At 41.0% G+C, this 144,179-nt stretch overlaps 1 protein-coding gene across 1 annotated transcript in view; it reads right to left on the bottom strand.

The window, feature by feature from the left end:
• Positions 1-137,564: 137,564 nt before the first annotated feature.
• TSHZ1 (teashirt zinc finger homeobox 1) overlaps positions 137,565-144,179 on the bottom strand; it is a 58,788-nt gene continuing 52,173 nt past the window's right edge. Inside the window, exon 2 of the mRNA XM_065667874.1 lies at positions 137,565-142,204. Within this exon, the coding sequence (XP_065523946.1) occupies positions 139,020-142,204 (3,185 nt within the window). The 3' untranslated portion in view covers positions 137,565-139,019. The remainder of the gene's footprint in view (positions 142,205-144,179) is intronic.

A 144,179-nucleotide genomic window follows, 5' to 3' on the forward strand; every position in this document is an offset into this window, starting at 1 on the left:
GCCTTTTTAGGTGAAAATTTTGTTGGGAAACTTCTGGGCAATTGTCTCTCTAATACATTATCTAATCTTTTTCACCTCTTTCTGAGAACAAGGTAGAAGAAAAACACAGTTTACCAAACTAGAAATAAATTTACAACTGTTTTATGGAGAACTAGCTGTTTGACCTTGGGCAAAGGGTTTGCAGTTTGACAGAGAAGTTGCCTTTAGTCAGGGATGGGTTTTTCGTAACCAGCCACTGGGAAAATCTGCTTTAATCCCACTGAGTTGTGAGTCCTGAAAAATCTCAGGCTCATTAGCACGAAGAATTTCTGAAAGTTTTCCAAGAGGGCTTTCTGGAGGCTGATTTGACACACTGGTTACTGAAAACACAACACATTTCCAGATCCAAAGTTAAAAAGCTGCCCCTACAAAGCCATGCTTCAAACACCGGTAAACATCTCTTGCCAGAACCCATGCCACCCATACGCATCTTAGCAGGCAGTGTCTTTCCTTGGCCTCTGCCTTCACCTCCACTACCCCACCTTTCCTCCAGCACCACATGCTGCTCTGCAATGCTGTCTTTTCCCCAAAAAAAATCATAAGTGCTCTTTCTACAGGGAGCCAGGGGCAAGGGGACTTTCAGATGCTGTCTTGAGCTTCTAACCATGCTTTCATGTATATAGCATTCATACAGAAGTAATTTCACCAGCTCCTGTAAACATGAATTTCACTGTGAGGTAGCCCACAAAGGTTTAGTTAGCCCTGCAAGTTATATTATTACTATTATTATTGTTGTTGTAATTATTGGTAATAATATAACCATTATTACATTAATTATATTTAGTTATATTTTATTATAATAATTATTTATCATTATTATATCAATAATAATATTAGTGACTGGCACATTCTTAAAAAAGAGTACTTCACCTTCCCCTATGCAATGTGGCAAGTTTTTTGAGCTGCCCAAGCATGGAGATCTGGAGGTCCTCCCTTCCTGGAGGGATGAGAGGAGGACTGATTTACAGCTGCAGAACACGCAGTAGCGAACTCAGAGCCAGGGCTGCTCCCATGTCCTTTGCCCAGGATCTTGTCCAGCCAGAGCACTCCCCTGCTGTGGGAGGTGCTGGGATCTCCCCCCTCCCTCGGCTGCCAAATGGAGGGTATCCCACACGTGTCAGGATGCAAAAATCCCCAGAGGTCTGCTTTCAGACACACAAGCCCTTCTTCAGGTCTTGAAGAAAGAGCTCGCATGCCAAAAAACTGTTTATTTTTAAAATTAGACTCACTGGTCTATTTATTCGTATGAAGTGGGGTGGTGTCAACAGGACCGTGTGGGAGAACATATATCCAAGCAGAGACTGGAGCTGGGGGATGGCCCTCAGGCAGAGGAGGGGATTTATCTTGGATCTGATGGTCCTCAGACTTTTCATATATCTTTCAACTTCCAAGACCTTTTTGAAAAGGAAACCACCCTAATTCTTTTTCCAGTTTAGACTAGATTAGGCCTTTCATATCGAAATAAAGCCTTTAGATGTGGGTCAGGTCAGTGAGTGAATACAAAGATATTTTTTCCTGGATTTAATTTTAGGGAAACATTTCACATTCCGTTCTGTCCAAAGTGAAACTTTAGTTCAACAATTTTTGGCTTTACTTCTGAACGGACCCCAAAATTTCTCTGTATATGTCTTGCTTCACACAGTGCCCTACATCACTCCCGCTTCTTGGTGGCAACTAATGCAGAGCTGGGAGGATAATTTAGGTGACAGCCATTCAACCCGGCATAGTTTCAATTAATTACAGCGGGGTGGGAGTATTGGTTTTCCTCTAGCTGGGAAAAACTGTATGAAAAGAATGCATACCACTGCAGGTCAAATCCCCATCTTGTCCTGCAAGCTGCAATATGTCATGTCTGTGGACTTGCACCCACTTACAGAAGGTCTAAATTCAGTCTTGCTCTTTTCTGACGATGTTTCCCTTTAGTAGCTCGGTTTATGGCCATTTAACAGGAACCTAGCACGCATGCAGGAGAGGTGTCACAACATCAGTTACCTGAGATTATTGTAAATGATGTGCCAGCACCTGAAGGAGATGTTATGATGTATGTCAGATCATAATAATAGATACAGTGTTGTACCAGGCAGCACAAAAACAGATGTATTTATAATTCTTGCAGCTGCAGCCCTGCTATTAGTTAAGTCTAAGAATGGAGCCACTGATAGATTTGTCATAGATGAGTTCTCTCTTTAATAGAAAGAAAGTGATGAGAGGAAATAGATGGTGACTCAAGTTATTGGCAATACACAGTCTTTAACTACATGGCTTCAATTCAGAGCCTGCCAGATGCATGTGGCTGTCACTTGTTCCTCCCTAAACCACTCAATGCCTTCTGTGGTACAATCTGATGTGGCTTCACACCAGGTCCCAATGAGAAGGGACAGGTATCCCTATCAATCAGAATCGACACCATTACTGATAGTTTTCCCCAGGAAAGAGAAGATGTGTGGGCAGTGAGACTGACTTATGTAGTCATAGTGTTCTGGGGAAAAACATGCTGGCCAGGCTGGGAAGGGTCCTCCTTGTTGTGTCCTGAAGCTCTTTGGAGATAGATAAAAGATCTAGGCTTTCCACATTACACTCAGAGACGGTTCAGGGACCCATAAACTGAGGTCCTAGAAACCCTGTGACTATCATAACATCATCCTGTACTGAAACTGTTGTACCACCACCAGCTGCAGCCCTAACATAGAGCTTTCGGCATCATATTTCATCAGTTTTGCCCTGCAATTGAGTAACTTCAATACTTGTGAATTAAATTTCCACATTTAAAAGAAAGAGAAGGGTATATGTCTAGAAGTTTGGGAGATAAACCATTACAGATCAGCTGCCGAGTCAGGCTTCTAGGGTGAGTGCTGATTACTCAGACTTCATCATGAATATTCAGAGATGGAAATCATAATTCAGACAGTGGAGTAGTGAGGTGATCAGGTAACACTGGCATCAGAAAAGCAAGCTGGGGAGAGAGGAAAACTAAACACATTTTCTTTTTTTTTGATGATGATGATGAAGAAGAACAGCATCAAAGTGTGCTACATGACTGAGATGCTAACAACCAAACTTGTCCAGGCACTGATTCAAGATCCAAGATAGTTGTGGGGTTTGAACAAGGAAGTTACCTTATCATAGAAATTTTTCGTGAGTCTTCAAGGAAAAGACTGCGTAAAGACTACCTATGACCTCCATGCCTTTACAGACACTTCAAAATGAATGTCCTTCAACTCTAACATGATTTTGATGTACTTACCTCAATCTATTAATGACAAAAATTGCCATATTAGGAATCCCCAAACCTACATCAAACCATGTGGGAAATAATATTTAGAGGGTGTAAAATCTGTGCTTTTAGATCAAAGTCTTAGTGTAATACTAGAACCTGTTGATAATATCATGGGACCACATGTGAAAGAAATCAGTGTGTGTTTTTTGTTAAAAGGCCTTAGAAAAGAGGAAAATGCCCCAGCTGTGTAAGTCTAGAAAAAACTGGGCATTATTAAGTCTGCCTTTTTGTGATTCTTAATGTCTATGTGCATAATTCCAAATCAAACATATTCACATTATTAACTTTTATAAGTTTATTAGTCTCAGTGCTAATGAAACCATTCATCCTTTGCAAATGCACATGGCTCCCTAATGAAACTTCAATAGATGGATCAGCAGTTAAGTGAGTACATCCAAATGTTTATGCCAAAGTCTGTTTGCTGCAGTGAACAGGGAGACCAGATCTCTTCCAAGCAGATATCTATACTAACCAACCAAAAGATATAATAATGTCACCTATGTAATAAAAATTCACTTTACCTATAAAGAAAACTCTACACTATATAGGATACTGCTATTTAAGACACAGTTCTCATTTTGGCTCACCCTGTTGTCAGTCAGAGATATTCCATTTCAAACAATCAACATAAAACCTAGTAGAAAGTCTGCCAAAATAAGAGGATAAATCAAAGAAAAAAAAATTATAAATACACTAGAAAACTATTTTTGAACAGGAACTTGACAAAATTGACTGATGGACATTCATTTGTTCATTAACTGAGTTTTGAAATCTAAAGCTTATGATGCTAATTATATTTTAACATTGGTTTCACCCTTCCATCTCTTTCTTTGTTTACCTGCCTGCATTTTACAAGTTCAGTTTTCTAAATGAGTGTATATTTGGACGTTTGAATTGGAAATAGCTGATATTCCATATGACAGATTTTTTTTTCCTTGAACAGTTGGTGGTGATTTTCCTTTTTGAGTCTCAATTCAGAAAGCTGTGCAAAAAGTGCACTCCTGAATTTGCGAGTTTGGTTGTTACTGTTATTATCTTCCCCATGCAAGCATTTGTGTCTTTACACTGCAATATTTGGGATTTTTCTTTTTTCCTTAGGACAAAATGATTTTTTAAATGTACATGATTTGGGACTTCAGGATTCATTTTCAGGAATCCAGGGAAAGGAAGTTTTTGTTATTATGCCAAGCAAGAGAGAAAAATGAATTTGCTTCTGGACTATATATATTATCTTCATTTTTTTTTTTTTCAGTATTTTCTACACTGAGGTATAAATAGTGTGCCTGCAGCCAAATATGTATCTGCACAAAACAAACAGAAAACATGCTTAAGCAAATGAAGTATTTACTTTTTAAAAGACATTTTAATCCTATTAACAGTAAATTATATTACCTATTGTGAAAGCAGACATAAAAGAAATATCTGAAGCATGCAGTTAATTATGATACCAAGTGAAACATAATATTTATGCTCTCCTTGTGTAGCTGGAACAATTTTTCTTTCACTAACTATGAGTCATCCACTGATTGAAGTCTTGAAACTGATGATGAGAGAGTTGGCTGGCACATCTGCCATAGAGGTTTCATTCTATAGATAATTAATACTAAAAAAAAAGTCTAGGTTTTATTCTTTTATATTCCCAGTTCTCTATTTTTTAAACAAAATCTCCTCCTCTTCTTTCTTCAGCATATCTCTCTGTTTAGAGGTTATGTGCTTAAGAATATTAAAAGACATCAAAGTCTCTGATAAAGCCAAGGAATGAAGATTTCGCTGAACAAGGGTCTGAACCACAATTTCAGATCAAAGTTGCATTTCTATGTCAGAATATTAGAAATCCTTAGATCCTGGGTTTTTATATGGTCGATTTTAGTGAGTGGGCTCAGGACATTGTTTAATGACCTGGGTTTGGACTCTCCCTCTCTCTGGAGGAGGAGGATAAAAGTATATAAGTAGCCCATTTCTATTAAAATGCCCTTCTATTTTAAGGGGCTGTTTTCCTCCCATTTTCTTGCCTAATTTTTTACACATTTTTGTATTAGGTGCTTGCAGTGGCTGTTTAGTTAGCAAACTAATACAACTGTGTTTGATTCTTACAGCCTCAACTCTGTATCCCAAACCAGCGGTAAAGTTGCATGTGGCAGAGAATCTTATGTACCACACCCTCTTTATTTGACAGGTTTCTACTGTATTTATTTTTCCTTTTTTTTTTTTTTTTTCATTTCTATCAGATTTTTCTATTTTATTTTCTTGTTCACTCATTTGGCTTCTGTTCTTTCACTCCTTCTTCCCAAAGGGTGCCCTCATTTTACCACTTGCTTCTGAAAAGATTTGCTTTGAAAGTCCATTCATATACAACCATCTGAAAAGTTACAGGAAATAAGTCAGAAAGGTGTTCTGTGAGGAGTACAGATGCTCCCCTCCCCCAGGAAAACTAATTTATCAGCTGTTTGAAACAGCCTGTCTTAACTTTTTAGAAACTAAGAGCTGTGGATTTTGTTTGTTAACATGGCAAAGGTCACACCAGTCTATAAGAAGGGCAAGAAGGAGGACCCGGGTAATTATAGACTGGTCAGCCTTACCTCCATCCCTGGAAAGGTGATGGAACAACTTATTCTTGACTCCATCACTAGGCATATCAAGGATGAGGGGGTCATTAAGAACAGCCAACATGGTTTTATGAGGGGAAAGTCATGTATGACCAACCTTATAGCCTTCTATGAGGAAGTGACTAGGTGGAGGGATGATGGTAGAGCGGCAGATGTAGTTTTTCTTGATTTCAGTAAGGCATTTGATACTGTCTCCCACAGCATCCTCATAGATAAGCTAAGGAAGTGTGGGCTTGACGATCAAGTAGTGAGGTGGATCGAGAACTGGTTGAAAGGAAGAAGGCAGAGAGTTGTGGTCAATGGCGCAGAATCTAGCTGGAGGTCTGTGACTAGTGGAGTTCCTCAGGGGTCGGTGCTGGGACCGGTGCTGTTTAATATTTTCATCAGTGAGCTGGATGAGGGAACTGAGTGCACCCTCAGCAAGTTCGCTGATGACACAAAACTGGGAGGAGTGGCTGACACACCAGAGGACTGTGCTGCCATTCAGCGAGACCTGGACAGGCTGGAGAGTTGGGCGGGGAGAAACTTGATGAAATTTAACAAGGGCAAGTGTAGAGTCTTGCATCTGGGGAAGAACAACCCCATGTACCAGTACAGGTTGGGGGTGACCTGCTGGAAAGTAGCGAAGGGGAAAGGGACCTGGGGGTCCTGGTGGATAGGAGGATGACCATGAGCCAGCAATGTGCTCTTGCGGCCAAGAAGGCAAATGGCATCTTAGGGTGCATTAGAAAGGGAGTGGTTAGTAGGTCAAGAGAGGTTCTCCTCCCCCTCTACTCAGCCTTGGTGAGGCCACATCTGGAATATTGTGTCCAGTTCTGGGCCCCTCTGTTCAAGAAGGACAGGGAATTGCTTGAAGGAGTCCAGCGCAGAGCCACAAAGATGATTAAGGGAGTGGAACATCTCCCTTATGAGGAGAGGCTGAGGGAGCTGGGTCTCTTTAGCTTGCAAAAGAGGAGACTGAGGGGTGACCTCATCAATGTTTACAAATATGTAAAGGGTGGGTGTCAGGATGATGGAGCTAGGCCTTTTTCAGTGATATCCAGTGATAGGACAAGGGGCAATGGGTGTAAACTGGAGCATAGGAAGTTCCACGTTAACATCAGGAAGAACTTCTTTACTGTGAGGGTGACAGAGCACTGGAACAGGTTGCCCAGGGGGGTTGTGGAGTCTCCTACACTGGAGATATTCAAGGCCCGCCTGGACAAGTTCCTGTGTGATGTACTGTAGGTTACCCTGCTCTTGCAGGGGGGTTGGACTAGATGATCTTTTGAGGTCCCTTCCAACCCTTGGGATTCTGTGATTCTGTGATAAGTCCCCCACACAGAAAAACCATCTAGTGTTACAAGTAGGAGGCAACTCCTTGGCACTCTTGAGTTAGGTTTTCCATTCCAGCCTTCTTTACTTTATGGGTTTCAGCTGCTTAAGACTGTTTTCAGGTCTTAAAAAAAACCCAGCTTCTTCTTTTCCCCTTGTAGCACTGGTTTGAAAAATACTTTACATTGTGATTGACTCACAATCTGAAGTTTCTTGCCATAAAAGTTCTTCTGTTCAATCATTTTTAAAAATCACTTTCTATTGCAGCTATAGGCCCTCATTTCAGATCAAGGAAACTTCCCTTTCTCCCTTGATGGTACATGCCCCAACTCTGCAGCTTTATTTTAATCTAGGGGAGTATTGCAATCCTATGAAACCAGTGGAGGGACAGACAGCATGGTGTGGGTACATCCTTCTCATTGCCTTTGGACTGGCTGGGCTGCAATAAAACACACATCAGAGGCTATCCCTAGTGTTTCTTCATTCCTTGGCACATCAATAACTAGCCAGTTATTGTCTGACTACATCTTCTACATGGTTAAACACATAATCACCCAACACCCATGAAGAAAAAAGCCGGTTGCTAAAATGAAATAAAATTCAAAAGATACTGTAAGAAAATCTGAATGTCTAATATCTTCAACACAGTTCCAATTTTCCTGACGCATGACTCCACTTACCTTACCTAAATATTCACTGATAATTTTCCTCTATCATTCTCAACTCTGCAAGCTTTTAGGGACAGTTGTCATAAATCAGCATTTCATTGTTTCTGACTATCACCTCTTTACAATAAAAAAGATGTTATCAGTTAAAAAGTAAGAAATGCAGTATGGTCCGAAGAGCACAATTATAGAGAATACTATCAAACTACAACATAAGACCTATGCAAATCCACTGCTGTTATCTATTTCATGGATTGCAAAAAGCTAGCAGTAGTAAATGTGCAGCAGTATAAAAAGGCAGTGATAATACAGAAAATAAAAGCCTCTCTAATCCCTATCAGCAATTTGCACTAAACAGTGGGAATAAACTCCCTGTTAAAATTTTGTTCTAGGAATTTACAATAACCTGTTCTTCTTTCTGTTAGTGTGAATTCTTCTGGTATCTCAGTTCAGTTCACCACCAGAGGTGACAAGAATGTGCCAGTGGATAAACCAAATGCATATGACACAAATGAAGAACACCAGTATGCTGCAAAAGCCATTCAACTTTTACAGATTTTGTGATTTCCTTTCAATAAAACCTGTGAAGTCAGCTTTTACCTAAATAACACCTTCAAGAAGTAATTTTACTTTGTATTTTTCAAATTCTCATTCAATAGATCTCTTTGCAAAGTGTCAAGGAATTTGGTCAATATTTAGCTGTCAGGAATACCATGACATGAATGATAAAATTCACATCTCATGACCCTGCAAGCACCTGTGGATGGAAGACACTCCATCCAAAGGTCTTTCTTTGAAAATGGGATCTTTGCACATAGGAGCCAAAACGGTTTCCTTGCTGTGTTGTTGCATAGCAGCCTTCCACATAGCTGTGGTTATCACATTCACTAAAGTTTGTGCACTGCTTCTGCCGTAGTGAACCCCACTCTCTGGCCAGGCAGCTTCCATTCCAGTCAGTCCAAGATTCACCTGCAGAAGGGTGCTTTTGCAAAAGCCTGTGTAAAAGGGAAGGCATGAAAGCAGAGCTACAAACATAGACAGACTGGGCCACACAGCCTGACCTGTCTCCTCCTGAACATCTATTGAAACTGATTGATCTAATGCCTTGCATCTGCCAAACTGTCATTCAAGCCAGAGGGGATTTGGATGAAGACAGGGGAAGCATTGTAAAAATGAATTTGCACATTAGTTTACTGAGCAAGCTTTGAACTCCTAGGTACAGCAAAATCAGATTATTGGAGAGACTATGTCTGCAATGAAACAGATTCACTAAGTGGGGGAACAAGAAGGGAAGGGGGGAAGTGCTTTTTGAGGAGTTTGTAGATTTCTTCTCTTGATTTGTGCCTGAAAGAAAAAAATATCACAGCTGTCTGCTGCATTGTGTGAGCATATACATGCATTTAAATTACTTATATCATTACTTACAGATGTAATTGTGAAATATGTTCTTTTGCATTCAAAATTAGGGGCAGAACAGATGGTGAAAACTCAGTTTAAGGCAATATGTCCATTAAAATAACCCATACTGTTTATGTCTTATAACAATAGCAGTCTTCAGCATAGCTGAGACTTTAGCAGTGCTAGATTATGCTAGAAATACAAATTGTAGGTCAAAATTTCGTATGACTGAAAATTTCTGTTTGGTGGCTGTCAACAGATGAACTCATCTCTGCATTCCACTGCCTTTGCAGCACTGACTGCTTTGTACCAAAAAATGAGTGGTAGGCTTTCTAGAGCTCATGAGCTTGGGAAAGCTTTCTCCATATTTAATTCCCAGGGACTCAAGAAATTTGGAAATTCTTGTGCTGGCACTATTTTTACCTAAAAGAGTGTAGATACTATAATTATATTTTATGTCAGAGTGTATAGTTATTTTATAAATATATATACTAATATTTTCTTGCCACTGACAGGGCAGCTTCTTTGTAGGAAAAGGAAAATAAATGTGTCCTGCTAGGCTGGCATATACAGTGGCCTGTGTTCCCAATTATACTTTCAGATTTCTATGAGGAGAACCTAAATTCATTAACAGTGAAGTTTTGATCAAATATTTTGAATTCACAGTATTCAAGGAACTTCAAGAAAAAATATTAAACATTGTTGAGTTATTGGTGTTACTTTTTAAAGTGCTGAATTGATGTAATTTCATGAATGAGAGCCAGGTCACCTGCAGTATGTCCTATCTATGTCAAATAGATTAGCTGGGGTATTCTGAAGGAGTTGAACACCATTTCAGTAAGCTCTTTTTCAAAGCAAAGGTAGCTAGTCTGGATATGTCAGGAGAGGAGTAGGAGCAGCCCTGCTGTGAATAAGCAGGAGGACAATGTAGACATCAGGCTTTGCCTGTGAGGCAGGGTCACAAACACTGGAAGAGGAAAGTGCCCACTTAGCTCCAGAGAGGACAGTGGCAACTCTACACCTTGCATCTTATCTTCCGAAGGGGATCTGTGCCTATTTTGTTGTACGCAAGCTACAGCCTGAACAGTGCAATGCTCAGCCCAGTTCCTCCAGAGTGGGACTTGGGAGTTGGCAGCTCTGTCTAAGCGCCCTGGGCACCCAGGCATCTTCCCAGAGGTGCACTCTAGAAGAGACCAATGCTCGGAGCAAATAAATCTCAGCCTTTGTCTCTAAACTGTAAGTTTTTCACCCACATGAACATGAAGAAAAGCTTGCAAATGTGAGCTGGGTGCTCCCCAAAGGCTCAAAAAGCAGCAAGCCTATCATTATTCTTTCTGAAAAATCTCACATAGCTTGTAGCCCACCTCACTCTCTGCAAACACTGGATATTACAATAACTTTTTGGTCTTGAAAGGTACTTTTTCTGAAGCTAAGCTAATGGCAATTAAAATGATAATACTAAACAAAAAAGTGCATTATATTTTTGACTGAATCACCTATACGTAAAACACCAAGAAAATATTCCATGCCCTTCCCTTGTTTGTGATCCAACACAATAAAAATAGAATAACACTATAATAACCATGAGTGTTCTGTCTTGCCATAAAATCTGGCACACCCTACATCATTTTGGATAAGTAATTTCTATTCTACTTTGTCCACTTGCACATGGTAAAGTAGTTAACAGGAACATATATCCTTTTCCCTTACTCCATTGGTCCTGACATTTCAAGCTATAATTCCCAGTACATTGAATAGACATATTTTCAGTTCGTTCATGCAAAACAGTGATGCTTAACTTTTAGAGAAATAATGACAGTTTGTCAGAAGTTTAAAGAAAGACCAGATTTGGTTTCTGCATTCGAACAGCACTGAGCACAATGAGAATCACACCTCTAACACATCGTATTAAGCAAGGATTAGTATGGTATGTCTTCATGTTGCATGCATGTAAAGGAGAATTTAAGCAAGACAGATGTAGGAGCTCTTAAGCAATAAGTTCAATATCTACTGGTATTTGTTAAAATGCATTTATCAGTGGGGCACTGTGCCTTTAAATCCTACTTATAAATACCCTACTTTTTTAAGGGTGTTTCTCCCATGGGCTGATAGAACGCATGAGACTTGGAAGATTGCAACAGAAAATTGAAAGAGCTTGATTTGGTTTCTTGGATTCATTGAAACACACAATACGTGTTAAGGACTGTAAGGCAGTCATTAGATTTAATCTGCAAACAAGAATAAGCATTAAGAGTTAGAGAAACAAAGTTTTACACCAGTACTCCAAATGTGGGAGGAATGATCCCATTCAATGGTAAAGCTTGATAAACTGTATGAGAGGACAGACCTGGTTCCAGGGTGCATGAGGCAGGTATTTGTATCACACATTTAATTACACAACATACAATTGTTACACAAGTAACAATACATTACTATACCACAAAGTCTTCCACTGCATCATTTTTAAGGGCTGAGGAGTAGCTTTTATTCAAAGCTTGACTTCTCCATTTTGTATTTATTTAGTATTTCTTTCCTCTTAAAAGTATCTGAGATAGGTTTACATTTTAATAATAACTGGCTATAGTACAAGCAGTCAATGTACCATCATCTACCCTTTCTTTCTCTTTCTCTTTCTCTCTTTCTCTTTCAGTAGAACATAGTACTTTTTTGCAGATTGGGGCCCTTTGTACAAGATGTCTAAAGTCATTATAGAAGAAGGGTAAGGATAATTTGTAACTTCTGACCTTAATGTCTAACATAGCACCAGATTTAACTACCTTTGCGGTCTCTTCAGCATTCTGTTCAACTGCTTTATTGCCAAGGTCTCATAGATTTTGCAGTGAAGCTGATCTAGACAGTTGATGGAAGTTCAGTTCCATTCTCCTTAAGTTTTCCTCTTCTTCAAGAACACTGCTGCTTTATGATCTATGTTTTTCAGGTTGTGTCTGTATTTTCTTAAACTTCTAGATCCAAATGACACTCAGAGGAAGGTATTTGACTTGTCTGAATTCTTTAGTTCTCCTAATTACTTTTTAAGAAACAGCATTATTAATCATGTTTTTAAAACAACCAGTAACTCCTCTGAAATAGATTTCATTATTAAGAGGTCCAAAGAGAGCAGAACGCTCTCAACCTGTCAAGTGGGACAAGAGAAATCAAATGCTTTATAGCAAAAGCAGAAGCCTCCATTGATCTTACAACAGCTTTTAATAAAGCTAGGATCAGCAGAAAGATTCATTAATTCAAGAAAGAGTTAATTTGGTGTAAATTGGAAATGTTGCTAGTAGTAATGAAATAGTCAGCATTTGGCTTGCAAATACCAGCTTTCCCAATACAAACAGTGTCCAATACCCTTTTTCTAATTGTTTAAAAAGTGGTGATGTTCACCGTATTAAAATCCGCCATGAAGAGAAGGATAAAGCAAAACCAACGGATGGCTTGTACAAGCTGTGAATGCATTTGCTTGTTAGGGGACTCCTGATAATCAGACGAGTGTGTGTATCCATATGCTACTGTTACACTTTGGTTAACTTTCAGCAACATGTTTCTGTGAAATGGGAATAGCAACCTTTAATTAGAATTTGGGGTTTGGTTCTGAAACTGCCATACACCTGCTTATTCAAAGCAGAGGTTTCATCTGCAATGCAGTTTTACCCATAATATGTTATGACGGCAATAGCAGGTTGCTAACAAAATACAAAGGAAAGGCAATATCTACTCACTGTGTTCTCTTATATGAGGTTAATAAAGTTGACTGATTAGGAATATCAGTTTGTTTTTACCAACATCTAACTGTGCTAGCATGCCACATTATAATCTATGTGAATGTATACTTCAATGCTCTGTCACTGAGACTCTAATTCAGTTTTAGTCAGAAAACAATTATAAAATGACTTGGCCTTTATGTTGCACTTCATTTTTATAGTGCTTCATGTATCATCAGCTCTCCATGCATTACATGTCTCCATCCCCGTTTTACAGACAACAGAAGCTGAAGCACTGTCTAGCAGTAATAGTAATTTGGCCGACCTCATGCCTATAGAGCCACAAGCACAACAGACACAGTGAAATTCCCAAGGCTTATCCCTCATGTAAGACTTTCCTGGGTACACTCAGTAAACCCTACAGCTAGAGGATGTGAGGCAGAAATGCCTGGAAATGTTCTGGTCTCAAACCCTGCATTTAGGAGGGGAAAATTTCCAAAATCGCTTGCTCTGGCTTTGTAACTGGTTATGAAGGTAGAAAATGCTTTTAATCCACAAAGCATGACTTACTGCACTTCAGATTTTAACCAGAATTTGTTTATAATCTACAATCAATATCTTTTGTACGTTAAGGGTACCATTTAGACGTTGGCTGGTCAGGAGAAGTGTGGAGCTGTCTCAATGCCATGGGTCAGTTTTGTCATGTTTGTCTTGAAGTGTGCACTGAGAGGGTTGTCTTGCCATGGCCAGTCCACCTGGGCAATTTGTGTCCCTTTTTTGTCAGGAGAATTAAAGGATGGGTGTCAGCAGAGGGGAGGAGAACAGTGCTGAGGTTACCTGGTCCAAGTGACAACAGTGATGCAATACTGAGGACTGAAGCTTCACAAAATAGACATCAGCATGCTTCTCTTTGTTTCAGCTTTACAGTAGTTAAGTGGGTCGTTGTCATGCTTTCTCTGTCAAGAATGTAAAATTGTCATATTGAAGGCTAATGTAACGTGTCAATTTATTTTATAAAGGTACCATGTAGGTTTCTAATGTGATATAGATGTTAAGTAATACGATGGGAAAGGCACTACTATACCACAAAGGTACAAATTTTCTGCCATATTAGCACTTTCTATATTACAATAAAAAAGCACACTGAGGTTGAGAAGTGCGTATCAAACCTGAAAACCTTAAGCCCTGGTTTCCTCCAGTTCGCAAAATTCATTTCAATCTGATCTTCTTCTGTATTTGCTGCCATCCAAGACAGTTTGGCTCTAACTGGTCCATTGTCTTTGATCGCGTGGCTGTATCATTTCCAAGAAGCCTACAATGAGCAAACCAGCTTTGTTACCACGTCTTAAGCTGTTTTTAGCCTAAAAAATTAAACTATAGCCAAATAAGTACAATGTTCTGGTTTACTTGTTTGCTTTTTTTTTTGCTTTTTACCACTTTTCCTTTGTACAAAAGTTTATGACAACATGATACATGCTGTGAAATTATTATATACTGACTCCTTCTCTGGATTGTAGCTTCTTTCTGGAAGAAGCTTTGTGTCATCTGACATGCAGAGAAGCCGTCTTCTAGGCTTTAGTTTATTGATAGGCCACAACTACATGTGGATCCACTTTGACTTTTAGGCTTAGAGCTGTAGAAAGTGAAGCACCTGTTTAAGTAATTTGCCAAATCAGGGCCACAGTGAACTGAAACATCAAAAATTATGTAAATACAGGTTTATAGCTGAGCAGAATGAACACACTGAATGCATAACTGAACAAAGAATTTACTGAGTGAATCTCATCTCTCTTTGTGTCTCCTTTTGGAATAACTGTGTCCACATCCTGTTTTTTTAATATTTACTTGTTATTTGAATTTAGTCAGTGACTACCTTTAACAGATTTCTTTGTATTCTCTGGTTTGATTGTTTAACATTTGAGATTTATTGCTTGATGGAATACCTATTGAAAGGACTGGAAAGATTCCTGTTGGTTTCAAAGGACAACGAATTGTGCCCGGAGCTCTGGTACAGCAAAGCATTTAGATACGTGTTTAAACATTGATGCTTTCAATGGGATATGAGCACATGTTTAAGATAAAGCATGTGCTACAGGCTTTGTTGCATAGGGAAGCACTTCAGCACATTCTTAAATGCTCTGCAGAACTGGCACTACAACAGCTTCTGCTACTAGTTACATTTTTTATTCTTATGGAAAAAAAAATAAAAGCACTAGAAGAAGTTGTTGTTACATTATGAAAAAAATATATATAATTTTGAACGGGTGGATTCCCCTCCCATTTGTTTGTAATAAAGTTTACATACACTATGATCTATTTCTAAAGAGCAAAATATAATCTTATCTTAATAGGAGATGAATGGATTTTTTCCCCCCATCTTTTTTCAGCAGTTTTAGTTTGGCATTTATTTGTTACTAATGTGCACATTTCAGGGAATCTAGGGCCTTCAGTACTTCTTTATTATGAAATGCCCTTTTTAGCATGTAAAAACTTCTGTGTCCTATTCACCATCTGCTTTTAGTTGTCTCCCTGTTATCACTTCAAATACTTTCCAGCGAGTGAAGAAGGAAGAAGAATGCTCAAAGAAGTGTCTTCTTCTCAAACTGTGTGCATTTTCATTAAGACTTCCTTAGCTCCCCAATCCCACAAGCCTTTCTCCATGAAAGTGAGAGGAATGTGCCTCTGCCAACTATTTATCCTTCATTAGAACTAAATATAAGCTTAAAGGGACAGTCAGGAAATGCAGGGCGCTAAGGCTTAAAAATCTGCTTCTTTTTTCCCCTTGGAGAACTGGGCCTTTACCATGCAAGATGAATACCATTATACATCAGGAAACTCACTGGCAGACAGGAACTACATAAAGTGGCAGTGAGTCCAAGGCCCAAGAAGCTCATGTTTTTTCACAAATGAAGCACACAAAGAGAAAGCTTCCTCTAGGAAATGGGGTTGGTCATGTTCCCAGCACACAAAATCTCTGACAGAAATCCTGTGAAGTTTCAGAAGAGGAAACCTGTACTGTTCAAGGATGAGCTTATCTTTGAGCTTCAGTGAAGTGAACAGTGAATATATTAAACCAGTTACAAACTGTCTTGGGCACTTTTAACAGTTTTGACTGTGCTTACGCTGCAAAAAGCATATTAACCAACCTCATACTGCATTTACTCCGTAACCTGAACATGTGGTTACAATTCCTACTGACGTATCCAGTTTAACCATGATATATGTACAGACTGGTGGAGTTAGAGCACCGGCTTGCCCAGCAGCCTACCTGAACACCCTGGCATGGTCCAAGCTGAGCATCTGCCATGCTCCTGTCAGTAGCTCAACTAACTCACTTAAAAGCTGGCTCGGACATGATTACTCCCCATACAGCTACAGGTTTGGATTGCTAAATGGCGTAACCTTGAGAACACCCACACACAAAAGTCACACTAATGACACTGATGATAATAAACCACTTTAAGTCTCATCAGACCCAGAATCTCTAAAGATATAGGAAGATTCTGATAGTCCAGAGCTAAATATATGAAGGTAAGATTCTCAAAAACATACAAGACTAGGAAAGACACCACCTAGGTCACCACACAGGTTCCCTCAGGTTTTCAGCTACTTCCAGCTTTGTCTTTGTGGAATGTTTTTTCAAGACATTATCTTTTTTTAAGAAAATACTTGTTTCTTTGGTTATTATTCTTCCTGAAACTTCAAGGCTTGTTGCTGTATCATCAACAACATAGAACGACAACACCAATTTTTACAAATTAGAATAAGTAAAACCTCATAGGTACTCATAGATACCTCATAGATAGTTATGAAAACACTATGGCATTCAAAATGTCTTTTATTTTCCCATCTCTAATTTTTGCTATGTTTCAGATGGCTTGAAAATTTTTGCTTAAAAAAGCTAAATAAGATCTCCTGAGAAACCTTACCTGACCCAAAGTAAAGTTTTACCAGCTAGCAAGGAGTCCAGTGCTGGGGAGCTGACTGCATCTCCCTGATGTCCTGACAACATTTACGTTCAATTTATTTTACAGCATGTGGGTTTCACCCTATGCATGCTGTAGTGCAGCGAACATGAGCTCATGCTATCTCCTGAATCTGTGGCTACTTTCTGCACAGCATGAACAGCTTTTGAAACTATCACTGGTAAGACTTCCTGGGATGCTTTTTTATGCTTCTGTGTTTAAAGTGTTACTGGTTTAGACTTAAGACAGAAGACACTCTCAGTAGAAATATTTTGAAGACAAAATAAATAAAAATGAAAAAGTGGAAAGGAGTCAAACAAGCAATTATTTGTAATTGAAAAAACTATTGATTTTCCTTTTGATACATAGTCTAAATTATCCCTCAAGAAAAGTAGTAATGCATCTTTAAACAGATTTATTGGTCCTAGCTGTAAAAAAGTGGCTTATTTAACTTCAGTGCCACCACATTTTTCTGTTTTCATTTGACAAAACGTGAATGCAGACACTAGAGAGGAGGTTTGATTCTGGGACCAAAAAGATTACAGGTCCTAGAAGGACTCTCAGGGTTCTTCCATAGCTCTCATCTTTTCTCTCACTTTGCAGTCTGCAGGTCCCCAGCTCCCTGTCTCTCCTGTTTGTGTCCCTAAGGAGCAGCCTGCCCTGCCCCACAACTCCAAGCTCAACCCTGAACAGGAGGCAACTTTTGTGCTTGCACACAGGTCCACCGAAGATGCATGCACCATTTTCTGCTTGAAGTTGCCTCAGGTACACTCAGATCTGAAGGCAAAAAAGTCCTTCAAATCAAATCCAAGATTACAATCTTGCCATCAAATAATGCATTGTTGGGGCTTCATACTGATATCTGTCTACCAACCTGCTGCTTCTGCAGGTTTGAGGGTTTTTTTCCTGGCACTCCTAACAGATCATCTTAAAGGGAGTCCATAAACCAGTGTTATGCAAAAGGAAAGTTAAAGGCAGAATTACAGTGTGTTACAGTATAAAAAAACCCTGCAAAATGGCTATGATTTTCCAAAGTATAACCATGTGTCTGGCTGGCTAGCTGGACGGATTGATGTCAAAAGAAAAACACTGCATAGTTCAATTGCCAGTGAAATTTACACAGACTCGCTTTCTGTGCCTTTGAGCCTCAGGTTCAGATTTACCTGTATTTGCTAAGGTGCAAGACACAGCAGAAGTATACGCATAGAAGGACATTTCACTGTATTTCTTCATTTCCAGGACCATTCCCTTCTCCCAGTCTTTCCTGAGGCTTTTCTCTGGAGTCTAATACTATAAATGCATTCACTCTTTTGTCAGTCTTTGGTGGGAGTACTAACTTGTGTATCTTTCTTTTATCCAGGATACTTGCATAAACTCCACGGGACCCTGATACTCCCAAAACCTCAATCCTAGTTTGACAGAAGATGAGCATGTAGGAGTTTTTAGGGGATATTTAATAGATGCTCAACCCACTCACAATGATCTGGTCTCCTTTGCTCAGGAAAACCAGGAAAGAATCTAGAGTCCGTTTCACTGGAAATGCTGTCTCTTGTGCGTATATCCTATGGCGCTATGTAAAGTCTTAATAAAACTACTATGACTTTTACCAGTCCCTTGCAAGACGAAAAGCAAATATGCATGTTCAGAATTATCTTTCAAACAATGTTTTTGTGCTAGGATAGCAATTGGGCAGGAAAAGAGTGATAAACACAGATGAGGTCACAAATACTTGTCCTGGGTGATTAAAGCCTATCACAAAGCTATATTGCTTATATTCCAGTGATATCCCTGTGGGATATAACATGATGTACAAAATACAGTGGCAACAAGAGACTTAAAATACTTGAAGACTATATGCCCAAAAGCTGGCTTCAGCCAGTCAATGTGATGATAATGTGTAAATACATATACATGCATACACGCATGGATGAGCAGTGGTGATGTGCTGTTATGTGTCAGCTATTGCATTGGGACCCTTGGATAAGGCAGAAGATACAAGTGCCAGTGCCGGAGCAGAGGAGACGGAAAGAAGGCTATTTATTTGTTATTTCAAGGGCCCGTGACAACATCACTGTGTAAAACACAGGATGAAATAACCATTCCATGTTCTGTTTCTCTCTCATACTCAAGGACCTGCATGCACAGTTTCACCCTCCTGACACTTGCGGAGAGCAGAGGTATGGGCAGGACAATTGTGTGTCGAAGTCCATAGACAATAAGGAATTTTTGTTCCCAAAATATTAAGACAAAGTTGAATGATCTGGCCCATTGTTTTATCCCCATTCAGTGAGAGAATATAGTATAACTTATAACAATTTGGAGTTTTTTCCCCTGCACAAAAAAGTATCCCTTCTGGCTGAAGAATACTAATAAATTGCACACCACCTCACCCTCATCAAGAAGCAAGGAAGAGGTTTGGCAAAAGGCACCTGTGGTTTCCCTGGCCATGCCAGGATCATTGAAAAGGTCACAATTCACTCTCTGTTTCACTTTTCCAAGCTATCAAGCAGCCCTCAGTCACCAAGGAGTGTCTGACCCATATTTCCTCCCTTTCTTCTTCCCTCTTTGTACCTTTCGAGCATGTACTCCCCAGGCCAACTTTCTGAGCCTCATCATCTCCCTCTCATGTGCCAAAACAATCTTATTGCTTTCAGGTCTTTTCCTTCCTTTGATCTCTCCATCTCTATGGACATATTGCTCTTCTCTTTCTTTTCTCCCAGATCCCCAATTTCTCCTTTCCTGTAGAACCTCCAGGTTGATTCCTCCCTTATTCACATCCTCCTATTCCCTCAGGTTTTTCCTTTATAGACTCAAGACCTAACTCTCTATTATGAAGCCTTCCATTAGTGAGAGTGGGGGAGGGAACAGGGAGAAGGTCTGCAGTTTTTCCAAATGTTGTGTTGTTGTGAACACTCCCCTTATTGTGCCTGTCTAAAATTTAGTTTATACAGGTGGCAGAGTGAAATGTGCCATCTCATAATTAGTCCCACGTGCACTGCAGGCAATTTATCATCAAAACGATCAGCAGTCACTGTTTGATTCAGTGAATACCAGAGATTATAAAAAAATTGAGCTGAGGGAAGGGAGGAGAATAGGATGGAGCACTTTGGCTTTTGTGAATTTCTTTTTTTGATCTCTTTTTCTTTCCCCCACAAAAAAATAAATTCTCTCTGAAAAGTAGCGACCAGCCCAAATGACTTCACAATGTGTAGATTCACAAGGCCTTTACAACCTTTCTTTACCTCTGAAATTGTGGTACTGGACTTTCTTGTACGCTTAATAAACTGCTTTGAGAACAGCAATCAGGATAAACATGCGATTTCACTGGAGAGGAGGGTATTCTCTTTTTTAGCTGAACAATACTGCTCTTTCTAGTGATGGCAAGACAAACTGTTATGCCTCTTTAGTGCAAGGAAATGTGCACAGCAGACTCTGGACACTCATATATGTATATGCGTACACACATTCAAGCTCTCACATACATGCACACACATATGCTTTACCAGAGATGTCAAATGCTCCAGGCAAGAAGAGGGGTGGGACAATTCCCTGCACTATAGCTAAGGGTGGTTATACTACTATTTACTGCCAGTCCTCACTGTTGATAGAGAAATCCAGTAATTAATGGAAAACCAGGATGCCACCAAGCTCTGAGAAAGTCTTGGAATCCAAGGGTAGAAAGGAAAATGTATCTGGAGGGAGAGAGAGCAGTAGCCCCATTGTCCTGCATGACAGTATGTCTGTCTCTGCGTTACATTTAGGAAGTGTGGAGATATATTATCCTCCTTCAAGACTATGCAGAATGTTCAAGGATACGGAGCTCATTTGCCCCGTATCATGAAACCATGCACTAGAGTGCGTAGCACCCAGTGTGGTCTCTAGCAGACAGAAGCATCTAGGGATCCTTGATGTTTCTTTGAGCTTCTTGCTACACACCGTCTCCAAAAACAAAACAGTGGGAAAACCAAGAACCTTTTTTCGTATGATGTCCCAGAGACTGCTCTGGGTTTCCCCTCAGTGCTTCAATAGCTGCTACTCTTGCCTGCCACACCCCCCTGCACTCCTTCCTTCTACAGAGACCCTGCTAAACAACCTCGCAAGCCAGCCTTTAAGATTTTTCCACCATACGTTACAAACTGATCATTACAGTCTCTGAGTCAAACCAAGTTTACTTTTTAAACAAACGATGTGTCAATAAGAAAAATGGACTAATGTTAACTTCTATTACCATAGACATGCCTGGAGATGAAGAGTGCTTGATCTATTACTACTTCTTCAGGGCAGCTTTCTTTTGCACGAAAGGCTTGTATTGCTGTGTTCTCTATATCCTCTGCTTCCATTCTATCAATGTTCCTTCTGTTTTAGAGGCTCTTCAGTTAAATTAATATAGTGATCAAAAGCAGAGAACTGAGTTCAGGCTGGGCTTAGCTAGTAAATCTAGAATTGCTTGGAAGAGGAATTACACAGCTAGAATGCATCCTTTGAGGTGAAATTTCACAACAGGTAGGTAGGTGAAGGCCATGTTATTATACCCACAACATAACAGGACTTAATTGATCATTTTAAAATAATGCAATATTTTATTGCTCTTTTATACACTCACCCAAAGCCAATATCCCCTCCATGTTCTGCTAATTAACACAGAATAACAAACATAAAACATTCCCCTATCACTCTGTGGATGGTGAAAGTCATCTGTCGGTCCCAGATTGCACTTGTCATATGAAGGTCTGGCATGCACCTGAGCACAGGACATCGCAAACAAAATTACACAAAAGGTGAATGCAAAATAACTTGCCTCATTTCCATTTCATTAAAACGCTTCCTTCAGAGTTGACATGAAAATGGCAGTCTTTCCATACCCCTTAGATGAGACAGAGTAATGGTCATCTGCTGTACATATATGTGAATGCAAACACATTTCATCTCAGCTTAATAGCACTTAATAGCAAAGTGCTATTTTCAGTAATTAAGAGTATACCCCAAACTGCAAGACAAATAAACACCAGTCTTTTTCAGCAGCTTTAAAACTGGCATTTTTCTCTGTTCTCTTAAGCTCTGACTTTTCCTCTGGAAACAAACGAGGCACTTCAGGACACTTTTGTGTTATGAAGCTCACACTGCCGTTGAGGCAGAAGGCAGAATCAGCTTGTCCATGCTGAAAAAAGCAGCCAATCATTGCCTTTCCTGGCCCTCACCCTTCTCACTTCAGTCCTCCCAAACAGTCCCGCTACTGAGGACAGCAGAGAAGAATTAAGCAACAACTATACTCCTCCACATCTGAGGAGAGGCTAGATAACCTTGCTAATGGGCACAGGTAGGCTCTTGCTCATAAAGCACAGGGGTCACTGGCTCACACAGAGGTTTCTTACTCCACCACACGGTGCACAGACCGGCATTCTCAGCTCCTTAAGTTAGGGTGGGTGCCCAAGAAAGGTCTCAAGCCCACTGTAATGGGTCCTGTTGTAGCCGAACAGTAATAAACTAGAAAGCATTTGAGAAAAGTCTCACTTTAAAAACCTTTGTAACTTCTATAGAACAAGCTGTGCCAATAAAGGCATAACAAAAGGAGTAACTGGAGAAGTCCCCAGCTCCCAGCTGCATCTAGCAGAGACCATGGACGCTGTAGAGGTGAGTAGCTCCCCTGCTGTTTCCTCACCAGGGTTGGTGGGCTGTTGATGTTGGAAGCAACAGTACTTCACTTATGTCAGCATTTAACAATGTAATATGACATCTATGGAACTGATTAGCATAAATCAACATAATACACATTTTGCATCATTAGTACTGAAAATTTTCATCTTCAGGTAGTGGTGGGGGAAACTACATGGTGTTTGTAATGATTTTGTGAGAATGCTTTCACATGACATGGTATGTTTGCACAGTGTGGGCATAGAAGACTGTACACACGTGTATTTTAATATGGTGCATAATACTGTAGCTATGCCATTAGTTTAATGCATTCTCCTAACAAAAACATGACAATTTTTCTGCAATCTTTTCTTAGATAAAAGCCAGACTTCCATGAGTTACCACATGGGGAGGAGTGGAAAGAAAGGGGAGGTGTATTCATTTTGATTTCAAAGCACATCAGCATGTCTTTCTGTGCCCAAAGGGTCATCATGCTTAAAGTCACATAAATAGAGACTGCTTAAAAAAATAACTCAAGGTCACTCAGAGTCAGACCCCTAGGTTTGAATTACAGATAAACACATTTCAAAGTGCAAACTTTGGAAATAAGGTACAGGGGAGAACAACCTTACATGGCACTTCCATCAATTTTGATAGAGCAGTTTCAATTTTCAGTGTAATAATTCAAAGGTCTTGTGGCTTTCTGACAACACTGAGCTCTCCTTCCCTCCTCCTCATTCTCTGTCCTTCCCTCTAGTGCTCTGTGCACACTCTGAACATTACCCGTTTGAAACCTGAATGCTTTATCACATCCAAGTGACATTCAAGAGCTCCTCCAAATCCTTCACTATAGGCAGCATTTTCCTGAACAAGAGATCTGTTTGGGGTTAAGATGGCAATCACATTTGGAAGCAGCAAGGAAAGTACAAATAAAGGAAAAGCATGTGCAGTGCATGAGAGTAATCCTTCTCCTGTCCTAAGGGAAAAGTCTATAAATACTCTAGACTCTACAGCAGGCGAGGATGGGCAAAGTACCCCATTCCTTCACTAGCAACGATGACAGAGAATACCCAAGGAAGATTCTCAGGAAAGTGGTGACTTTCTATGTTACCTCCCCAAGCCACCATCCTATTTCGCAGTGCCTGGGGAAGCAGAAAGCTTTGCTTTCCTCCGTATGGCATTATATCTCTGCATTTACCCTTTCAACCAGATTAATGCCAATAATGCAACAATCTTTTTTCTTTTATAAAGGTCTTAACCTGGCCTGTGCATTAATTTAGTTTGCCAAGTTACTTATGCACCTATAAAAATGCAGACTAGGCATCTCTACAAGCCAGACTGATCCTATTTATGCTGATCTGAAAGAGTTCTGAGCTCACAGTTACTGGTCCTTGATAGTGTTGGCCCATTACTGCACATTTTCTGGAGGCCAGAGGTGAATGAGCTTATTCTAAGAGGAACCCATCTGCGTCTTTCATCTTAACCTGAATTCCACTATTTCCCATTGAACAGCCTCACTCCTCTCTTGCTGCTTCCAGCCAATCTTACAGTATTTCCAGACTGATGAAAAAAAGCAGTGTGGACATATCTCCAAACACTGTTGCTGTGATACTTCCAACCCAATTCTGCTACTATTTCAGCAAGCACTGGGAATGTGTAGTACTCCTCTAAATGAGACTGCATTCACAAGCTTTCTTTGGACAGTTTGGCGAAACCTGCTCAGAAAACACTGGCAGTTTTGTCCAAGTGAAGGCTGGAGGATTAGTCTGTATGTGGTACTCCAATAATAACACTAAAGTAAGGAGTATTATTAAGGACCAGTTTAATTTTTGAACATATCATGTAACACACTGCAAAAGTAGCAAAAGGTCAAGGAAAACATCCATTATTTAATTTGACTTGGAGCCAAAGTGGTGGTGATGGTAAAGATCGCACTTCCCACCCTGAATGGAACTTCCTTTATTCAGTCCTTCCAGCTTCATCAAAACTTTCCATTCTCTCTCTACCTTCGTTTGTCTCTTTCTTAGCAAATACATTATAATTTCAAAGGGTCTTCTTCTCTCCCTTTTCTATATTCCTTCTTCCATTTCTGTCCTCCTCTGTGTCTTAGCAGCTCCAGGACAGTCAAAGTAGCAGCAATAATGGCAGAACCTCATCATAGAAATCATTGTCATTGTCACTTGAACTCTTTTTTCCAGATGACATTGCCCCTCCTTTCTTGCGCAATAGGATAGTGATTTCACATCAAAGGTAACCATGACAGCATCATGGCAGATATATTTGTTTAGTAGGTGCGTTAAAGCAGTTCTTCAGCACTCTATGCCAGTTAATGTTGCTACCCACAGACTCTTAAAAAAATCACTATTTCAGTCATTAAAAAGGCACGTTTGAATGCTAGATTTGCTAAGCCTGAGTGGATGTGATCAATAATTTACGTATTACTGGATAACAAGTAAAGAAAACAAAAATAACAACTTCAGTTTCAAGTTATATGTAGCTGTCCTATGCAAGTAAATATATTAAAACATTCCTGCTATATTTTATGACTCTATATAAATATCAAAATAGGATTATAAGTTGAAAAGAGAACATGCCAGCTCTAAAATCACTACTCACAGCACTTCAGTTTATGCAGTTAAATATCCCAGCTAACAGCATTCTTCTGCAGTTGTTCTTCAGCTCAGGAGGCAAACCACACATCTGCCTTTCCAATACCTACAATAAAAATATCAGTCAGGAAATGCAGGCCTGCCAAAACACATTCAAAGAGAGTAGGAGTAAAGGGGAGTCATCACAGGCACTAGGTGCAACACGACCTCTTTTGGGTAGAGCACAGAGGCTTAAATGAAGTAAATCACTACGTAAGGCTACCACGGCTTTGGTGCCTTATTATGCTTCCTTTGGCACTCTGGGCTTCTCTTTCCATGCTTTTACTTGGTTGATGTCCTCACAAGAAGGTGCTAGCTCTCTGCCTCCTTTTCTGGATAAAAAGGTCAATACGGACCTATTCTGAACTGACCACATATCTCTGGCAACAGAAGTTAGGTTTCATCCAAAGAGGGGCAAAACCAGTGCAAAAACACCCCAATGCCTTCATCAGGTGTGAAGTGTGCTTGAACTGAAACTTCTAGACAGAAACTTTACCAGTAGCACAACCACTTTGCAATGCGATCCGTTTGCTGGCCTCCTCCCAACTGCACCAAACTGGAGTTTCTGTAACCCAAACAACCATATAGGACTCAAAGGTGGTTTTACTAAACATTTCTGTGAAATGGTCTCTGAATTTCCTAAGATCTCCCTAAAAGGCCAAGAGGAAGCTGGGTCCCAGCCTTTTCCCAGATCTTTTATTCTCATGAAATCTGGTTATCATGAAGACATCAATGGAAATGGAAGGAAAAGTTTTGATGAGATCCTGCTCTTCTCTGCAATTCACTTTGGTGGTATTTTTTCTTAGGGTTATGGTTCTTGGACAATATGCAAGGCAAGTTTGGCTTAACCTGTACAATCTTACATTGTCTAGAAATCATTCATTTGGCATCAAGAGATCTTACTTAGATAACATAGACAAAGCCATGGCAGAATTACACTGGCATTAGTGGACCCAAGCTTTTATTCAAAGAAATGCACACCCTGATCCCAAAAGCTTCTAATCCAAAAGAACAAGACCAGAACAAATTATAAAGAATAAAATTTCCTAAACCCCTTCTTGACAGCACAGGTACTCCATGAGAAAACCTGAGAAGAAAATATTCATCTAGCATTCATCTGGTGGAACAGGTCATGGTTTAGTTTTCTCAACCACTTTTTAAGGTACTGTTTTGAGTGATGGCATGGCAAAGAGTCACTGTCTTCTATTGTCTGTTCTTGGACAGGTACTTCCATCTGATGAGATCAAATGTCTTCCAGCCCCAGTGGATGCCTCACGGCATGAATGAATTAAGGGACTAGAGCTCTATAGGAGAGAAGTTCAGGTGAGCTGTAGGAGTGCTTGCTACCTCAGTGGGAATTAGGTCACTTTTAAAGGACCACTGGCGGAGGCAACCCTGACTCATTTTCTGCCAGGTCACAGGGACGAGCACTGTAGCTGTGCCAGGGAAAACTCCTGAATGGCTTTTTCCCAGACCCAGACTAAGAGAAAGAGCAACAAATAAAAACCAGGCAGCAGTTTCCCTCAGACACTTTAGGGTGAATATTTCCACTGATAGTTGCTTTGCAGCCCACTTTGTCTTGCCTTTTCTCCTTTTTTTTTTTTTTTTTTTTAACATTTCCAATGCTCCTTCTGCACCAGAGCTTTATTTAAGGATGTTGGCTGGGAGCCCCTGGGAGGATTCCCAGTCCCCTGGGTGGATTCCCGTTCTCTGTATATTGCAGTATTACAAGTGTGGCCTCCTGCCTTGCCAGGACTTTAAAGGGCCCATCTGCCCTGTTACCATCAATCACATCAGATATTTGTAATTCGGTCCCTCCTAAATTACCCAGGTCTTAATTACAGTCCTAAGCTGTATCCAAAGGTATTCTCTGTTATTCTCTTAGCAGAGAAAAAAAAAATGTTATTTAAATCCTAAGTTTTCCCCCATAACATTTATGCATAGAGTGCATTACTGCTATTATATTCTGAAACACAACTATTTCACAAAAAGAAAAAAAAAAATTCCTTTTTATAAGTGCTTTGCTCTCCACTTTTTTCTTTTCATTTTATGTTGCATATACCAACAGGGGCCAACTTTATTTCGGTATTGACTTTGATTTTGATGAATATGCTTCTATTTCATTTATTTTTTATTGGTGCAAAAGCTAGGCAGTATTTTTTATATTGTTTCCCACTTCCTTTTTGATTAAACTGTTATATTTGATTTTCCAGAAATAAAACAGTACAGAGATAGAAAGAGTGAGAAAAATACATCATTCTTGATTCTCTCCTGACTCACAGCTCTGTAAGCTCTGACCCAAAAGCCCACCTTAACTCAATGGAAAGAAGTGCCCAGAGGGAGCCATCAAGAGGAAGCTCTTCAGGAAGTAACTATCCAAACTGCTAAACACAGGAGAATAAGGTCTTTTCCACCCAAAATTAACCAAGCTGCTCAAAGAAAAATACTAAACATACTATAATAATAATAGACAACCCAAGTCAGTCCTTTGAAATTGAATGGCTATAATCAGTATCAAAGACCAAAGATCAAAGGCCACTCAAACTTCAGTGTCATTAGTTAGCATGTCAGGAAAAACGCAGTCTGTAAAAATTCAGTGGACAGGCTGTATATCTGTTTTTCCTTTGCACATAACTTTCCAAAGCTCTCTTCTTTGCAGCTGAAGTTTTCCCTGTTCTTTGCTTCAGCTTAAGTAAAGAGTTTTCTGAGCAAAAAATATTGCCACCTCCAATACGTAGGGTTTATATATAAAAGCCTCCCTCTTTGCTCTGTGCCCGCAATGGGACTTGGCAGTAAACTAAGACCTGGACAGTAGCTTCTTCAGTAAATCAGCGAGCAATGGGAGCATAGTTTCACCAGTGCCATGTGCTAAGGGAAAGTAATTTGCTGTTGCTTATTTGAGCATTCCCACAAGACATGACTGAAACATCCTGGGAAGAAGGAAGCAGGTAACACTACTGTAATTAAGACCATCCAGTGTAACCCTGAAAAGTAAGCCTGATTCTGCAACTCTCATCCACTTTTGTTCATTCTTCCCTGCTCCCTTTCACAGCTTGTCCAGCCCATAGCCAGTGTGGGCAACCCTCACCTTGCAGTGTGTGGTGACTGCTTTGGCAGGCCACCAGTTCCCAAGCTGCTAACTTTTGGTTAAAAGTGCCAACAGCAGCAGCAAGAGAAACATTAATTTTCACAGAATGACCAGAGAAGAAGAAAAAGCAGACAGTGAACCTTTTTTTTTCTCTCTAGAACAGAAAGCTTCAGGCCAGATGAACTGGGTCACAGGCCATCCTTATGGTCATTCGCAAGGGAGTGACAGGCATTAGAAACAGATCCTGCCTGCTGCTAACTACTGCAGATCACCCCTCCGTTTGCCTGCATCTGTCCAAGAAGAAACCTCATTATAATTTTAACCACCAAAGAGGCAAGGTGAATAGTTTACGCATGGATGAGTAGTTTAGAATGGTGGCTACTCCCAACCACAGCCCCAAATATGAGATGAACCCCCAACTTCCTCCACATGCAATCGCAGTAGCGGTCTGGCTGTGGGATCTTCACAGACACACAGGAGCTCCCCCTGCTCCCCTTCGTGCCAAGAAGCAGCCAGGGTGCTGCAGCAGGAGCTGGGCCGAGTACTAGCCAAAGAACCCTGCTGAGAAGCAGGGCAGGCAGCTGAGGCCTTGCCCTGAGGAGCACAGTGTAACTCAGTGAGTTACAGCAAAGTGCAGAAATCATGGCTAAAAAAGAGGTAGCGCATTCCTGAAAGCCCCAGAGCAGATGGGTGACCAGGAAGAGAGCCTAGTCTCCCTCAACAACGCCCCTTGCAATGTCAGCCTTCATCCTTTTTAAGCTTGTTCTGCCCTTCTCAAGAACCAGAAGTGGCATTTGTGCCTTGGATGAGCCTGTGAAAGGCCTCCAGGCCGTCAAGCTATCAGCTGCCATCAATTGTGCTTCCTCTCCTTCAGGTCCCTTGCGGTGCTCCTGCGTCCCAGGGCCACCAGCCTGCTCGCTTTGCAAACAAACAGCCTCAACTCTGCTGCCCAGCTGCCAGCTGGTGGGGTAGCTTGCTGCTCAGCTGGAAAAGGCACCAGGACCTTACAATAGAAAGTGACGGCCAATTTATTTATTTGCTCAGTAAAAGAGTGCAGTGGTAGATAAAAGTCACCAGTGCAGAAGTGAAGTGGAGAAGGCCAAGCATACTCTTGTGCTCTGGCATGCTCCATATCAGATTTTCACTTCCTAGCCCCTGATGGATAGTTCGCATGTAAACGGTTGCTAACAGATGTATGTGCACTGCCCTGATGCTCCTTTTACAGAATCAGCAAGAAGAGCAACTGCAGGCATTAATAATGCCACTGCTGCTGCTGCTGCAGCATCTGAACACTGGCTTGGCCAGATCTCACCTCCTTGTTGGAGGAAGCAGTTTCAGTTCATTAATGTGGAAATAACTGAAACATGTATTTTCAAGGCTAGTATAGCCACAAAGAAGTTTTCTCTGAGACTGTGGCTGACCACTGTGGTGGTTGATGCTGAGGTGTATTTGAATAGTGATTTCTAGGAATCTGATTTCACCCATAGATTCATAGGAAGATCTAACACTACCATGGGGACAATAAAGCATTTACACTCTGTCTGCTAAGCCTACAAGAAAATTGTAGATTAAGTCATGAGGAAGTCAGCTATCCAACCATTATGTAAAGCTTTCTAAAAGGCAGTGACATGCATTTAGCAGCTATCCCAAAATGGGAACATCAAGAAAAAAATGTTTGCAGTAGCTTTCCTTGCTATTGCCGGCCTCTCTGCCTGTGAAGGGAGCAGTGTTTATGGGACCAGTGTTTGGCAAGTAAGCTTGAATAGAGGTGTCAAAGGGTAATTGGCACAAAAGAGATCCCTACATTTGGAACAAGAGGAATTAAGTTTTCTTAAGCACATTGGGACCACAGAGGGCTTGTTGTTGATAGACCCACAAGTAGTAATATTACCAGGTTCACGCCAAGGGTCATAGCATGCAGTGAGACAACAGTCCCTTAGAGCAATGAGAGCAGGGTCACGACTCCTGTGTGCAGCTGATTGATCCTCAGAGTTCAGATCTATGAGATGCATGGGGGAAAAAAGTGTGTAATTTACAGCATTCATTTACACTTGGCTTTGAAAGGTTTTTATTAAGGCAATGATCACCTTGTATTTTTGCTTTTAGTTATTGCCTGAAAGCCAGTAGAAGAATTTGAAATGAGACAGGACCATGGGATTTTATCAGCAAAATGCATTAGTGCACAGGTTTCATACAAGGTAAAGTTTTGCAGCTGTCAGTAGCTTTTCTTAAGCGCTTGTATCTGGAGCCTGACCTCTAGTTTCCATTCAGCATGACAGAAGCTTGAAGCCTTGAGAAATGACAGTGAAACTATGTGCAACCATGTCAGAGATTCAAATCTTAGCTTATGCTTACTATGACCACAAGTAGGAAAGTGCGTCTGAGTCACATTTCCACTCTACTGATCTTGAACCTCAACTTCCAGAATGGATTTGAAGAATAATTAGGACAACCTTAGAGGCTGTCCAATGAGGTTTAGAGTACTCTGAGTTATGCCTTCTGCTGTAGACTTACGGAGTGTCCAGCACTGCTCTTCTAATCCCAAACCTCAACACAAACTGCCCAAGTCCTTGGAAGCCTCTTGTCACCTGAGAGGACCTTGTTTTAGGAGGCAGGCTCTGTTGGCACTGTAAAGGTTCTTTTATATTTCTGATTATAATGGAAAATACTTAGACTCAAGCTTCAAAAAGGAGCCCATAGCTCCAACATTCAACCTTAAATAAACTTCCTGTGCTTGCTGGAAACATCTGAGAAGCTCAGCAGAAGTCATTCCAGATTTCGTGAGAGTTTTGAGCCACTTCAAGCTGTGCTGTGTGGTATCGGAGGGACATCCCATTGTATTCCTCACTAGGATTATACAACAAGAAGAAACTTCTCTGTAAATTTTGAATAACCTCTGAGGTAGGGCCTTGGGAGCTTGGCCAGTGCTAAATGAATACAGCAATCGATAAAGCTTATAGCTATATACTCGCCTACCATGCCTCAATGCCTGAATTCCAGGATCTCCCTGTAGAACTGCACACAGACCAGATTGTTATGATCAATACTGGAATGTGGTATAATGCAGCACTATTAACGTAACTGGCCCCTGGAACTCAACAGAAGTTTTGCCATTTACTTCACTCAAGCTAGGAATTCACCTAATGTGTCTTTTCCAACTCTAATATCTGTGAGCCTGAGCACATTACCAAATTGCCAATGGGATCTGCCAGCCATCACAGTCTGATTTGTCAAGTACTCTTGTTTGCATTCACCACATCTCTGTTGTGTAAAGGATTCCAGTAATAAGCTATTAAAAACATTTAATGTTACCAATTTAAAACTGAAAAACAGAAACTACTCAGGTGGTGAAGTTGCCAGAAGAGACATCAGGCCCTATGTTAGAATATCTGATTCATCAACTCTTATATGTGCAAAGCCTGCAGATTGGATAATTATAGCTCCATCAGCGAATAGTGTATTTATCAGACCCAAATTTGGTGCAGTAACAGAAGAAGAGTAGAGACTAACATTATCAAAGTGTTCACAGAGAGATTGCCATGATACAAAGAGGTGACAAATGTGGACAAATAAGGGCAGCTTATTAAAACTCAGGTTTTGTGAGAGGTGCACCCATTTTCAGTGCAACTACCTAATAGTTACTGTGCAATATGGTGCAGTAATATTACACAGCAATTAAGGCATAGAAGAGTATTCTGTTATACTTGCTACTTAGCAAAGCTCAAAATCCCAGTTCAACACTTAATCAGATAGAGATACTGTTTTCTAGTCGTTTCACAGGAGCAAGGCTCAACAAAATAAGGATCTCATATGCCACTTATTGTTGCAAAGTCATTAATGCTGGAAAAAATACAGATAGTCAGACGGTTAGTCTAGCCTGGTATCAATTGTCTGTGCATGTTAATGCCTTTGTATGCACATAGAGAAACAAGCTACAGATGTTTAAAAAATTATGGCAAATGAGATAATAACCCAACGCTAGAAGTGGCTGCAATGAACTGCATTTCAGTTACAGCTCTGTGGTAGGGCAGCTGAATTATATGGAGTGAAAGCTAAGGAAAGGGTGATAGTACCACTTGGCCCATAGAGGGAAAATGCAGCAAAAAAAAAAACAACCTTCAACAAAAGTATTGTGAGAAACTGAAACAGATGACTCCCCAGAAGTCGAGGTAATGCTCAACCCTGTAAGTCAAACTGCAGAATTAGTAAGAATAATGAAAATTTTCTGAAAACTTGAAGCCACTAAAGTTTATCCTCTTTTATAGTTCTTGCGGATTCCTGAAACAATTAATGCTTAAGCAAGCTCCACTAGGTGTTTGGCTTAGCCTAAGTGGTTGGTGCATCCCAGTGAAAGGTTTCTCTTATTTGGTTCTCACTGTTACAACTCAAGACTTTGAGTAGCACTGCACATATGCCCAATTGTCCATGGACAGTTCTGACAATAAATTTTGGTTTTGTTGGGTTTTTTTTATTAATAGTTTTTTTAATTCTCAGCAAGCTGAAAGGCAAAGGCAAGCACTGCTTTGTGTCACATTCAGTGTCTAATGTGATTCAAAATATTCATCTATTTCAGGTTTTTTTTCTACATATCTTTCTCTTTTTTTCATTTTAATGAAGTACATTTTTGGAGAAAAGCATCCACTTAAGGAATATTGAGACACTTTAATTTGGGCAGGGATCGGATGACTCCAGGGGTACCTTCAGTCTATTATTCTGTAATTCAAAATGTCAAAAAAATCTTTCAAAAGTCATTCAAACCAATCCTGTGAATTGATAGAAATACATCATTTTTCCCTGTTTAACTAAATCTATATTTTTCAGGATGAAAAATTGACTGCAAATTTTCATCCAGCTCTAATTAAAGTTTTTCTCTGAAAACATTTGTAGAACTACACTTTTGATTTTACACCTTCAGGAAATAACCTGTTTGCAAGTCAATTTATCAAAATTACCCTTTCCAATACAGAAAATAATAAAGTATTTCAGATACCTCTCCTGCACCATTTCTAAAAACAGTAGAACTAGGAAGAGAAGAAAAGAAAGAAAAGACAACAGTGTAATTCAGAGCTTCTTTAAGGCTTGCTCCTTCAGCAGGGCTTTGTTAACATCACTAAATTAATCTGATTTTTCTGTATGGGTCGTATAAGCAGAGATAAACTTTAAGAAGTAGCTTATGTCACATTATTTAACTATATAAAGGCTATTTAACAAAATGCAAAAGATATCCAAAAACTATTAACACACAAATATATTCCACTATTAAACATTTGAAAATTATTTATTGTTTTTAAGAAGAGAAAAAGACCTAGCTATATTCAATGTATCTTACACTCAATAAATTTTTCACTGGTTTTAATGATGCCTTCTTGGAAGTTAGAAAACAATCTTGTACCCAAAATCTTAACATGTTTCCTTTAGTAAAAATAGATATATTCAAAACATTTTATGAGGCAATGCAGCCAACACAGATTCTTCTGTTTATTTTTTAATATTTGGACAATACTTTGCAAGCATAATATGCTATTATTTTTAGGACTACTTGTGCATACAGCATTATCAGCAATATATGAATAAAATACTCTCAGCTTTGCAAGGAATTTTCTTGATTAATTTCTTTGTATAAAGCAGCAGAGGGAGCTCATACATTATTTTTGGTATATCACACAAAAATGATAAATTACACGTGCACACACATGTGCACACACGCACACATCTTGGTGACATAGACACATGTAGGTATGCACACATGCAGTCAGCCTTGGGACGAACTGCACAGCTACAGTGTCTGTGCCTGCACTAGCCATGCAGACCAATAGGAGCAGATATGTACAGCGAAACTGCTGGGATTGAGCACTGCATGTCCACAGCACACATCTTCCAGGGCTGTCTTTCTAGACTAGATGCAGCGTGATGCCGTAGGTTGAGCTTCCCATTTGTGGCTTGAGCATGTTCAGGGGACTCCTGGAGTGCTTTTTCCAGATGGGTTTTACCAAAGAGGAACACAGATGACATGTTCTGACATTGCTCCAGGATGCAAACCGAAGCTCAGCTGGTGGGAGCGATCAGGAAGCAGGAGTCAACAGCATGCATTCGATCCAAACCAAGTCAAACCAAACTAAAGCTGTATTAGAAACTCCTAGGTACCCTACCTGAGCTGATTTTCAGGTGTGTAAGAAATTAGATAGATTACTTCAATTTAGGTAATTGTGTTCTGCCTGAGCTTATGTTAGACACCTACATGCTTCTTTGAATTCTATCCTCAATCTCTGTAATGCTTTCTGGAGATGTTTTATGCTGGAGGTGCATTGTGAAAGAAATTCTGAAGTCTGTTAAAGGACTGGAAAAACTTCCTAAAACTTTTATATGTGTCTGGTTGAAGGAGCTCTTGGGAATGTTAGCCCTCAACTGCTCCCTGAAATCTATAAATCTGAGGTGTAAGGAAGGCTTAACAGACTTGCACTTACCAAACCCTAGCACTCCCTGAACACACAAGCATAATTGTTATTTCCTTTGAGAGTATGTAGCATATATCCTCTTCACCATGCTGGGCCAGTCAGTGCCTTGAGAGCATGATTTGTCTTCCCTAGGCACTCCTGCGAAAGTCTAGGAGGAAGCAATGGGTAGTAGATAATGTGGGGACTGAACTCTGGTGAATGACAGAGCCGTAAGGAAGTGATTGGTCAAATGGACTATCCTGTATCCTCCTATACACAGATGAGCACCACTGATGGAAAACACTGAAATAGTATAATATGGTCTGCTGATATCTTGTTTCCAGACAGAGCATAGATACCCTGAACTTTGTACTCTGGCTTGATGCTTTTGTTTCCAGACCTGGACGGAGCAGACGTGAAAATGGCAATAGTGGGACTGAAATACCAACAGCAATAGGGAGATTGGAGAAGTGTGGGGAGGGGTGGGAGTGGGGAGTCAGGGCACAAGGTGGGAACATGAGACACTGAACGGCACAAACACTTTGTGATTTAAAGAAACCCCTCCATTCGGGGTGGGGGTTAAAGCAACAGGAATAGATTTGGGGAGAATTACTTGTCATATCTAAACCAGCTGGCCAAACTCATAGTAAAAACCCGATGTAACCATCACTGAGAGAGAGGAAAAGCCACGTTGTTTTTATTTGTAGAGCAATATGTGTCACCGTATAAATAGTAACTAATGATAATATGTGCTGCAGCACTTCTGTGATATTTTTCAATAATTACTGTTGTTGTAAAGGACTTTAGTGTGAAGTAAAACATCTCTATGAGGGAAAAAATTGCTACTTCTTTCCCCCTGATATTTGTGTGACTGAATTAAAAATATGCAGATACATTCGGCCAAAAAAACATTATTCCTAGTTCAAGCTTAAAATCTCAAGCTGAACACCTGGAAAAATCTCTCAGCTACATTGTTCTCTCATGTGTTATGATGACTTTTATTTCCTTTTAAGAGTAGTAAATCGTCAAATGAAAGAGGCTTGTACTGCACATACCATTGCGAGAAATGCTCATGATGTAACGTCAGAATGAACTATTTTTTAACCTAATATACAACAATTTAGCAGCATTAGAAGAACATAAAACAGATAAAAGTATAGCTTTTACAGCCATTCATCAATGGCCTTTTTTGAAGAGTGCAGATACCTCCTCAGGCTAACCATACATCTCTCTATTTCACATAAATACACAAAGTGACAGGGCTTCCAGTCAAAATAAACATTTGCTCAGTGTATACCTGATTTCCACTCATTTCATTCAACAGGAAAGATACTGAGGTTAACAAACACACTAATCTCTCATCTGCTCTAGGGATGAGGATGTGCCATATCCACCAACTTGTGATTGAGTGTGTTCGCAGTTTGCTGTTCCTGTGGATTTCCATGTCTTTGCATCGGTACTATTTAAAAGGCAAACAAATAAACAAGCCTCAAGGTGGATCCAGCCACAATGACTTTCAGTTTTTAGAAAATGACAATTGCTCAAGGAAGAGAGGACGATGCTTCAGATTTGGTAACAGTGAAAGTAGCAAGAAGGGTTGCTGAAGAAAATATCATTTGGGGGAAAATGAAGCACAAGGTGACATAAAGATGCTCAAGAAAAAGAATTGCCTATAATATTGAACAACACAAAGCACCCACAAGTTGGGGCTTAATATCCAAATCTTTCAAGAGTCTGAAGCATAGAAATCTCACCAGTTTGGGGGAAATCTATGGTACCTAGACAAGAATGTACTGCTCCTGTGGTTGTAGCTCTGGCTGCATTGCCTCTAAACCCTCTATGGAAGGAAACATGGTCATGTTGCCTCAGCCCATTTCTCCAGCTGGAAGGAGAAGAGGAACTGAATGCAGTTCTTGTACCTCCTGGGGCAGGGCTCCTTGAATGCTGCTGCACCCATAACCATTAGGGCTGGCTCCCTTGCCAAACACAGGCTGAGAGGATCTAATAAATCCCCTACGGTTCTGTCCTGGGTTCAGCAGTAGCAGTCATTTTTCTCCTTCTTAGTAGCTGGTGCAGTGCTATGTTTTCTTTTTTGGCCTGGGAACAATGTTGATAAGTCTGATGTTTTTAGTTGTTGCTCAGTAATATTTACTGTGACCAAGGACTTTGTGAGCCTCATGCTCTGCCAGGGAGGAGGGGAAGCCAGGAGGAAGCAGAGACAGGACACCTGACCCAAACTAGCCAAAGAGGTATTCCATACCACAGCACGTCATGCCCAGGATGTAGCGGGGAGTTACCCGGAAGGGCTGGGACTGCAGGGTTGGTTGAGGTATCGGTCGGTGCTCAGCTGGGGGGAGTGGGGTGAGTTAGTGGTCGGCTGGTGGTGACGTGTTGTATTCTTTCCTCTTGTTATTTCTTTTATCATTACTATTATTGGTGGTAGCAACAGTGATTTGTGTTATACCTTAGTTACTAAACTGTTTTTATCTCAACCCGTGGGAGTTGCATTCTTTTTGAATCCCCTCTCCGTCCCTCCAGGAGTAGAGGGAGGGAAAGAAGGGGGGAGTGAGTGGACAAGCTGTGTGGATTGGTTTAAACCATGACAGGTTCCTACACCTGGCTTGCTAAATCTGTAGTCTGATGCTTCTCCCAGTAAAATAAGTAGTTCGGACACATAGCGATCTCACACTAGGATTTCATGCCAGTCTACTAAACAAAACATAGACTGAGGTATTCTAACAGTCATGATGTTAGTTAAACTTGATTAACGAATTATTTTCCATTGACATCACTTCTTTATTCTATTTACAAGCTAAATAGCCCAGCCACTCAATTGATAAATGCTCATTTTCCTCTATCTTAATTAACTGAATATTCTTTTACTTAAACAATCCCTCATTTTTCCATAGACACAGTAATAGATCCATTAGCAGGGTCTATCTGAGACCAGGGATCTTTTATTTATGAGAACAAGTCCAAACAGTTACTATTTTTTAATGTTTGTATTTTCCTTGATACTGTACACCGTGTAATGGCTTTGGTCCAAACAGTAATCACACAATGGGTGCCGTTCCTTCTTTCTTGACCTATCACACTCCACATGATTTAATCCATTGTTTTGGATGTTGCTGATGATTTATTGTACGAAAAATGTAAATGATCTGGATGGCAGATGTTTTATATTTTCTGACCATTCATTTTCAGTGGGAATGTAATTAAAATTTATGAAGTGTATCTGCTGAATTGCATTGGCAATTGATGATCTCCTCCAGTGCTGTCTGTCTGGAGATGATGAGTGATTGTGGACAGTGAGATGTGTTGACAAGGGCAGAAACAGACGTGATGTTACTGTCATGAGTAAGGCTACCTGCAAAAAGGCTGCCGGTTTTTTTCTTCCTTTTTTCCCACAGGAAGAAGGTGGCAACCAGAGCTGTCTTTCTTCTTGCAAGACAGAGTACAAAGCCTCTGTGTACTCCTGAAAGCTGTCACTCTTCACAAGAGCAATCTCTGTCTCTCTCAGCAATGGGCATCTGGAAGCCACGATATCACTTATAACAACCCATGTCAAGGATATTAATTAAATTCCTTATGGCCACCCAGAGAAGCTAATGAGTATAAATTTCACAACATCCCAACTCATAAGGCAGCACACTTAACCTTTTCAACGTTGATATCCTTCCTCCAGGAGGGAAGTAAAGCTGTTTGCCAAAGGAGTGTGGTTAGGAGGAATAGGGAAAGGAGGAGATGCTTGCTCTGTCACAGTTTGAAACAGAAACAGATTGGAACTAGATCTGCCAGATTTATATACCCCACAAGCCCAAAACAGAATGGGAAAGGTTGTTTGCAGAACTGAGATCAGGGTAATATTTTGCACAGAGCCCTTACCACTATGAAGCTGAGTGGATCTCCTCACCTCTGTCCCTTCCAGCTCCATGTGCAAGTCCAGCAGCTGTTTTTAACCCCAGTGAGCTCTGCTTACTGAACTTTGACTTCCCTCTGCTCTTGACACAGCATACATCTTATGTTTCTGTGTGCTGTGAACGAAAGAATATGCAATTACTACCATCCTAAAACGCCATTCCCCTTATAATAAATGTACAAACAGCATAGGTTAGCATGTAGTCAGTAATGTAAGTGCTATGGGACCCACAGTCAGAACTGGGGATTTTGACACCCATCCTTCTCATCAGGGATTTTGATCACTTGAATGTTTAAAGTGCTTTTGTAATCCACAAACCTCATTTAGTATATCAGGCATTAGACACTAATAAAAATGCCTTCACTCTTAAGTCATGTGTCCACCCTATTACCAGAGGCTGGTGAATTACGATTTTATTCCAGATGCAAACCCCAAGGTAGTTTGTCACAAATGCCCCAGTTCCTGTCCCACTGCAGGCACTGACAACAATTCCAGTGATTTCCACCAGGAAAGATGGAGTCTGAATGAAGGTGATTGCAGCTATCAGTGGATGAGCCCTTCTTATGCTGAAGTCAGTAGGCATTTTGCCATTCATTCCAAAAACGAGCATTACAAGCTCAAGAACTAATCCAAGCTTCAGGCCTGGTGGTGATTGTGACATTTGAAAGTGTATGATTCAAAACAGACAAGGAATTGAAATAGCAGGTGTAGCAGATGGTCAAGTTCCTGTTATACAAAGGCATTTTTGATTCATCCATGTAAGCTCTGCTGCTTCTGCATGTCTCTGGCCTGTGATGAGGAACTGTGGCAGGAGAGAAATAAAAGTGAGGTTGGAATGGGAACACAAGGTCTGGTTAGGCAGATTTTGGAAAAACCCAAGGAGTAAACCAGGTAGACCTTATCCTACAAGAGGCTTAGTAAATACTGCAGAGCTCTGGGAGCCAGGTAAGGTAAATTAATCTTTTGGCTCCACTCCTCTCTTATTGAGTGCCTCAGTTTACCTATCTGTAATCTTAGGCAATATCCCTTACCTGGCTTTTTATGCCAAAATTTCATACATTCATTAATACTGATGTCAAAGAGGGCATTCAGCACCTCACAGGAGGCCCAATGCACCTGCATTAGTTACCCATAAATCATGGGAAACAACACTTTGATGTGTCAGAGAGATTTAATGTGGGATACAGAACAGAAGGGGAATGTGATGAACTGAGCCCCAAGCCCCAAATAAGGAATTTAAAATGCACCTTCCCCTTAAAAGTGTCAGCAAATGAAGAAAAAGAAGAGTGGGGAAGGCCCAAAGGCAGCAACTTTGAATGCTTTAGTTTTCTCTATTGACTTTAATTAAGCTCACCCAGGATTGCAGGCCTGTCACTTGGGGAACCTTTCCATAAAGAAAAAAGGAGTTTGCTCCCCAGGTGGGTTTTCCCAAGTTTCTCTGGCTCTTACCACAATATATGCCTGGCATCCATGACAGGGTCGTCAAAAATAATAGCTAAGGAATTCACTGTCTGTCATTCCAGAATAATTATGTATGGGGCTTTACTTGTACTTGAGATGGGTTATATATTTCATTGAGAAAATCCATGTAGACTAAAATATATATTTGTATGTATGCATGTGATATATGGAGGTTGTGCAGATTAACAGGAAATAGAGAATATGGGGGAATAGAAGTCTGTATACATGTATGTGAAAGATGTCAAGAAAGTGGGTGGAGAGAACTGTCATTCCAAGCTTTGTTAATTACAAAATGCATTAATGTTTTATTAGCCATTTATCAGTAACTAATCACCTGCTTTGATGTAAAGTTCAGGCTTACGAATGCACTATGGAAATTGTCCCCTAAATATAAGCCAAGTTTTAAGGGTCAGAAGAAGCACTGCAAAGATAGCAGCATATTCTCCTTAGCTGGCTGGAAAGGACTTCTGATGCCTCAGCATTGTGCCCGTGTCTATGCATGCAATAGCTTTTGGGTGCCTGCAAAGTCAAAATAGTATGGTTAAAAAAAAAGAAAAGAGCTTGCAAGCAGAAGGGGAGGAGGTAGTATACTCAGTGGCATTCTTCAGGTGCACGGTTGGAATAAAAATGCAAAACAGGATGCTCCCGTTCAGTAAATATTATCATTTTTATTCACTCATTAATTAAGTTGCTTAATTGCTGCTGTCAAAAGACTCTTGAGTTTGTGACTGGGGTTTTTGCACTGTTTTGATAGTAGCTGAAGTAGGAAAAAGGCAGTATCACTCTGCTTGCTCTTTACCTGATAATAAGCAGGCATTGGTTACAGGAGATCACAATGAAGCTGCAGAGTTTATACATGGAAAAAGATAGGCATTTCCAGAAAAAACAGGAAAAGGGAAGGTCAGTTTTATGAAATCCATCAGATGCAATTTCATCAGTGCAAGCAATGCACTGTAGCTTGTGCATTACCATTTCATTCATTACTCCACTAAAATAATTTTTATGCAAAATATTTCCCCTGGTTTAATCTAACTTCCCCAAGAGGGCCCAGGAATGGAAATGGTCTTGAGCCATGTCAGCCAACACAATCATAAATATTTTTTTTCTAGATCTGTCTCAAAAGGATTATTTTAATCTGGTTTAGGAACCATCTCTTCCGGGACACTAGATTGACAAATAACCAACGCTTATGGTACATTATGCATACATTTCTGAGACAGTACCTATTCACACCAGGATGACGATCAGTCCCATGTCACTCAAGACATTCTTAGAATTGATGCCCACTTTACTGTGTGTATCACATCAGTATCACACTGATGAAGTGCTATGTTCATGATACATGAGGGTGTCTTTGCAAATGCCCACTGTGAAAACATGACTGATCTTGCTGACATAGGTCACGACCACCAATAACAGTTTATTGATTCTCATCACTAAACAGACTAAATGGAATACAGCTTTCGGCACAGGTTATAGAGAATGTGCTCTGGTACATCCAGAGTCAGATTATTACATGCATGACAATGCCTGTAAGGAGGATATTCTGAAGATGTTCTAGATTATGCTTGCCTCAGGCTGGTTCATGAGTCACAGAAAGAAAGACTGTTGCACACAGACAACCAAGACACAAAGAGCAGAGCAGAGAGAGATTAGGACTAGGATGACAGAGGTAGTCTACAGCCACCAATTTTACGTTATGGCAGAGAAAGAAACATGTAGCTTAACCCTCAATTCTAAAGTCAACCCTGCAATTAAATATATATGCTCATTCTCTGCTCATAACACCTCTTTCTTAATCCTGTGTAATGAAGCAGGTGAGCACTTAAGGGGCTGACTTCTGCTCCAGAGGGAGAATTCTGCTTCATGCTGGAATTGCCTTCGTGAGGCACAGAGGGATGTACAACGAATCCTGGTGACCTGTGCTGTGCACCATGCAGGGACTGACACAGCAGTGTCTTACTTTGAGTGTCTCACACTGCCCTAGCTTCTGGCTTGGCTAAATTTCAGAAATAGGTTGTGAAAGCCCTCAAAGTTCTTCAACCCACTGAATTCTTGGAAAGTCTTTCATCGAGTCTCAGTCTGTCCCAGATACACTTGCTAAAGTCTCCCTGCTTCTGCTGATAAGAGACTACACTTTGTGCTAAATTTTGCAGTGCGTTTTATAATGTACACAAAGATTCTCCAGGAGAGAAGCAAATCCAGCACACTGCTGTGAACAACTCATCTTCAAAAGTGAATGTAGGTTTTCTGAGTTGAAAGGCTACTGGCCTACAGCATCACACAGCCTTAGCTGTCAAGTTTGTACAATGTATACAGATTCCTTGAAAAAATCAGGGGCATAACTGAATGAATTACAGGAACTTGTTGCACTCATTGCTTTTAATTCACCAGTATGAAAGGGAAAACCAAAACTGCTGCGTAACGTCCCACTCTACACACTGGAAGGCATGAGCAGAGAGAAGTCTTCAAACATCTAAACCCTCTGAGTTATTATTCAGCTGAACAAGTCATAAAACACACCTGTTCTTATTATTAGAATTTATGAGTCAGCATAGCCTCCTTAAAATCTGAAGGCCTAAGAACTGAAAGGGTGCTGACTGATGAGCTGGGACAACTTTACCTCAGGACAAGCTGAAAAGGTTGGCATCTCCAGCTGTCTACCCTGCTCCCAGTGTCCAGATGTTTAAGCTGTTTATCAATCAGCTCCCAGACCACTGCAGATTACAGGGCAGACTTCTCACTGCCACCATCACCGATTTTGGTTTGCCTTCCAATGTTTCACTGTAAACCCTAGCTAATTTCTATGGAAAATGACACAGGATAGAAAGAGGCACCTCCACCACCTGTCCCCACGCAGGCAGTCCCCAGTAGTCAGAGTCCCAATGTACTTAAATGTACTTTATATTCTTCACTGTATTTTTACAAAAAGAGACAAAGCACTGAAACATACATTTTGTTGCAATATAAATTTAAAGCTGATTTTCTATAGGGCATGAGCTCCATGAGCCCTTGGAATTGAGCACTCTCAGGTGTTAACAAGAACTATGTCCCTTCACATCCTCTTTTCCTGACCCTAACCAGCTTCCCCAGCCTCCAACAGTGTCGGAGCATCTGAGCACTCATTTTGCTGGTTGGGGACAAAGGGTGCTGAGGCTGCACACTTAAGCTACTCTCAACTATCCCTCCTGTTTACCACTGTGAAGGCAGTGGTTAACATACCCAAAGAGTAAATATCTAAAGAAACATAAGTTCTGCCTTTTTCTCTTATATGAGCAAATACCTTTTCTTTGCCTTTTGCTTGACCTTACTGATATCTCTTGCCAGTCTATCTTTTATTTTTTTTCCTCCTATCTTGTAGCTTCTTCATCCAATCCTGGAAAGCAGAAGCTACTAGAGTCACTGCGAAAGGACACTGGTTTTCAGAAGAAAACACTGGTTTTTAGCTCTCAGCAGAGTTTCTCAGGTATACTCTGAAGCCTGTTTAGGCTTCTCTTTGTCTCCAGTGACCAGTGGCTAAATTATGCTCTGATAAAGGGAGAAATGAGCCAAATGAAGGGGCCTAAATTTAACTACTAGAGAAAGCAGGTAATGTAAGCTCTTGATATAAGTTCTCAAACAGCCACCTGGACCTGAGTAACTCCTTACATAATTCTTAGTAACTGGTGCAAGCTCTGTGTTTTGACTTCCAGCCTGGGCAGAGAGCTGATAACACCGATTGGTTTTAGTTGTTGCTAAGTAATGTCTATTCTGGCCAAGGACTCTGTGAGGCTCATGCTCTGCCGGGGACGAGGGGAGGCTGGGAGGAAGCAGAGACAGGACACCTGACCCAAACTAGCCAAAGAGGTATTCCATACCACAGCACGTCATGCCCAGGAAGGTAACTGGGAGTTACCCAGAAGGGCGCGGGCTCTCTTTGGGGGGGTCGAACTCGTTCGGTGGTGGTATCGTATTCTCTTATTTTCTCTTATCATTATTATCATTGGCGGTAGCAGCAGTGGTTTGTGTTATACCTTAGTTACTGGGCTGTTCTTATCTCAACCCGTGGGAGTTACATTCTCTTGATTCTCCTCCCCTTCCCTCCAGGAGGGTCGGGGCGGGGGGGGGGGGGTGGTTAGTGAACAAGCTTGTGTGGTTGGGTTTAAACCACGACAGTTCCAGGACACTCATATAGCAGTGGTAGGTTCTGCCTAGAGACACCATAGTAAGTTGCCAGAGCACATTATTCCCTGAGGACCCAGCAGGCCAAGCACCCTGAAATCTTCCTTGTGAAAAAAAAAAAAAAAACAAAACAAAACAAAAAAGAAGAGAAGGCACAAAAAGCACAAAGGTTCACTTGCTGTCTTTGGCTTCTGTTTCCTTAACACTTCCCCCATTACAGCACAGATCAGATGATTCAGAAACAGGAACTCGCACCCTCTGCACCCCCTGTCACACGTCCCTAGGATGTCAGCATGATCCCCCACCATGGTGGTGGCTTCCAAAGCCATCAAGTAAAAGTCACTGCTCACTCCTCCAAAACAGAGGGGGCACCCCCTTCTGACACCAGACAAGACCCCAGAGTGACTCCACGGTTTTCCTTTAGTTTATGCTGCCAGGGCTGGGAACAGAGTAACAATGGGGTCTGCAGGGGAGAGCCCCTGGGAGGGCCCAGGCCAGAAGGCGATTAAAAGACTGAATTGTTAAAACGGGGCTGCACCCTCCAGCATGTGACAACATTCCCACAGGGATTCAGCAGGCGAGCCTCCTTGGCTGGGTGCTGTAGGTGAGGGGAGGCAGAGACGATGCTGTGAGGCCAAGGGCAGCCATCTCCTAGCCCCAGCAGGGAGCCTAGCATCCGATGTGGAACTGGAAGTAGAGCAGAGGCAGGTTACGAGGCCTCTGGTCCCTGCCGAGTCCCGTTTCACGCCTTGGTGTGTATGCGGGAGTTGAGGAGGGGGTCAGGGGGTAAGGGAGAGTTCAGCCCCAGGCTGAGCGATGGCCCTGCCCTCGCGGGAGGGGGACATCCCCGGCCCCCAAGAAAAGTCACTGTAGGTTCATCCCGCCGGGGAGGAATTCCGCCCAGCAGTAGCCGTCCCGTTGATGAATCGCCTGTGAACGGTGCTGCTGGTCTGTGTGCCCTCCTCTCATGCAGCTGTGCTCCAGCCCCCGGCAGGTGTGTGCTGCCACCCCCTATGGCTTCAACGGGAGCCTGAAATGAATGAACCCCTGAGAGGGATCAGGGGACAGCACAGGGGCACCAGGATTTGCTTTCCACTTCATTCACTGATGTCACCAGGAGGGAGAGGCAGTGCTGTAGCTACTTGGCTTCCTTGTGAAACCCCAAAGAAGTCTGCACACTCCTCCCTCCACCTGTTGCTAAAGGGAGCATAGCAAGTGAGTGAGGGCTTTCTGGGAGTCTATGTCTTTGGTCACTTTAAAAGGCACCTAAAGTTTTGTTCTATAAAAGAGAATCTGTGACAGACAGATCTGTGGACAGAATCTGTGAATAGACAAAAAGCACTAAGGGTCTGTTGCCATCCCTGACTCCACAGGGTTGGAATCATGCTCCAGAGGTGGGAAGTCCAGATATGACCATGGGCATCCTATAAATGATGACACCTTTGAAACAGTGCTATAGAGCAAGCAAAAAACCACCACTGCAACTCAAGCACTGGTTTTGCAGCAGATTTTAGCAAAAAACAATTTTTTGTTTAAAGGGGCTTCAGAACAAATACTTCGAAAAAATGTAAATATGTATATTATCATGTTTTTATTAAAAAATAGTGAGAAATTGAAGTGATTGTCTTCCAGTTGATCCATGAAGGATCAAAGTACAAAAGTATGTATCTCAAAATTGACACATCCCTAAAAATTTCATGATTGTTGCCATTTGATGTGACACGTCACATAGAATTTTATGTCAAGCTGAAGAAAATGTGACAACTTATATGTAGTATTTTCAGAAAAAGAGTTTAAGGGCAGTATTGAGAAGTGTATCTGCAGGGGTTTTAAACTCTGCTTGTTCTCAGACTTTAGAAAAGCAGCCCCATATGCTTTAAACTTCTGCACCCCATTAATTAAAGCCAGAGCTTAAAAGTAATACTGAAAATAATTGGCTGGATTAGAAAAGGCTGTGGGTGAGCTGAGAAGTTACCATTGCATAAATATTAATAAATCACTTTTCCTGTAATTAGCAGAAAAAGAAGAGTGCAATGTGGTGAGCTAGCAGTCGTTTTGCAAAAGTATGTTGGCTAGAGCTTGTCAGCCCTCTTCCTTTCCCTTTCCACACACATAGCCTTCCAAACCAAGATACAGCTGCTGATGTCATTTGTAAGAGAAAGACCGGCAAGGGCAAAACAGGATTTTTAAAAGGCTGGTACAAAATGAGGAAATAAGCCAAATGACCAAAACTGTTAATAAGTGATTAATATTATGCTATTGTTACCAGAAATTGAATAGTTCAGCTTCACAGACTTTATCCTAGCTCTTGAAAGGTACAATTTTATAGCAATGTCAGGCAACGCAGGAGAGCACTAAGCACCCCTCATTCTTTGCTCAGCACTTTCCTAGATGTAGCTCATGTGGAGAGAAAGAATCATAAAGAGTTCTAAGCCTTTACCTAATCTAAAGAGAAAGCCAACATTTGCAGGTTTCCAAAATAATGTCAATAAATAAGAGCAACATTTTGCAAAATGAAAATAATGTTCTCATTTAAGTGCATCACTAAGAACGCTAGTTAATTGTTTTCTTTCGGCAAGCAAGTAAATAGCTATATAGTCTTCTTGCTTGAGCACACACAAATAATCCAAGGTGCAGAATAATCACAGCTTTCCTGATTCAATAGATTTCCCAGAGGTAGATCCTGATGTGCTGTTCTCCTGGATAGTTTGTCCACCTTCCTCTGGCATATGATCATTCTGCTTCCTGGTACATCTCTTTTATGATCAAGAGCTCACCATCCTGTTTTCAGCAACATTGCCTCCTGCCTCTAGATTGACGCTTGTACACTTCTATATGCCCAAGGTTCCCCTCAACTTTTCTTAGCAACTCCTGCTGTTCTGCTTTACTCTCAGGGAAACTGTCATGGTTTAAGCCCAGCCATAACTCAGAACCACGTAGTCACTCTCTCGCTCCCCCTCTTCCTCCCCCTGCTCCAGAGGGATGGGAGGAGAATCAAAAGAATGTAACTCCCGTGGGTTGAGATAAGAACAGTCCAGTAACTAAGGTATAACACAAACCACTGCTGCTGCCACCAATAACAATAATGATAAGGGGAATAACAAGGGAAGAGAATACAACCTCTCACCACTCGCCAGCCGATACCCAGCCTGACTCAAGCAGTGATCTAACCCTTCCAGGTAACTGCCCCCAGTTTATATACCAGGCATGAGGTGCTGTGGTATGGAATACCTCTTCGGCTAGTTTGGGTCAGGTGTCCTGTCTCTGCTTCCTCCCAGCTTCTTGTGCCCCTCCTCCCTGGCAGAGCATGAGACTCAGAAAGTCCTTGGTCACACTGAATGTTGCTAAGCAGCAACTAAAACCATTGGTGTTATCAGAGTTGTTCCCAGGCTGAAAGTCAAAACCACAGTACTGCACCAGCTACTAAGAAGGAGAAAAATGACTGCTACTGCTGAACCCAGGACAGAAACAAATTTTCCTGCAAGTAGATTTTAACTGGTACACTCAAGGTAAAAGAGGCAGTTCCAGGTTGTTTTCCAAGAAAAAGAAAAAAAGGAAGAAAGAATGAAAGAAAGGAAAAATGAAAGAGAGGAAGAAAGGAAGGAGCACTTCAAAGCACTCAAGCCTTTTACTGTTCATGTACTCATTCTAGATATCCCCTGATCTTTTGGACTCCTAAGCAATAATATTATGAACTTCTGCTGCCCTATATCTCTGCCCTTTTGCACACACAAGTTCCATTGACTTCAAAGGGAGCTGTGCGTGCACAACAGTAACATGTAAAGTCTCCTCAATCCTTTAATCTTCCAAGAATCTAGTATTTATTACTATCCCATAATAAAAGCCTTTTTTCTTAAAAATAATCTGAAAATATTGACCATCTCTTTAGCAAAGCACTTAGGCATGTGGTAAACTTTAGGCAAATGGATAGCCCTATTCACAACCCTTAAGGTAAATTCACTTTTAAGCTGTTAGCAGTGCTTACATGTTTAAAACCAGGCACGTGTTAATCGCTATACTGAATTAGGACTACAGGAGAGAAATTCCTTCATCAAAGATACCAACTGGATCACAAGGATACAACAACTCCTTCTTCACCCTCTTCGCCTAAGAACTTCGGGTAATAATTGCTGGCATCTGTAACAATTTTATTCTGTTTCTGAATATATTTGGTTTGTGCATTACAGTCACTGGGGGCAAACTTTAGTCCACTTTGCTCTCTTCCCACGAAGGAGGTTACATTCATGACACACACCATGGGCTGCGCCTGCAGCAGCACAGCACCATGCTGTCCCACAGGAAGAACCTGTGGCAAGGCAGCAGCTCATCTACTGCCATTTGTTTTCCATAATTGCCACAATTATTGCCCTTGCTTACTCCACAGTTTTTATTGGCATCAACAAAAAATGAGAACCAAATAAATACTGATATGTATTTATAGTCAATTCAAGAAAATCTTGAGGGTGAGATTCTGGGACTGGGAAGTTTTTCTCGCCACAGAACATTTTTGTGAAGCAGAGAAAGAACAAAGAGAAATGATGCTGCTTATTTTGATGGTTCTGAGGAGCTAAAATTCACCCCGCTCATCCCAGGAGCAAACAGCTGGCAAACAGCTGACAATATAGTTATCAGTCAACTCCCACGTATCTCTCAATATAATACAATAAATATAGGTAATAATGATACGACATGACAGGATGCGTCTTTGATTGGCTGTGTTAAAAAAAATAAAATCTTACATACAAGGAAATGGAAAAGATTCCAAGATATCTTCCTTTATCTTTTTGCCTCCCTTTCCTACTTTCATGACATGGTTACATATTTGTGTTATTTTTCTGTAAATTATTGTTTCTATTTGAAACATTTTTCTTGAATTTCCATATTCCCAAAAAGTCATTTCAGTATTTATGTGGTCAAATCCCTCCAAATGTGATTTGATGGCACATAAATAGTAATATGATTTTTTATGTTGTCTATTGCTTATGTAGAGTTTTCAGAAACCCTATATTATAGCCTTGTATTAAACCCTGATAATTTTCAGAGGTCATCACTATAATATATGGCTGGAAGACTGCTATTGTGATGCTGCTGTCAGCCAAAAACCTTGCCTTCAAATGTGTGCCTAAACCATAGTATAACATAAATCAAGATATGTGTCTGCCTGGCCGTATATCCATTCTGTGACTTTAAGTATTTTTATAGTCATGGGTGCAGGACAGAACACCAGGGACTTTTTATAACCAATGTTGGAAAAAATAAACATTAAAAAAAAAGCTGCACCTTGTGATCCTATAGCAGAAATTAATATCCCTGCACATTTTTAATAAGGGCATAAGTTTACTTTGGGTAGCAAATCCCATGCCACTATACAACTGTCTATCACAGCCACTAATCTACTGACCCCTGAACAAAGGACTTTGTAATCCTTATAGTCCACACACGCTCCTCTACACACTCACAAATAAAAGTTTCTGCATTAGTTTATGATCACATCCCTGAGGTGGTTAAGTTAGCTGATGCCAGACGACAGACAATACCAAATGAAGATATCTGCATAGAGATTTTGGTTTAAAAGGCCCTCATCCATAGGGATACACAGATCTGATATTTTGACTCAGAATCACACTCTGGTTTGAAGGTCAATACTAAACCTATCCATCACACTTACACCAATGTGCTCCAGTAGGAGATTTTAAAACATTCAGACTTTCCTCCCCCCCTTTTGCATTTCCTTATCTCCCATCAGCTTGGTTTAGAACACCAGCCAGCTCTGACCACCTCCTGGACTATGGGACTCTGTTCATTTTATATCAGATATTCCTAGACATCACGATGTTGCCATTTCACACTTGTTCTAGAGCAAGGACAAGGATGTAAATGTGAACCTTGATGTGCAAAGCATTTTATTTCAGTATTCCTAGACATCACGATGTTGCCATTTTACACTTGTTCTAGAGCAGGGACAAGGATGTGAATGTGAACCCTGTATGTGCAATACAATGTTGCATGCAAACCACTCGCCCATGGGTATCAAAAAACCAGGGCTCTTCTCTCTGAATGCTGTATGAGTCCTAAGGTGCTTTTGAAAAAAAATCACCATTCACTGGCAAAACAGCCCCCTCCTGCAAGGTAGTTGGATAATATATGGAAAGATCTAGAGGATAGTGTCTTCCATCCCTGCAGGAGTTAAGTTTTTAAGAAGCTGTTTGTGTCAATGGCCAAGTTCTGCAAAGCTTTATAAAATGTGCATCCTCTTCACACCACTAATTCCATCAAATCTGATGAAGCTAACTGTGGGAGTTAGGACTACAAACACAGGATCAGGACTATAGCATGTGAAATCCTCAGAGATGAAAGTGCGATATAGTTTGAAAATAGTATTTCTATTAATAATGAATGCTCTCAATTTATACCAGATTTTGTAATGTTTCTGGGTACGCTGTGTTCTTCTGTTGTTGTCCCAGATGCTCTCCTTTCTTGATTTGGTTCCCTTTCACAAATGAGCACCCCCTACTCACTCTGAGGAAGGCACTTAAGGGAAAAGGGCATTTAAAATTGCAAAACCAGGGAACTGACTGTAATAAAGTGCAGGGAAATTCCATGTAAATGTGGCCCTTAATATCTTAGGCCTCTGCAACTTATCAGTACCTTTCAACAGGGCTAATGTCAGGTACTGTACAGCATTCCTTATTTTCAGAAAGCTGTTTCCTAAGGTCCAGATGATGTTATAAGTGGTATAACATGACTCAAAGTAGTTTTGCCAGATGTGATATCCCCTGTTGCAGCCTCAAATAGACTGAGAATGAGGAATGCATGCTCCATTAATTTCCATTGGAGTGAAGAATGCGTTACTCCTTTGCCATTCCCATACTAAGAAATCTTCACATACTCACAGCTTTATTTTCTTTATTCAGGAAGCCACGTATTCCAGCATTCTCTTGTATTTGGTTTTTGAGGATGTTCACTGCCTTTTTCCTTTGTCACTTCTGCAACACATACGTGCAGTTCTGTCTACACACACCAACACAAATTATGTCCTCAGGGGAATATCTACGATGACCTGTTACTTTGAGTATTTCATAGCTGGTTTTCTCCTTCCAGTGATTAAACCCACAAATTTGGTTAATGTACAGAGCAGGTTTTGTGCATAAATCTACACCCCATAATTGCTTTTAAAATGCTGGAACCACTTTCAGATGCTGTCATCCATTTCTTACGCGGTGGCCTCCTTCTTTTGTGCATTCAGTAAATCAAAACTTACATGACTATTTCCCAGCAGATATTTATGTAACATAGATCAGTTTTCTGTGTGGTCTTTTTAAATAGCATTTTGGGGGGGGGCGGGGGGGGGGGGAGGGGGCAGATTTGGAAAAGACATGTGTATAAATTAAAAGAAATTACTAGAAAAGCTCCTAAAGAATGGCAACTGCTGAATAGTCTCAGACATGTTAACAGACGGAGAAGCCCATGACATATCCCTTTCACATTGTTGTACTGGTCGTTACAAATCATTCATCTTGCACCACCATTCTGAAGTGTTACTTTATTATTAAAAGTGTCAGTAACTTGGTCTTTTCTGAATTAACTCCTCTTCACCTCTAAATGACAAAGAAAAGGAATGTGTATCTTTTTAGCCAGTCGGCAGAACTGCACTAATTCACACTTTGCTAATCCCCACACTCCACTATTCACACACAGAAAATGGTGGCCTTTCACAGTAAGGCTTAAACAGCACTGATAGTATTGTAATAGATCCCACGTTACTGTAATTTCTCTGTGATTATAAACACCTATTACAAAACCTTTGTGAGTTTTTTGTGGGTACAACTGGAGATGTACATCCAGGTAAAAGCATAAATGCTTCTATAAAAAAGAAAGTAGCAAGTGCAGCCTGCTTTCTGCTGCATCATTTCTAAAAGTCTCTTCACTTGCCAGTTCCAGAATTCAGTAACTGCCCCTGGATTCCCTAATCCTTGCCTGTGGCAAGGGGGTTGGAACTAGATGATCCTTAAAGCCCCTTCCAACTCTAACCATTCTATAACTGTATGATATTTACACCAGTCTTTGCCAGACTTGTTATTCATTTTCAATACTCAGTGGCTGCATCTCTTTGTTTAAGTGGGTTTGAAACATATCTAATGTTTCTCACAAGAAAAATAGAAAGTGCACCTAGAGAGGTTAACTCTCAGTTCATCTCAGGTACTTGCTTCCATCATGAAAAGGTATTAGTAGAAAGCTAGAAACGTAGCCCAGATCCTTAGCTGGTGTAAGCTGATATACTTCCACTGATTTCATAAACTATTCTGGGTTATTTCAGATGAGGATCTGTCACAATTCATCAGTGCTTTGAAAATTGTACGGGGTGATAATCACAGAGAATATTGTTACATGTCTGACATATTGCACCAATATTGCTCAAACATGTTGTTTTTTTTCTTGTGTAGTGAGTTGCTTTGCAATGCACGAACAATACTAAAATTAGGATGATGTTAGTAATTTCCTGATTGCTAAACTACTCATAGTCTGAAAGCCTGAGAGGGAGAAACAGGTAAAAAGCTTTCAGGTTCACAAAACGAAATGCCCTTAAAGTATAATGAAACCTTTTTAAAGCACAGATATGAAGCTAACCTCAACTTCATGGAGATTGCTTAGTGACTTACAAAACCACTAGAGTGTTACCATCATAACCAAGGTTGGCAGTATCACCTGCCAAATACACTGCAGGGAATGAGGCAGAGGAAGAAGGCCATCCTCACCACTGTGTGTCTCCTATGCCCTAAGACCTAAGAGCCAAGGCTGCTCCTCTTCAAATGTCTTTCTCATCAGTGCAACTTGGCAGCCCCCTGGGGCTTCCCAGCATTTCAGATGTATTTTGAAAGCAGTCAGTAGTCTGGCTGCCCAGCCCAAACGTGTGACAGGTTGTGATGAGCACTTCCTTGCAGGATTTCTCAATCAGGCTAAGGTAAAAAGGAATGTGGAAGTCCACCTAAAGAAGATTGTCCTTTGGAAATCTTCAGTGCCCTCTCTGCTGCAGTTGCAGTTCTTCCCTTTGCTGCCCTTGTTTGCCTTCTCATTTGGTTCCTGCTCTAATCCCTTCACAGGCAGTGATATTGTGACAGGTTTATTAATGAGAGCCCAAGCTTCTGTTGTTCGCATCTTCCTCTATCTTCAGTGGCAACAGTTTCAGCACTACTTAGCCCCTTTCGAGTTCTGTTTGTGGTCATGGTTAGTACTTCCTGGACCATCCCATGAACTTTTTGTTCATTATACTAATTCTGTTTGCTTTCCTTTGCTTTCTCAAACACTGCTGCTGTCAATTCCTCACCCAATGTCACCTTTGCCAATACCCACAACACTCACTGACAGCTCATTTGAAAGTACATCACATTTACCTGCACAACAGAAGGAAAGGATACAGTCACAGCACACCTATGGTCACCCACATTAGCTTTAGGTGGTTGAACACAACTTTCACCTTCAAGTTTCTCACTAGATGTATCCAAAGGGGAAGGATTGCAACCAGAGGCAGGGTTGGATTGCAACCCAGAGGCAGGTGGAACCCTTGTTCCATCACAGGTTTGACTGCAAATACATGGAAGTCATATGGGTCCTCAGATTCTCATTTATAGATGCTGCAGTGCTGGGAATGTGGCAGGACATCTCCGCATAACTCAATTGCGGTGGTGTGCACAGACAGCTAAACTAGCCCTGAACACTTATGTTAACGTGGCATGGTTGCAAAAAGCACTACTCTACTTGAAAACTGCATTTTTCCATTTTTTCACTTTTTTTGTCCGCAGGGGAAGTGTCTTTAATCAGGTCAGCTCTAAGTGATGCTCATCATCTTGGGCATGCTGGTAATTTCGCTCTTGCATCTGCTTGTTAGATGCCATTGTATCTATGCCACAGAGTGCAAAGCTAAGGGCTGTGAGGCACTTGCAGACTCTGCTTACAGAAGCATACAAAGAGCAGAGATCATTACTCCCTTCCCACCATCTCAACTCCTAAGCCCTTCTTTTACTAGAGACTGTTTGACTTTTCTGTTTTATGAACTGCACTGAGCTGAATGAAGAGTTCAAAGTGAATGGACTAATTTACCTCTTTCTGCGCACAGACTATGGATGGACTGTGGTTTCTTCCCCTTTACCAATTAACTGAGTTTATCTGACAGAGTGTTTTTCGTCAAACAGTTAATCAGGAGTATTAAAAAATACAAGCCAAATTACTTAGCTAATACTGGCCACATGAGAAACATGTTCTTTTCCTCTTCCAGCTGATTGGGTGTACTTAGACACATCTCCACAGCAAATATTTATACCTACACCATTAACGTTCTACTTCAGCCTATTAGAGTTTTGGTGCTCTACTCTATTTGTAGCTCTAATAATTTAAAAAAGCTCTTTTAAAAATTATTTCAAAACATATATCTCTATGATAAATAACACAGATAGATTACCATCAATCTGGGTGCTCAAAAATTATTGCAAAGCATGAGAGTTTCTACCTTCCCTTCAGATGATTTCTAATGTGGTAGTATAATCCTTCCTTCTCCATTTATTATCCTATTTATAATCTTCTACTAACCTTTATGTTACCATTTGTTCCTAGAGCTTACTCAAATAGGGAACCTGAACTTAAATCCTTCCCTGGGGTCTGCAAAGATTTAGGTGGCACTGACTGCTGCTCTGCCCTTCCTCGCATGGCAGACCAAAAACTATGTGAATTTATTCTTGCCCACAAAGATTCCTTCCCATTCAAAGATATTCAAAGTGCCACAGGCACATAAAAGGTATTCCTTTGGCTGTATGGGCCCATAAACACTTCACTGAGAGCAGAACCTTGTTTTCTCAATGGACCTATGTGGATAAAATTGAATACTATGGAGGGAAGTAAAATCAGGTTATAAAAATGTACCCACCCATCACTTCATGTAATGTACATGCCACAGCTTGGTCCTGTCTTGCACTGCTCTGCATCCAGAGTAGTTCCATTAAGGATATCGCATTTTGGACTTGCTTCGTGTCACTAGAAGACAGAACCTGATTGCATGCAGCCACATCACATCTCTTCTAAGTAGAAGTAACCTTAATGTGGACTTTCCTATCAGAGCTACACAAGGCCTACTTACTTTATAAATGCTCTCTCAGACATGCCAACCCTAACACAATTAGACAGATGCTTTCCTTAGTCTAGATGATCTGTCAGTACTGACGCACAAATATTTTCAGGTCTCATAGCACCCCCCATTTCATTTTTGCTCCACACTTTTGGATCAGTCTGTGAGCTGTTTCAACAATGAGCCAAAACAGGCTGCACAGAACTGCTTCCACTGATGATGACATAACATGAGATACAAGATATTATAGTGCCAGTACCTGCAATCAGTATATATGGCCTTTATGGCTGGTGTAATGAACACAAGCAAAAATCTTGCCTAGGAGGAAACGTTTTTCATCTTTGAGTTTGGGGGATTTGGAGCATATTCTGAAAACTGGCTTAACCCAAGGCAGAGAGCTTCAATAAGTTTCCACTATGACCAGACCTCAGACCATGCTCGTGGCACCACCGCTACAACCCCAGCTGTGCCGTGTCACAACCAGCACACGTTAAGCCCAGGAATCATGGAGCATTTGCAATGGGGAAGAAGCTTTCTCCTCCACCAGCTTCACCAGAGTGAAAGCCCTGCATCCCCCACACCACATTGCATGTCATCCTCAGCTTTCCTCCACTTCTCTCTTGCTACCAGCTCCCATCCCAAGACAGCTTGCTGCAAACAAGAAACGCTAGGAGAGTAAAACACCCTCATACCCAACAGAGCAGCAGTGAATCCAGGCTCAGCCGCACCCCTGGCAGACACCCGCTGTCAGCAATGTGCATTTTATTACCATAAATAAAAGAAGAAAAAGTAAAATCTTATTACCATAGATAAAGAAGGTCTGAAACACTGCTCTTGCCCAGCCAAACCCATGAGAGGCACGCTTTTCTCCCAATAAGAAGGTAACTCCACAATCCAGCACCAGAAGTCAATGCTAAAAGCAAAGTTCCATCAGCCTCCAGGAGGAGCAGTGAGCGGGGCAAGGGAAGGGAGAGGTTTTGCTTGGGGGGAAGGGAAGAAAGGGACTAAAGAATATGTGCACCCACATATGAAGCTCTGACAAACAGCCATGTGATTTATCATCATACTCCCACTTGTAACTCTAACCTAACAGTGTGTCATCTTTACTTTTCATGTTATTTATTTACAAGTGCATTTTCAGTATCAACCCTTTCATTCATTAATCCTAATGTGGCCTTTTTCAATGTCTACTTACCATTTTAAATACTTACTATAATTTACAGGGCTTTCTTGAACACATCCAAGGTATATTATATGGGGCTAGCTTAATGGAAAGTCTTGTACACCAAAGCAGGAAAAAAGCACATTTAATTTATGGCAGCTTTGAATTTTGTTCATAATTTACTTCTGGAGAACTATTCATATAAAGCCACACCAATGAGAATTTTCAGTGGCAATGTAGGAGGAAAAAACCAATAAATGTTGATCTTATTATTCATTTTTATTTTGAAAGCTTTCCCATGTTGCATTCTGGGATTATGTAAACTACTTATAACTTAGCAATGTAATTTTGGCATCTCAATATAGAAGAAATGCAGTGTAATGGCACACCGACCATGGCAAGACCTTGTTTCAGCAGTGGTCCTAAGAGCAATATCTAAAGCTTTTGGTATTAAGAGTCAGAAGGTTTCAGTTGTATGTATCCTTTACCACATCAGTGTCAACAGCAGCTGAAGAATCTCAGCACAAACACTCATTCCTAAAACTTGCATCAGTCCTCGGCAAAGAAAAGGCTCTTTCAGCTCACTCCTTTCTTCTGCTGAATCATTAGAAAAGCCGGGGGATCACCAGCTTCTGCTCTACAACATAAATTCCAGTGCAACCCCATGAAACACTGAAAACAGATGGGGCTGATGATGTAATGGACAAAATAAGAACCATTACATGGGTTTGATTTTTATTTTTATTAAGATTTTTTGAAAACCATCCCATTTTGGGCAGATGTCCCACTTTAACCGCAAAGAAGCAGGACCCTGAGAAGCTTTCCCTACCCAAGCATTGCAATGAAATGGACTGAAGAGGGGAATAAAAGGTCACCAAAATGCAGGCACAAAGCTGAGCAGCAGCATGGGCAATGTTATGGGAGTGCCTCAGGAGTTCACCTGCACAGAGCAGCCTTTCGTCCAGGTACCTCTCCCCACAGCTCAGCCCCCATAGAATCATAGAATAGTTAGGGTTGGAAAGGACCTCAAGATCATCGAGTTCCAACCCCCCTGCCATGGACAGGGACACCTCACACTAAACCATCCCACACAAGGCTTCATCCAACCTGGCCTTGAACACCGCCAGGGATGGAGCACTCACAACCTCCCTGGGCAACCCATTCCAGTGCCTCACCACCCTAACAGGAAAGAATTTCCTCCTTATATCCAATCTAAACTTCCCCTGTTTAAGTTTTAACCCATTACCCCTTGTCCTGTCACTACAGTAACAAAGAGTCCCAGCAGTACTCCCCAGGGCAGGGGACTCCCCAGTCCTTCCCCTTCAGGTACTGGAAGGCTGCTATGAGGTCCCCACGCAGCCTTCTCTTCTCCAGGCTGAACAGCCCCAACTTCCTCAGCCTGTCTTCATACTGGAGGTGCTCCAGTCCCCTGATCATCCTCATGGCCCTCCTCTGGACTTGTTCCAGCACCATAATGTCCCATATGTCCCAGAACCATAACCACTGACTTCAGCTTACAATAGCAGAGAGCTTGTATGCCTCAGGCTGCGAAAAACGTGGACAGGGATAAAACACGCAGCAGTAACTCTCCATTGCTCCAAGGGGAAAGGATGCTGAGTTTAGGTGAAGGATGCAGCCAGGTTGCTGTCAGTGGATAAAGCGGCTCACTTGCCTGCATCTGCCTGTCATGTAGAGGGCAAAGGACCCCCGCTCCCTCCCTCACTTTGATCCCCAGCATCTTCTGCTCCATCTTCAAGGTCTCTCTGACACCCTCTCCATCTACCCTTTCCCCAGCTCCTGGCAGGATATTCATGAGGTGAGAGGACAGCCCTGGGAAAGACCAGAAGAAGGCAGGTACGCTCTGCTGTGAGAGTTTCTTGGGCTTCTGCCACTGTGCTTCTGATCCTGGAGCCTGACAGGCAGAGAAATCTGGCCAGCACAATCCCACCGTCTAATATTTTCCATGGAGAGGTGGAGCTATGGCTGGTGGAACGTTTTCATAAGTCACCGAAAGAAAGCAGAGCCCCTTCCATTCCTCCACCTCTGGCTGCACAAAGACTGTCTGTTCCTTATGTGTGCAGACCTTAACAACATTTCACCTTTGAGAAAGGCGGTTTCTGGTCACTGTTTGCAGGGGACACACGAAATTGCTTTTGGAAAGGCATATTAGAGGGCCCACCCAGGACATGGCTACTCCAGGGATCTGTGATCCTGCAGGTCTTCCTCAGCACCATTGTAAACCTGCTGCACCAGCAAAGGGGTGCTAGAAAACCTGCTTGCCATGGATCATTTTTATGGCAGTACCTTGAATCCAAATCAAATGTTTGGAAATATGAATATCCTTAGTAGAGAAGTCATAGGAAAATACATGCCATCTTCCAATTTTGTCAGAAGACTGCTCTCCTCACTGGGAAAAGGTCTGGCCTGCGCAGTGTGTGTGATATAAGGACTAAACAAGTTTAATTCAATTTTAAACTTTCCCATGAGTCTTAGCATTTTCCCTTTCACTGAATATTATGACACAGAGCCACAGTGGTTTGTAAGGGATTTTAAGGATTGAATGTGAAAGATCCTGCAAAGCAAAAAAGATTACTATTTATTGTTAATTTAAATAATAGCATGAACGCTCAGAATGCCTCGCCTCAGTCTTCCTATTTTTTTTTTAATGACCTCCCATTTGCAGTTGTAGTTTTGTGCCTGCAATTAATTGTGCCTGCTATAGAAACTGTGGGCTGTACTTAATTGTGACTTTGGCTGATAGCATTTTGACATCTGGCTCCTTGGTTATTCTTGCAGATATGAAGGCTTTTTAAATACTTGCTCATTTGTCATTAAGTTAGGCCAAACAATTTCAGGAACTCAGAAGAGATGCAGTAAAGAGTTTGGAAGATAAACATCACTCCACTATTGACACTGGACCAAGAGAAGTCTCTGGAGACTCATTTGTGGCTTTGCCACAAGCAGTGAGCAACATATAACATACACCGTGTTGCTTCAGAAACAGACCAGGAATTGCTGGGACCTCCACTGCAATCAGGGATGTGATTTCCACATGTTGAAGCATGCCCAGCTTACATCTGGCTACACTGAGCACAGAGGAGGACATGGGATAAGAGTTTGTTCCTTGCCTTCCAGGAAGACTTGCGTCTCTCACAGTCAAGCACAGGCTGCCTCAGTGTTAGCGTTTCTGCAGTGTCAATTAGCTAAATGAAAATTAACTTTGGGAATCTCTATCCTTACTGCTTTTACAACACTAGTTGCAATCATAGGCACAACACACTCATCTGGTTTTTGCTTCTTTCTGCAAGGGAGAAACAAAGTGCATCAAACATATATTCCGCAGTACACAAACCTGGGGTGTCTGCTTCATCACAGCACAATGGGCAACTGGAAGCAGGGTAGAGTCCATCTTCTCACCTGACCCTAATCGTTGCTTACCCAGATGTCCATGGAAGCAAGTGACATTCCTGCAATAGCTGCTTTCACAGTGTGAGTGTGGGGAGGTCACCATGGCATCCTTACAGAGCTGGAGGTATGTAAGGTTTAACCTGTCACTGCTTGAGATCTGATGGGAAATAATCATGCTCTTTGTGAAGCTGGACATTTTTCCTCCAAAAGCAACCAGTCTTCCCCACCCTCTAACTTCTCATCCAAGTGTACTTTATTCAGAAGGATGGAATCATGGTTTCACACGCACAAATAAAAGAAATTGCAGAAGATGGCCAAGATTAGATGTTTGCCTCTGTCTCCCTGTGTACCTGTACTAGAGAAGTTGTGGTATCCTCTATGTCATTATAAAGCCTGCCTTGGAGCACATGTGATGGCTAGGAAAGAGTTCAGCGTAGGCAAACTACAGCTAATGCACTAAAGGTTGAGTTGTGTCCAACCAAAGTTTAATTTGGTTGTGCTGTTAAACACAGGGTTAAGCCTAAAAGGAGAACAAGTGAGATCCTCTACTTATCAACAGTGAAGAAGAATAAATCCCTGATGTGCAGAATTGAGGACTGTTACATACCCTGAACAACGGGGCCCAGGGAGGGGTGACCAAATGCTGGGATGAGGGACGTGGGCATTTGCGCAGGCAACCAGCCATTCCACTCAAAGGACAATCAAGCCAGAGCCCTGCACCAAGTGAAGGGAGGGGTCGGGGTCAAGTGGGGTGCCACTGGAAAAGCCACTGCTGCACTGAGGGCACTGGCACTGATTACATGTCATCAAACACATTTCTCTGGTAATTGAAACAAAATCTGGCAACACTGCACTGGAAATACAAAGGAAGAAACATTAGACTCCTGCTGCAGCACTGGCGAGACTGAAGAGAGCTGACTAACAAAACCTATGGGGAAAGAAATTCTATTTTTTTGAGGCAAAGTGTGCATGAGGGATTAATATTTCTGAGTATTTGTTCCCCTTAACTTCAGTATAATATGCTCTATGTTGATCTAGTGAACAACAAGAAAAAATAAAGTTAAAATAAGGTTGAGTACAGCCGTTCAGCTGTCAATCTAAAATCTTATTAGACATGTTTGTCCTCAAATTCAAGTATAACATTTTTTTGATTGATAGAAAATGACAGGTAGTAAAGTTATGCAATTATGCATGGAGGTGACATTTTTTCTCCAATAACACTTTAGGAATGTAAGAATTTTGTCATCCTCACTACCTGCCTTGTTGAGAAGATGTGATTTACACTCTTATCTTGGGGGAAGGGAAAAAGAATGGTTGCTACCTTGGTGAATGATCTGTGCATATTTTAAATTGGAATATACATCCTTTTTATAGTACTATATCCAGGCATCTTTTCTGAGGAGAGTTTCTTTGGGACTGGATGTGTTTTTGAACAGCAGCAGCAAGAAGCACATGGAAGCAGGAGGTTGGCATACTGTAGTAAGAAGACCTGACATAATATCCATGTACTGGATGCTGCCCAGAGTCCAAACACAGCCTAAACTTTTAGTTGATCATTTTCCATCTCAGGGACTAAGGACTGAAACTGTCTGCACATACACTGTTTCCTTCCAGCTTCTGCTGCCCAGAGCCTGACACCTGCAAATTGGATGTATTACAGAACCATAAGTTATGAAGTCCACAACATTCAGCACTTGCAAATGAACAATTAGTAATATTAACAAAGTAGGCCTCAGACTTCGATACAAAAGTGACAATTTTCTCTGAGTGAAACTATGGTCTACACATATTAGCAAAGAAGGGGTAAGACGGAAGAGATCTTTTTAGGAACTTTTAGGATCTGTGAGACACAGACAGGACAGCAACAACAACAAAAAAGGACTATTATACTATTCCTAACATCTGATAGAAAGCAGTCACCCGCACTCTCAGTCAGCAGTGCTGCCAATCAGTCACAGTTATGTATCCAAAGCAACATACCTCCCCATGCCCCAGTGAGCTGCACACAGCGACATGGGACCTAGCAGGCGGTAGAATTAAGCTTACCCAAAGTGTAGGAAACATCTGGGCTGAACCGGGCTCTGCATTTCTGGAGATGCATCAAGAGCGAGCCATCCTACAGCACTTCCCTCCTTGATGAAGCAGTCATAAGGCAGTAATAGTAGGGCGGTTTTTCAATACATAGCTGATCAGATGTGGGAATTAGGCTAATATTAAAAGAAAGGAGATGTTTGAGATATAGTCTACTAGGAAATATTCCCATATTTGATTGCAATGTGTATCTTTAAATCTTACAAGGACATCTGTCTGCACAGCTACCAGTATAGGTGATAAAAATAGATGTTAACTCCAAGCACATGGTTCTCACCAGAAATCTAAGATTACACTTTTGTTCACAGTTCAATCTTCTGAGATTAATCTCAGCTTAAACAAACAGGGCAGCTATCAGCATTTTAACCTAAGGGGTTGTTATATGATGTACTTTACAGAAATATTTAACACCTCAGATCCAGGTACAGTAGAACACACGGAGGCAGAAATGATTGAAGCTTTGACCTCAGATCAATGGGAATGTTCTTATTTCTCCCAATAGGAACTGAATATTTTCCCGAAAAATTGAATGTATACTTTAAGTTCTGAATCTGTAAAATTAAACATTTTCTCAGACACTAGTTTGAGAAAAGTGACTTATCGCAGTGTTTTCATTAGGTATGGCTCCAGATTTTTGCTTCTGCCATTTCCTACCTTGCTGCCTTCTGATTTTGTCTTTACCATCATGGCCAAGCACTGACAGCAAATGTACACAACAGCAGACTGTCTTTCATTTCTATAAAGAAATAAATTACAGTAGTGATCAGCTAATGCAGCTCCTCACCCATTCAGTGGCTCCTGAGAGTTCCTTTACTGGCTGATCTACTCATTAGTCAGGGTTAAGGTAACACTGCCAGATGAGTGCTTTGGGGAATGGAAACCACATGGGACCAACTTGCTGGGAATGATGACCTCCCACCTCTGTGCTAAGAGGAATAGAATTAAAGGTGCAGAGACTCACTAGATCACTGCAAGATCCTTCCCATCCAGCTGGAGGAGTCATTTATTCTATCCTACGTGACAATTCTGGAAGCGAGAATGTCCTCCATTTCTTCTGAAGCCCATTCCTTAATCAAAAAGGGGGAAATATACAATCAAAATCCCTCACAGCTAAGGAGTGTATCTTGATATCCTATCTAAATTCTCTTATGATATTCATCTCATCAAAACCTCTGGGGCCATCCTAAATCATCCTTTTCCCTACTTGGTGTTTATGTCTTTCTGTTACTTATACATCATTGAAGTGTACTCCTAATCAAAATATAGTTCACTTAATCTTCTTTATAAATGAATCCCCTGAGACTCTTAATCATTTGGATCACTCTTCTCTGGACTTTCTCCAACTTCTTGACAGTGTTCTGAGATTGACACGTCCCAAACTGTACACAGTACTTTTGATGCAGCCTCATCAGTGCTATATAGAAGGAAACTGTTGCTGGAGCTTGTCAGAGGCACTCTGAGGAAACCAAATGGCATTGGCTTAATCTATTTATTCCATAAGAAAGCGCCATGATTTGACACGATTTGACATCTTTGGAGAGAAGCATTTTCATTTTTATTTTTGTAATAACTTCCCATTTTGCTTTTTTGAATACTTCATGCTATTTAGGCTCATGTTCTGCATCAATGCTGGAATGCAGCAGCCCCCTGTATGAACACTTGCACCAAATTTTGCTGATTTATTTTTAATCACATACATAACACCACCCAGCCTCTCATTTACAAGGCTTATCATTATGATTTATGGTTATCAGCTTTTCTTCAGTTTTGACCACATGGAAACCCAATTCCTTACTCTCCACTTTGTTTTCCTCCACCCTTTCCCACAATATTATAAAAAAATGTTAAATAAAACAAGACCTAGCCCACACCTCTGTGCAGCACCACTGGAAGAAGCCCTGGAAACTCAACACCTCAAATTACCATTTCCCTTATTTTACGGTCCTTCACTTCACTCTTGGTTTACATGACAGTGCTGATATTCACATCAATGTTAATTCAAACTTCAAGTAAGATTTCAGGAGGGCCTGAAACTACATGCTTCAGAAGGATCCAGATGCAGTACCTTCCTCTTACTTTTTTTGCCTGCTTTGGTAACTTGATCTGAAAACGCAATAAAGTTTGTCTGTCATGATTTATTCAGTAGAAAACCTTATTGTTAATTGTGCTTATGGGTCAATTGCTATTTCAATATACATCCCATTAATTTATCGAGGATAGAAATTGGACCACTGAATGCTTAGTGCCTGGATTGTTTTATTCTTCGATTTTTTTTTTACTTTCTACCTTTTAGAAGTTCAGTATTTCATCTGCTTTTTTTTCCCCCAGCCCACTGGTACTTTCCCATCACACTCTGTAACTTTCTGTAAGTAATTGCCAGTGTTTCTGTAAGTTCATTAGCTAATTCCCTTAACACTCTGAAATGCATGCACACCTGCTGATCTGTATATATATTCAGATGTTTTAAGTATTCTCTTACCTGCTTTTCATCAATAGCTTTGACAAAGTCGTTATTGCTCCTTAATTATCCATTTCTCCTTCCCTTATTTTTCTTGTTTAACAGATTTTTATATAGTATTTCAGTAGTTTACTCATTTTAAAACCATAATTGAATTAATCTTCCTCCTCATTTATTAATGAGTCTACTTTTGCTCCCGTAATTTTTGTTCTCTTAATGTATTTAATATGCTTTTCTTCTTCTTTTGAACCCCTTTAACTATTGCTGACACATTCCTCTTCCTGCTGTCCTAATAAGCCTTAATCGGAGGGGTTTTCTTCTGGGTACTGTTTTGATGATACTGGGGAAAGGTTAGCTTTATTTGCTTACTTCTTTCCCTGTTGCCAATAAAGAGCTGTGGGATTGTGTTTTGAGGTTTTTTTCTTTAGTTCTCCCTCCATTTGTTACCCCACGTACAAATTGTGTCTCTCTGCCTCTGGTAGCATCTATCTGTGACTCTTGGTGCCCATGGGGTTGCCATCTGATGAAAATCTGGATTCCTTCCTCCCCACCTTGGCCCATTTGTTTATTTATTCACCTGTCATATATTCCCAACCCTCTAAATCAGGGACCAACTTGTCTAATGTTTCAGTACAATATCAGTAACTGTCCAGTCCTTGTTTTGGACCTTTAATCATAAAAAGACTTTATAAAGAGTGTGGATGTAATCCTGATCCTGACTTCTTCTATTTTGATTTCCTTTATGTTGGTGGTGTCAATGAAAACTGGACATCTCACCTTATTCATGCCTACAGACAGCTGGTCTAACAACTCATAACTGGAGCAAGCTTTTGGAGTTAACACTCTGCCTGTTAACAGACACCTCTCTCCCCATGATGTATGAGCAGCTATCAGTCTCTGCTCCTTGAAACACAAGGTTTTAAATCAGGCAACAATTTAGCTGGGGAGCTAAGGATCAGAAAAGAAGGGGTTTCTCATGGGAGATGGTGGTTGGAGCCGGTTGGGGGATCTTTTCCTTCTCTAAAATCCGAAGCTCAACTCTAAGAATAACTTGGGCAATGCAAGGGGAAAGTGAAAACAGCCAGGTGCACAAAGAGCACATCGTACATGTACGTTGACTGTTTGTGCACCACAAGGAGCTATTGATGCAAGAAGTTTTGCCTGAGAGATTCATAAAAGACAAATTCCAAACAAGCAAGAAAAAAAAAAAAAAAAAAAAAAGAGGCACCAAGGAAGAAAGCATAAGGTTTTCTACTGTAAAAGAAGAGAGACAGGAACCAGAGCAGAAAAGGGAGCAAGAATGACATGCAATAAAGAGTAAGAAGTTAAAAAAGAATTGCACTTGGGAAGAAGAGAGAGAGTTGGAGTTCACACAAAGAAGCAGGTCTGTCTGACTGCAAAGGATAATCAGGAAGCCTCTTTCCAGAGGTGATCCAGAAACTGGAAGAGTAAACTGCATGCCAGGGAGTGTAGGGTAGGTTGGGGGCCAGAAAGGAACGTGGAGAATTACTGCCTATCTTCAGCACCAAGAGCATTGTCAGATCAAGGATGTTTTCATTAGGAAAGACTCTCGAAGTGAGCTGTCTGTCAGATATCTTCAGTAGGAAAATGCAAGTGCTCAGAGATTAATGAAGCCACTTAAGGAAGTCACCTGAATAGCAGAGCACGTAGACTGCAAAGTGAAAGCAAGAGATTGCAAGGAAAGCCTCCAGACTTCACTGAGCAAACAACCACCTCAAACTATGTTATTTAGAATGAAGCCAGCACTTGTTCTTGAAGAACAAGAAAAGGGTCTGAACAATAAAGCAAGATATCCCTTCAGGCAGGTAATACAGGAACAAAGTGAGAATCCTCCCTGAAAAGGAAAGTTTTCTGGAAAATTAAGCTGAGTTAAACCTTGCAAAGGAGATTAAAACAAAGAGCAGCCATTTCCTTACCTGTCTAAATAAAAAGGGGACATAGCATGAAGAAATGGAGCTGCTACATAGAGGGAGAATGTAGCAGAGGATAAAGCTAACCTACAGATGGCCTAAAACTACATTAATGCTTTCACTGTCATTTTCAATGAAGATGGCACGAGGGCAAGGGGTGATTAGTGGGAAAGCAGGAATTAAAACCAACCACATTCATTGTAGGAGCAGAACTCAAATAGTGTAGTGTGCACAAGTAAGAGAGATTAATACCCTGGATTTTCAAGGCACTATTCCACTTGAAACAAACACTGATAACAAGCATTCTTAATTTAGGTATCAGGTCACGAGTAATACCAAGTCTGCATTCAACTTCAGTTCTCAGCCTCGGTTTCCTTTTCTGCATCTGTCCCAATCATCCGTTCAGATTCCCCTTCAGTTTACCCAATCTTTTTAACAAAGACAAAACACCTTTTCCCTACTTCTGTTCCATGAGCCCACTGATTCACCTGAGGATTTTAGTGAACAGCTTTCCAGCAGTATTCATCATGGGGTGTGAAATGTTTCAAGTAAATTACTTAAGTCTGGCCAAATTAAAAGCATCTGAAAAACAGAGTATTACAAGTAGGTTTTTATGATGCTAATAACGTACTAAAGCAAGAGATTAGATCAGTTATGAAAATATCCTGTCTCTGATAGAACAGGATTTCAGTGAGGTGTGCCCTGTCTGAGTACATGATCTTTTCTGTCAGCAAACCTCTGCAAGTCACAAAAATGCATGAAGGAAAACGTTTCCAGCACCTTCCAGCACCTCACCTCCAGCTTAATACCTCCTTATAAGCCCAATCCTACTAAGGCCAGGTTAGACAGAGCTTTGTGTGATGTGGTTTAGTGTGAGGTGTCCCTGCCCATGGCAGGAGGGTTGGAACTAGATGATCTTAAGGTCCTTTCCAACCCTAACTATTCTATGATTCTATGATTCTAAGAATGTGAAGGATAAGGTTCTAACAGAGTTAATAATAAAGAAGCTGTAAAATTTATACTGAGCTGACTGATTTGAGAAACACCGCTTCCCCTTCCTTCTCTCACAGAGAATTTAATTTTCATTTGGATTACTGTTAACTATTCTTTGTTAGTTACAAGCCAAAAGCAGGGTCTATTTTACCATCATCTATATTCCTTCTTCCTTAGTGGTACTTAATGAGTTGAAGGGACTGGAAACTTGTTCTCAGCTAAGCCAATATCCTATGAGTTAGAAATGACATTTCATTCTCATATGCAGATTTTTCTGTGCCTAAGTGAATTATTTACAAGGTACAGCTTGTGGGCTCCAACAATCAGCTGCCAGAGATTTACACCTACATTGAATCCTTGCTCTCCTGCAGGGAGAATGTGAAGTTTTCCACCGCTCTTGAAGATCTTAGGACTTAACAGAGAATAGCTCTTCCCAAAGCTGGCACTGCTTTTCTTGAGATGGTGGATAACTAGACTTTGCTGAAGGAAAGAGAATAATGGTGAGCTGAAACCCCAAGAGTGACTGCTTCAGTAGCTTAAAATAGTCTCTTCTTTTTTTTTGCCTCTGCAGGCAGCTGCAAGTCAAAAGTATCATGGATCATTTAAATACTGTACTTCCAGTCCTGTATGCATAATACTGAAGGTAAACATAGCATTATTTTTTTCTCTTTGATAAGAAAAAAATGTATTGAAATTGAATGTTGTTGTGATCAACAAAGTAACAGGAAGGTGGGTAAAAATGATAAGGAAATTATCAGTTCCCTACTAAAACCTACTTTCAGATTTGAGGGACCAGGAGAAAAACTTTAAAACAGTATCAGATAAAAGATAAATTATTTGAAGTAAATTGGGAAATATTTTGAAACCTGTGTTGATATTACTGAGGTTTTTCATGTCAGACAGTGTCACAGGAAGCAAAGCATCAAGAGATGGAGTTAAAGTTGCAAAAGCAATGACAATGTTGTGCTGCATCACCAGTAGTTGCTCTGGAAAGCATGAGTATGGAATGCATGTGACTCCTTTCTGAAGCCATAGGTGGGCTTTCTCTTTCCTTTGTAATCTTCATAGCTTCTCACTAGCTTTCAATACTTCCATACTGTTTAGAAAACGAATGCTGTTTACACTTGAGTGAAAAAAAATGTAAGAGCTCTGTTGCAACTTGATCTCTTAATAAAAGCAGTAAAAGCCGTCTACATGATACATGTGGGTAGCAAAGAATGTAAAAGAGTCATTTGGGGAAAACAATCCCTCCATGGAAGGAAAACAGCCCAGAAGACATAATAATTTTTTTCTTGTTTAGGTATCTGTGATCATGAAGTACCCAATGTGATTCTCTCTTTCTTTCCATTTAAATCTCCACTGACAGGACATAATCTGCCACCTTTTTCATTCCCCTCTCATCTAGTTTATTTGTTATATTAGACTGGATGTAAAAGCGTTCGAGCATCCTTTTACCTAACCTGCCTTCTTGGGTAAAAAAGACTAAACTTGAGGCTCCTGCTACTGATAGATAGATAAAATACTGGTGCTTCACTCACCCCAGGTCACATGTGGCAGAGTTTCATGTAGAGGCTAAACGTTCAGTAACACTTTTCAGTATTTTCACCTCTCATGGCTCTGGGACTTGATCCAGCTTGTCAGTTTAACACATACTTACATGCTTAATTATACAGCATGTAATTCTTATCGACTCTAACAGTCAATGTGTGTGCTGCTGAATTTGGGACCCACATCTACACCTGAGGCTCGCTGTCTGTCTATTAATATCTGACTCTGCCTACTGCTGCCTCTGTGAGACCCCAATATCCTCACTAACATTCTTTGCCTCTGAGCGGGATGTGGGGAGCACAGCTGAGCTAATCACTTGTTTTCCAAAGGATAGTGTGCGACAGGAAAGCTTAGAGTGTTTTTGAGAGAGAAATATCCCTGGAAAGTAGCTCAAACTTTCCCACAAGGAGGAAGAATAAAGTTTGATTCCACTGCTGATAAAAGTTTTACATTTGTGTTGAGAATCTTTCTCAGCATACTTGTAAATAACTTTTTTCCTTTAAACCAATGAACAGTAAAATGGCAATTAATTTGGACTAGGTAAAATATATGATTACCTAGTCATAAAATGGACCGTAAAAGTACTACATTGTTGAATCCATTTCATTGTTGAGCCCATCCATTGTTGAATCCATTACAGTAGTAGGTACATAAAAACTTCTTTAATGTATAAAGACACAAACATTGTGCTTCATTGTTTTCAAATGACAGTGGCTGACTTTTTCTTGGTTTTGCAGACCAGACCTCTCAGCAACATTACTACAGCAGTTGTTTAGACTTCTCTTCATCGCCTTATCTATGTTATCCTTGCTTTGGCTTGAAACAGCTCAAAAGCATGAACATAACTTGAGAATTCAAAGCCAAAATCTGTAGGTCATATAAACCCAGACTGAACATTGATGTGGGTAGTTTTACCTTGAAAGGCAGATGGCTATTTTTCCTTTAAAAAAAAAAAATATGAAAATCAGGGGGTGTTGCAGACAAATTGGAAAGTTAAGGAGTAGAGGCAACCCTATAGAGCTGCCTTCGTAGCTTTCATCTCCTTATTTGTTTGCTGTTTTCAATCTGAGAAGCTCACGAGTCTTTCAAGGTACACACAGCTTAACTATAAAGTGCATCATAGCAAAAAATAAAAAAATAAATAAAAAAAGAAATAGAACCTTAGGAGATGAGGGAACTTGTTTTCCAGGAGTTTTTAATCGGTGGTAAATCCAGTGTACCTGCCTTGCAATGTCATACATTCCTGTGAAACTTAGCATTCTTCATTGATCAAGAATCCAAACTGGCATAAAGAACTTCTTCATTAGGACATCAAAACTGCAGGAATATTTTCAGTTGTTGGTGTAACTTTTTCTTGGAAGTGCTTTCACTTATTTCATGACCACCCAAGGCTCTCTAAGCTACACAGCAACACAGTTTGAGACATCTCTGTGATGTTCTGTATATCGTATAGTTGCTAACAACCTGTCAAACTCATCCTGACACCAAACTGAGAAGCTGATGGTTTTGGTAACGTATTAGCAGAGATGAAAAAAGATGGTCCTCATTATTGTAATAAAACCAACAGAGACACACTGAGAATCAATTACTGATTCTGTGACCTGTTGAACTAAACCTCAGTCAAGTGGGAAACTGCACAGAGCATCTTACATTATCAAATGATTTAGGATGGAGTGCTGTCTGAAGACTTGCAACAAGTCAAAGCAAATACATTTCCTTAAATTGTAGCCTGCTTAATTACCTTGCTCCTGAGCACAAAGATCAAATTGAGCAACTTAAGGTGTTGAAGCACTCTGCCAGCTGGACATGAAAAGGAAATAATTAACACACACAAGAGCTAAGTTTAAGGATGAAACTCCTACTGACAACAGCAAGGAGATCCAAAGATAAGGCAGACACTGTGTCCTTGACTGGATCCATGTGCCTACAATTTGCAGCACATATTGAATTGGGGAAGAGCACCATGTGTTGCAGCCATTTCAAGTAAGCAGATGGCTTTTTAAAGTGCTTGGTTTAGGGAAAGCAAAGCCCTTTCAAAGGCTGGCATTTCGCTCTCATAATTTGTCACAGATTGTTCCACCTCTTGCCTTCACAATGCCTGAGTGCCACCTAGAAAATTCCCTCTCATGGAAGGTACTGTGCAAACATAAGAAAAAAAGTGATGTTCCCTGATACAATGAAGTGACCACTGAGGAAGGATATTAGTAATGATATTTCATGTTTTAAAAGCAATGGCCAACATTAATTTATTTGCCTTTGCAAAATGCCAGCCTTGAGAGAGAAAGCTGAAAGTCACCAAAAACCCTGTTTGGTGTCTACCTACGCTTATCAGGGCCTTCACGCCCACAGCGGCATCTTTTTTCCTACTCTGAGCATCTCCCAAAGGTAACGTCTTTCTTTCATAACCAGATTCAACGTGATAAGGTACAAAGTAATTGTTTACCAAGGAGAGAGCTGAACCTCGAAGCCTGACTTTCAACCATTACTTCCCACATTTTTTAATAGGATCTCTCATGCCTGCCGGAATAGTCACCCAAGACAAACAGAAAAAGACACCTCATTTTAACATATCATCTTGAAGGATGGACTCTTTGGAGTACTGTGCACTACAGATTTGTTATGATCAGAGGGGCCAGATGTCACCAGCTGAGCCGTTCATTTGATGCTGCGCCATTGCTCGGTGCTGCTGCCATAGATACTGCCCTGCCCTTATGGTGGCTGCTGTGATTCATTGAAAGTAATATCATCCCAACTGCCACTCCAGGGAATCTTGCAGGCATGATTTTCTAACACAGCATGACCCATTAAAAATAACTGCCAGGAATCCTGCGCTTTATAAAAGGGCATCTTCATTAGCTCTCGCGGTGGGTCGCCAGAATGTCCCAGGCACTACAGTAGTCACGGGGTAATTTGTAGTTATCAGAAACATTGCATTTAATGTCTTTATTCCTGTGGAGCTGGAGCCCACTGGTTACTAAACACAGACTCCTCCTCTTAAATCATAGAAATTAAAGAGAGAAGGGACCCATCAGATTATTTTGTCAATCCACTCTTTGAATGCAAAATTGGCAAATGTATAGTCTTAGCTGCCAAGACATTCAGTGCCAGGGACACTCACCACTGTGCTACAGGCCACTTCACTTATCAGTGCCTACTAGTGCTTGGCCTTTCTCCTAAAACAATGAATTCCTGGGTATGCTGTGCAGCACTTCGTCTTTCACATAGAGCTTCATCCAAAGAACAGTCTCTAAATGATTGCAGAGGGCTGTGGATTTGGTTTCTCACCTGCTCTATTTATTCTTCCAAATATACTGGAATAGGAGCTGGTGTTTTACTTGGATAGTTAGACAGAAGTATTCTAAACTTCTATTTTTATCAGGTCAAATGGAAAACTCCTTTTTTTTTTCCCAGGATTAAACAAACCTTCCACATAAAACAAAAATATCAGCTTTAGTTCTGCATGGACAGGTTCTACATGGGCATCAACTGTCAGCCAACAAATCTCATCTACTCTATTGCTTATAAAAACAGGTGCTTAATTCCCTGAAGATCTGTTCTGATTCTCAGCAATGGACTTCACTCTATGGTGGGTTGGCAAAAGCAAAGTTACCCAAAAAAGAGAAGAAACACGTGACAGATATCACGCATGAGCTTATCAGCCTGGTCCATAGATGCTATGATGATGAATGTCCTACAAAAAAACACCTCAGACTAGAGTAGAAAGGCTGTGGTAACTAGCATTAATAGAAACCTGGGCCCAGAAACACAAATTTTCAGCCCCTTGTGGTAAAAGTATTCCCTTTTGTTTGTTGGTTGAGTACTGGAGCATAGGAAGTTCCACGTTAACATCAGGAAGAACTTCTTTACTGTAAGAGTGACAGAGCACTGGAACAGGTTGCCCAGGGGGGTTGTGGAGTCTCCTACACTGGAGATATTCAAGTCCCGCCTGGACAAGTTCCTGTGTGATGTACTGTAGGTTACCCTGCTCTTGCAGGGGGGTTGGACTAGATGATCTTTTTAGGTCCCTTCCAACCCTTGGGATTCTGTGATTCTGTGATGTAAATTCAGTGGCCCAAATGAAGTTATGAAGTGTAGACTCTACAACACTGAGTATAAGCTATAACGCTTTGGGCCATAGCAGCAATTCATAACAATGAGCAATAAAAAATAAATTCCAACACATGTCTTGCTCTGCAAGGGTGTGGACTGAGTTTCAGTTCAAGCTTCTTGCAGGACTGGAAGAAAGGCCTCCAGGCTACGTTGCAGTTTCTGAATGATGCCCAAGAATGAATCCTAGTTCTGTGGTGAGTATATCAAATAGGGAGCAACTCTTTCCATTATATATTACCTCCCCAGTCATTATGAAATAATTTGGTATTCACTGTGATAGTACCAATCATTAAAGCACTCATTTGGCGTTTGTATGACTTGTCTTATGCACTTCCCCAGGAATTCCTTTGTAATTAACCATTTGTTAATGTAAATAGTAATGGACATTTAAACTAAAGTGTTACCAGACAGGGTCAGTAGTAGCAGAGAATCAGTGTGTACCGGAAGCTAGTTACAGTCACTTTTAAAAGCTCGTCTAACAGTAATAGTAAATATGTCACTTAATCAGAATTGGGGGCTGTTAAAAGCATTTTCATCTGAAAAATGTAATTAACATTCCTCTTGGTATTTCTACGTCTCCAGAAGAGTAGACACACGGACAGCTTTCCCCTTATGCGCAGGACAGCAAATACCACTACAGAACTTTACACAGCATTATATACTGTATCAAGTATAGCAACAAAGTATCAGGTGTTGCACATGTCCAAACGTGATGGGTCACCCATTGCTTTGAACAGAGGAAAAGAGCAAGAAAGGAAAGTGAGCCTGCAAAAAGCTAAACTAGTTTTACTGTTTGCATCACATCAGTCTTTGAATAAACTGTAGTAATGAACTGTAATAGAATGGGATCTGGTATAATACCTTCTCCCATGCCAGACTTGTATTCCTGGAGATGTTTTAGAGCTGGAATTCACTGACCTTTGTACAAGTGACACAGATCCAGCTTTCTGGTAAGAAGCCACAAATTATCAGTGAGTGGAGCTATGAGGACAATTTCTTGTGGAAGGCAAAAGTAGCAAAACTTGATGTTTTGCCAGCTTTATAAAAGGCAAAAAAAAAAAAAAAAAATCACTTTTCAGTCAGGGCACTTATGTGAATTATTATCATAAAAAAGAGCTGCCTTTTGCCAACCTTAATAGAAGTTGGAACTTTTCACTGTCATATGGTGTGCTTGCCAGGGTCCCTGTAAATAATAATAATAATAATAATAATAATAATAATAATAATAATAATAAATAATAATAATAATAATAAATAACAACAACAACAACAAATCTAAGTCTACCTCGGGAACCCAATGGAAATATAATGACAATACTAGAAGCTCAACAGTCACTCTCCAGTTAATATAATTTCATTTTCCTCAATAATTAAAGAACATTAATCAATAATGCCAATGACTGGTTTCACATTATCAAGAATCATCACACAAAATCGTCACCGACACAGGAAGCCAAAATTTGCTGGAAAAACATGTTGCAGGTTTAAAACTACTATTTGTTTTGTTGTAATTGCTTCAAAACTACTCTGTATAACTACAGAACAAATAGATGCTCTTACTTGCTTTTGGGAAGTCAGAAAGAAAAGCAGCTGAGGAAACACTGGGCCTGATAGATATATAGGGCTAGTTCCAACCAAGATAGATAGATTGAAAATGAAGTAAAATTCAGCCAATGTAGGATTAAACAGTAGTGAGATGATTAGGCAGTTTCTTTTCTTTCAAAGCTCACAATTATTGGTATCCTTGGCTAGTTAAAAACTTTCTAAGACTCAGTTTCATGGATTCATTTTAGTTCTATAATGAAAAATGTGACAGTTCATCACAAGGTGCTTCTTCATTGGGTGATCCCTTGGGAAACTTCATTTTAAAAACTCCATTTGAAAAATATCAGAACCAAAAAATATCTGACAGCAGGGTGTCTGAGCTTGTGCTTCCTTATTCTCTCCACAATAAGAGAAGTCCTCTACTTCCAGGTATTTCTATCAGATCCCCTCAGCCATATCTTTACAGGGTCAGACTTCCGCTCTTCCACCTTTCAGCTTTTTAGTTTGCCACTATGAACAGTCCCAAACCGTGAGGAATTTCCATGTGCAAAAATCCAGCTGTGAAATAGAAAACACTAGAAAAAAAAAATTTATTACCGTCCATCTGAAACTAAAGATTTTTTTTATTTGTCTATTTTAACTTATCTCTGAAAGACATGCAGTAGAAATCTTTAATTACTCAGAAAGTTCAGGCTTCAAAATTGTATATTTAATCTGGATTTGAAGGAGCATTTTCTGAACAGATGTGCTGGTAAGCAAACACCTGCTTCTTCCTTTCTCCTGAGCATGCCTCATTTCAGTTACTGATTTACTTTTTTCTCCTCTTTGTTCCTGATATCGTGGGTTCATTTAGGTTTTTCCTATCCTGGGCAGTGCTCTTTCGATTCCACTAGACCAGTGAAATATCAAAGGAACTCTGTAGGACTTTCAGCGGAGGGAATAACTTCTCTTCCTTACAGCTGCTTTTTGGGGGATTTGAAGCAAATGGTCATGGCCTGCTTTATCCTGACTTCATCGCTATGCTTACCTCAGCTACACTGCTCCAAATGGAAAGTGGTGCCACTGCTATCAGTGCAGGGGTTGCGTTAATTGCAACAGGTCCTCGGTTCCACTTGTATTGAACTGACTGCACCTGACCTTATTCCTCAAGATAGCCAAAATGAGCTGAAGAAGGCAGTTTTTGTCTTCACCAACAGAAGACTGGTCCGATGCGGCAAGTTTTTCATCCTTTCTTTCTTAATATATGCTACAAAGCTGATCATAAATAGTTTCTGGGTGCAATAAAATTGGGAGCCAGGCTTCTAGAGCAAGAGGGGAGAAGTTGGAATCTGGCAGCAAGTTTGGAGTCATCCCAAATATTGGGTGGTGGGTGGCAGGAAAGAGAAAGCCATCTGGTGGCTCAGATTTCCTGTATAAGGAGGTCCTCTGGTTTTAAAAATGTGGGCCTCATCTCCTCTGGGAAACAAATGCTTGCAAAATGAAAAAGGAAATGTAATCGTTTCCCTGCAAATTTTGCTACGTGATGCAGTAAAAACAGGGTTTCTAATAATGACATTTCTACATTTCTTCATTATGAGTCATGAGTAAACATGACATTTCTGCAACGCGATCTAAATATGTGATCAAAGATTAAAATGGAGCCATTTTAATATTTTAATTATTCCAGCACTGTCAGGCTTCAGAGTCTGTTATGCCAACACCCTGTGCAGAGCAAATAATTTGTAACAAAGAATTTTATCAATTTTAGCTGCTTTTTTCTCCATGCGGATTGTGTGTGAACGGGTCATTATTTTCTCAGATTTGCTCATTATTCGAAACGATCCATAACGAATAATTTATACTAATATTTCTTGTTCTGCAGCTTCTTCACCACCAGTCTGTAGCTGCCTGGGCTAGTTTTGTCTGAACAAACAAATCACATGGCCTCATTTCTGCTTCCAGGTTGGCTGATAAGCGTTGGGTAGGGTACTCCCATTTACGAGTTTTGTGTGTGCTCTTTGCAAACAATACCCATTCTCCATTTGAAAATGCTGTTCCCACAAACACTCTTGTTTATGAGTCCATTCATTTATTACAATATTCATGGAGAGTGTGAACAGGAATGCAAGCACGGCAAAGAGAATTCAAAGTTTTATCCCAACAATTACTTTGATGATTTTCTTTTTTCTTAGTTCTCAGCCCATTCTTACACCCTCTTTGGTTAACAGACCTTCATAACTGGAGGAGTGAGAGCAAGTTTATCTAGGTGCAAATATCTTGTGCATTAGTACAAATAAGAGGGGAAGAACTTTCTTCAACAGTCAGTGGCATACAAATTACTGGTATTCGAGTCCAGGCCCAGGTCCTCCAAAAGGGTTAGGAATAGATTCCCTTACTAGTTGAAGCAGTTTCAGACATTTAACAGTATATATCTCATGAAGCATGTGACTTGACAACTAGTGAGTAATCCCTGAGAGTTGGGTATTCATCCTGTTATCCCCAAAAAATACTCATCACCCACCAAAACTAGTATTATAATGTGGGTAAGACATAAGGACAACTCTTTCTTAATATGGCAAATCTAAAGAATTTAGCCCTAGAACAGATCAACTAAATCCCTCTTTGTTAAATTAATATGTGTTCTCCCTGCACCCACATGCAGATCTTGCTTTACATGCTGGCAATCAGTCCAAATTTCAAATACTCTACCAGTGAGACAATTTGACTTGTGTATTCCCTAAACTGATCCATTCACTCATGACCTTTTGCTCTGGAAACAGTTATAACCTAGTACTTTTATAAAGGATGGAAGAGATAAGAGACAGGTGTCTCCTCCACAGAGTGAGTAAGCCTTGCTGCAGAAAAACCCAGTTGGATTTGTAAATTGGGCAACCTGAATAATCATTTTCAAACTTCTCAGGTCTCACAGGAGTGCTATCTCCTACCATGAGGCAAATAAACCAAATGTTTACACTGGAAATGTTCCCTTTGCAGATCATGTTTGGAAGAAATTCAAAAGCAAAGAGAGATGGGGCTTGGAGCAATCAGCCCATCAATTAACTTTATTGCGTAATTCCTAAATTCCTGGTCAGCCAGAGCAGTCTCTTGCAGTGCAGCTCTTGCCACAAAACTGAGGGTGAGGGGAAAGTGCAGGGCAGAGGGGAGCACACAACTAGCTGCTTCAGTTCAACTTTGTACACCACATGGTACACAGGGGCTTGAGTACCAGCTGAAACTGCTTTAAAAGAGCGCCTGTTCTCTGTGAGTCACTGAGCGTGAGTCACGCACACCGACACAGGATCAGAAAGCCTTCCATTTTGCAAATGGTAAGTGATGACGATAGTTAAGAAAGGGAGTCCACTGTGACTCTCCTATTCCAAGATGTGTCATTATAAGCCTGATGGAGCGCCCACAAAGAAAATACTGTGCTCCAACTGCTTTGTTAGTTGTCCTTTCCTGGATAAAAGGAACATCCATACACATTTTAAGTTTCACCTTCACATTCTTTTATGCTTTCATCCTCAGTGGGGTGACTATGGAAAATGTCTGTAACACAGGTACATCCATCTATCAGCCTACCTTTCCCTGCTTCATTCCAGTAATAGCCAATACCAGTGGTTATGCAGAGCCATGCAACGGTACCATCAGGAACTAAAAAATGTGGATTAAAAATTTTTTTTTCAAATTACTAAAGAATATCTTTTCATTTTCCAGTCTCTACAGATGCCATTTTCTACTGATGAGTACCTCTAAATTTTGCCCTTGAGTCATTATGCACACAGTGTAAGTATGCAAGATGCTAAACCCAACAGGCCATTTTTTTCATCAGATGGAAGTTTCCCTTCAGCACCTACAAAACCATGCAATGTAAATGCAAATCTAACTGTATATTAGGTATGAGCATCTAGGTATATTTGCGAGCATCTGTAATCACATATTTTTTAATTAAGAGGCACATCAAAAAATGCTAAGGTTCAACAGAAAATGAGCAAAAGATAAGAAATCAATATTAGGGTCAGTAGCAAACTTTTGTTTGGTTTCTATCTGCCTATGTGCCACAGCACAGTCCTTAATTATGTTTTATATATGTCTCCTATGTATTAATCATGTCTTATTTTTCTTTAATGTCTTCTTCATCAATGAAGAAGAACAGGGCTCATGAAACAGGGCTAATTTTCAGTATTTTATCCTCATCATCCAGTGTGTGGTTTCATTCACTCTCTGGCTCTGCACTGGATGATAAACTATTGTTTTCTTCTCCCCTTCTGCTTGTGGGAGTGTTATAACAGTTGTTTATATTTTTTTGCCATCATTTACCTTCTTGATACTAACATGAAGAAATGTGACAGCATTGTCTCTGGTTTACATGGATAAAAACTCAGACAGAGATTAGTAGAATTATGCTCAAATGTCTAAGTTAATTTGGGATTCCCAACTGAAAAAACTTACAGTCTGATTTTTAGAACATTTTGTATGTTCACGGTACTTTTTCTGTTCAGACTAGAGGTCATCTTGACCTCATGCATGGCTGTGGGAAGTCTGCAGCATTAACAACCAGAGCTATGATCCCAGAAAATCAGACTCCCTGTGGAAGGCTTTTTTTTGAGCAACTTGCCTGTCATCACATAAAAACTCAGGACATAAAGCCACGGTAGAATCCAGTTACTCTGCATGGTGCCCACCTTTGACAGAGCCCTACAGACAACCTTTTTCTTCCCCCACTTTCCTTGTCCCAGGCACAAGACATCTTTTCATCCCACAACACATAAGCAAGTAGGATGTCCGCCTACAGCCACCACATTGTCCTGACACATCATCGGAGCACAGGATGTCCTTTGCAATGAACCAGACATGGATCCTAAAATGAAAAGTAATGACGTCATAAAGACAGTGTTATGCAGATTAGGAACTAGGGTGGTGATTAAGTCTGGGAACACAGTGCCTGGCATTTTGTGATATTCTCCTTTGAGTTCTCATCCATAGAGTAATGTAGACGTCATTGCTCTTGGGCTTATTTGTTGGTTTTGCCCAATTGTAAACTCTTTTATTTACCTTTGTTAGTTTCTTATAATTTTGTCTCTCTTCCTAGCACCCAGGATTGAAGTCAGCCAGTTCTCAACATGGAAATCACCACATAAATGGCTTAGTCTTGATGAGGTCCAAACAGCTGACAAGAGAGTCTTTTCATAGATCATGTTTAGCAACCTTAACTTCAGGCATTGATATCACTGCAGTCTATAGTTCTCCAACTCAGCTGCGTTGGACTGAAAAATTGACTGTTGCCAAAATAAGCAGAGTTTGAAAATCCAGACCATAAGCATGTATGATTTCTTTTGACAGGACACGGTTAAGCCTCTGCATTTTCATCTGCCTTCCTCTCTGCAAGGCCCCTCCATCAAGGCATCTGCATTGGAAAGCATGTATTACACGCATAATGTTTTTCTCATGCATTCCCTAGAGTAAACACTATCACTGAGAATCTTAAAACAGCCCCACTTAACTTCATGGCAAGGGGGTATCTGAATCCCTTAAGCAGCTTTGACAATCTTGACTCACAAGCATTGCTGTTTGAAAACTACGATAGTCTGCCTTGGTGGTGATATGCATAATGACAAAATGCAGCATATATGCATTGGCCTTTTAACTTAGGCTTGACTGGCGGCTTAGCAAGACTATCTTCTAGCAAAACTGATGGCCAGTGAGCAGAACAGCAAAGGTCGCAAAAGACTTTCCTGCTAGTGAGGTAGAATGAAGCCAGAATTACAGTCTTCTCATTTGACGTGTACTGAATTAAAAAAAAAAAAAAACAACAAAACAACAAATGACAAACACAAAACAACAAAAAATAACCCCAACAATGTGCTTGATGAGTTTAAGATCTACAGGAAAATATTTAATGTTGCACTACAATGAAAGGAATTGGTATGAAGCATAAATGGCAAAGCAGTGAAAAGAAGTGACACAAAGCATACTGGTGTGTACAGCAACACCCACACAATCAAAAGCATTCAAGGAAATTAAAAAAAGAATCAAATGACTAGAGATCTGGCTATGCAAGGCAGTTGTATAGCAAAAGTAACCTCCATCCACAGCTATCCCAGGGATTTGAATGAGCTGGAATTTCAGGAAAAGTTTGAATCAGTTGGCAAAAAGAAAGAAAAGAAATTAAGGGTAGAAAGAGAACTGAAAAATACAGACGACAAATGCCCCACTCAACTCTTTCAGTTCATCTGTATTTCAGTACTCACATTTAGAGGTGCATTTGACCCTACCACTTTGAATTTAGATATCTTTAGATTTTGGGGTGCTTCAAAATTAATGAGCTATCACAGCCAAGTTTGTATTTGGCCTCAGTCCCAAGTAAAAAAAAATCTAAATCCAATCGTTTCCCTACTTTGGCTATTCAGTTTAAGGTCCCAGATGGGATCCAGATCCAGAATTTTGACTTAGTCTTTACTTATGTCACTTCACATCATGTCACAAAGCAAGAGCATATAGCTGGATGCAGTGTAATTATGAGACAACACATAGCGAAGGGCAGTGAAATGCACGTTATGCAATAACGCGGCAACAGCTACCTTTGCAACATCTTTTTTTTATTTGATAGGCCTGCTAATTTTACTGAGCACTGAAGATTTCTGGAAATTCGGGGCATAAAATTCAGGAATGCCCAGCAAGCCCCATGCGCTTCCACGGCAGCATTTGTCTGTTAGTTACAGCAAGGGTAATGTTATCAGCACCAAGCAACCCAGATGAAAATTATCAATTGGTTACCAAGAAACCTAATGATTTCATCAATATTATTTTACCAGTTGCAAAGGTCATTTGGAGAAGTAATGCCACACAAAATGTGCTTGTGAAGTGGGTGATGTGTGGGTGGCTGTTAAGGGTCAACACTTCATTTCTCATTTCTTTAATTGATACTTCTGAATGAGTATTAATTGAGCCACAATGAGAAGAGTGTGCAGTTTGACAATGGAAGTGACAGGATGGAAGTGCCATTTGCAGAGTGTATATAACCACAGCTAACACCCTCAAAGCGTTAATTCCATTTTATGTCTTTCACATTTAATAGCAAATTTGCCATTTAATCTTTAGGACAGAAGTTACTTATTCTCAATCTACCTCTCACTTGCACTGATATAATCTCATGCCACTCAGACTGGCCTGTGGCATGAAGCACATCACACTTTCAAATCAGGTCCATTTTTTCATTAGCTCATATCCTTCCTGAGATGCCCTCCTTTACAGATGGCTGATCAGCAATCAACACTAGTTTGTTTCAATCAGAAAAGCAGCCGTAACTTCTCATTTAAAGACTGTTCCTGGAGAAGCGCATTAGTCGAAGGCATAAAGCTGGCACTGGGGCAACAGTGACTCTCACAACTGATTTCTTTTTAGGATTTTTTTTAAAGAGATAGACCTCTTTTTATGTGGAGACTTGTCTTTTTATTTTAAAACTCAGCATAATGAAATCCATGCCTTTGCATGTTGGGGGGAGCACTTCACGTAGCGTAGGCAGGTGCCAATAGACTGTAAATCTGAGGAGTGAATGCAAAAGGTAGCAAAAGCCCAGGAGAAAGCCGGGGAATAGTTCCCATATGTACGTGCTGACACTTTCTCCCTCTCTGTTCCTCCTCCAGCAATGCAGTATGTTGCCCTTTGAGCCTGCTTGACTGAGGTTAAGCATTTACACTTTTTCAGAGGACAGTCAGTCCACTCAGGGAGATACTGACTTTCATAGCAGGAGGCTTCAAAATGATTTCCTCTCTGCTTGGGCAGCTCAAAAACACACGTGCACAGAAGCAAAGGTCAGATGTCATCCAAGTGGCGGGAGAGTGCCAGCTAAACGCTTGGGACATATTTTTATATTGGCCTCAGCTCAGCCTCCAATTCTGCTGGAATCTATTCGGCACCCACAATTCACTCCAGTGTATTAACCCTGGGTGTAAATGATAGGATTTAGCCTTTCAGGCACTGACTTGTGGGTGCAGTCAGATAGCTAGATAACTTAATGATATCATTTGCACTCACAGTTAGCTGCAGGTAGAAAAGAAAGCTGGGAAAAGACAAAGAGAGAGAGGTCTGTCTTTTTTTTCCTCTTTCCCCCTCCTCAAATCAGATTTCTTGCACACAGTGAGGAATTGTTTTTTAGCTTGCAGTCTAGAAACTACAGAGCTGCTCATTGCTTCTTTCCCTGTGGTGGCCATTTGCAGCTGAGTGCATCAGTCTCCTGCTCAGCATTTTTCCTTCTGTTTGCACAAGCTGGCAATCCACAGGCTACTCTGCTTTCCTTATTCACTGCTTTCTCCTCCTTCATTTCATACACATACCTGCTTTTATATTTGAGTTCATCCCAGTGGTAACTTTTGCCCATTCCCATCTGCCCCTTACCCTTCTGCTTTTTATTTGTTTGCCAATTCTGCCTTGCTTCTTGGGGGTTTTTTCCAATTTCTGATAATTTTCTACCACCCAGTTGCTTCAGCAAGATCACCTTTTACCCACTAATACCATATTCCTTAAGTCTTCACCCACTGATGTTTTATACAAAAAACATGTGAGTAAGTGTGATATCATCCACATGTCATCCGCATGTCATCAGCTCATCCGTGCTTGCAGAGGGATGGCAACGGATGGCTATTGTTTCACAAGCTTACCGAAGAAGGGACTTGAAAAGGACCTCATCACTAACTGAGTGATGTCTGTGAATGCCAGGAATACACACAAAGAAATTAAATTAATAAAATGATGCTGGTAAAAACCAGCACTGGCAGCAGGCATCCAGGAAAGGCAGAGCTTCTCTAACCAGTGCTTGTGGACTCACTTCACATGCCTTCTCATTTACCATAAGTTCCTGCTACTTTATACCTAAACCAAACGTGAGCTATGTTCAAAGATACTCTGAAACTTAATTACTCCTCCAGTTTAGCATGAAGTTAACAGCTGAATTATGCCATTTGGAAAGGACAATTGCTTATTACACTTATCAGATTGTTTGTGACAGGAATGGGTTAATTTTCCTAACCTTTTCTGTTCTTGTTCCACTTGCAGGGTTGTCAAAAGGATGGATAAACGTGTTGCTATTTTCTGGTTTTGTTTCAGTGTCTATCACGAGAGTGGACCAATTTCATACCATTTGCTGCTTTCATTACTGTCTCAGGGTTGTCACAAGAATTGATAAATTTCAGACTGTTTTTCTTGTCCTCATTACAATCTTAAGGTTGTCATGAGAATGAATTGATTTTGTGCCATTTTCTGTTCTCATTACAGTCTTTGTCATGAGAATGGCTTCATTTGGGGCCATTTTTGTTCCTGTTACTTACAATCTTTTGTCACAAGAACAGGGATTATTTGATGAAAATGAGAAGACAGCATCTCAGACACTGAGATTCAGGGATAACTTGTTCTTGTGACAGAGATCATAACGAGGACAGAAAGCAGTACAGAATGTATCCATTCTCAGGATGATTTTAAAGGTTGTGATTTTATGACCCTGATTGTGCCAACAGACTTCACCAGGAGGAGATTTTAGCACTTCCACTGTAGTAGCCACTACTTCATTCACACTGCTGGTAGATTCCTCCCTGCTCAGCAAAGGAAAATTTATTTACACAGAAGCTATGAGAAAAATGAGAATCTATCAATCAGACGAACAACACTGAATAATATTCAGGATAGGCTTTGGTACCCACAGGAACACACATTTCAAACTTCTCCTGGTACTTTAGGTGCTTTTCAAAGGACCTAGGTAGGAGTCACCACAATGAAGACTATCACTGAGTACAGTCATGCATTTGCGAGGGTTATATGCACAGCAGAGATATGTTTTTGAATGTCTGGCTGATTTGAGGTTTGCCTAAGCTGCCGGTGTAGCCAGCTTGATCTGGGAGCTCTGGGACTCTGAGTTCAAATGAAGGTAAACTAGTGACTGCAAACGAGTGCCTGCAACTCAGCTAAGAATGAGTTACTGCAAATGAAAGGGGAGAAGTTAGAGATCAAGGCATGTACAACATCCAGAGCCCAGAAAACCTAGAAGTAATTATTGAGTTCTTGAAGGTGATCAAAGAGAAGCAGCAGGAAATGCTAAATAAAGCAGTGACTTGTACAGCACGTGGGGAGGGGGTGGGAATGAAATAGGCATCACAATGAGATTGAAGCAATAGACAGGGAAAATTAGAAAGTAGTTGCAGAGGAGGAATGGACAAACCTAGAGAAGCTACAACAAGATAGAGGAGAGAATGTTAAGTCCAGCCAAAATGCTCAGGAAGCATTCGGTTTGTGCAAGACGAACCAAAAGAAAAGACAGTAGAAGAAAAATAAAACTAAGGCAGAGAAAGAATTTTCTCCATGACGGGGTGGACAAGAAAGACCCAAAGAGGGCACATGTCTGCCAGCCACATTTTTATTAACAGCAAGCAAGTGGTGACCTACTGCTTTGAAAGACCTTACATTAACTGTCTTTGGGCTCACCATTTTTTCTTTTGGAGCAACTAAGATTTTATTCCTGAGCTTAGACTCCTGGTTTCATCAGAAACAAATGCAGGATGCATGTATGTGATTTCCTTTGTCAGGCCTCCCAAGATGAGATCCAAAAGAAATGGCAACTTAGGAGCCACTGCCATAAAGAGGATTCAAGCTGTGAAGCAGCCCGAAAGGAGACCATGCTAACTGGAATACATCACTGGAATGGCTTGGATAATCATCCTGCAAAGCTGTCTGGGAAACCATCAGAAAATCTGTCTGAAAAGAAGTGTAACTGAGCAGTGAAAGAGATCACCAGTAAAAGGAAAGTGAGGGGGATAGACATTCCCCACTGGCCAAGTAAAATAAAACAGGAATGCTGCAATAAATAGACCTGACAGATAACACCTGGTATTTCCTGGGCCAATTTCTATGAACATTTTATTGATCTTTTACATTCTGGTTTGCCCGTCAGAGCTTATGATCCTTTCCTTTGTCTGTCCCACACCCCTCTGCCCCCCCATTTACCATATGTACCTAATCTCACTGCTCTGTCTACCATCTGCCATTGTTTGAAGTATATGGGAATATAAGTTTAATCATAAAAATGGTGGCCCTGGCTGTGTATACTACACGAATGTTCAACTTTCACAAGATGAAGTGACCTCCAAGTGGCTTACTGCTTTTCATTAATTTCTCTGTATAATTGAACATTTTTCGGCATCTCATTTAACAAACTGTTAAGCTCCTTATTGCACAGAAGGGCCATGTGATGTGCAGGGATTCTGAAATGCTTCCCCTCATTCACAGTTCTCCTAGTAATATCTTGGGCATTATTAGTAGTTCACAAAGCCAGCACATTTTCTTTTTGATAAGTGTCCCTGTTCTGCCCTCCTTTGTCCACCTCCAAATGCCGCCTACTACTTGCAAAGAATAAAACCGTGCTGCCTAACTAGCCTGATGCTTTGGATTGCTACCCCTACTCACTCAGTTGCCTGTAACTTATATCAATGTACTTATATCAATGAAAGATAAATCCCAGCTAGAAATACAGGTCCCTGACAACCTAATCACTGAAACCCTGTCAAGTAACCCTTAATTTTAAAGCAAGTGGTTAATTCCCAGCAAATTGATTTATGCACTGTTTGAGGTTTGGTGAGTTGTGTTGTTCATCTGTTATTACCAGGAACTCGGCTAAGCCTATTCATTTAGACCACTGACACAACACAGTGCATCTCCCAAGAAAATTTCCTTTGTCAGCACATCTAGAATTTGCTAATTAAATCAACGATGACATTATTCACTTTCTGAAGAAAGCCACTTCTCTCTTCTGCCCCCCTTAACCTACATGTGTGTGAATAAACACACACACATAGAAGCATAGCTTTTAACAGTCAGTTGTAAATGCATTCCATCCAAAAATTCAAATTATCTTTATTAATTATTCTAGTCAGCTCTAGGTCATCTACTCACTTCAATAGACAGGTACCATCCACATGCTTATAGACTCAGTAACCTCTAAAGTGCATGTACATCTGTGCATGTGTTCACATGTGCATGTGGCTGGAGCGGGGGTCATATGATGCTTATAAGCAACTGTGAGTCTTATTTCTGCAGAGCACACCCTCAAGTGTGAATTTCATTAAAATGGCAGGGTTGGCCAGCAAGTTCTTTTCCTGTCTGTGTTATTGTAGCAGAAGTGAATTCAAAATGCCAGAAAAGATAGGTCGTCCCCCAAGCCCTGTAATTACAGGTCCATAATATCACTGCAACTCTTTGTACTATTTAAGGTGCAGAGAATAAAAGTACATTGAAATTAACCTTTTTTTGAGCATCCAGTGATTTTTCAAAGATTGCTTCTTCCCTAGAGAGGTTAAAAACTGCTGAATAAGTGACCAAAATAACCTTGCTATGTTCCAACTCCTGTTTCTGTAGGTGAATATGGAAGACTGTGTCTGAGTGTAGATATGCCCCAGCAAAGGCTCTTCGTGGTCCTTGGGATACTGTTTGCCTTGCAGGGCCAGCATAATTTGGTAGTGCATTCTCCTGGGTGTGTAGTAGGGCTTGTAGGGCTTTTACCCCTACAATAAATCATAGCACCATAGCATCCCTGTATATGGCCATGCTCTACAAACTACTACAGGCTTATCACAGCTTTGGTGTTTGCAGTGCAACTGAGAAGAAAGGTACCAGTGATGCTCTATCTCCAGCAAAAAATGGTACGTTTGAGTCGTGACTGTGCAGCCTGTGGTATTTCTTCACCTCTGTGATGGGTGCATTATCCCTCATCACCAGATCACAGCATGTCTACCCTTCCAAGGTAAAAAACAAGATGACAAGGAAATAAGAAATTGTTAAAAAATGAAACAGCTCTATCACTCTGATCTGCACACAAACCAGTGTGGCAACTTACCACCATTACCCTCAACCACTAACCTCAGGATAGCAGCTCTCTTTTTATCATTCTGAAGAGTCAGCTAAAACTAAATTTCATTTTTCAAGAGAAACTGACTCTCAGTAGGCCTCAGAAAAATAAAATCCAAAAGAAACACCTAGACACCATGCCATAACTTTCCTTTTCAAAGCCAGGTTGCCCTGCGCACAGTCTTACTGTATAGCTACAGTCTTCTTGCTGGCAAAGACTTTCCAGTATCACTATTTATGACTGCCCCATATATGTCACTATTGAGGCATAAGTGGTGCGTACTACCATCCCTTCCAAGCAGGTCTTGAGGTAACACCTCCTTAATCAAATCCAAAGTATCCTTGATTTTTTTCATTCTATTTAATTCTGTTTATTGAAGCCATTTAATACCCTTGTTTAGTCAAATACAGTTCTGATGTATGTTCTTGGCCCACTGTGGAAAGGTTACAGCATTTCATGCTTTCATTCTTCATATCTGAAGCAGCCGTGCAGTTTTTCCACCAACTCATTGCTTGCTAATGAACTTTCTTTTTTTTTTCTTAAGCAGCCTGTCACTTTGTTTAATGTTGCAAAATAAGGCAGTCTTTAAGTGGGATCTGATTTTGCTAAGAGATGTCTAAACTTAAGTGAGATAATGGATGTAACAAAATACCACCAAATATGACAGCTTTGTTCTGCCAATGTAATTTGCTGATTCTGGAAACCAAACGCAGAACAGTCTGTGCCAGTCTTAGAAAAGAGGCTTGTTTGACAGATATAGACCTGCTTAAATATCAGCATACACTACATTAAATAGCAGACTTCTGCATTCATTTGTGGGTTTTAGTCACTTGTCATAACAAGGGGTTTTTATTTTATTTAAAATGCCTCATTGTTCCTATCACTCTGGTGCCCAAGTGCAGTTGGCTGGTTTTCCCCCACCCCCATTGAAAGCGGAAGGTGATGTTACTTGCTGGAGAAACCAAACTCCTCTAATTAGAACAGTGTTAAAAATTATAACTACTTTTTCATTAATTTCAGAAGAAAAAAGGCTTCTACGTGCTGTGTTTTAGAGAAACCTTGGGTTGTACTTAGTCATGTCCCTTCCACACATGAAGAAAAACGTAATATGGTTGGTAAGAAAGCTCTAGAAGTACAAACTATTCAGCTACTGCTGGTTTTCTCTTGCTGACCATATGCCATAAAGAGATGCCCTTAGGACCGTAAGACAGAGCCATCAGTATTTCCTGGTAGTCAGACTCTCAGTGGTCTATAACTGTATCTGTGTGTAGTTCAGATTCACAATTTTAAAGTATATAACCAAAAGTTATTGGATTTCCTATGCTTCTGCATTCATTTGGATTTTTTAATATCCCCCAACGCATACATATATATATAGACATGCAAGGCTATCTTCTGTTTACTTGCTATTGACACTTCCACATTTATCAGACTTATTTCACCTTAGCTTAGACCTTCTGTCTTCCACAGTCACTTCCTCCCCTCTGCAGCTCTCCCATATTACTTTTTTACACTCTCCATTTTTCATATTTAAAGTTTTAAGATGTTTGGACCTTGGTTTTTAACAGTAATGTATTTCTTCACTTAAACATCCGTATATCTTGGTAAGGTCCTTGTGCCTTTCTATGTGCCAATTCTGACACTTTCAAGTAAAATTAACTGTAATTGTCACATATTACAGGTAGCCAATATTTCTGCAGTAAATTCTATCCAGGAATGTGATGCTGGCAAGCCTTTCTCCTGCAAAAGAGGTGTGTTCAGAATGATCACCCATGTTATGATTCTGCTGCACTCAGATCAGCCTTATGTGAGTTTGTCTTCAGACACTTAGGATCAGAACATCGGATGATGATATTTTTTAGATCAACAAAAATTAATGGTGCTATGACATTTCATCTCATCGGAGAGTATGAATCTAAATGTGCAGTCCTGACCCCACTGAAATGAACAAGAATTTTGCCACAGACCTGAATTTCATTTCAACCCTATTCTTACCTATATGGATTAAACACAGTGAAATAATAGTTTTTTAGTTTATTTGAATCATTCTACTTAAAATTATGTTCTTTTAATAGCCAATAAAACTATTTTTAGGTTAAAGGAGTGATTGCGGCGGGGGGGGTGGGGGTGGGTGGGTGAGGTGGGAGTGGGAATATATAATAGTTAAAAGAAAGGAAAAAAAAAACAAACACCAGGGTTGCATCCCTCAATCCAGAAAATAACTTCCATAAACTTCCATATCCTAGTGTACAGCCTGAACTACTGTGAGGGCAGGATGGTGTGTGCAGGGTGGAGCAAAAGGGCTTACTCTTAAATGAGTGGACCCTAAAATGAGAGTGGACCTAAAGGGGCCTACAACAAAGCTGGAAAAGTTCTTACAAGGGCAGCTACAAAAAGGGGACATAGCTTTAAACTGAAAGAGGATAGATTTAGATTGGATATTAGGAAGAAATTCTTCACTGTGAGGGTAGTGAGGCACTGGCACAGGTTGCCCAGAGAAGCTGTGGCTGCCCCATCCCTGGCAGTGCTCAAGGCCAGGTTGGATGGGGCATTGAACAACTTGGTCTAGAGGAAGGTGTGCCTGCCCATGGCAGGGGGGTTAGAACTAGATGATGTTTAAGGTCTCTTCCAACCCAAAACATTCTGTGACTCTATGATTCCATGATAAAATCAATGAGGTTTGCACACTGCAGGTGTTAAACTGAAGGAGGGAGTGGGATCTGAAAACTAAGCACTTTAAGTACTGTGTCTTCTGACAAGAACAGCTATTCAGATTAGATATTGATAGCATGCCTGTATTTATAGCTATTGCTAAATGACCCAAGATGGATCGTTTTCTTTGATAAAGAGAAACCTTGTCATTTTACACATTTTAGCAAAATTGCAAATTGCTGGTAATCTAGCAATGAGATTTCTTACTTCACTTTAAACCCCTCTCTCATTCTGCTTACAAATTTTCTCTGCCTCAAAGACCTAAGACAGAGCATCTTTATTACTATTCAAGTTAGAAGCATGAGCAAAGGATATTTTCATGAAATCTCAGTTCCTTCTGAAAAGACTTCCTGGAAGTTTTGACCCTCCTCCTTTTAGGAGTAGGCAAGGTGGAGAGGAAAAACCTGACTTGACACGGCTCAGAACATGTCTGAAGGTCACTCATTTTTGTCCTGGTAGGAGCCCGTATGTAAATTCAGTGCTGTGATATTTTCCACAAGATGCTTGGACTGACAAATCCTGGAATTTTTATGTTCATACTTAGTTTGAGCAGTGGCAAAGAATCACAACTGCTCTCGTTTAACTATTCATGTCTTTGGCACCCAGGAACTATGCCCATGCAAAAATAAAGTTGACTCCACATGCAAAACTCTGAGGTATAATTCCCTCTAATTTTCTTGTAGATTAATGTGTCAGAAGGAGAGATATTGGAGAAGCTCCATATAATTTTTCCATAGACACAAATTTTAACTATTAAAGCAGCAAAAACTAAGCATTAGGTAACATCTATGATTTGCTGATTAGTGAGTGAAAAGCAAGTCCCTCATATAGATATAAAGGTGATAAGTGAAAACTTTACCTGTATTTTCCAAAGGGTCCCAGAAGCCTAGCAGCATCACTGGTCTCTGACACAGATGGAAATTTGCTATTCAGAATCTCAGGGGGAAGAAAATGCACTTTATTACTGAAACTATGCAAAACAATCCATCTTTTTTGAAGGCCAAAACTGAGAGAAGCTATTTAAAGTGAATTTAATGTGACTTCCGCTGTAGAGGATGGGAAGCCAAAAGGAGAAGTTAAAAAAAAGAAGAAATCATTCTGCATGCCAGGAGTCAGAGAACCACCCACTCATGTAGTCAAGCCAGAGAAGAGTGCAGGAGACACAGCTGCCAGATAAAATACATTACAAACGGAATGAGATCCAAAACATTGATGATCCCAACCATTAGCAGAAACAGGAGAACCAAGAGAATTTAACTACATCTGCAGAGAGTCCAAACCTGAACTAAAAATGAGTGTTGACTGCTCAGGTCAAACAAGCATACAAGAGCACCACCAGGAATCCAAGCAAAATTGTACAGCCTAAATTCCAGGATTCTTACTCACACCAAGTAGTTTGTATTATAGGAGTTATCCCGTTGACCTCAGCAAGGCTACATGAGTCACAAAATCCTATTCAGAATAAACTGAGACACTAGATTTGTGTCCTAAGTGTGATAACTTTCAAGCTCTTTGTCTGAACACAGAGCTGGAGAGAGGAAGGATGACACAAACAGGGCCATATAATGGGTATGGATGGACATTTTGTTGAGAGCCCAATATCAGCCCAAAACAAAGGCCTCCCCACCTCTTCTTGGGGTAAGGAGTAGTAACTGTGCTCCCCCTCACTTATGCAGCAGCTTCAGATGCACCATTGGACACACATTGGTCAGGATGCCTCCTTTCTCACTCTTGCAAAAGGAGAGATTTCTGCTAATGTGGCACTCCGGGTCATCTAGCAGAGCTGTGTTGCTGCATTGCAACGTCATAAATAGGAAGGATAATGGAAAAAGCCCAGACCTGGAATACAGGGCTTCCTAGCTCTCAGCTGGCCAACGGCCTTGGATTGGCACCTCAACCCAGCACAGCTGCTGGAAACCCTGTAAGGGCTTCAGCCCCACCAGCCAGAGGGTTAGCCAAGAACCAACCAAGAACTGTGAGGCTCCCAGTCTCCTAGGCCTCCTGCACACTAAGGTATAGAACAGATTAAAGATTAAAGACTGCCATAACTCTCGCTCTACACACATCACCAGACCAGCAAGGCTATTTCCTCCACACTGAACCCCTATTTAGTTTTACACTAGCCTTTCCATACTTTAAGCAAGTGTGCAGCTCTGTGGGTCCTGCCTTGGAAAAGCAGTCCAACATATATTTACCAAAATTCACCTCAATTAAGCCAGTAAGAACACTCCCTGAAGTCAGCCTGAAATCAGCTTCAGACTGACTGGCATGAGATACAAAAGGCATTGGTTCTGTAGGGTGCTATTTGTAAACCAACATTCTAATCCTTTGCTATATAAGGGCTTAAAACTTGACAGAGGTAGTGAATGCCATTCTATCATTATCAGAAGGAGTCTGAGTCATTAAGACTGAAGGATGTTAGGACAGGAAGGATTTCAGAAAATACAACCTCTCCTTTCATAATTGAAACACCCATGTGTTTACTTTAATTAATTAAGTTTTGTTCAACACATAGCTATATAAACTATTAGTCCCCAAACCATGTTTTAGTCTTCATTTATTCTTTCTACTCTCCAAACACTCAGAGAGTTGTTTGTGACTACAGACCACTTAGCAAATACAAGGGTTTTAGTTGCTGCTACCTTTCCAGTTTAGCATTCCAGCATGACTCCCAGGAGATGACAGGAGTGCTCTTCCATCCCAGCCCAGGGTCTTCAACTTCAGCATTGGGAAGTGGCCAACCAAGCTGTGCAAATGCACTGAAGGCATCAGAGGTTAAGGTCAATGATATTTCACCCATACTTGAAGAGCAGAATCAGGGCAATTGGAACACTTTGCAGCTGGGCACTTCTTGGGTTTGGCATAGATATTCAGAAAGATTAACAGAATAAACTTTGATCTCCTTACTTTGGTGCCTTTTGTGCTTCAATATGGTACAGAACTGGCTGGGAAATTTTTACAGACGTTGGAAAAGGGTGCTGGGTAACCCGAAAGGGTTGTCAAAGACCTCTCTTCTAGTCACCTTAACCTAATTTTTGCATTACACTTGCCACTCTGACTGCAACACAGAGCAGGAATAGATGAACAAGGTTACTTTGCCGTAGTGCAAACACTGTAGTTTGTCACAAACATAAAGTAAGGTGAACCCTGAGATAGTAGGGCTGCAATTCAAAGGCTCTCCTTTTTGTCCTAGTTAATGAGGAATAAAACATATTAGTCTGTAATGGAGAGAGTTTTGGTAACCTTCCTTTGGGTGATACCCAGACTGAATGTCCTTTAGCAGTTCAGTAAAAAAAGGCTTATAAACATGTTTTTTCTAAGCCTGTGTACACAATAGCAGAAATCACATAATAGAAGTGGATTATTCAGATAAGTGTTTTGCTGAAAACTTGATAAAAAGGGTTTGGTCCCATGGCAGAAAGCTTAGTTGCACAAGAAGAGGAAAAGAGGCTGCTCACCACTTACAGCCCCTTATTTCACAGATCATATCAAGTCTTCAGTTCAGCCCTCCCAGCAAGGAAAGCAGGAAGGAAGAACTTTACAGGCACAATTACACCCCAAAACTTTTTATCCTCAGCCTGAAAGCATGTCTCGCTTGGGGGGACTCCTGAGCAGTTTCATTCAGCACTGGCAAAAATAATTGCCATTATTAGCAATATGGACAATTTTCCAGCTAGGAGGGAGTTCCCTTTGACAAGGAGTATGGTAACCAGACCTGCATCATGCAGCACACACACAGATGCTTACAAAGAAGGCAGGAGATTTCCCCTCACCTTTGCTTTCTTGCAGTTGAGCCCGATTTTCACAGGGAGCCCAGCACTCAGCTCTTCTGCACTCCTGACTCCAGACCATCCCTGACCCAGCCCATGGAGCCAGCTTGGCATGGGTTATGAGCTGTTTCTACAGCTGGCTGCAATCTTCATTGAATAAACGAAGCAGATACCCTTTTTAATGAATGAAACACATTCGCTTTTATTATAGTGTCTCAGGCAAAAAAATGGGGGCGGAGAGAGTTCTAATAATTCAGGTATGATTAAAAAGAGAATATTTACTGGCTTGTAGGCCTTGGGGAGAAAAAAACAACACGGCAGCACAGTTTCTATATACATCCCTAGGGAAAAGTTCAAGAAATAAGAAAATGCATATAACCATTGTTTGTGTGTATTATGCAAGCTTTAAAAAAAATAGATAGGGCTGAGTTTCAGAGTATCAGGAAAAGTATTTGGGCTGCATTTAAGTGAGAAGGATTAGCTTGCATGATGTTGATTTATAAATGGCAACAACCAATCCCTTATATTCTCTCCTGCAGTCATCTCTCCTGCACAGTAATTCCCAATGTTCCCTTTTGAAAGCCCTTGATACTCAGTTAGCCCCGAGGTATAATGTTTGATAATATAACTACTGCTTCTGTCACTGCGTTTTGTGCAAACGCATTATATGTGGCCCAGAATGGTAAAGATTTATGTATGGGTATGGAAAATAAAAATCAGCATTGATTAAAAGCCCCAGATAGACCATCCAATCCCGCCCAGAGAACATCAGTTATTTTGCATTTTGACGTGGCGATTGATAACTCATAAATGCAAGCAGGAATGACAAATGCGGATGGAAACTGGCTTTGACAAAAACGATAACAGTATCAGTCTCGAGGGGCGATGGAGGTATAAGCAGGAGCTGTTTAAAATATTTAATCATTTTATGAAGGCTGCAAGATGTTGTTTGACCCTGAAGGAGTGTGAATGTCACATGGATCAGAAATTGCCAAGTCTTTGAAGTGAAATAAAAAAAATGGTGTTATTATAGATCCTTCTTGACATCCTATCATTTTTGTATAGGATTAAAAATATGTATACAAAGCTCTAGATAAAGGACTCCAGCAAAAGATGTCTTGGTTGAAGGGGAAAAAAAAGTAAAGACATACTGTTGTGAATTTTTACTTCAAAATCCCAAAGCGTCTCTTTTATATTCTTCTGGAATGGCATGAATAGAACCAGCAGCCCCCTAGTAAAAAGACTCCTTTGGTTTTTAACTACAGGGTAAATTACACTTTACTTTTGTTACCTTGGGTCTGACTTTTTGGTCTTCAAAGAAAATCTTTTTTTTTTTCCCTCCCCTTGTACTTAACTGAGCGCTGGGTATTGTGTGCGAATGTATGTAAGTGTATCCATATGACCCCTGGCTGTACGACTACGTTAAACATATTTATTTTATTCTATACATGCACAAAGGTATGCAGCGTGCAAGGTGTGGGATTTTTTTTTATGGAAAAGGGAGGAACTGGCAACTCAGCAGTGAATTGAGGCACTTAATTCTTATCTACATTTGTGTTTTCAAATTTTCCAGGTCTTCCAGAAGACCTGGAATCTAACCAGTCAAGAAAAAGTACCAAAGCCACAAGTAAATTCTGAGTGAATATTCCCATATGAATGAGGATTAGTTTATGTTTCACTGTGGTATATCAGCAGATGAAATATTACACTGTATATTTTCTCTTTATCTGGTGTATTTCTTCCCTCCCTCCCTCTTCCGTACCCTCCTCTCCCTCTTAAGTCACTGGTTTTTGCTTTATTTTATGATTTGAATTTTGTTTAGTCAGGGGCATGTAGGTGTTCAGAAGGACATTTATTTCAAGGGGGGATTTCTGAAAACCATGGTTCTTTTAGGGTCTGGGTTTGTCTTGTCCTTGAAATATGCTTTTTCTTTTCTCTCCAGTTTGGCCTGTTCCATATATTTCTTCAGAGCAATTAATCATTTAGACTCAACATATAATTTGTTTATTCAGTAGTTATATATATGCAACCTTTCTTTTCTTCCCTCCCATTAAAGATTTTGCTTCCCTATCACAGAGGTTTTCATCAAACCCCTGTTTTATGCCTTTCCCCTAATATTCACTGCCAGAAGTGTGCAAAGACCTCACTTGCTTTGTACCAAGTTACCCTCGCCCTGCCCAAACCGCTAGGAAATTAAACATATTCAACTTCACAACAGACCCCTCACGGTACAGTTCGGTCACAGCTCTTTGTGTATCCTGCGCGAGCTGATCCTTTTATTTGCTTAGGATAGCACAGATGCTTTGTTCCTCGCTGTAGAAGGGATTCTGCCTATTCTCATTTACATGTCCCATTGATTTCAGCTAAGTACATACAGTACATGGTATTGCAGCGAAGACCGTTGGAAATATCTCTGTTATTGCAGTACACTGCACACTCTGCAGCAAATCTGCACCACAATAAACCTCTTCCTGCAGCATCTAGAGATGCTCAAACAGCAGCAGGAGGGAAATGCCTGATGGTGTCCTGAGTGATACGTTACATTTGACTGTCACTACTGGTCTGCCTGCTGGAGCCGTTCAACCCCAGTTATTTATTAAAGAAATTGCAGGGTTGTTGTGTTGTGTTTGTTTTTTTTGTTTGTTTTTTTTTTTTTGTTTCCTCACATTCTTATGAATTCCAGACCTTTTCCTCCTCTGTTCACAAACGAGCTCCTCTCTGAAGTCTGAATGACAAGCCGAACTTCGTGATCTTAACACAGATCCTTACAAAACACAGCTTTTGAAACTTCCACAGGAATATTTCAGGTTGACTGACAATGACAGAAAGGACATATGCTTTTGCTGCCATTTTGCTTGCACACCTTTCCCCAGTATGTCCCACTCATTTCCAGGACCATTGATTTTAATTTGTCACGTTTCCTGGAAACAACAGAGGAGCACTCCTTTCAGGAGGGACCGAATTCATGCCACAACATTCGCCTATATTTTAAGCTAATATAATTCCTCCCTGCCTTCCCCTCATACACAGAGGGTGTGAGGCTGTCTCTCTAATGACACAGGTAGATGTGGTACTTGCCAAAGGGAGCAAAATATTAGGAGCAGAAAAATGTTTACTGACATTTCACCACGTGAGTGGCTTCCAGATGGCATGGGGAGCGCTCTCTCCAGCAGCAAAATCTTCATGCCAGGTCCTTGCTGCAGACAGGGTATTTCCCATTCATACCAATACGCAGCAGGGCTGTGTGAATGTCACCTCCAGGTTCAAGCCCATTCCCAGCAGTGGTTGCAGGCAGTGGTGGGTCAGCTCCCCTCTCCGAAGAGAGAGCAAAACCCAGCCATCAAGGAGGTAGTTTTGGCTCACCTGAATTACTCAGAGCTCCTACTCTGGTCAGATGTGCATACTTTTAAAATGCAAGTACAAATTAAAACTGTGCATAGGCGAACTATTTTCTACAGCCGTAGCCTCCGAGTTAGATATCTAGCTGCTTTTAATTGGAACCATAAGTCATTCAACCGTCAAAATAAATGGTGGTCAGAAAGTAGCAGCCAATTTTATAAACCGGATCCATTAAATGGACCTTGCATGCATTTAGCTATCTCTGCATCCACCACAAATGAGAAATTTTTGTGCCTACAGTATGGAAGCTAATACTACTGTTGACCTTTCCACAGCTGTCCTATCTTCCCTGCCTGCCTTCTCCCAGAGCCTGTCGTTCTCCATTTTCACACCGGAGTGGGAATGCAGTTTGGGTTGCCAGTTTTGTTTGCCTCAAGATGGAAATTTAGGTAAACTGCAACACTCGTGAATTTATGATGAATCTGTGCTCCTCACCGGTATTTATTTTCTTTTTTTAAAGAGTCATCTGTTAAAATTTCACTTTGATGGTTTTGAATCTTAACAGCTAAAGAATGACAAGTTTCCCCCGAAGGTACTTTTTATTTCAGGACCAGATCTTAAACAGAGAATGATTAAAAGTGAAGGATAATGAAAATGAAATGTTTTGTTTAACTCCTGATGAAATTTCATGATGAAAGATTTTCATATCAGCAGAAAAATTGAAAAGTGAATTAATTTAGGGTAGACCGAATTGATCTGCTTTTGTAACTTCGCCATAACCTGCCAGTAACTTGTAATGGTCATTTTCCTTACAGTTCTGCTCCCCAAAACTCTAACTCCTTTCCCTCCCTGGGGTCTGCTTTCATGCCACTCATTAAATCTGTTTGTTTGCCCCTTGATTTATTGCTCCCTCAACTAATCCAATAGGATGTTCCTTTGGAAACCTCTTCAGTATAAATTCAATACATAGGAAAAGGGAGGCAGTGTTCAAAGCCAGGCTGGACAGAACCTTGAGCAACTCGGTCTAGTGGAAGGTGTCCCTGCCCATGGCAGGGGGTTGGAACTAGATGAGCTTAAGGTCCTTTCCAATCCAAACCATTCAATGATTCTGTGATTCTTTGAAAACACTTTACACCATTTTGGGAGGCTGAAGGATTGTCCTGGTAGCTTGGTGCAACGGTTGTGCCATACGTATCCTTATTAAAAATAAGCTTCTTGTGCCAGAACGTCTACTGCCTTCTGTGCTCTCTCTAGATCTGCTGAGGCTGCATCATATAAACCAAACAGACTGAGTTCGGTCAGTGCATTTAATTCACCCTTGTTTCTTTGACTATCATTTGTTTATCAGGCAAAGACTGGTCTAGACCTTAATCAAAATGAAGAAAATGAAATTCCCACTAATTAGGGAGAACTCAGCACTTGGTAGATCTTTTCAAAGATGAAGAGGTTAATCATCTGCAGTCAGACGGTAAGAAATGAACCTCTTGTCTCTTCCTTCATCCTCTATGCAGTTCCTCCATTTCAACATCCTTGTTACTAAATCTGAGACAATGTGTAATTATACAGAAGGAAATCTCTCTGGGGTATAGCTGAAGTTGCTTAAATTGTGCTGATTTACAAAGATGAAGGATTTTTATTTTTTTCCCCCAACTAGAAAAAAAAATTACCTTTTTTTCATAATAGCAAACAACCTCCTGCAAAGTCAACTCCTTTTCTGAAAGTCATTGCTAGTTTTATAATTTCTGAGTCATTAGATAACAGATAGAACTCCACACTTAGTGGTTTCAAATGTTTATGGTCTGCAATTCATTCTTAATGAGCTCTCTCCATGTCTTTATTCTTCTTCACACCCTCCTGCTGGGAAATGTCTTACTCTGCCTTGGCTTTTGTTAATGATTCCACAATCATTTCAGAGCCATTTCTTCTGCCTTATGTAATTCTGACACTGCATAAGAGCCTGGCTCTGCAGCCTCACAGTTGGAAATGTAACCTTTAATGTATTAATTTCTCTTGCTCAAAACAATTTAACCTCTGTCTTGGTTTTGTGATTGCTAAGTGTTCCAATTAAATGCCTCTTTCATTTTTTGTCCTGGAGGGCTTGATCTTACCAGTATTATGTTTAACATACCCTACCTAGCAAATGATGAGCACTCCAGGGTCCCCTCAAGTGTTCTTTATCAATCCATTATCTATTTCATGAGTGTCTGTCACATTTTCAAAACAACAACAGCAGAAGAGATTAATTAAACTAGTTTTAAACACTAAATAACAAAACCTACTACAAGTGGAAACAAATAATTACAAAGCAGGAGAAGGACTAATCCAGGAGGAATAAATGCACTTCCCCTCAGCCCCCCTGATCAATAATAACCCGTGAATGCTATTTAAATGCTGAATCTTCCACATCAGGATGCAGCCAGGATCAGGAGTTGAAAGAACGTGAAAATTAATCACAGTAACAAAAAGTCTCTGTGCGCTTGTCTTTTTTTATTTCACCACCTGGCACTTAACAAAAAACATGCCCAGCAAGTTCTGAGGACTGCTGGGGAGGTTTTGCACCAGCATCCAGAGAGAAAACATCTTTTGGAGCACAAAAAGGGAGTGGGAGCAGGGCGAAGGTGGAAAGATCGGAAAAATATCCTCAGGCGGGTCACTACCCCGGCGCTACCATTAGCACAGAGTATCAGAACAAGTCAGCTGCTGCCTGTTTCAGTGGTAAAATTCCACATTTTCTCAGTTTCTTCCTAATGCCTTTTTGAATGAAGTCAAATTTATTTTGACCATCAGCCTTACCACATCAGTTATTAAGGGTTTTGTCATAAAGTTACTGAAAGAATAAAGTTTCAGTCAAGCTTGTGCCTGTTTATTCCTAATATCCAAGTGCTGTCTACATGTACCTGGATTCAAAACGCTGTGCAAACGCCTCAGAAGCAGAGGTAACAGAAGCAGCTAGCTGTTTTGTGTCGCAGGTGCTGAGGGCCATGCTCAGACTGCCTACTGGTTGTGGATAACTGGTGCCATCATGGCTGCCACGTCCAAACTGTGGGCAGCAGTGAGCACTTGAGGTCACCTGCCACTCCCCCGGTCCCTCCATAGGCAGGAAAATGAAGTAACAGTAAGTAAAGTTTAAGCCAGGCATCTGAGGCAGAGGGGATACAGCTCACCGTCACCGGCGCTGTTTGCTGATGCTCGCAGCTGTAATTCCAGTACTTCTCAAGCAAATGGAATTGTTACTAGCATGCTGTGTTTTACAGGCATTGTCTGAAATCAGGAAAGGGAGCAAGTCATAAGGAACAATTTCAAGGCTAATGCCAAGCACTTGGTTATGATTTCTTTTCTAGCCAGCCATCCTCAGGGGCAGTTCAGTGGCAGCCCCGTGAGAACCGCACCTCGACTCCAGCCTGTCCTCCTTGCTCTTTCATAAGCAGTTTCTGGAGTCCGGAGGCAGGAGCAATAGCTTTGGTGTGTTTCTGGACATTAGAGACAAAAGTGTTCCTTTCTCTGTGCAGCCCGTCCTGCCTGACGTAAGCAGCTGGTCTGGGCTGAGAGTGGTTCTGGCTTTCTAATTTCCACCTCTCGCTTGCAAACTTCTGAAGCTGCATTTGGGGCCACCTGCTTTAACTGTGCACTTTTCACAGTGGGGTGCTGGTCTGAGAGCCTCTATAGACCTTTGCAAGCACCACGGGAACAGCAGTCAAGGCCTTGTACTTTGCTGTACGTTCACTCATCCCTTCCTCCCTGTCTCCTGCAATCTTCCAGTTGTGCTCACAGCACTGCTCTGCCTACTGCAGAAGCTGATGGCTTATTTTCCTTTAGCTTTTGTTTTCAGATTTCCGCTCTTTCTTTTAGTGGGACCAGATAAGGACAGGTTCACCTCTGAAGGATCAAATCTCATTTTGCCAAGCACTGCAGCTTTCAAGATCATTAAAGGAGAGCTCCAAGCATCTACCAATGGTATGGAATCCATCATAGTTTGTCCTGAATTCCTTTATATTTTGGGGGTACTGCTGCCAAGCTTTACTGCAATGTCCCTAAGTTTCTTGGGGTGCTCATGTGGTAAAGCCAGGCTGGTTGCTGACTGCCTATGGCTCTACTATTGTGTGGCAGCTGTGCTCTCAGAGACACAAAGGGCACCTTTTATATGCCTAGACATGAGAAGCCCCTGCAGTTAGAGATGCCCTAAGCATCCACATGGTAACTGTGGGATATGACAAAGGACCTATGGGAGACCAGGTAATACCAGACCTGGCAGCTGAGGGACCAAGCAGGATGTCCAAAGTATCTCAGATGGCCCTAGATACTCTGGTTTAGGCAAACAAACTGTGCCTAAAGTATCTGAAGCTTTTTAAAGTAATGATGAAGCTTTGCCTGTGCAGGGCAGCCATTATCTGAAATGCCACAATCTGGCAGTAACAAACGGAGCCACCACTACAAGCTGGGAGGATGGCATTGCTCCCTAGAAGTCAGTATTTACATGAGATTACCACATAGGTGTGCAGATCCTCCTCATCCCCAGACTAATGAAGAGCCAAAGGAAGCAGGTCAATGTTTTTAATGTTGAGCTCTCCCCTATTGCTTTATGTCCACATTTCCACATAGTAAGAGACCTTTCCAGCAGTAATGAGATCTCAGCATCCTTTTCAATTGCACCATGGCCACAGAAAGCTGTTGAACAAATGTATTTTTATTTTTGAACTTGCAATTTTTACCTGTATTTATCACAACAGCTTCTGCAGTCACAGCCATGAGGTTTGTTTTTCGTAATTATCTCCTACAACATCATCTCACTTACCTCACCTCTTGCTTAAAAATCAGAACCCTGTCTGTTCACAGACCATAGCACTTCAGGAAGAGATTGCTAATTTGTAGACTGACATTGTACACTTATGAATGTTATCCATTGGGAAGCGAAACCCATAGTGTGCAATCTTTGGTAAAACTGAAATTATAAAAGTTGCTCTCTTTCAACAGGAACATGTTATTTACTGCCAAAACCGTATTTAAGAGTGTACCGGAAATCTAGGAAGAGGTATGACTCAAGGAAGACTTTTGGGATGGGTTTCTTCGGATGACATGCCCTTCAGCAGGGAGCTTCTTGCTAAATTCTGTATCCACACATCCCTTGGCACAACAGAACCCTGCTCCCAACTGGAATCTCCACGCACTAGATAAAAGAAATACTAATTCAGAGTAAGTCATGCAGCTAGTTCAGGCAAAAGTCATACATTAGAAGTTATACTGAAACAATCATTTGCCAGTGGTTTGGAAATCAACGCTTGTTTAAAATATATTGATAATAATTTAAACTCTTCATTACGATCATTTAAACCATTAATTTTTTTCTCTCTGTAGCATTGCCTACTATGAGAAGTAAATTAGATGAGCTCTTGAGGAGTCCTCTAACTTTGGAGGGGTTTTATGATTCTGTGAGAAAATACCAGCTATATTTCATTTCTCTTGAGGATTCTACTCTTGAGAAAATGGTTAAAAATTTTCCAACATAATTGGGCTTTCACTGGAAAATTAGGAGTTCATTTAAATAATTTATTTCACATAAAGTGTCTTTTTATGTAGAAATTTTCAACTTTACATTGTAAATGCAAGAACTTCAAACCTGAGAACTTCAATTTCCAACACAAACTAAAATCATTTAGTTTAACAACTGAACACCTTTGGAAAAATCCTGCCCATTTTTCATTTTAAATGAAAGAAAAGCAAAATATATATGGGCAAAATGCTATTTCCCAATAATTCTAAAGCTGACCTCTCCAGTGAAGTTAATGGACCAGATCATAAGGTATTTATTCAGCATTCACTTGGGAATTTCTCTGGTTTTACCCATTCAAATGCCAAGTATCAGAATATTAAGTATATGAACCTCTGAATATGTCTTTCTGCAAACAGTAGTTCCTCAACATTTATCAGTCTATGTAACAAATTTCTTCACCCATGGCTGACTATCACCAAATGATGAATGCTCCTGCAGAGTTTTTCAAGCTGTGGGATGGAATAATACTGTAAGGAACACTCTTTTTTTTGTGAAACAATCTTCTCACAGAACTATGCTAAAGCTGAGCTGCTCATTCTACGTACAAGAGGTACCGCACTGGCGATATTTCTGCTTTTGCTGATCCTGCAAGAAAGACAAGCAAAATGGCTCTCCTGGGTTAGTATCTGTCCAAAAGCAGCAGGGAATGTAAGGATAGGTCTCCTGTGCTTTGAGAAAGGAAGTTTCTGCTGGAGCTTGTACGCTGCAGTGAAAGTTAATTAAGAGTCCAAAATCAACTTAGAAAATTAATAGTGGGAATTTTTTAAAGCTTAGCTCTGCAGAAAAATCTCTGATCTATCTGCAAGAATTTGGACAAAAAAATACACACAGGCACAAGATATTACAACTTCAATATGCCCAACAGTTACCAAGACTGAGATAGGTACTTATCACAATGGCTTAGCATGTGCAAATAGCATTGACAAGAAGCTGCAGTATAGAAACCCACACATGCATGCAACACAAAAGCAATTTCCACAAATTCTGTGGAAATTCAGTCTTCCCTGCTAGCCGTATGCATTTAAATGGGATTTTCAAATGATCACATGCTAAAAATGAAAACAACTGCCCAGCTGCTGAGGAGCATTAGTAGAAGGGAGCTCTGTAGAAAAGATGATGGAGAACTTTGTCACCTACAGATTAACTACTGTCAAAGAGCCACATAAAGTCAACTTGTACTCGCGCAGCAACAGGCTGTGTGAGTGGAACCATGGACCACAAAGTCATTTTCCACACTGCTGTTCACTCCAGACTGCGTTGGACTCTCAAGCAAGGGATGATGGGTGCCTGCTGGGGGCACCCCATGCACATCACAGGTCCACCCCCACTTCCTCCCAGTTCCCCTCCAACAGCTAGTTTCTAAACAAGGAAGATCAGCTCAGTTTACATGACAGGAAAGGGGAAGACCCTACCCACTAAAGGAACACTACTGAAAAGAAAGACATTATAGATTGACTGCTTTACTAAAAAATTAATAAATAACTAAAAGATCCGATTTTGTGGATCTCTTCTGTAGCTCTTTCTCAACCAGAAAACCCCACCATGTCTATCAGTGTGTGACCATATTCTAAAGTCTGTCTGGTGTAGTGCTGTGTTGAAGGCTTCATCTGATGTGCTCCTCTGGGCACATGGCGACATTCGTGTAATAATAATGGTGTTTGCTTGCAGAAAATTCAGAGAATTGTGCAACGCATGCCATTGGGTTCAGCATTTTCCCTACTTTCAGTACTTAACAGGGAGTATTTAAGATCTTATCAAAAAGTTGCTAAAGAAAGTTTGAAATAAGTAGATGTTGTAATCTGGCAACCAATTTCAGTCTTCTTGTGTGGTGATAGATTCAATGATTTATAAATCAGTGGCATGAACAAAGCAAGAACCAAAACAGAACTACCCATTTCAAAAGTGTAAAGACAGTTAACCTTTAAACAGATGGATAATTCCAGACAGCACTCTAAAATTAATAGAGCCTAAACTGTAGGTCTCAAAGCTGCAGAATACATCTTGGGAGACCATGTTTTTGAGATCATCATAAATCAATTTTTTTCTTATCAGTCCCTTATGCATAAATTGACTACAAGGCCTCCTAGGTTATGAATATGTATGTCGTGACATGACAACTGATCCAGTACTCTGGTATCGAAAGTCCTGTGATCTTTCTGCTTATACCAAACCATCAGCTTCTTGATGTTATACAGAAATAGTCACAACAGAATGAAGGCTGGTCTGGAAAAAGGTAAGATGAGGAGATTTTCTGCATAGAGCATTTTAGTAAATGGAAGCGTAGAATCTCTTAAGGAATCTCATTTCCACCTTTGCATTATTTGCAGTTCTTTTCCTTGTGACTTTTCAGAGACATTTTAGTTTCCCCAACTAAAATCTTTCAGCATTAAGAAGAAGCACGAGGCAAACTGTGAAATACTAGGAACCTGATGGCTTTTTATGTCTTCATGAATGCACATGCCCTACCCGTACAGAGTAACAAAGCTGACCAAGCTCCAGGATAGTACAAACACACACCCTGTAAACACACGCTTATGCTTACCAGCAACAAAAATTACTAGAAAACATATTGTTTTGTTTTGCCTTAAAAAACACTATTGAAAACATATTTCATAACAGGATATACTTATAAATATGGGATGTGATCAAAAAGCAAATGAGAATGAGAGTTGGGGTGGAAGTGAAGCTCAAAGAGGGATGTTACATTGCTGCCAGGCTCAGATATGCCAGTCCCCGGGAAACACTTTCATTAGCAATAGGGAAGATGCTGGCTGTGGAATAAACATGAAACTTGATCTCATGATCTCTTGCCTTGATACCACACAGACCGCTGCTAATTATGAAGCTGCCTGACAAGCAAATAGTGCTCCATATTTATAACAACAGGCGAAATCAGCCAATTTGTCATTTTAATGCCTGATACAACTTTGAATTTTTCATAAAGGCAGCAAGGAAATGAGGACCAGAGTTTCCAGTTAAAAAAACAGAGGGAACATATTTCTCTGGATTCCCAAAGGTTTTTGTATTTTTCCCCTCATCCCACAATGCTCTTTTACTCTGATCTCTGCAGAGATTACTTTTGGGGCTCCTTTAATCACACCGACATGGAGGTTCTTATTCAGTAACAGCCAGGCAGGGCAGCCCAGTGAAACTAGCCTGCAACACAACCAGTAGAAATCCACAATGAACTGGTATCAGCTGGAATTTAGTCCTTGCTTGCATATGCTCCCATCCTGGGTAGGCAAGTGGACTTTATGTGAACAAAGGCAAATATAAAGACATGGAACAAGGAGATTTGCCCTCATTTGAATATTAAACAAATGGGTATCAGCCAGCAACAAATGGGAGGCTTTCAGTCCTCCTTGATCTCACAGAAACACGGGCTGCAAGCACCGAAGCAGTGCAATGCTAGAGGTGACTTGCTCACTATACAAACAAAAAATTTATTTGAACAGACATATGCTGAACAGAATATACAACGTAAAGCTTCTAAGCTATATGTGACCCACTTTTGCAGATATCTACAGCCTGTGAGTGTTCAGTATCACACTAACTTAAACACCATTAAGTTTTGGCCCTGTATCATCTTTATTTTTTATAGATACATAATTATTGAGAAGAGGCTGTTAACTTTTTATAGACTTTAAATATAGTCTATCAGTTCTCTCTATCCCACTTTGTTTTAGGATTCACCCAGCAGAACAATTGTGTTGCTGTCACGTTGCTCTACTTTACCAAAAAATGAGCTTCTGCTTCATGGAGTGAGGACAGAGACATCCACTGTAACCTCTCAGGTGTACAGGTGCTGGCTACACACAGCTATTGATAGTGCCTCATCGCAGGCGAGGAATGGGAATAGCCAACCCTTTAATTTAAGAAAGCTTGGCACCTACTTTTAATGCATGTTATAACCTCAGTAGTTCTGCAACATCATAAAAATAATAAAGAGCAATGTCCCATGTCTAGAAACAGAAATGATTTCTATCGGAATTTATGTATTCAGTGTAATTAATTCCTATTTTTAAGCCTTTTTTAAGCAAGAAGCAGTCATTCAGTTCCAACAGAAGATATTTAAAATTATTTTATTTTTGAAAAAAAAAAAAAAAAGAAATAAAGAGAATTTGCTGTTCCATCTGATGACGGGATGGAGCAGAACTTTTCAGAGTGATAAAGCACATGTTAACCCATTGTTTTATTTGAAGAGCCTGAAAGAGACACTCAGAATAATCTTTCACATGTTCAAAAGGTAAAACAGGATCCCAGCTATTCTGTGTTATTTTTCCTTTTCCCACAAGACAGTGAACATGTACATTTGCTATGTATTGTGCATGGAGAGGCTTACCTGCCATTTCCATCTTGATATGTCCAGAAAATTCTTCTTGGGGGGAAAACCAGTACAACAGATACTTACAAAATAACTAAGTATTTTAAATGCTACTTTGAACAAAAGCTATATTTGACTTGCCACCACCTCCCCAGAACTATTATTTTTCCTGCTGGGTTTAGTAGCTGAAATACCTCAGTGTTTTCACTGAGCATTACCATGTTTACAATAGAAAGAAAGCCCTACGGGAGTCTCATTTGATTTCACTGCACTGTTTATAAATTAACAAGAAATGGAGACTGGTCTGAATGGCAGAGACAAAGAGAAGATACATACACACTGGGAATTCAGTAATGGCAAAAACAAAATAATCTGTGATGATAAACAAATCCCTGACCAGAGACCGCTGGGTCAGCCAAGGCCTCTGTATCCAAGCTGCAAGGAGGGGTCATGACATGGTCTTTAAAACCTCAGCACTGCTACAGACGATGACTGAGGTTAAGTCTTGCTGATGAAATCCCAATTCATTGATTGTACTTTTTATTGCTTTCTGTGGAAGTGACTGGAAGCAGTAGTGAGCTGTAACTTCAAAGTACTGTATTCTCATCGGTTTCATAATGCTGTATTTTAACCGTTTAATCAGTGTTGCAGTAGCAATAGAGCAGTATTGACCTCAATGATTAGAGATAGCATTGCTTAGCCAGTGCACTGGTCTCAGTGAAACACAGAGGCCTATGAAGAGGAAAAAGTCACAGGGATTAGAACTGAACCAGATTTGCTAACATTTGTATGCTTGCTGGGGAGCTTCACTGGGGAGCACCAGCACAACAGCATTTTGTTAACCTGTGCCATCACCCAGCCATCAGCTAGGCCAACCTCTTTGCGATGGCATTTTTAAGGAGGCTGCAGGTTGTGTGTGGTGCCCCCAGGTACCAAAGACCTGGGAACTTGTTACTTGTGACTGACAAAGTGGTCTGGTGCTCTAATTGTGTGAGGTTTTTGAGCTCCCTCAAAATTCTGTGACATTTCCAGTTATCCTGAAACACAAGTTAAGTCTCTTCTTACGAGTGTCTACCTGAGCGACAGTTACGACTCTCCACAGAGCCATTGGAAGAGAAAAAATAGATATATGTGCTCTTCACCTAGGCATGTGCTGAAGTTGTTTCCTGAATTGGAGTATGAGTGGTGAACACCCACAATTAAATAAGATCTAGCTGTGAGTTTTCCCATAGAGAGATGGTTTGGAGTATTACTTTCATTAACAGACACTGAATTCAACTGATTCTAATCCTCCGAGAGCATCGGCAAGTTGAAGAATTAGAAGGTTAGCGTAAATGTTTGAGAACTGAGAAATTTGTGGTGAATTATTTATTCAACTAATTTAGCCTTCTTCTCTGTTAATGAATTCTTTGCTTTTTTTCTATATATACATTTGTTATTCCAGCTTGTTTGACAAATGCTTTATGTGAATATGTTTCAGCTGGTGGTTTGTGCACAAGCTACCAACAAAGACTTTCTCTTCGCCTCATAGCTACTCATGGTTAGAGCTGAAGAACCAGTTACAGGTTCTTCAGGGTCCTGATGCTGTTCGTCACCAGACTGGGTGACCAACACTTTTCGGGTAGACATGTGGGAGTTTGTGCAGAGAGGAAGGGGGCTGGGTGGTAAGACTAAGATATAAGAAGAAGTTATGCAGCTGTCTTGTTCCATGTTTACTGTTCACCCAGTGCTTAGTCCCATCTTACTTTCAGAACTGGTCAGGGTAGGCTTTATGTTCATGAGTAAAACAAAAATCTGGGGCTGTATTATGAACTACTTCATCATACATGCAGCCTGACCTGGGACTGGCTGGAGATGTTTTCAGGCATGCTACTTTGGCCATGATGCTGTTGCTGCATTTCAACAAATTAAAGGATATGAGCAGAGAGATCCAGCTGCTCAAAAGCTACAAATATAAAGTAATTTAAAAGCCTTTGACAGAGGCAGAGAGGCAAGAATTTCTGATAAAGACACAGCTGCAAACAGCTTCTAGCCTTGAAATAACACAAGTAACGTATATCAATTTCTGTCGCTGCAAACATCGACTGTTGAAACTTAATACCAACCTCCCCTTCGTGGTGATGAAGAGATGACATTCCCATTTTATTGATCTCGGCATAGATGCAGCACAGGCAGTGTCAAAGGAAGAGGGGCACGGGGGCACCGCAGCCCAGCTCCACATTCACAGATGTGTCCTTGGCTCACCATGTGGTTTGGTCACTGAGAAGCTGGGAAAAGACAAATCTCTTGGAGATTGCAGCTGAAGAAGAGAAACAAGATTTCAGTGGGAAAAACTGACTCAACTATGTTTATAAGATGGTCTGTGGCTCTCACTATATAGAAGACCTTTATATTCAAATATATCTATACATTTGCATTTAAAGTTTATGTCACAGTATATCACAGTAACGTACCTAGGGAAAAGCTGCAGCAGCCAAGCTCTTTTGGCGTTTATGAAAAGACAAAAGATGAAAATATTTTGTCAACAGGAACTGAAAGTGCAGACAATCTTAAATGCCGGGCAGAGTAAAATTATCATCAGGAGCACAACGCCTGCTCTTCAAAGGACACCTTCAGAGGCCTCAGTTCCTCAGATATTCCGATCTTCAGTGATAGGAAGTGCTGGACATGTCTTAGTGGTTAATTGTAAGGTCTGGCGGGCCATACTTTGCAGCACTTTTTTAATTGCATCACAGTATTTGTCACATATATTATATCAAAGTTGCTGGCACTGTGATTTTTTATTTTCTTCCTATTGATGTGTGAATAAAAGTGCTTCGGTGTTTTCAACACTGTCCAAGTCATGAGGCATAAAACAAAAATACTTTCAGCACTTGAACTGAGGAAGGATGGGGAGCTGTTCATAAACATGGGTTTGTTTCTGTCATGCACTCCCCTTACACTTTTAAAAGTGATTTTATTTGTAGGCTTATATTGTGAAAAGGAACGTAACGAGATATTCATGGGGTGGGAGGGATTGATGTGGGTTCCTCCTGTTTGGTTCCTGCTTTACGGTGTAGATTCATTCCTCTTGTCAGAGTCCTCACTGAGCTCCTGTCGAGCCAAAGACCCCAAAGCCCTCACAAGGTAGAGGGTAAGGATGGAAGCCTATCCCATAGCTTAATCGTGGAGATTTTTCACTGAAAAATTTTGGCTGTATACAAAAAAATAGAAATTTTGGTTCCCTTCACAAAAAGAAAACACTGGAAAATCTCATTTTATAGTGAAGAAAATGTTTATTTTAAGTCAAATGAAATGTTTTACTTGGCCTCAAATTAAATTTTTCAGATTTTTTTCCCACTTGACTTGCAAACCAAGAAAACAAAACAAAACAAAAAAAAGCTGCTTCAGATCAAGTAGAAAGACTGCTTCCCTCCAATACTTCAGTGCAGCCAGCCAACTGAAAGGCAGCTATGCACGTAGTTTTAGATAAAAGTAGCAACTTTTGGCTTTCCTGTGTTACAGAATGAAAAATCAGAGACTCCAATTTTCCTGCGTACAGGCAGGAAATAGCAATATGATCTTCCACTCCTTTAGCTGGGTCTTCTGACTAAGATAGCTTTGAGAAATACCATCCCATGAGCTCTGGCAGAAGCAGCCTCCTGCAAGACTTGGAAGTGACCTGATTTGAGAAAGACCCATCAGACCAGCAGATCATCTACTGGAAGGGAAAGGAGGCACAGAACAAGGGGAGGCAGCAACAGAAGAAGGCCAATGGAGACCAAGTGGACTGAAGGCCCGTAAGGAGAACAGTAGCAAGGGATGTGGGCCCAGCAGCAGCAAGGGCAAGTGTTTGAGATGGCCAGCTTGCAACAAATCCCAGCTACTTTAATGGTTCAAGTGCCATACAGTTTATGTGACACTTGCATTGCTGATTCCTTCTCCAGCCACTGCAGGATAGCGAGCTGTCAGGCAACCTGTGAGCTCTGGCCTTGCAAAGATGCAAATGCACAGGCATCCTTACAATCACCACTTGCCTGGACACAGATCAGTAGCAGTAGGAGGGAGCTCCTGATACAAAAGTGGATACTGGCAGTACCTTCAAACCCATTCCCCATGTACCAGTACAGGTTGGGGGTTGACCTGCTGGAAAGTAGCGAAGGGGAAAAGGACCTGGGGGTCCTGGTGGATAGGAGGATGACCATGAGCCATCAATGTGCTCTTGTGGCCAAGAAGGCAAATGGCATCTTAGGGTGCATTAGAAAGGGAGTGGTTAGTAGGTCAAGAGAGGTTCTCCTCCCCCTCTACTCAGCCTTGGTGAGGCTGCATCTGGAATATTGCGTCCAGTTCTGGGCCCCTCTGTTCAAGAAGGACAGGGAATTGCTTGAAGGAGTCCAGCGCAGAGCCACAAAGATGATTAAGGGAGTGGAACATCTCCCTTATGAGGAGAGGCTGAGGGAGCTGGGTCTCTTTAGCTTGGAGAAGAGGAGACTGAGGGGTGACCTCATCAATGTTTACAAATATGTAAAGGGTGGGTGTCAGGATGATGGAGCTAGGCTTTTTTCAGTGATATCCAGTGATAGGACAAGGGGCAATGGGTGTAAACTGGAGCATAGGAAGTTCCACGTTAACATCAGGAAGAACTTCTTTACTGTAAGAGTGACAGAGCACTGGAACAGGTTGCCCAGGGGGGTTGTGGAGTCTCCTACACTGGAGATATTCAAGGCCCGCCTGGACAAGTTCCTGTGTGATGTACTGTAGGTTACCCTGCTCTTGCGGGGGGGTTGGACTAGATGATCTTTTTAGGTCCCTTCCAACCCTTGGGATTCTGTGATTCTGTGATTCCCAGAAGTAGCCTGCACCTCTATGCAAAACGTGGTATGTCAGAGTGATGTGAATGTCCTACCATGTAAGCAGATTTATAAGTGGTGTCTACTGTAGGCTTCTTCTATCCTGCAACATTTCTTGTGCCACTGTATCAGTTGTAGGTAACTAATAGTAGGTTAGGGCTTCAGAAGCCAGCATACTAGAGGGTGGCTTGGATTCCTGAAAACAGGCAGGCTGCTAATGAGCACATGGGATGTCAGGAATAAGGCTCTCGCCTGTTCATGGAGACACCCACCTGTGTGTGAGAGTGGATCCTGTACTACTAACCAGTGGCTGCCCTAGCAATGCGCAGTGACGGACTGGCATCTTCTTCAGTGGACACGTATGCTTGCCTGGTCAGAAGTGAACTGCAGGCCCTTGGGAGCCAATTGCCACCTCCTGCCAGCTGCTACACACAGCTTTTATAATTTCAGATGTATTTGCAACAGATATAATTGCAAGGTACTATCTGTTACCTTGTCAGCATCAAATTTCCTAGCTGTAGATGTGACCTGAATTAACTTAGCCTTGGTCTGGCACAGCCTCCCTTGTCCTCATGGGTTGCATAGGCAGCTGCCACAGCTTCTCCAAAGCATCCATTCTTATGCAAGTGTAATTTTCTGCACCGGGCAAGAATCACACCCTGCTTTGTGCCATTAGTCCTGCTTTAGGGACACCAGTCCATAGCCAGGAAACCCACTTAACTGCACAGCTGTGTCCAGCTCTTTCCATGCAACTCTCGAGCTCCTGTGATCACAAGCCATGGTGGAAATGCCCTCTGCCTCTGACACCACCTCTGTTCACCCTACTGACAAGCAGCTCGCAGTGGCAGGAGTTCACTCCTCCTGCTTTGGCATGGCAGGGCATGGTATCGAGTGGGCAAGCTTTCCTGCTCCAGGACCCAGAGAGGACAAGCAGGTGCTACCAAAGCAAAATACCCAAGGAACACCCATGCTTTTGCCACCTTGAGAGCATCAGGCTGTGTCCTCACTAAGCCCAAGTGCCTACTTGAACAAGCCAAGTGGCTTGAACATGAACCAAGTGCAGTTCATCATCCTTGCCCAAGCTAACTCTGCAGGGAATATAGTCTCTTTCAGAGGTCTTGACACAAACTGTAAACCTCTGCTCTGCACCAGAGTATTTTCACAGTAGCTGCAAGTGTCTTCCTCAGTGTTCAAAGCTATCTGGGCATTTCTTAACAGCTCTCTAGAAGTATGAAGAGAAGGGCCTCCCTTGTCTTGAAACCTGAGTGGAGAAGACAAGACTGTTTCAAGCTGTGTTATGCTTCCTCAGGAATCCAAATCCCTGAAGGGGTGATTTTTTTAACCAGTGAGGACTTAATTTCTGAATTATGTTGTGTAAGGTACTCAGAACATTAAAGTCTTCCTCTAAAGTGCCACTACAATGAATTTGTAGAGTATAATATTTGCGATAATTCAGCAGGAGGCCAGCTGAGCTGATAAAGCCTGGGACAACTTACGAAAATACCTAAAAAGGGGAATTTATACTTTTTTCCAGTTATGGATATAATAACCATATTTTCCTAGGCACAGTCTGCAATTCCTGCCTCTTTATAGAATGAATGTGTTTCCCCAGTTAAATGTACAGCATCAGCTGAAGTGAATGGGGTGTGTGTTTGCTTTGTTTTTCTTATTAAATATAGATTTGTGGTCAATCAGGAGTTGTAAAAATATTACTGAGGTGGTTACAGCCAATAATACTTCCCTTTGATAATTTTATGGCCCTGTGGTCAAGACATGAGTGTCTGGAGTGTGAAAGGAAGCAGGATCTGATTCTGCATGCCATTACCAACTTGCCAGTAATTAAAAAACTGAAAAGTCAACAAAAAGTGCAATGTATTCTCACTGTAGCTGTTGCTGCAGTAGTCATAGCCAGCCACACAGATTTGCAGCTTAAATCCTCACCACGGGCACTGTTTTTTCTCCTCTTTCCCCCTTGTCCTCCCTTTATCCTTGCAATTGACACTTTTCCCTGACACACAAGAAGCCATCAGTGGAGATGAATAATGTTTCATGAATATAATTTTATCTATCACATGCATCTGGCCGAGACAAGCAATCACCATTTCAGGACAAAAAAACCTTGGTTAACAGGAACTTTTCCTCATGCCCTTGGGAGCATCACCTGCTTCTGTCTGACCTTCTACTTTGTGCTGGGCTGCTCCCCGTACACCCACCATGCCACAACACTGCCAGAGTCAGCCAGCACTCGGTGCCCCATCCTGGTATAGTCCTGGATGGTGTTAGGACCCTGCACTGGTAATTAAAGAACAGTAAACAGTATCCACAAGGGTTGCTCTTCTCTAGCTATGCCAGTAGGGACTAGGCAAAGGTCTGCAAGTAGGCTTTTGAGTTACAGAAAAGACAATAAAATGGGTACTACCCCTTAGGATATAACAAAGCCTGTTATCTGAGACTGATGGCTCTCCTTCATCCTCTGACTGCAAAACCTGAGATGATGAAGCAGATCAGAGGAGACAAAATGCTTAGAGCCGAAGAAGTACGGTGATAGAGCAATATCCATTCCATTCTACAAGAACATGTAGTGATACAACAAGGGGGAATTGCTCTAAACTGAAAGACGGAAGATTTAGATTAAACATCAAGAAGAAGTACATTATTGTGAGGGTGGTGAGGCCCTGGCACAGGTTGCTCAGAGAAGCTGTGGATGTCCCATCCCTGGAAGTATTCAAGGCCAGGCTGGATGTGGCTTGGAGCAACCTGGTCTAGTGGAAGGCATTCCTGCCTGTGGCAAGGTGGTTGGAAATAGAAGATCTTTAAGGTCTTTTCCAACCCAAACCATTCTATGATTCATCAGCTCTGTGGCCAGCCTGTATATAAACCCTCCAGGTTTGCGGTCCAAGTTGTTAAAAATGCTTCATTTGTCTGAAACACGGAACACTGAAACTTCCAGAAAAAAAAAATATATATTTCAAAAATAACAGGGTTTTTTCCTCATTCTCATGACTTGAAGATGTTGCAGCATTAGGCATAAGGATGAATCCTCTCTCGTGAAGCACTGAGTGGTTGAACATCACCAATATTAATTTTCTAATCCTTTTTTACTTCCTCGCCAAGCAACAGCAACCAGTGCTGCCTTCCTGACCAAATCATCCCTCTGCCTGCTCGCCAGATGCTGTCTCAGCTCACACACACTACAGGCAGACAGACGGACTCACACTTTGGTAACTGCCTGAGCAACACAAATATCACCCAATCCTGCAGAAATAACCCTTTCTGTTGGTCTGAGACTGGGCACCCTCCATGCATGGGCATCCACACACACTCCAGTGAGTGCTTCACAGGCAGCCCATGGCTGCTGAGGACATTTTTGCCTTCCCCTCAGTTTTTGAGGAAGGCAGACAAAATCCTGTTCATTCCCATTCACTAGAAGATAGGGTATGAATAATCACTGCTATGCAATTTGTCATTACAGTTATTAAGGATTGCATATGCTTATTATATTACATAAAATATATATCAACATGAGCATGAATACATAGTATTAAAAAGAAACAAAAGGTTTTTAGTCCTTCCTGAGCACTTGCATGCAGCATCTGAACACAGCCTTTTGAAACACAAAAGTACAAAGCTTTTCCCTTTTTCTTTTTTTCTGGGGGGAGGGTGAGGCAATAATTATTTTCCCCATCTTTTTTCCCAGAAAGAATGTATTTTTAAAAAAAAGCACCACCGTCGTTTCCTCCCACACACTTTTCCTGTTTTTACCCCTTCAGATTTTTGGTGGAAATAAAATAGAATCTGATTATAAAATTGAGAGAAAAATTTGATTTGTCAATTGAAAAAAAAATGTTAACACTTGCCGAAAATTATACAGGCATTTTCTATTTCACATTTTTTATGAAAAATCAGGACATTCTGAAGAAGTTGAGATGCTATTCTGAAGTATTTCAGTTTTGTCAGCTCACTATTTTTCAACAAATACGTTTTCAGTCAAAAATTGTCAATCTCCTTTTCTTCTCAGATCCTTCTGCGACTCCCTCTCACCATCTCCTTACATTGCCATTGGCAGCTTCTGGGCCCACAGTAAAGATCATTTACCTGCTAATGTTTTTCAGCTAATTGGGTCTTTTCTTCCTGCACCCTACAGCAAGGGCAAGGGAGGGAGCAAGACCCTTTTATCCCACCCAGCATTCTCCCTGGTCGCCTTTCTGGATCCTGCTTTTGCAAGGGCATTTATGGATAGGCAAAGGTGACCTGAGCCAAGGGACAGATTGCGTTCTTCAGCAATTATGGAAATACCTCCTTTGGGGGGATGTTTTTTTCCATGGCATTGTTGTTTGGGTTTTTTCCAAAGCACAAATATGGATTTATCTGGATATGAATATGTTCCACAAATTAAATGATGTCTCATTGCGGGGGTAAGAGAAGGACCGCGCACTAGATTAGTTAATAGGTCTCCCATCTGTACTGTCTATGATACGATGATAAGCATACCTAGAAACCCAGGAAACGATTCACAAAAGCAATCAGATATTGAGGAGTATTATTCTCAGAAGGTCCTTCCTGTGTTTAAACAGGGGGAACAAATTAAAAGCTCAGGTTGTGTGGTAGCTTGGAAATAGTGCGCATGGTGCCTAAGACTCTTATCAGAGGCAGCACTGAAATAACATTTTCTGCTAAAGAGCTTGAAGAAATATGTTACAAAATTATTAATAATGCATTAAAATTTGCAAGAGCATGAAGGCAGCAATAGTTGAGCTGTGTACTCCCAGTGTTTAAGTGGAAAGGAAGAAGTGCTTGTAAGGCGCAGACAAGGACGTGGCTTCCAGTTACTATTTCTCACAGCATTAAAAATAGTGGTGATAATAGAAGTTTGTTATTGCTGCTGGTGGTATTGTGCTGGAGAAAAACAACTGTGCAAAACAAAACAGGAAAATGGTGCATATACATCCCTTTTTCGAGAAACAGAGATCCCAAAGTAGTGATATCCCAAGGCTAAAATTCAGGTTTGTGAGTACCTGCTCTTCTTTTAGAAAATACCACCACAGCTTAGCAGGATATTGAGGTTCCTGTTCAGACCAATGTGCTAATACTTTGTGTATCCCTCTCCCTCTGACACAGTACCTTCCGCCTCCGGCATTGTATTTATGCTTGACATAGGTGTATGCTTCAGACCCATGAGAAACCACCTTAAAGTCTATCAGCAGCCAGCCAGAGGTGTATGCATAGCACTTTATTGCAACACGTTAGATATATCATTATTATTATTTTTATTATTAAATGTATGTCAGAACTTTTTCATCTCCTTTGATTTTGTGGAGAGTGGGCAAAACCAGTCTTCTGACACTGGCCTATGCCCTTAAATAGCTAATCTTCGTGCTTTATTAATAAACATGTAAGTATACCATTGGTGTCTTTACTGAGCATCATTACCTCTCATTCTCTGTGCACTCTGACATTACTTGAAAAGTATGTGCTGTTTGCCCAAGATTTCCTTTTCAATGTCATATTTCCAGCCATGAGATAATATCTAGCAGCAGAAAAAGGACAGGTGGCCTGCCAGAAGACTGAATAACAGAAAAGTGCCTTTGAATTAGACAAAAACCTTCTGCTTTCATTTAAAAAAAGCCCCACACTGCTTCCCAGGTACGATCCAGATCTGTTACATACAGCAAAGTTGGTCAGTATAAATCTTTATTTTGTGTTTCAGAAGGTATGCAATAGAAAACCCATTCTAACAATAAATGCTAGTCACCTGAGGTCTATAGCTTGTTTTGCAGCTTGGAAAAGAAAAAAAAAGCCTCTGTTCACCCTTGGCCAACTGAGTTACATTTTCTGCTATTATTAATGCATTGCAAGGGTTTTTTTCATATCAATTTGAAATTATACATCTGGGAAATCCCAGTACAACGGCAGTCAATGCTTTGTTTCTCTGTGTGGCCCTTTGCAATTACTAGAATGTGCAAATATAATTTAGCACAGGTAAAATTCAATCAGTCACCCCAAGCACAAAGAAATCTCCATCTCTCAGAAAAAAACCCAGAGAGTGTTTCCCTGCAAATGGCACAGGGGAGCTGTAAGAGTTTCTAAAACAAATTTATTAGAATATTTAAATTCAAGTTGTAATGGGAAATTTAGCTCAATAGGTGAGGTGGCAGCGCGCTGAAACCCAAGTGAAGCAGGCAGACAGCTTTTGAGGCTGTGGGCTCGCTCAAATTACAGTCCTATTTCTGCTTGCACAAGGTGATTGCAGAAACCAGGAGGGCTGGTTGATTGAAAAGCAAAGCCCAGGGCTGCCAGGGAGGGCTGGGAGGACTGAGGGACTAAGAGGCTGCCGAGCAGCGAGGGCAGAGGTGCAGGTCTCTTGCGGTGGCACCAGAGATGGAGGGAGAGATGGTTCTCAGCCATTACCAGTCTCCCCACACGGCCATTTCCCAAGGAAGTACTGTCTGCCCAACCCTGGGTGCTTGACAGGGCCTTAGGCAGGATGGAAAACCTCAGGAGAGCTTGAAGCTTGAAGCAAAGCTCAAGGTGGAAACTCAGTAGCATCCAGACTGAGCTGGAGGTTGTAGCTGGGCAGCACACTGCCTCTGCCCGCCATAGCCAGAAGATACCAAGCAGACCTCCCTGAGCCACTGAATGGCCATGGCAGCCAAACCTCCAGCACTGTGCACAGCCTGCCTGGAGATGACCACTGGCATGGCCAGGGGCAGGGTTGGGGTCACCACTCTGTGTTTTTTATAGAATTGTGCCATAATGAAGAGGTGTAGCTTTAAAATTAAGAAAAGTAGGGGAAATAAAAATCACAGAGTTTGAGGACTGCTGGATTTCTGCTTCTCAAGCAACTCCAGCACTATAGCGTTTTGTTTTTGTCAAACAGCAAAGACCGCCTTCACCTCCCGCTATGTTCAGTGGGAGCTTTGTCATCTCCTTCAAAGCAATCAGGATCAGGCCTCCAATGTGTTAATAATCAACAAGAATTACGGAAAGAATTACATTTAACGTGAAGTCAGGCTGCCTGCAGTGATCGCACCGTACAGCCTGTCACAGATCACTTTGTGCTGGAAACCTACACCATGGACTGCTCTGTAGATGAGACAACTGCAAGACATTTCTGCTTGGCAGGAATATGGAGGTAGAAGGAGACAAGAGATGAGTAATCAGTGGCTGAGTGCATATAGGGATGGCTGGAAAACCCCAGATAAAGCAGCTCCCCTTCTGAGGAGCTGAGAGCATCTTGGATGTGGTGTGGAAGGAACAGCTTTTGCACTTCCCAAACCACCATGACCACTCTACCAATAAAAAAAGACCTGTTCTGCCTTGCACATCTAAAATCCTGCTGCTCTGAAAGCACCCAACTCGACATAAGAAAGTACCTTTTTACAAGCACTTTGAAAAAGAAAGTAAACCAGTTTTCTTTGTCACTTCCCTCTGAAAGAAACATTCCTGCTTATCTCCTAGAATGAATCAGTAGAGGAGCACATTACTCCAAAATATCTTCAAGTATTCACAAAAGAGGACAGTGGGATTGTGTCTAGATGACTCCCATGTTGGCTCTTTGTCTATGACGCTCGCTTTTCTGAAGAGGCTGAGGCAATGTTTTTCCTTCATGCCCTTGTAAGCCCAAAGAAAGCTGTGACCAATGCAAGCAGACCTGCTGCATACAGCATGCAGCAAAATACTAGGGTGCCCATTTTCAGCCAGTGCAGAAGCAAGCAGGAATTTTTCTTTTTGTGCATAGGGAAGAATGAGAAACCACCGAGTTTCACAGAAATAAACAGCAGAGCTGAGGGATAGCCCAATTTGCTCATTCCCTAACCTGTTATTGCACCCAGATACGGTTCCTTTACCCATGGTGGGAAGTAAGGTTATTTCTATGACCCTGCATTGCCATCACTGAACTGTTTTCTACTCATCCATCCAGCATGTAGCCTGCACACTGTGGCAACTGGTTTTCTTAACAGAGTGGGCAGCTTTGAAAAACAATCTTTGTGGCCCCAAAGTGACTATGGATAGTGTTTTCACAACCCTGCTTTCCTACCCACTCATTTTTCTGCTGCTCTGGACTTCACCTTCAGTCTCAGTCTCTGCCTTCTTTTGCTCCTAGAGCAGTGTTGTGCCAGTTCCTAGGAGTTCCTCCCTTTTTCCTTCTAAAGCACTCAGTCACATCCTGTTTTTATATCTTGCCCTAAACCTTTCCTTTAAACCAGAACTTACAACTGACTGTATAAAACAACGTCAATATTGTAACAGCCACTTTGGAGCTGTTGTGATGGAGCTTTCCAAATATGCATGTTAAAATCTCTTATGAGATTTCAGGGGGGGTGAGGGTGGGAAGTGCTGTGAACATCCTTTAACAATGATTAAATAATTTTCAATTTTTTTTGTAAAAAGTTCCAATTGGCATGGAAATAGCAAAATGGAAAAAAGGTTCCTATGGTTATTTTGGGAAACTCCCATGTTGCTACGACCCCTGCTTACCTTATGGATTGCTTTAACTCAGGGTACGACATTGCTCCTTGCATAGGCTGAGTAGTCGCACCCCCACTTCTGCAGTAAAAATCAGTGTTTCCTCTGGAAGTTAAAACATCCTGAGGAACAGAAAGGAAAGCAAGAGGATTTATCAGACAGAGCCTGACACATCGTAAAGATGCAGCATTGTTATCAGGTATCATTCTAACACACTCGCTGCTCTACACCACTCAAAATTTTATGACCACAAAAACAACCCACACATACCTGCCAAAGTGTGACTAGCCGAAGACAGCTCTCAGCATGTTAGCTTCATTTCGCTCAAGAGACAAACAAGGGATCACAAATGAAACTGCCTGCACCATACTGATGTGAGCAGTAATGTAGGGTTTTGTCAGTGAGTCAATGCGGCTACCAAACGAAGCGCTTTCCTTTTGTGGCTTATAGCACCTGTAAAGCCTTCTGCCTAAAAGCCAATCAAATAAGACACCGAGTCACTTAGTTGCCACCTAGAGACACATAGCAAAAGCAGCCACTGTATGAATAGTTGATGCAAATGTTTTGTTCACAGTTAATTCAGAATGAATAACACAGTCATATGGTTACTTCCGCGCCCAGGTACAGCAAGATCTATAATGCATAAAATTGATGTTAAATGCATAAAATTGATGTTAAATGCATAAAATCTCCTGCTTGGAGCATCACAACATAGTCATGGCCTTGAATGCTGATGTTAAATCTGAAGCATACTCCACATATCACATGGACTGCAGCTAACACTTACAGCTTCCCATTGCAACTGTTACAGTGCTGTAATTGAGCAAACACTGGCTAGGGATTCCTCGAGAAACCTATTTTTCAATTAAAGTTTAATTTTCAAGCAAAAGGGTTTATACAGAACAAGACTGTGTGCATACCTCATTGTTGCACTGTTTCAGAACCTGAGAATTCTTGGTTTACTATTTCCAGGAGAGTGCAGGGGGGAAGGAAAAGCAAAAGAAAGAAAAGCAAGATGATGCTTTTCTCAAAGTCCCTTCCAGGTTCAAGATGAAATAACTATCCCATGCAGCATTCACAGGAGTATGGTCAGGCTCATCTGGTGCACCATGAGTTGGCTTAACAAGAAGAAACCCATTTTGCATGATTTTCTCATCAAGTAAAGATAAACAGGAAGAGAAGTCACCAAGGAAACAAAAGAGAGGTGTTAGTCAAGCAAAATGGGATGTGCTCTTCTAGCAGGCCAATCTACCTACTGTGGGTTTAGGCTTCTTAAATGCTCACTATTTAACTCCTCTACTACTACCATACATCAGCTGGGATCAGGGCAGGGAATACCCCAACAAGATAAGCAAACCCCAGTATTCCTGCAGATCCCTGCTGTAACTCCTGCTCCCCCCATGCTCCTGCCTTTTGGGGAGCACAGATGCCCACGAGCACCTCTGCAGGTCATATTGTTGGAGTCCAGGCGCATACAGGAAGACATCTCTACCCCTGGGTCCAGGCAGCTGCTCCTGAGCATTGCAGGGAAAACCCATTACTGCTTCCCGTTGTTAAACGGTTAAATGAGCTGGATTTGGAGATCTAGAAAATGAGGAGGATGAGATAACTACATTTGCGAGAACATTTGTTTTGAATCCAAACCATTTCCCCAAGTGTATTAATATGAATTACCAGGAGATTGTCTGAGGATTTACATGTGTAGTATTCCAAGAGAAAAAAGAAAAAGCCTGAGCAGGAATAGTCAGTTTTAAATTAAGATAAATTACTTCAAGTTTCTTTTTAAAATATACGCATGTCCATTGTTTACAACTGTAGAGTTCAAAATGCGGAACATGTCTGCTGAGAGGATATACGCCTCCCTTGGAAAACTCTTTGCTTTAGTTATTTGAAAGACAGCCTGATAACACTGCAAGGTAAAAAAGCAGGAGGGGTAGGGGGGGAAGAAAAGGAAAGAAAGTGGGAGAGAAAGAGGGGGAGCAAGAATACGCAGCATTATTGACAATTGCTAATCTTCTGGGGAGGGGGTGAGAGTTTTAGGCATAAACTAGAAATTAAATTTTGCCAGGATGCACCAGAGTACAGTCCCTCTCCATTTACATAATCAAATAAAAGGTAAGATTCAGCAGCATGAATACGCGACCTGCCAGTAAGCTGTGTGTTTCTTAGTGAGAAATAGCGAGAGAGGAAAAAAATTTCTGTAGGAAGTTAGCTCTTTCTCATACAGTTCATATTATACGTGGCACAGGCAGCAGATATAGAATTTGCTACAATATATTAGTTTGATAACATTGTAGAGGGTTTCTCATCAAAATACAGAGATGGTGAATTATAGTTCCAAGGCCTAATTTAATAACAAAGCATTCTGTTGTTAAAACCATCTTTTTGCCTGCACTCTATAAGCAATGTGTACATTGTATGAAGAATCTGGGAAGAAAAATTGAAGAATTATGCAGACAAATAATGGTATGTGGCCAGAGCTTAGGAAAACATGTAGCTGCCTCTCGGTGTCCTTATTGCCCATAAAAGAACATTTCACACGGTCAACAGCTCAAATTTATGTGGACCCTTAGGGGTAAATTTTCAGTACAGTGAATAGGAACTCACACACACAATTGCGTTATTGTTAATGGGAGTTGTGTGGCTACTTCTTCTACTATGCGCTAAATATGTGTCCCTTGCTGTAGAAACCAAACTATCTACAGACTGCTCCTGCTCCTACTCTTCTTCTCTGTCAACACTCCCAGAGGAGCAATGGCGAGTGGGCCAGAAAACCCCTCCCTTTCATCTTCTCCCACTGTGTGACTGACACAGCTGTTAGGAGGGCTTATCCCTCCCCAAAGTAAGGACTGCAGGATGGGAAGTGCAACATCCATGATGTTCTTGCTCCTTCCCCGTGCTTCCCTCTCTCCCTGCCGACAAGTGTGCCGCTGTCTCTGCTATGGTTTAGTGTTGGAGACCTTCCAATGGGTGTAGCATGTCTATGTGTGTCTCTTCTCCCTCGAGTACAACCGACACCAGCAGTGTCTTGCCTCCACTGGTTTTGCTGGTAACAGACCATTTTTCTTGGTGCCTGTTTCCAGCTCTTCCCCGCATGGTATTTCTCTAGCCATGCTGGCTGCCCTGCATCCAAATAACCATCCAGTCACTGCTCCAGCATGATGAATTAAGACCAGGGCAGGAGGGTTATGAGTTGAAATGATAGTTTGAAAATAGGTAACCAACAAAAACTTGCCAGTAAGTATGAGACTTTGCAAAAGAGGACTGGTTTTCTTCACTGGATCTGAGCCTTAGGGTGATATCCTAAAACTTGTACCAGCAAATCTGAGGGCTAGGAGCTTCACTTGGATGTGTTTCCCACCTTCATCACCTGCTACAGGCACTAGGACCTGAATAACAACACCAGATACTGCAAATTTTGGAGTGAAATAATGAAGGTCAGCACCACAAGCTGCTGTGCACTGGCAAGCTACTCTGCTCTGACAGATTGACCATCTACAGGAGCTTTGTGGTAGCTGGTCACACACCTTTCACATTGCTACCTCCCCATCCTTGGTTATACGGCTGGATGTGTAGCTGCCCTCTATGACTGGGAGCACACCCACCAAGGCAACAAAAGCCTGTCTTTCTATCACACCCTGACCTGAAGCATATTTGAGAGGCCTCCAGTGTTTGGGTTGCTGATGAGTGCAGCTGGAGCCCATTTGTGCCAGGATGATGTTTAATGGATTTCCAACCATGAAGTCAGGTGTTCTGCTCTGATTTCTGAGGTCAATGGGGTTGGAGAAGTGGTTTCTTTGAACTTGGTCACAACACTGCACAGCATTTCAAAAGAGATGTTGGCAGCATCTTGCCAACATTATAATCTTTGTTTTATTTATCCACCAAGGAGTGCAAAAAATCAGCAATGCAGAAGGTGCTCCTCCCTCTCAGTACTGGCTGGACATCACTTGTAGATGGACCACATCCGTGGAAAGAAAGCATAGCTTAACCACATGCTGATGTGAGACCACCCTGCACACAGGCTCTCTTATGAGATAACACATAATAGAAAGAAGGTCTCACATGGAGCGGAATGCATAGCCAAAGAAGTAATTGATGTTCCAGGTAATTTTTGTAGAGTCACCCTTGTAACCTGTACTACAGAGACTTCCTGCATGATGGAGGAAGAGCTTCATGATCAAGACTCCTGACCGGTTTTTGCAGCACTGGCTAGACATCAGGTACCAATTTTAAGTGCCACTGCTTCATTTCTTTCTTTTTAATTAGATGTGTTAGGTACTCAGAATCCTGTTTGGTTTCACAGCCCATCATATTTCTCAAACTATGATAAGACAATTGGCCATTAATTCAAAGCAGTGCTAATAATGGCTGCTACAGCTACTAGGAGAAACAAATGGGAAGGCTGTTGAAAGACCTCTCTACTTTTAACCCCCTTGAAAGAAATTTAGATTTAAGTTGGACAAACAAACCCCTCAATGTCTCAGTTATATTTTGTTTAATTATATGATTCCTTTTGGCCTATATGAATAGTAATCAGTTCCCAGAACATGAGGAAAAAAGAAAAGATCAACTGCAGAGGGCGGGTGGTGTGAAAATTATCTAAGAACTCATGTATCCCTTCCATGCCATCCTATACACCTTCAAAATACAGCCAGAGCAGGCTGCCCAGAGTCATTCCTTGGGCAAAGCTGTGGCACTAAGGAGCCTGAAAGCTGCGATCCTCCTGTCAAGCTGACCTTGGTGAGGGACAGAGGGCTAGGCGGCCATACCAGCATCTTGTACTACACAGGGAGAGCAGGCTCTGGTGGATGGTAACGGAGCTCATGGTGGGCAAATGAAGAGTTGCCTGTCTCATGACACAAGCCCTGAATATTCTTTTGGAAGTAATCTCTCCCTCATTCTCCCCTCACTCCTTCCCTCCCTTCTTCCTTTTCTTCCTCGATGTGCAGCCCTGCTCCGGTGTACTGCCTGAGTGGGAATTGCCTGCAGGTCCTGATGTAATAGCTGTGCCATATGGTCCCTACTCACAGCGGGAAGGTGGAAAAATCCAGAAGGAAAAAAATTAAAGGCAACCCTGGAAAACTTTATGTAGCAGCTCAGCAGAACTACAGCTGTGGCCACAAACAGAGGCAACAACTGGAATATTATGCATGATGCATAGGGCACAGCAACAGCAAACAGCCTCCACAGAAGGCAGCTGAGCTTTATGTCCCATTTAACTGAGAAACCTCCCCGCGTACCATAAAGCTCCATTAAAACACACAAGCAGGTGTAGCAACCCTGATGTTTTCAGTGGTAGATCACTTGGCTTCTCTTGCCTCCAAAGTACCCTCCGCTGGCTGCCTTTCTCCAGGTGTTTGCCGAGGAATCTAATGAGACTGATTGGGACATGCTGATCAGCTTTCATTATAAGCTGTTCCCTAGCAGTCCGATTAATCAAAATAATGGTATGTGCTGTGCATATATTTTATGGCTGTACCCAGTTTTGCTTTCAAAACTAAAATAAGACACCTGTTTTCCCCACCCTGTCTTGCTGAGTAGTCCCTTTAAGAGCATAACCTTGTTATCAAATATATGATATACCATCAGAGCTGGGGAGCTTCATACGCACATAAATATCACTCTTCCAGTTTGTGCTTTTTATACTAGCAGGAGAATCTAATGGAAATAAATTCAGTCCATGGGTCAATTACAGGCTTATTTTCATATTTATGGACTTAATACTTCCACACACAAAAAGATTCTAATGATAGCCTAAGGCACAGAGTAATCAAAACAACAGCTATTGAAAGGGAAGGAACCAAAGAAAAGTACCACTTTGAAATTCTACCCCCATCTCCTGATATTGTTATATACACTACGTAAAAAATGCTTTTTCACAAATGAGTATGATTTTTACCTACTTACCATCAGCTTAACGTTAAAAAGAAACCAAAGGCAAGAGTCGTTACCAGAACAAAAGCCACACTTTTTCCACCTCCAAATTCAAATTAACACTTTGATATGAACAATTGAATCTCTTTCTTTCTTCTTCTTCTTCCTCCTTGTCCCTGTGTCAGTTAGAAAAGGAGGCAAAATTCCATGCTCCCTTCACAGATCAGGGATGCCCACATGCTCTGCAGTGACTGAAGGGTCTCGGAGGGATCCCCCCATCGGAAACAGCAGGTGCTCATTCCTCACTGACTGTCTACATGCGTATTTGGAGGCTCCAACGCTGCCTTGGGGAAGGAGGAGAGGGAAAGATTAGCTTTAGCTTGCTCTGTAGAGCTGCCAAGATAGGTATGGACTTCATATAGGGTAAAGAAACTGCTGCCTTGCCCTGTGGAGGGTCCCCTTCTCCGCTGATGCTGTTATCACTTGAAGCAGCCCTGTCCAAGATAATGCAGATATTTCCTCTTAAGTATCAGCTGTACATACAGGTATTTCTTATCCCAGCTTGATTTCACATGTATTTTATATACGAAGTAAGGATGTGTAAGGAAAGAAGGGAGCATGTGCAAGCTTTTGATGCCAGCTGAAGCGAGATAGACTGCACAAGCTATCACTGAGAGCTTCATGCACTGCAGCTTCATCACATTGTTTCTTCAGTTATTTATTAACAGTCACTGGATTGGAGCATCTTGCATTTGATTAGATAAATGATATCTTGTTATTTGGAGCATTTTGTGAAGTCATAATAATCTCTATTGACAATGCATTTATTAGTTTGGCGCAATGTTTCCTAGCCATCAAGAGGTTTTTTATGGATCTGAATTCAATGCAAAGGGCCCTAAACCTCAAGCCTTAGTTCTCTAGAAATCTGACATGAGAAATAGCAAAAGAAAATGAAATATTTTCCTCATTTGCTGATTATTTCCACAGTCCCTGAATGTCTATGAATAAACTCTGCCACATCACCTGACACAAGAAAAATAGCCATACAGGAAGCTTAATATTTGCTGTAACCTCAGTTTCCTGGAGCTGGAGCACTCCCTTAAATAATTTACAGCTCTGAAAGTGAGATAAGACTATCTCCAGTTCTGGCTTTGTTGTGTGTCCTGGATTATTCTAAACCATTTTCTGCAAGGGACATCCATCATTACAGACCCAGCTTTAGCTTCATCCCACATAGACATCTGAGAGACAGTGACTGGAAAGAATGCCAGAACTGGAGATAGTCTGATGTCATTTTAATGATTGTAAATTATTCAAAGAAGAATACCACAGCCAGAGTCCCAGCCATTTGAAAGTGTTTGCTAAAATGTCTAAGAGGTCTGAGTGACAATCTCTAGTACACATATGCAATGAAAATAAGGTTAATGACCCTCATTTGAGAGGGAAGAAGTACATAGGGCAGGAGAGCAACTGTTCGATGTTAATGCTGCAGGACTCTTGGTAAAGGGAACGACTCCACTGAGGAATGACTCCATCAATTTTTTCTACATTCCAGCAGCATTAGTAAGATCATTGGTATTAAAAGCAATAAAACACCCAGTCTACCTAGGACCCCAACTTTTACCTGCTCCACTCAATGTACTAACTTCAGCTGCCATCACCGGTATCCAGCATCAGATTTGCTTGGGTCCAGAGGCAGAGAAGTTCCAGAAGCTGCCAAAACTGTTTTGCTGCAGCTGGAAAGGAAGCAAGAAGGGAAGAATTATGAGGACAGTAACAACTGTTATGATAGATTTGGATATGAAACTGCCCTGGCAGCTGTGACCCTAGACTGAGCTTAGTGGTTGGCAGTGGGGATCTTCCTAACCCAGAGGGTAAGATGGTAGAGGAGCACCACAAAGAGCATCAAGCTGACCTCTTGCCTCAGGAACTGAAATGGCTTGGACTGTGATCTTTTCAACTGCTTTCTCCAACAGGAAATTTAAAGACAGAGCAGTAACTGAAAAGACAATGGCAATGTCAAGAAATGCTCTCTGCGCGTTATTACAAACTCACCAAAGATTACAGCATGCATCTTCTCTGCCATACGGGCATTATCTCATCTCCTTAAAAGACAGGTAGGTTCAGCCACCAAGAGGTCATATCTGAAGTCACACACAGAGCTGGGAATTAGGATCCATCAGGTTGCATTAGGGCAATGGAAGACATGGCATCCATTGACTTCAATGAGAAACCCAGCATAAGAAGAAAATAAAAAAACCCTACTGTTATTTGAGGAGTTTTCCACTTCCACACATGTGCTCAGGACACTCTGTATATTGGCTCCAGGTCCCTGAACCATGGGAAACGGCAGGCTTCCTGCATGGATGCTTCAGTTGTGTTCCTCATTTCAGGCCATTGTTCCAGACTGTATCTTTTGTTTGGGCCTTGGCAGGCAGTAAGACAGAGAATGCTAATGAATGTCTTTCCTCTGAGCACAATATGAGAGGCATCTCATTTTCATTTTCTTTCCTGTGAGTCTTGAGTTTTAAACTTGAGCCACGCAATGGAAATGAAATCCGTCTTAGAAAGATGTGCTCTCCCCTTTGTGCAGATAGTCGAAAGACCCTGGATAAGCCAGTTCTCAGTCAAAACCACACAGTCTTAAATGTTAGAGAGCAATACAGACATGCAATTTATTGCTGCAGAATGGAAACTCTTGGATACTTACTGGTAAAAATAGAAAATTCCTCTTCTACAATTTAGCCCTCAAGTACCGGCTGTACTTAGAGATTTTATACAGGTGATTTTGTTGCTTCAAAATTGTAAGAGAAGCCGGCATCATCATAACAACTCCTCTGGCTTCAGTTTGTTTCACCTAAATTTTTACCTCAAGGATCATGTGTGATTTCCTGACTTTTGGAGAGGTTCTTGGAGGTGATCGTCTTTAGCACCCTCAGCAACCCAAACCCGCAAAGCGGGAGAGGAGTCTCTTCTATAGGTATAGATACATTTCATCTGGAATTGCACAGAAATCAGCTGATCCTGGATTGATCATACTTGTCCAGTGTAAGCAGAACCCCAAGATTTCTAAAGCTCTCAGTAAACGCAGCCAGGAGCTGGATGTCTAATTAAATCACCTCCCCCAAATTTCTGGCCCTCTGCTGGCTGAGATCTTCAGCAAGAGTGCAAAGAACGGTTTTGACTTTCAGCAGGCAGTGTTGAGCATCCGCAGCCACCACCGCCTCGCTGGGAGCTCCTGCCTGTTTGACAGTTTTGAAAATCATCAAGTCGTTAAGCTACTATTTAAATTAAGAGCAAGGACCTAATTTTAGGTACCTGTGTCTGAAATCTGTGTGCACTCGTTGCCATCATTTCAAAATGCCTCGCAGTAGGGACAGAACAGGACTTCCTCAAACCTAACTTCATACATCAGCTAGTATAGTCTTGACCATCCCCTTTTGGTTCCTTTTCTTAGTGAAGTTGACCGTGCCCACCCCTTTCCTGACTCTTAAAATAAAATAAATGTCTCGGTAATTTACATTCATGTGTAGTCTGTATGTATGTGCATATGGATATGCTTGCACGTGTGTGTATCTAAATCAAAGTACTTAAAAAGCTTTACTGTGCCTTCATACATACTGCATATAATCAGTGGAAGTTTTCACTGTGTTCATAGAAAGGTGTGTGTGTGTGTGTGTCTGTGTGTGTGTATAAGAGAGAAAGAAAGAGCAAGAGAGACAGACGGAGAGAGGGAGAGAGTGCACCAGGAATTATCTATGCATAAAGAAATTAAAAGAGAATATTTTTCCAGAGCAATTGAAGCCCATCTCCTGAACAATGACGACAGCTCCTCATTTTCGACAACAATAGAGGGCACGTAGGAGTCAGCTCATTAGAATATCTGTGGCTCTTTTCTGTTCTCTCTGCATTAAGCCCCCATAATGTCAGTTGTCACTTATTAATGACAATTAACTAGTAATCAGCAGTGAGACTCTTCGAGGTGGTCCTTGCCTGACAGGTGAAGAAAGAGAACATTGCGTAGTGCCATGCAGTGACATGGAACCTTCAAAGGGAGCACGGCATTTCCATAAATTATTTCAGAAAGAAATTTTCTTTTAGACATTCTCTTTAAAGCATTAGGATCTTTAACCCTAGAAGGACTATACGGTTGCAGCTGTCCTCCCTCCCCCCTCCCCTTATCGCTAGTATTGGATAAAATTGGAAGGCAGCCTGATCTGTCATGTAACCCAATTCCCATCTGGGGCTGGAATAGCTATCAACCCACTCTGCTGAAACTATAAATACCTTCCCCTGATACTCAACCTTAAGTGCTCACTTAAAATGATGCCCAGATACCAACAGTGAAGTTGCCAACTGCACGCAGCTTAGGTGGACAGCCAGTAGAGACTGCAACACATCTATTAGAATGTCTTCAAAAATTAAGTGACTCGCAAGTGCTCAATTTAAGTACATGTGTAAACTATGAAATCGAACCACTTTCTCCCTATGAAATTGAACCACCTTCTACCCTCTTTCTGACGGCTTTTACACCCATTTGTTATGTCTTGCCTTAAATGAGATGGCAACTACTGTTACTGGGCGGTTTTACAGCAACAAGCATACTCAGAGCCCTGGGCTCTGATTGCTATTGCAACAAATTTGATGCAGTTATTGCTCGTAGAAAGACTCAAGAGGGGAAAAAACCAATCACCAGCACTAAGACAACCAGTTTCCCCCACGAAAAGCTCTCTTCTTTGCTCCTTTCCCAATCTTATGCAACGTCAGGTAAAGAGCACTCTCCATCCCACTTCATTCAAACTCTGCTCAGGCTTCCCTCCTTCCCCCTGACCCTCCAGCTTTTGAACAGGCAATCCTGTGAAATCTTTTCACCGAATAATTCAGCTGTTCACCACAAAACCTTCTTTCCTTCCTGAGACAAATTCAGCCTCATTGCATGGTTTTTGCAAGAGGTCAGAGAGGTTCCCAAACATCACTCAGGCATGCTTGTATCTCCCAGCACTCAAAGCCCCTTTGAGCTTTACCTACCTAGGTCCCCTTTTGTTTCCTAACAGGCAAACAGGCCTTCCAGCCTTTCCCTTTTCACCCCTCTCAGTCTTAGCTTTCAAAATCCCTGCCATCTGCTCTGGCTAACAGCAATTATTCTCCTATCATTCTTTTTTCCCATCTTTTCCTTCTTCTTACAGTGGATCTCCAAGTTCCAATCCTTTTTGTGCTGCTTTTACCCTTCTGACGGCTGCTGATCATCAGGCTGTTCTTAGTCGTTCCTCAGTCCTATTCCTTCTTTGCACTTTTCCAGATTCTCAGTTGTCAAAGCACACTTTAAAAATGTGAAATGTGATGCTCACCAACCCCCAAAATTGGGGTGGAAGATCCCCATGCAATGTTAAGTCTAGACCTGCTGCCTTTTTTAGAGCAAAGCTACCTAATTTTTCACATTATCCCACCCCAGAAAAGTAGTGATGAAAAATAGCAGACGATTAATGTTAATTGCTACAAACTTTAACAAGATAGCTCTTTAGAGGCACCTGAGAACACAACTCTCCCTTGAACATAAAGACACACAGTGTATCCTTGAACCACATTTTATCATCATGCTACACACTCGAATACTACTGTATGTAATTATTAATACAGCATGCCCACTGCAAACATGCTGAGTGTGTTTGAGCTTGGGCTGTGAAGTAATGCACCAGTTGTGGGCAGTGTCTGAACCTGCAGTGTGTTTTAGAGATAGCATTTGCACATTAATAAACTTAAAACTTGTTTAGTGTGAGAATTTTCCAGTTAAACCATCATAGGCACACTGGTTGGCATTAGACAGTTTCCCTGCCACAACAGCCCAGGGCAGTTTTTCTTATTACAGAATAAAAGTGTCTTTTTCCAGTTTGGCTTAAATTGCCTCCAAAGTACTTTAAATTGAAAAAAGTCCAGAATGAAAATGCCTAGCAAGTGACTTATACCAGTGAGAAAAGCCATTAATGAATCTCACCTCCTACCTACAATGGGTCTAGCTTTCCCTTGGAACATGTGATGAAGGGAAGTGATCTACTACACAACTTTTTCACCTTTTTAAGTACTAGGCAATGAGATGTCAAAGACCCTAAGCCAAAGGGCAGTTTCAAGAGCTGCTCCTTGTATTGCCAGGTGTAGCATATACTGCAGTGAAAAGGAGGTCTGAAAACATAAAGCTTTGTACCTCTTTATCAAGATCAAAATCGCCTGTTATCCCATTTCTCTCCCTCACAGTCCACCTCAGACTGCTTGCAGAAGGATGGTGACTTCCAGAGCTGCTCTGCCAGTTTTCCTTGCTATGCTGAAGACTGGGGGGATAGAGGGAAGAAGAGGATGTTCTTAATGCTGAGCCTGTAGCAGTGCTTCTGTGACAGCAAATACAGTGTTACACATTGGAACCATGCAGTCATAAACAGAGCCTAACCAGGACTCGGAAGAAGAAGATTAGTTTTTACAGAACATTGCTACTCAGAAATGCTCAGGGTAAACAAATTTCTTTGCATGTTCCAATATGCTGTGCAGTACTTGCAGTACTGGGAGAAGAGTGGAAGGTGAAGGATGCCATAAATTTTGGGTTTCCCTTAGCTGGGTTTTACTTCCAAAGGCAGTCTTTACAACAGTGGTCTGTCTCCATTAGCTGCCAAATGGTGGCAAATGGCACGTGACCCATCCTGTTTGTCCACATCTGAAGACGATGCCCATTTCCAAGATACAGCAATGTATCCTGCCATTCAAAAATACAAACCTCATAATTTCAAGTAATTATTGTCATTATAGCAGGACTGACATCTGACTGCAGCACTATGCATGCTTTTGCATCCAAACTCCCTTGAAAGGCATGTCAAGGGGTAAAAAGGGATTCTGAGCATGGTGATACAGAGCAGGATATAAGGAAACTGAAGTGCCAGCCAGCAAGTTAATGTGTTTTGACAGACTGATTTAGCACCCACCAGACCACTAGTGAACTTACTTGCAAGAAACTGCTTGCTCTTAGCTACTGGAACTTCCATCCCAGATTATATTGGTCTGAACTCAACTACTTACTCTGGTTATAAACATTCTAGGGAGTAAGGACCTTTGCCTGAGAGCATGCTCTAGTGGCTAGACCACAACCTGCTGGTCAGGAGCTTTGCGCACCATTCCTGACTACACAATTTTTAGCATTCTGCTTTCCAGAGTCACCATCATGTGTGTCAACCTGGGGGTAGGAACTTTGGCTACCGCCCCACGTTTGTACTTCATAGGCAATGTCTAATACAAACTTCAGTTTGTACACACTCTAAGGAGAAGGCATTGGACTAGTTGGTGTGTACCAGAATTGATGACTGCCACCTGCATGATCCTGACGGTTTGCCTGTGTTTTCCTCAAGTGACCACAGGGCATTTAGCTGCAGGTGTCCTACATCTGACAAGCCTCATCAGGAACCTGTCAGGCTTTAACCTGCACCTTCAGACAATGCTGACATTACTGCTCGGGACAGAAGTTCAGTACACTGTCAATATATTAAATTTGTTCAGAATCACATTATACTTATGGTCAAGCCATTGTGCCCTGAACAATTTAGTTAGAGAAATGCTTCTTTAAAATGAATGAATAATGTTAACGGTTAATCCTCCCCTGGCACTTTTTACACTAAGAAGTTTATCTCTAGATAAACACATATCTCTAGCAAATCACATTAAAATCCTGACCACCTGGACAGAGCTAATCAAATTCAAACTTTGCATTTTTTACAAGGAAGGGAACAAAGCAGAGGTAACAACTACAGTAGTTAGAATAAAAACATACTAGACACATTTTGACCATGCTGACCCTGATTCAGCAGGTCACTAGATAATGCTGGATTAGGAATGATGTAGAAAAAGCAATCTCTGTAATAGAGTAACTGAAGCCTCTTATTCTCATTTGGAAGGTCTATAGCTTTCATTAATTATCACCTATTGGTTGTCTAAAAATAAACAGGTCCATTGGCCATGTATTGGAGTTTTCAGATCTTTAGAACCTCCTCAACTATTCCAAAGTCATATTTGTTGTATCACTAGTCAAAAAAACCCAAACAAACAAACAAAAAAACAAACAAAAAAACCCCTAAGCTAATGATGATGCTGGATAAAGAAGCATATTTCATAAATTATACTAACTGCAGGTAATCTGCATCACCTGAACAGGCTTGTAAAATACTAGGTTTTGCAACATACCCGGATTTGGTTATTGATATTTTCACTTGGCTACCATAACACCTTTCACTTAGAATAGCATCTTTCATCCTAAAATGTGGTCTCCTCACCTACCTGCAGGATGAAGGTGATTATACATAGTGCTGAAGAGAAACTATCAAAAGCCGTATGAAACATTCAGAAGGAATTTAATTGGAACTCCAGGGAAAACAAAAATCTGGATGAATCTTCTAATCTAGATTAGTATCTGGCCAATACCTTGGGGTTAGCATTCTATTGTCATACATGGACTGAAAAGGACCCTGCTTTTAAATTTCAGTGGACAGATGGTGAAAACCCACTTTCTGCTACTTTCATGCTGGGAGAGTAACTCAATACTGCATCAGCCAGGAGACCGACACCTACAGAGCTGTGAGAACACTCCACATGGAAACTGGCCTCTCCTTGGAGATCTCCAAGCCAGGACCCCTGCCCTATTATTTAAAGAATATCACACACTCAAATTTGAGATGGCTTTGGAAATGGGAGACAGCAGCTGATACAGTGTGCCTTCATTAGTCTAATGCAAGATAATGTGTATATTTTTATGCCTTCATACTTAATTGCAATTGCATTTTAGTGGCCTCCGTGATAAGGACAGATTATGTTTGGTGTAATTACTACCAGTGTAACTACCCGGAGAAAGTCATAACAAAGTTATGCCGCAGAAGACATTAGTGAATATCCCACCAAATGCTATTAAAAAGACAAAAATAAAAAAAGTCACTTCATTCGAGACTAATGTCAGCAGTGCACAGATCTCTCAAATCTGCAGGTCTGCATCAGCTTCTAAAGAGAAAAGCGCACAGAAAAGTGCACAGAAGCAGAAACCAAATCTGTGAAGCAAGCAAACCAAGGTCTTCACCCCTGCAAACAGATGCAAGCAAACAAGTGAACACCAGCAACCTAATGCTGAAAAAGAAGTAGCTTTATACATCTTTGGAAAGAATCAGATACAATGGATTTTGAATACGTCACAAATAGGTACTCAGGCTTACATAGAGTACTATGGGTTTTAAGGCTCTTACATCTCTTCTCTTCCAAGACCTGTCCTGAAAGGCTATGTGGTCTCTTCCATTTAGTAGCTTTAGTAGCTACTTGCAGAATAGCACAAACTTACTTTCGCTGAAATCCTACAGAGATAAAGAAGAAATAAACCTGCAAACCAATCTTGAGGAAAAGAACAACTATGCTTTCAACTGTGCAATTATTTTTTTTAAGGATTTTTTTTTAATGGAAATTTTTCAGAAATACAATATTAAACCCAAAGAATAAAGATCACACTGTTGGTGAGCATCATTTTGTTAAGCAAGTGACACACTAGTCTCTTCAATTTTTTATCTACTTCATATTTCAGTCTTAGAAAGTGTTACATCAGCACAGTCGCCAGGTAAAGCTGCTAGTTTATTCTAAATGGACTTCCTTCAGACACTGGCACAGATGATGAGTGATTGTCCAATTCTGAAGCTATCAGAACTGAACGGATTTAGCAATGTCATAAACACCTCTCGAGGGAGTCACCTGGTGTTGAGAACTCACTTTACATGCCGTGTTTCAAGATCAGTTTTAATGGATTTACATTAGATTCAAACCCACTTTAGAGCTATTATTTCTCCCTTTCAACCTTTTCACCCACTACTGCAATGTAGTAGAGCATATGCTATAATCACATGTTTGCAGGCCCGTGGTAAAGTAAACAAAACTTCAAAGGGTTATTATTTAAAGACTCTGCATTACAGCCGTAGGCCTGACTGTTATTCTTCCTCACCACCCCTTGGGCCCAAAGTACATAATCATCCAGTAATTGAACTGAAATGTCTAAATGGCAGGATCCCCTGAAGGACACAGGTAGTTAGCAGCGAGGAAAGTAAGGGACATTTAAAAAACCCCTCACGGCACTTTCCTGCACTACTTAGAAATACTGTGTAAATGTAACTGACCTGGACCTGCAGAAAACCTTGCAGAAAGTAGAATAACACATGGATATTTCTGGGGTTATAACTAAAGTAAAGATTAAATGTAGAACTGCTCTGTACCATGAAGCAAAGATCTTACCTTTAAAATCCTTTCAGAAGAATTGAGAAGAAGGAACAGAAATATACATATGCACACAGAAGTATATATAACACAATAGTATCACTAATACTATGTGAAGGCAAACCCCTCTAGGTCCTCATATTTAATAGCCCCTCCAAAAACTGTAATGGATAGCAGATCCCAGGCTTTCATATTCTGTAACTGTCAAAGCACTCAGGAGATAGATTAGTGAAGGCTCTGACAGCTCTCTTTTACATTCTAAATGACATCTGCATTCAACAGAACAGAAATAAAGATTAAGGGAAACACCTGATATGATAGCACTCAGCTTACCTCAAAATGCAATATTTAAAAAGTACAGAGAAACACGGGTCTGCCTTCTTGTACTGTAAGTAAAAACTGGTGTCAAAGCCTCAGAGGTCTTCACCGCTGCCAGAAAGGCAAGAACCGCAGCATTCAACAGACTGCAGGGGCAGAAGCCACAGCCTCTGACTGTGTAACTGCTGGAATCAAAAGGTGTTTTGCCTGAGAAGGAAGGGAGGAGACGGTCTTTGAACACACACACACACAGAAAATGGCTACAGGTACAGTCATACAGCATAGGAAAATTAACTTGGCTGAAACCTTTGCAGCCCTTCTCGTACTTCAGTGATGAGCAGAATGCCCGTCGCTAATTGATGGCGCCCCACTGATCCTGTACCTTTCGCAGTACGTACCTACTGCAAATCTCTTTTAAAAGGTTATTAGTATTGCGGCTTCGAATGAAACACGTCAGCATACAGATCACGAGAAATTATTTCAAACAGATTTTTGCTGGTGGATTATATAAACGATGCCTCTTATTGCTGGAATAACACCTCAAAGGCAATATAATGACGACATGACAATGTATGTAAATCAAGAACTGCATGTGGGTTTATTTTACACTTGAGAAAACAGTGGATTTAATTGTGTGAACCAAAATGTACTGTACAATATTAATGATAAAACATCAAAATGTATAATTCATAGTGCATTGCTTGCTTTATTTTTATTTATTTATTTTTTTGTCAGATAGTTCCTTTAAGTACATGCATCTGGAAAGATGCAGGTGCCAGTAAAATTCCTCTATTTATATCAAGCTGCAGGAACTAAATTTTATTCAAAAAGTGTGGTTTTACATTATATACACAGAAATTGAATATAAAATGACAATATAAAAAGTTAAAAGAGAAAGCATACAGCCAGAAGGTACAAAGAAAGTTGAACAGTTTAAAATGGTACGATATGTAACATGTATTTTTTTAAGCTGATGCTGGCAATTTACAAGGAACAGAATCCAACATTTGCCCCATTTTATTTTTTTTTTTGTTTTCATTTACCAATGCAGCACACTATAGAAAGGTCAGCTTGTACCAAAGCTTAACATTTGTAAATAACTATAAACTGCAGTATTTTACAGGAAAAAAAAAAAAAAAAAAAAAAAACCAAAAAAAAAAGGAAAGAAAAGAGCATTTTTACACTTGTTTTAAATAACAGCTTGCATACTTTTATTTTTTTTCTTGCCAAAAAGTGGCAACTCTCAGCATCCAGAGGGTTTGGGCATAGTGGCAACTCAGTTTGCTTTTTTTGTATTTATTATTTAACTTATACAGTTGTGGCTTCCTAACCCCTTGGGCACTACACAGCTCTCCTTCTTCCAAGCACTGCATGCACAATTTCTTCACAAATCAGTTCTGCATTAAAAAAAAAAAAAAACAAACAAAAAAAACCCCCAAAAACCAAAAAAAAAAGCTCATTCATTAAAAAAAAAAAAAAAAAGTTCTGCTTTTGACAAAGCTTTTATTTGAATGAAATGCCTTTAAGCCTTTTGTTTCGTTTTTTCTTATTTACTTATTTAGTCACTGGGAAAGGCACAGAAATGCTATTACAGTTCTCCGAGGGTTAAAACTTGACACTACCAGGTTCTGTGACCTTTATTGTCATGGCAACTTTGCAATTTTAGGATGTCTCTTTATCATTGTTCTTTGTGTCTTTCTTTACGGCTAAATTAATGTCTCTCAATAGTGTCTCCCACTATATTCTACAAAAGATAGCTTAACATCAAGGACAGATGTTGAAAATAAAGGTCAGACTTTGACTCACAAAAAATCAAAACAGAAACAAAAAATAACCATGCACAGATCAGACAAAGAGCATATAAATATAACTACAAAATAAGTGTAAGAAAAACCAAGGTCCAGATAGGCAGTTCAGCAACAAAAGTAAGACTGATTTCAGAGGCTCAGGTCAGGCCTAGTGCAGTACTATGAAGAAGTTTAGTGCAATGTTCCTGTGGTCACTTGCATACCTGGCTGCTTACCTGGACGCTATTGTTTTTCTAACTCAGTTACATAGATCAGATGGTCCTCTGGGGACTTGCCATGTGTTTTACTAAGGTGCAGTTTGACTGCATGCTTGCTTGCAAAAGTTCGGTTACAGAGCTTACACTGGAATGTGGAGCCTAAGTCCTCCTCGGCAATTCCAAGTGAGCCCAAAGTCTTGTTTGCGAGGACTTTTGAAACATTCTGCTGTTCTTGAATCTGATTAAGTGGCAACTTTGACAGATCCTTCAAACTAAACCCTAGGTGTGTCTCTAAGTGACTTATGTACGTAGAAGCAGTCCTGAACTGAGAGGCACAATCATTGCAAAAGAAAACAGGATGTCCTGTGTCCAAGTTCTTTAAAAATTTAGTTCCACCTGTCCTCCTTAACTGATACTTCACATTGGCCAGCCAGTGGCTAATTGTGGTCATGGAAAGACCAGTAAACTTAGAGATGTGTACCCGCTCCTGTGGACCTAAGTCCGACATAATGTATTTGCCTTCTGGGGTCTCCCTTAAGCTGGAAGCAAACTGGGCTTGAAGGATCAGAAGATGCTGAGGGTTCCAGTTGGACTGTCTGCCCTTCCTCTTATGTACTGGCGACAGTTCATCCAGAGCTTCCTCAAAACTGCTCCCGTCAGCATCAGACTTCTCCGACACGGTAGACGGAGTTGAAGACTTGGGTGTCAAACGCCCTGTGAGGTTCTTCACCATATCGGAAATATCCAGCAGGGCACTCTCCCTTAGCGGGGATGAGGCAGAGTCAGCCACGCTGGAAACAAGAGGTTTGGTTTTGGACTTGGTTAGATCAATAGGCTGATCACTGTTCTCATAGTAATACCGGTCAATGGCATCAGCCTGCTTGACCGGAGTGGTTGGGTAAATGGGTTTGTCCAACATGCTGTTGCTAATTTTGTACAGCATGGCCAAAGGGTCCAGAGAGGGGCTTACTGGCTTAGAAATTTTGCCTAAGTGGGTATTCATAATGGACTGTAAAGCACTCAATGGATTAATGAAGGATGGCTCAGGTGAATGATCTGTGATGATTCCTAAATTGTTACAGCCATTTGCAACCTTTGTTTTAAGTGGCTCTGTACCATTTGGAGTATGTGCTTCTGCTGGCCTGTCCTTTTTGACCTTCTGAACTTCTGCCTCAGAGCTCTTCTTCTGCTGCTGTTTGTTATTTATTTCTTCTGCTTTTGGGAAGTCCTTGTTTTCCTTAGCAGCAGGTGACATGGGTTTGCCTGGAGAGCCCTTCTCTTTCTCCAAAGGCTTTTCTTCCTTCTTCACGTTGATTTTACCTGTAACTTTCTCCACTAGTTCTTCCATAGCGGATACATTGCTCTTGTGAGGTGGGGGTGTGAGATTGCCTGGGGAATGGATGAGCGCATTGTGTTCCGACGACAGCGATTTTACACTGCTTGCATAAGATGGCTGCATTTGAACGCTCTGCACTGCGGGCTGAAGGGGTTTGACTGTTCCCGGGAGCTGGTAAGCTGCATGAATACTGGGATATCCCCCCCAGGAAGGGGCTCCATTCTGAGCTTTGCTGATAGCTGTTGTCACTGTGTTCTCCAAGGATTTCAATATGTCTATTCCACCTTTGGGACTATCATCTAGGTCCTCCTCTCTGAGGTACTGATACAAAGTTGTTGGCTCAAATTTCTCTGTAGAGTCCTCATTCTCTTCTTTAATCTTTTTCTCTGTCTCACTGACCACCACCTTTTCCTTCTCTAGGTCTTTCTTCTCCTCTGAGTTTGTGGAGCCCGCGGGGGAATCAGGCTGCTTTTTAATGTTGGAGGCTGGTAGCCTCGTGTGGGTGGTGGGTGGAAGAGGTATAGACTGTATCTTCTCTTCCACCACAGGGTCCAATACTAGCTGTTTGCCTTTTTTGGAAGCAGAATTGGTCACCTTCAAGAAATGACCGGTGACCATCATGTGAGCAGTGAGCTGCTGCAAAGTGTCATGGGAACTGCCACATTCCATGCACTTCAGTATCTGGGCTTTCCGTGCCTCGAACTGCCAAGTATAGCTAGCACCATTTTGATAGCCATAGCGGTTGTTTGGAGTCACATAGGGATTGGCAGTTTTCTGATCCTTTGCAGACTCACTCAGTGAAGCTTCTGCAGTGATCCCTGCTGGCTCAGGTGAACAAGGTGAAGCTAAGTCCTGAAGTGCTCGCTTTTTTGTAGAAGGGACCAATTTAGTGATGGCTGGTACTGGCTCCTTCAGAGGCACTTTCTGGTAATGCTTTGTTTTTATCATGTGGACACTGAGGTCTTGCAAAGACTCAAACGAATGCCCACAGTACATGCACTTCAGCACTTTTTGAGCATCCTCTTTGCCTTCCATTTCCATAAGTGATCGTTTTCTAGGCTTTGACCACCGTTTGGTCTTATCAGCTTCTTTATCTCTGTTGTCATCACGATAATGTCCAGTTTCATTCATGTGCACCGTTAGCTCCACCAGTGTGTCATAGGCTGCACTGCAGTCTTTGCATCGGAACTTGCTAGCACCGGTGAACACAGAGCCATAAAGTTTATTGTTTTGCCGGTAAAGCTGTACTGTGCTGAAAAGACTAGGTTCTGGGAGAAGTCCATATGAAGAGGTCTGCTGCAGAGTTTTAGCTAATGCAGCTTGGTGCCAGTCATAACCTGAGCCACCGCTGTTACTATTACTGTTACTAGTATTACTCGTACTTGTACTGGTACTAGTGTTTGTACTGGTAGTACTAGTACTCTGGGAATTGGCATTGGTGTCAGTACTGGTGGTGTTTTCATTCTGGCTGATTCCATTGTTGCTGGTGGTTGGATTGGATTTCTTTAAGTCCAAAGCTAAACTGGACCAGCAAGTCTCTGAAAGCAAATTTGCATACACAGCTTTTATTTGTGCCAAGCTGTCCTGTGGATAGGAAACATTGTCTGTGCACTGAGGATCCTCTTTCTCTTCTTTGGAGGAAGTGCTTTTGAAATGGGCCAGCTGATCGCTGTTTTCGCTAAATGGTGAACCATAGCCTGCATCCTGATTAGTTGCAGTGCTGACTGGGGAGTTCTGGTAGCTTTGAGCCTCTTTGATCTCCGCTTCTTCATTGCACAAATACTCATTTTCCTGGATGTCCAGAGACAGCCCATCATCTTCCACACTGTCTTCATCTATTTCTGCTGCTTTCAATTCCTCCTCAGGAACATATGCTAAAATACAGGAAAGGAGATGGAAAAACAAGACAAAGTTATTAACACACGTAATTTTACATTGTTGCTGTCTTCTGTACTAAAAGTAGTAAACATAAAGACAAATTTTGGAGAAACATCCAGAAAACAAAGTCATAATCGCTCACATACTCCACGTATAAATACACATACTCTGTCCTGGTTATGGTTTGCTACCAGTGCTACATAAGAATAACTTGGACTTCAGCAGTAAAATATGTGCCACGATCACAGTAGACAGCATAATATCAAACCGAAAAATCAAACAAAGAGCTTATTAAACCGGCTTTTATGAGCTTAAAAAATAGCCTGGCACTGAGCTATATTTACTGCAGTACATATGCACAACACATTGCAGCTGACCTGTACCCCTCAGAACTAGGTACTCAGAATCACTGCCTTGACCAACTCCATCTCGTCAGTACTGTCTTTCCTGGCAAACTGGCTTTAGCTAAAGCTTCAAGGGCCATTTCTGTGTCACTGACTCTAATGGAGCTATACAGGGCAAGTGTTTCAGGTCAGCTGTTCCAGGGTCTTCTGGAGGCTGGCTGTACTCGGTCCATCTGAGAGCAAAGCAGCTTTCATTTTCACAAGGTGAAAAGAGAAGCGAGACCATGATTGTTTTCTGAAATGGCTGGGATATACTTTGCCTCCTGTTGTGATCTGATGTGGGTCCTGCATTTCCCAGTCTGAAAACAGCAGTCAGAAACTAAAAGTAAATGCTAGAGACTAATTTTTAGAAGAAACTATCAAAAATAATTAGACCATCCCAGATTGATTGTTGGTCTATGGTAAATAAATAAATAAATAAATAAAACTTTGCTATTGTATTGCTGCCTGGTGAAACTATATAATCTTACCATATTATGTATTTATCTATATCAAACTATTTTTTAAACTAGCAAATGTGATATCTGTGAGCAGATGGCCATTACATCAAAACACATTTACTCCAAGGGGCTAATTCACAGAAGTGGCTTACATGTACCTAAGTGATAAATGTACACTTTCATCACAAAGCAGAACACATACTTGTACACATTTCCCTTCCGTTCTGTAAAAGACGCTTAAAAAAAAAAATTACAACGATAACAGAATGTGGATCATTTATAAGCATGTCAAGGTAGAAAACACGGATTGTGAATAATTTTCAGTAATCAAACAAAAAAATGCCTCTTTGTCAGGTGAACTGTGCAGCAAGTGATGCTGAAATGTGGCCCATGTCCTTCCATGGTACAATACTGAAAGAAAGCCAGAAAAAGAGGTGTTTCTGCTCCTATATGATATGAAGAAAATACATATTATCACGTTAACAAAGCTGAGGTCCTCTTCAACTGCAGGGAGCATAACTACACATTGAGCTCCTTTTTGTACACAGTTGCTAACATATTCTGAAACTTCTTTTCTGAAATATAAAAAGAATCTTCCTTCATTGTGCTACGAAAATTCTTTGAAACACTTTGTTTTTAAGGAACAGTATTACGGCCATTACCACATTCTGTATTTACCTTTGCAATTCATTCTCGATGCAGCCCCTAACTACTCCAGTGTGCTCTTTTAAGATAAAGCAGGAAAGCAGTCCGCCTAGTAACGGGGTAGTGGTGGACCTTAAGATGCCTGCTGCATCTTCATCTGTCCTCTACATGGCCAACCTTTTCAGAAGACAATTTGATCTTTTTGTTTTTAAAGAAAAGTATTAAACAGGGCCCAATTCCTTACAGATGCACCTGACTCAGGTGTTTGCTAAGATATTTAAAAGCACTGGTGAGTATCAAGCACAATAGAAGTCACTACAAAAATCATCCTGGAGCCAAGGGCCAGGAAGATGCCAGAAAAGCCTTGTAAAAGCAGAAAAAAATTGTTCTTAAAGATGCATTTAGTCCATAAAATGAAGACTAAAATATGGGAATACTAAAACACTTAAGAAGCCAGTCAACTTCTCAGTCTTGCAGTAATG

This window comes from Lathamus discolor, chromosome 2 (genome assembly GCF_037157495.1).
Source record: "Lathamus discolor isolate bLatDis1 chromosome 2, bLatDis1.hap1, whole genome shotgun sequence".
Lineage (NCBI taxonomy): Eukaryota > Metazoa > Chordata > Aves > Psittaciformes > Psittacidae > Lathamus > Lathamus discolor.